This window comes from Argentina silus (assembly GCF_951799395.1).
Source record: "Argentina silus genome assembly, chromosome: 13".
NCBI classification, from domain to species: Eukaryota; Metazoa; Chordata; class Actinopteri; order Argentiniformes; family Argentinidae; genus Argentina; species Argentina silus.
Genome location: NC_139667.1, coordinates 5,512,697 through 5,652,074, shown reverse-complemented (window position 1 = coordinate 5,652,074; position 139,378 = coordinate 5,512,697). Strand labels below are relative to the sequence as shown.

General features: G+C 45.6%; 10 protein-coding genes across 25 annotated transcripts; 7 read left to right on the top strand and 3 right to left on the bottom strand.

Moving 5' to 3' along the window:
• Window positions 1-1,600: 1,600 nt before the first annotated feature.
• Window positions 1,601-6,900, top strand: LOC310814499 (eukaryotic translation initiation factor 5-like). Its single transcript, XM_083683966.1, has 12 exons — window positions 1,601-1,716; window positions 1,956-2,168; window positions 2,851-3,130; window positions 3,291-3,372; window positions 3,897-4,069; window positions 4,467-4,578; window positions 4,897-5,018; window positions 5,224-5,385; window positions 5,640-5,801; window positions 5,919-6,083; window positions 6,251-6,385; window positions 6,518-6,900. The coding sequence occupies exons 3-12, from the start codon at window positions 3,059-3,061 to the stop codon at window positions 6,614-6,616; spliced, it is 1,284 nt and encodes a 427-aa protein (XP_083540092.1). The 5' UTR covers window positions 1,601-1,716; window positions 1,956-2,168; window positions 2,851-3,058; the 3' UTR covers window positions 6,617-6,900.
• Window positions 6,901-7,312: 412 nt separating this feature from the next.
• mark3a (MAP/microtubule affinity-regulating kinase 3a) lies at window positions 7,313-24,744 on the top strand. 9 transcript variants are annotated; one of them, XM_083683286.1, is made up of 19 exons: window positions 7,313-7,517; window positions 7,793-7,906; window positions 9,371-9,553; window positions 9,735-9,788; window positions 12,340-12,388; window positions 13,142-13,207; window positions 13,926-13,996; window positions 14,502-14,558; window positions 15,206-15,442; window positions 15,903-16,043; window positions 16,754-16,853; window positions 17,745-17,857; window positions 18,004-18,148; window positions 18,321-18,538; window positions 18,659-18,762; window positions 19,969-20,235; window positions 20,724-20,750; window positions 23,438-23,482; window positions 23,935-24,744. In XM_083683286.1, exons 2-19 carry the CDS (start codon window positions 7,856-7,858, stop codon window positions 24,278-24,280), a joined length of 2,274 nt encoding a protein of 757 aa, XP_083539412.1. In that variant the 5' UTR covers window positions 7,313-7,517; window positions 7,793-7,855; the 3' UTR covers window positions 24,281-24,744. The 9 variants fall into 9 exon arrangements, with proteins under 9 accessions (XP_083539412.1, XP_083539407.1, XP_083539406.1 ...); XM_083683281.1 differs by having other exon boundaries at window positions 7,313-7,558; window positions 15,903-16,022; XM_083683280.1 differs by having other exon boundaries at window positions 7,313-7,558.
• Window positions 24,745-24,847: 103 nt separating this feature from the next.
• On the bottom strand, window positions 24,848-29,205 carry ckba (creatine kinase, brain a). 2 transcript variants are annotated; one of them, XM_083683291.1, is made up of 8 exons: window positions 29,117-29,205; window positions 28,101-28,296; window positions 27,149-27,303; window positions 26,889-27,021; window positions 26,007-26,178; window positions 25,762-25,885; window positions 25,389-25,578; window positions 24,848-25,201 (listed from the first exon to the last, which is right to left on the bottom strand). In XM_083683291.1, exons 2-8 carry the CDS (start codon window positions 28,285-28,287, stop codon window positions 25,023-25,025), a joined length of 1,140 nt encoding a protein of 379 aa, XP_083539417.1. In that variant the 5' UTR covers window positions 28,288-28,296; window positions 29,117-29,205; the 3' UTR covers window positions 24,848-25,022. The 2 variants fall into 2 exon arrangements, with proteins under 2 accessions (XP_083539417.1, XP_083539416.1); XM_083683290.1 differs by lacking the exons at window positions 28,101-28,296; window positions 29,117-29,205 and adding an exon at window positions 27,435-28,059.
• Window positions 29,206-29,828: 623 nt separating this feature from the next.
• trmt61a (tRNA methyltransferase 61A) lies at window positions 29,829-37,818 on the top strand. Its single transcript, XM_083683135.1, has 4 exons — window positions 29,829-29,930; window positions 30,869-31,225; window positions 33,952-34,218; window positions 36,782-37,818. The coding sequence occupies exons 2-4, from the start codon at window positions 30,895-30,897 to the stop codon at window positions 37,075-37,077; spliced, it is 894 nt and encodes a 297-aa protein (XP_083539261.1). The 5' UTR covers window positions 29,829-29,930; window positions 30,869-30,894; the 3' UTR covers window positions 37,078-37,818.
• An 11,300-nt stretch (window positions 37,819-49,118) lies between these two features.
• bag5 (BCL2 associated athanogene 5) lies at window positions 49,119-56,182 on the bottom strand. 2 transcript variants are annotated; one of them, XM_083683862.1, is made up of 3 exons: window positions 56,118-56,182; window positions 50,918-51,790; window positions 49,119-50,761 (listed from the first exon to the last, which is right to left on the bottom strand). In XM_083683862.1, the coding sequence occupies exons 1-3, from the start codon at window positions 56,138-56,140 to the stop codon at window positions 50,227-50,229; spliced, it is 1,431 nt and encodes a 476-aa protein (XP_083539988.1). In that variant the 5' UTR covers window positions 56,141-56,182; the 3' UTR covers window positions 49,119-50,226. The 2 variants fall into 2 exon arrangements, with proteins under 2 accessions (XP_083539988.1, XP_083539987.1); XM_083683861.1 differs by lacking the exon at window positions 56,118-56,182 and adding an exon at window positions 54,250-54,285.
• A 324-nt stretch (window positions 56,183-56,506) lies between these two features.
• On the top strand, window positions 56,507-58,762 carry coa8 (cytochrome c oxidase assembly factor 8). 2 transcript variants are annotated; one of them, XM_083683143.1, is made up of 5 exons: window positions 56,507-56,735; window positions 57,815-58,012; window positions 58,129-58,192; window positions 58,300-58,390; window positions 58,615-58,762. In XM_083683143.1, exons 1-5 carry the CDS (start codon window positions 56,598-56,600, stop codon window positions 58,733-58,735), a joined length of 612 nt encoding a protein of 203 aa, XP_083539269.1. In that variant the 5' UTR covers window positions 56,507-56,597; the 3' UTR covers window positions 58,736-58,762. The 2 variants fall into 2 exon arrangements, with proteins under 2 accessions (XP_083539269.1, XP_083539270.1); XM_083683144.1 differs by lacking the exon at window positions 56,507-56,735 and adding an exon at window positions 56,854-56,926.
• A 591-nt stretch (window positions 58,763-59,353) lies between these two features.
• Window positions 59,354-82,681, top strand: klc1a (kinesin light chain 1a). 3 transcript variants are annotated; one of them, XM_083683350.1, is made up of 16 exons: window positions 59,354-59,832; window positions 64,645-64,912; window positions 65,143-65,373; window positions 65,623-65,701; window positions 67,482-67,710; window positions 68,039-68,126; window positions 68,588-68,689; window positions 70,342-70,515; window positions 70,671-70,770; window positions 71,080-71,132; window positions 71,556-71,623; window positions 71,741-71,849; window positions 72,348-72,482; window positions 76,845-76,978; window positions 78,774-78,840; window positions 79,764-82,681. In XM_083683350.1, the coding sequence occupies exons 2-16, from the start codon at window positions 64,646-64,648 to the stop codon at window positions 79,827-79,829; spliced, it is 1,902 nt and encodes a 633-aa protein (XP_083539476.1). In that variant the 5' UTR covers window positions 59,354-59,832; window position 64,645; the 3' UTR covers window positions 79,830-82,681. The 3 variants fall into 3 exon arrangements, with proteins under 3 accessions (XP_083539476.1, XP_083539475.1, XP_083539477.1); XM_083683349.1 differs by having other exon boundaries at window positions 72,348-72,509; XM_083683351.1 differs by lacking the exons at window positions 76,845-76,978; window positions 78,774-78,840; window positions 79,764-82,681 and adding an exon at window positions 75,042-75,961.
• Window positions 82,682-83,193: 512 nt separating this feature from the next.
• zfyve21 (zinc finger, FYVE domain containing 21) lies at window positions 83,194-88,491 on the top strand. The gene is made up of 7 exons (XM_083683348.1): window positions 83,194-83,374; window positions 84,363-84,413; window positions 84,619-84,787; window positions 85,275-85,350; window positions 85,590-85,681; window positions 86,754-86,884; window positions 87,078-88,491. The coding sequence occupies exons 1-7, from the start codon at window positions 83,249-83,251 to the stop codon at window positions 87,111-87,113; spliced, it is 681 nt and encodes a 226-aa protein (XP_083539474.1). The 5' UTR covers window positions 83,194-83,248; the 3' UTR covers window positions 87,114-88,491.
• Window positions 88,492-89,002: 511 nt separating this feature from the next.
• On the top strand, window positions 89,003-120,997 carry brf1a (BRF1 general transcription factor IIIB subunit a). 2 transcript variants are annotated; one of them, XM_083683344.1, is made up of 19 exons: window positions 89,003-89,209; window positions 89,923-90,132; window positions 90,860-90,940; window positions 92,414-92,587; window positions 94,519-94,550; window positions 95,630-95,702; window positions 100,162-100,311; window positions 101,295-101,388; window positions 101,637-101,763; window positions 101,912-101,954; window positions 102,089-102,181; window positions 102,851-103,129; window positions 109,064-109,125; window positions 109,262-109,343; window positions 109,600-109,655; window positions 110,192-110,451; window positions 116,896-116,947; window positions 119,624-119,777; window positions 119,868-120,997. In XM_083683344.1, the coding sequence occupies exons 2-19, from the start codon at window positions 89,949-89,951 to the stop codon at window positions 119,897-119,899; spliced, it is 2,028 nt and encodes a 675-aa protein (XP_083539470.1). In that variant the 5' UTR covers window positions 89,003-89,209; window positions 89,923-89,948; the 3' UTR covers window positions 119,900-120,997. The 2 variants fall into 2 exon arrangements, with proteins under 2 accessions (XP_083539470.1, XP_083539471.1); XM_083683345.1 differs by lacking the exons at window positions 89,003-89,209; window positions 89,923-90,132; window positions 90,860-90,940 and adding an exon at window positions 92,160-92,247.
• Window positions 95,983-99,258, bottom strand: LOC310814087 (BTB/POZ domain-containing protein 6-B-like). Of its 2 annotated transcripts, XM_083683347.1 has the most exons (5): window positions 99,013-99,258; window positions 98,487-98,781; window positions 98,067-98,157; window positions 97,844-97,962; window positions 95,983-97,386 (listed from the first exon to the last, which is right to left on the bottom strand). In XM_083683347.1, exons 1-5 carry the CDS (start codon window positions 99,035-99,037, stop codon window positions 96,354-96,356), a joined length of 1,563 nt encoding a protein of 520 aa, XP_083539473.1. In that variant the 5' UTR covers window positions 99,038-99,258; the 3' UTR covers window positions 95,983-96,353. The 2 variants fall into 2 exon arrangements, with proteins under 2 accessions (XP_083539473.1, XP_083539472.1); XM_083683346.1 differs by having other exon boundaries at window positions 98,487-99,258.
• Window positions 120,998-139,378: the final 18,381 nt, after the last annotated feature.

The window sequence follows — 139,378 nt, the reverse complement described above, 5'->3', positions numbered from 1 at the left end:
AGTCAAATGGATGGCTATCAATGACTGGGTTCTATATGACACAATCATGTAGCACAATCTTACCTCTGCCTGAAACTGTACCTCCTCTAAAGGTGAGGTCTTATTGGTGGAGAAATCCATTTATGGTAAGCAATTGTCAAAAGCCCTGGATAGTGTGCAAGAGATTTGATTAAGGTAATGACAGTGGAGCATAACCAAGCCACTCTCTGGACTAAAGCATTTAACTTGAAATGCGATAAATTACTTAGCAGAATACACACCTTACCCGATTGCAGTAATAATAACAAGAAAGCGGGATTACTAAATTGATGGTCGATAATGTTGGTTGTCGATTGACTCATACAAAGTTCTGTTCCTCAACTTTAGAATGGGTAGAATGTTGCGCACTGTGACGTGCTCATTATTGCGCACGGTTGCGCACGGCTGCGCTTTGGATAGACTACAACGTTCCAGGCGTACGTGTGACCGTCAGTTCCACTATAGTTCTCATGCAAGTAGCCCAATGTTACAGTCATATGAAAATAAATTACATTTTATAGCTTTCAAAAATCTCAAGGAACAGACCATTGTTATTGCTATGGAGACAGCATTCATCAGCAATAAGGCCTCAGAGATTTTGGCCCAAAATATGATCACTCTAATCCAGCTCTTCTGAAAAAAGCCTATTTGGCACATCAACATTACTACGCACAGTGAAACTAAAATCTCAAGATATTACCCAAAACCCAATTGTACATTCCATAGCAAGTGTTCCAAGCTAATTAGAATGCATCCACTGCATCAATAAATAATGCATCCATGGCATCAATAAACACTGTGGAAAGTTCTTTATGCTGATAATATTGGCAGTTAAGTAAAATCATCTCACATAAAAAGGGAAAGATGTAGATATTAACTGTGATGCAATTCCAACAGTGAAGCCATGCATTTCTATATTATCTTATATATCTGGCTTCTATATGTTAATCATTGAGGATCAAACAGCACTGCATTTCATAAAAAATATGGTGTGTGACAAATTAGTAACACTTGACAATGCCCACTGCACATCAAATATCCATCATAATATAACACATCTGGGAATTTGTGTCTGAAACAGCAAAACATTTTACCTGTTTGCCTGTTTGTTTGGCACACTTTTAATGTCAGTAGTTGTGTATGACATTATGATCTCTGAAGGTGATTTCCAAAGGTGAGTTCAATTGTTGTTGCCAATGCCCTAATGCATGTATAATGTTATCTAAAAACCCAGGTTATTGTGAAAGGGATAAATTCCCACCAAGTACATTGCTTTTAACACATTTGTGAGCCAGGCTTGATGTAATCTCGGAACCCAAAATATCTTTGATTTAGTGAGACTATGCTTTATGCAGTACAGTAACTCTACATAGAGCGTGTTGTTTTTGTTGTTTGTTTTCAGATAACACAATTATATAATTTCTGAATCGCCACTGTGATGTTCCAGGTGTTGTGTTTCATTGACATAAATTATTCTGATAAAAATATGTGACGCCCAGTAATAAAATGGGCATGGTCATGATGTTTGTCACCTTCATGTATAAGTCGATGCTGTAAAACTCATTGGAGACGTGAATTTGTCCAATGGTTGACAGCGGAGGGGCGGGTTAAGGGCAGAAGCGCAGTTGTGATCACGCTGTTGGCTACAGTTACATTCTGACGACGTAGCACACCATTGACAGAGAGAACGTTCGAGAGGTAAGAATGGGAACATTTTAGTACAACCGTTTTTTTGTCTTCCATACAATGTTATCAAGTTAACCAATTAATGGAAAAGGATTTCTGAGTTGAGCCCATGTTATTAGCTACCGGGTTCATATAAATGCTAAACTATTCATCTAAAATAGCTGGCTAGCAGCACATCAAAACGTGCTGTGTTAGCGAGGCCAGCTACGCAGCAGTTTGACAGTCACCACTTGTCTTTATGCTCTCCCTAGATACCCCAACTCCGAGGGCGTCCCGAATATTCCTACAGTAGGGGCTAGATCGTCTGTCACCTATAAAAGGTTCACAGCACCCTTGACACCTTCGTTGTGCCACCCTGCATCATTTGAAGCACAATCTAGCTACAACACACAAGCTATCGACAATCCTTCACTGCGTCTCTTGGACGACCAGCGTTGTGTTTATGTCTTTGTTTTACGAAAACGGTGAGTAAACGGGAAACTGTCAGTGTGGAAGGGGTTCACTTAACCATGTTTAACTTATTTTATGATACGTATGTGTTCACCTACAGTCATAATGACATTTGTGGTGTATGCCAGAAATAAGTGGATCAAAATGGCGTCTCCCATCTCTCGTGCGCTCTCAGATAAATCATGACGCACTCTGCACCAGTAGCTAAAAGCTAAGCTAGTGCTAGGTATCTGTTGAAACCAACCTCCGTCAGTTTGTAACAGTTCTGAACATGGATGTTATTTATCTAAACTCAATCTGTTTGATCCAAATTGATATGTCATTGTTACAGTGTTGTAGTAACTTCCTCTCTTCTCAGGAAATTGGTTTCATTGCCATATGTCTATTTTATGTAGCTAGCTAGCTACCAGCAGTAGGCTACGCATCCACCTTGGCCCAAGGGACGCACAGGGTGTGCAAGCTTGTGGTCCAACCTAGATTTGAGAAACACCTGATTCACCAAATCAAGAATTTTATGAGTAGTTAAGTCAGGTGTGTCACTGGTCATGTAAGCCCTGTCAGTTCCCGGGGCCATGAGGAGTAGGGAACAATGACCTTACTGTCATTTAGGTTGGCTATGCCCTAACTGGCACAATTGGAGTTGTTTTCAGTCGAGATTCATATTCTAATGTCAATGCTCCTTTTCCTCTCTTTTAGAGCTGTTGCGCAGCTGTTGGAACCTGTGTGGGGGAAACCTAGTCTACGAGCAAGGAGCTTGCGGCCACAGTGGCAAAATCTTTTTCATGTCAGAGACTGAGCAAGCTTGCAGTCGTTTATGTCATCCCCTCTTTTCCAGACAGAAGATCCCGAAAAATCCCCATTCAAGATCTTTTTATCTTACTGATAGTGCTAGTAGCCAGCCAAAATGTCTGTCAACGTCAACCGCAGCGTGTTGGACCAGTTCTATCGCTACAAGATGCCCCGTCTGATTGCTAAGGTAACGGTGGTATGATGTAGTGTTAGCCATGTAATGTGGAAGATCTATGTTGTCCTTTTTACGTAGCTTTGATCTGTCTTATGCTGTGAGACTGACTTAGTGGAGCTCAAGATTCCAAAAAGTAGCAAATGGGCTTCATGTTATTGCTTGGTCTTTTCAGGTTGAGGGCAAAGGAAATGGAATCAAGACGGTCATTGTCAACATGGTTGATGTTGCAAAGGCACTGAATAGGCCTCCAACATGTAAGTACATCTGCCAATCCATCTATGCATGGTGATGCGCTGTGCTCTTACCCACTCACTCCATGACAAATATTTAGCACTCACTTTGTTAACACAGCATGGCAGCCATTTTGTAACTAAGGACCAGTGTTGGAGTAGTTTCACTACGTTTTACAGTAGCTTGGTAGTATAAGTAGTAGTAGTGTAAATGTAGTGTTTTTACTATTATTGAACTATATTCCTATTTAGTCCCTCACTGCTTCCCGTCTCCCCACTTTGTTCCACTTCACCTGTTTTTATCGGTTGTTCTGTCTCTGTCATCCGGGCTAGTCATCTTGGACGGATGTAGTGAACTACTTTTTCAAAGTAGCTTTAGTTTGACACTATTTCTCTCAAGGGTAGCTTTAGTGCAATTTAACTTCTTCCCTTGTGAAGTGATTGATAATTGAGTTAAATACATGTTCAGAGTAGCTTCCCCCAACACTGCTACGGACTAACCATGCATCTTAGAGGATTCTGAATTGACACTATTATCCTCTCTGCAGATCCTACCAAGTTTTTTGGTTGCGAACTTGGTGCCCAGACCCAGTTTGATGCTAAGAATGACCGCTTCATCGTCAATGGATCCCATGAGGCGAACAAGTTGCAAGACATGCTTGATGGGTTCATCAGAAAATTTGTGCTGTGCCCTGAGTGTGATAACCCTGAAACTGATCTGGTAAATATTTTAACGCATTTGCCCTGTGAGTTGAGGTTTGAGTTGTGGAAGTCCAGAGTGGACCAGGGATGGATTGTGTTCCATGCATTGATCTGTGAAGCTATGCCAGTGGAATTTGACCCCTGTAATAAAGACATGGAAGGTGGTCAGATATATTCTTGTTTATTGTTAAATATTTAGAAGTTTGTATTTATTTAAGGTCCCTCGCCCTCTGCTTTTGAGGTGTGTAGATGTAAAATGACCAAGCTCTGATCCAGACAGCAATGTTTTTGAGTGTAAAATAATTTGACAGCCTGCCACCCTGGACCTGTTCAGTGTCTGCCACTCCCATTTGCGCACGCACCGGCCTTTTTAACATGGATTGTGCATTCCTTCATATCTTGACCTTTCTCTGCAGCATATCAACGCTAAGAAACAAACCATCGGTAACTCCTGTAAGGCCTGTGGGTATCGTGGCATGCTAGACACGCGACACAAACTCTGCACATTCATCCTCAAAAACCCACCAGGTGAGACGGTGACCGTTGCTTGTTCTGTATTTTTGATTAAAGAAAAGTGATCTGTACTGTTTTTGCATCTTCAATTCTGATCTCCTTTCTTAGATTCAGATATTTGGCCTTCATATTAATAATGATAGTAGTGTAGCTATCGTAGCCCTATTTTCTGTATTGGGAACATTAGTATCAACTGTATTGTAAATGAAGATGTTTCTTTGTTTATGAATGTATGTTAACATTTTACATTTCAATTTGTTGGATGGATGTGTATGTGACAAATGTTCAGAAATAGTTTGCCTTTGAGTTAAACACTTGTGGCTTTTGAAACAGAGAATGAAAGTGGACCTGTCAAGAAAGAGAAAGAGAAGAAGAACCGCAAGAAGGACAAGGAGAATGGCTCTGGCAGCGGAGAGGCTGGGAACCATAATGACATTGATGCCCCTGAAGCTGTGGTGTGTTTCTCCTCTACACCTTTAAATCATGTAAACCATGCCAATTCTCTGGTCTGATGGAGACTATTTCATTTCAGTGGGTCTCATTTATGTTAGCTTCCACTCAGCATTTCACCTCCCTTTTAATCTGTCTACGGTCCGATTGCTCAGCATCTTGTCTGTTTGACCGCTGTTGACCTTTTTTTGAATGTGTATTGGGTGTCAGGATGGTGATGATGACGATGATGACTGGGCAGAGGAGACCACTGAGGAGGCACAGCGACGAAGGATGGAGGAGATCAGCGAGCATGCCAAGAACCTTACCCTCAGTGAGGACCTGGAGAAGACCCTGGAGGAGAGGGTCAACATATTCTATAACTTTGTAAAGGTAAATTGAAGCTACGCACTCTACATAGATTGGGGAAGTTGAATTTGGCTTGTTAGAGATGTCTGGAATCCCCCAAACAATTCGGCCCAAGTTATTAATGGCTTTGGGACATGGGAAACCAGATGTTGATTAGTTATCAGTGTTTTGTTCCGATCTACACACTTTACAATCATGTTCCATGGCATTTTAGGGGGGTAGTAAGAATCTTGCTAAACACTGTCTTCTTTACCTTTTGTTACCTTCCCCATCTCCAGCAAAAGAAGGAAGACGGCGCTATTGATGCGGCGGATAAGGAGATTTTGGCTGAAGCAGAGCGTCTAGATGTGAAGGCCATGGGACCGCTGATCCTGAGTGAGCTGCTGTTTGATGAAAACATCCGTGACCAGATCAAGAAATACAAACGCCATTTCCTGCGCGTGAGTTTCACATTTGCACTGACCGCCTTCATTTTCAATATGCTCTTGGCGACAGACCGCTACGGTGAACTTTTACCCCCTGGGGTCATGGTTTTGTTCCTGCTGTTTTGTTCTCAGTTCTGTCACAACAACAAGAAGGCCCAGAAGTACCTCCTGGGTGGCTTTGAGTGCCTGGTGAAGCTTCACGAAGCCCAGCTGCTGCCCCGCGTACCCGTTGTGCTCAAAGACCTCTACGATTCTGACCTAGTGGATGAAGATGTCATACTAGCCTGGGCAGAGAAGGTGTGTTTGTGCCCACATACATACCAATTATTTTAACACCTCAGGTGTGTAACTGGTTCCTTGAGTAGCATTTTTGCCGGGTTCACCCCTCTTGAAATTGACTTATGCTGCCCTACATTCCCCTTTTTCAGTGAGTCTTGTGCCTAATATGTTTTAACCTCTTACAGGTGTCCAAGAAGTATGTCTCCAAGGAACTTGCCAAAGAGATCCATGCCAAGGCGGCTCCTTTTGTCAAGTGGCTGAAGGAGGCAGAGGAAGAGAGTGAAGGCAGTGCGGAGGAAGAGGATGATGAGAATGTAGAGGTACTTGTCAGACAATGTCCATGCTTTATTCAAGATTTTACCAGCAGACTGGATACTGTAATTGGACTAATTATGTAAATTGGTACACAACTAAAGCTTGTTTGTTGATCTCCTGATCTCTCCTGTGTCCAGGTTGTATACTCGCCCTCTGCCCGCGAATTGAAAGTGGAGACTGTGAAACCAGACAAGCCTGACAAAGAGGAGGATGACATTGATATTGATGCAATTTAAAAAAGCGGCGGTCTTGAGAAGATACTTCCTTGTGATGTAGCTTTGAATCACAGTGGCCCATCCTGTCCAATTGGCTGGCCTTCCTCTCCTTTCCCTGCACCCCCCACTGCTTTGTGGCATGATTAACATTTACTCGCTGGACATTAACTCTTGAGATGTATTCAATCAATAAAATTAATTGTTTTAAGGGATGTTAATCTGAGGTTTGGGGATTACTTGACTGCATATGATTTTGTTTTTCTGTTGTATTTTTCCAGTCATTAAAGAATGTTTTGCTATCCACACTGCTGTTGTAAATATATTTTCTTCAACAAATCTGTGATTCAATGCTATATGATAGGATAATTACTAAAGCAATGCAGCACATAATTGAGCTTGAAGTGTGTGTATGCCCTTAAGATGTCTGCACATTAATTGGCAATTGGAATCATTGCATACCCGACAATCTTCGGTCAGTAGACTCAAGATATGAAACTATTTAGAAAATGGAGAACACAAAAAACGGAAAATACTGACCGAGCTTATATAAAAACCTGAGGATGAAGTTGTGTGTTCTGGCATTATTGTGAATCACTGAGCAACGACACTGTCACTGGCTGCGTTGCTCTCCAATGAGCTCGGAGGGCCGTCTGTTTCCTCACTTCCTTTGCCGTTCAGGCTGGCTCGCCATTGAGTAGCCATTTTGGTCCCACCTAAAACACCAGCTTCACTTTGGATCGGAGATGGAAGAGACGGAGCCGAAACCCAGTCGTTCGGAAACTCGGCACATTTGAAATCAAGTAAGGTAGATTTATCTATCGTTGAAAGGACTCTTCATGGCACATCATTGGAGCCAGATGAAGAAGCAATTTGGGAGCGGTGACAGCTGAACCTTCGGCCGTAGCTCATCAGATTGGAGTCGGTCAGTCTCTGATTAGTTCAATTTAACACAGGCCATGTATGGTATGTTTTTGTGCAATGACAAATATTCTTATTACTCTTTCTCAACGTAAAGCACAATTGGGCAAATTCCCAGCTGCTGAGTTATCATTGGGAAAATAAATAAATTACGTTAAATTCCTATGCTTCCCTGGGACATCTTGAAAACAATTCTATTGGATGGATCAATGTTGAGACCGATTCCCGAATTCATGGTATTGGGTCAGAAGCAAAAATACAATTGCCTCTTGTCTGTAGTATTGCCAAAGGTGGTGCATAATTCAAAAACACGGCAAAGCGGCACCATTCATCGAGGATAAAATGTCAACAAAAACTCCACTACCTACAGTCAATGAGAAAGAAACTGAAAACGTAAGTATTCAACTGTTTTTATCAGTAATGCCGTTTATATTATATCTGTCTCCATCGTGATTACTGGATTGTTACAAAGTATGCTCGACAAACTGAGTTTATTGGGTCACATTGTAACATGTTTATATAATTTGAGTGTATAGGCTACTTTAAAGCGGAAGGTAAACATGTTCGTCGTTAAACAATCCTCTTTAAGTCAAATACGCCCTGTAATCTCCTATGTTGCCCGGTGATGCTTTGATGTGTCTGCGTACTAGATTGTTTTATTTAAATCATTCAGTGTGATATTCTCGAGCAATTTATGATCATTAATAGGCTGTCTACCCTAATAATAATCTATAACAGTATCCAAGTGTAACTTGTTACAAGCTGTGACTGGATTAAAAAAGTGTCGTTCATTTGAGGTGTCAGTTGCTTGCCTTCCAATGATATGGGTTTACATAGTTCCCACCCCTCCTAGTTCAATTACAATCCTCTGACCGCTCTCACTCGTTGCGAGTATCGGGCAGGCGTGAGAGGATCTATGAGTTACCCCCACAAAAACGAGAGAGTTATCTGGTTAAATGCCATTCAAATCGCCAACACGAACATGACAGGGTCTCAGTCGACGAAGAGACATCGCACTAGTGTTGTAAGTATCTTCTTATTAGGAATCATGTAGGAGGTCTATGTTTTTAATAATACAGGATGAGCCAAACTGTAACCCTGCTGGTCCAACGGAAATGTACAGTATGTGTGACTCACCTATAGTTTGATAGCGAGGTGATGTTTCAGAGGTGATGTCCTTTTCAGCAGCAGATACAGAATGTCTAGGCAGGCACTGGATCATCTCTGAGAAGAAAAAACATTGCAAATGTACCAGAATTGTAACTCAATGTTATGGTTTGCTTGTAGAAAGGTGCCCAACTGCAATTGAAAACTGATAACTAATTTGCATTTGATATAATATAGTCTTGTTTTCATCCAGTTCAGCATCACGCCAAACTATCACTTGTATAATGGTGCCAGGGAACCACTGGTGCCCACTGAGATTAAGGGTGGGGATAACAGGGCGGAGCAGGGTGCGAGCGAGAGCAGACCCTGTTAATGGAGCCAACTGGGGGTGGGGAGTCGATACTGAGCCCACAGAAAAGTATCTATCTGATTTAGGGAGGGGTGCTGTTGGCCACTCACCAGCACCAGAGAATCAATAACCCATCCATACACTGTCCGGTCACTTTTCCACTGCAAAGTAACCTTCATAAACCTTTCTTCTCCCCTCCTGATTTGCTTGATGATGCCTCTCCTGCCTGAGAATTTCTGAACTGTTGGGTACCTGATGTGTTTTAGGGATGCAACACGCGTGAGAGTTATTTGGGGCCTGACTCCTGACAGGGTATAGAATGCCTCAACATGAGTCACTACCGGTGCATGGATGCTCCGCTGATGCGTGACGTTAAGCCAGTCTGTTTTGTGTGCCGGCAGCACACGTCTCACAGCAATGGGCGTCAGGAGGTCACCACGCGTTCTGTCCGCTCTGGCGTCCGCACCAGGAACTCTGGCGCGGATGAGCAGCCACACGTGGGGAACTACCGGCTCCTGAAGACAATTGGAAAGGGCAACTTCGCCAAGGTCAAGCTGGCCCGACACATCCTCACAGGCAGAGAGGTGAGAGGAGCCCTGGTCTAGGGACAGGTCTTGTGTTTCTGTGTGGTCCCCTTTTCCGTGTTAACGGCCATGCTGGTGTTCAAATGTATCTTGTTCACTTTTAGATGAAATGTGAAAAAATATCTCATCAAAGGATTATAGTTTATAGTTTTAATTTTTGTATTTTTTCCTCTCTCCTCAGGTGGCAATAAAGATAATTGATAAGACACAACTGAATCCAAACAGCCTCCAAAAGGTAGATATCCTCTGTTGTGATTCATACTCATCAAGGTTTTACGGCAAAGGAGAGAAATTCGGCTTTGTCTCACTCTCTATACAGTGTGTGAAGGGAAATGTTTTTGACGTGTGTGTGTGTGTTTAACCTCTGACTTCAGTGGCACTGGCACTGTGCCTGGACCCTGGTTGTGGCTCTGGGAAGTCAGAGAGCATTATTGATCAGGCTGATGTGCTGCAGGGTTTTGGTAGACAGATAGGAGGTCCGGGGCTGGGTGTTGATATTCTGATCTGCCTGCACAGAGACTCAGAGAATGAGCGTCACTCTCTCGAACTGCAATTTCCATCAGTTTTTCCAAAGCACCATTGATTCTGTGCTTTGAAGGCCTAGCCCTTTGGCATTGGCTGTGCTAAGCCAACAGAAAAACACAGGCTGTTCATGACAGGCTGTTCATGAGGTAGCTTGTTGAAAACATTACCTTCTTGTAAGTCCTAAATTAAAACCCCAAGAAATTACATTATTGTGGTCGGTATTTTATATGACTTGCATACAGCAATACAAAGCTATGGAAGGTTTTCATAATACTTTTTTTTTTGCCCTTTTCTTCTCTCATTGTTCTGTTGTGCGAAAGACCTGTCTGATTTCCAGTATGAAAATTGACAGTTTTACTGGTTGCTTGCCTGAAGAAGCAAAATTGATGGATTTTAAGTGCACTGCACTGTAATTTAAAGAGTTTTTAAAGGTATCGGCAGTAAGTATTACTATCTGGCCTAAGCAGTTGCTTGTGTCAACTGAGTGAGTGTCAGGCTATTCTAAACGGTCTGATGTTTTTCCTTGTTTTCCTTGCCTGCGGTTGCTAGCCAGTGTGATTCCATACCAAGAGAAGCATACCTGTACTTCCCCCCTCATCAATGTGACTTGACCTCTTATGTGATTGGAAGGATGATTGATGATGCGCTCCACGTGTGATTGCTGGGATGTTGTCTTTAAAGCCTAAATGTTTATTTTCAGCCTCTGTTTTTAATAGTTTGGAAGAGCGGAGGCCAAGCTCACATCTGTCACAAGCTCATTCTAATCCCCCCCCCCCCTTCACTGAAGCATGATGAGGTCACGTGGCTGTGCTAGTGTTTTTATTGTTCAGGTTAGAGTGTAAAGGTTAGGGAAATGAGAGAGAGAGAGAGGCCAAATACCTTGATATAAATGTAAACATGTTTTTCAGATGTGATTTTGAGCCTGGTGGTATAGCCTGTTCTCCTACTCACAATAGCTTTGATAAAGCATGTACTATGATGTACTAACTGTTAACCTTCTATAGTTGGCCCTCGTTCACAAAAAGATAAAGTGGTCTGGTTTTGAAAGTCATGTCTCAATGCAGTGCTGTGACTTGATTGTCGGCAACGCTAGATTTGAGTCTGCTGGCCTTTTGGCAATCCCCTTGTCTGTGTCCTGTCTCTGCAGACACTTGGTGTATTGTATGATGTAGACCAAAGTCTATCTATAAGGAAAAATTGACTAGTTTCCCAGGCATGATGATCACTCCGTAGGCGTCTCATTACTGGGGTAAGATGGCGTTATCCCCAAGGTTTCTTGTGGGGAACAGCAAAACCAAAAAAAAAAAAAGAAAAACAATTTTTGAGCAAGAATGATAGGGCTTCCCCCATGACATGGAAAACGGCCTCTGATTTATCTCCCTATATTTTTGCAGCACTTAGAGAATATTCTCAGTATAATAATGGGTGGAGAGGTATAATAGGAGGAGCGTAATGACAGTGAGGTAGACCTCAGGCCCAGTATAAGGCTGCTCCTCTCCTCAGGAGGAGCCAGACGGAGTACCGGCCTGCTTGTTTTTTCCCCTCTCGAGTCCTGAGCTCCTTAACTAACGCTTAAGAATCTGAGCCAAGTAGCCGTAAAGTAGAGAGACAGATTTGAAAATGAGATTCATTATCTGGACACTACTGTTGTCTGCCTCCTCCTCCTCCTCCCTGTCAGGGCTCAGTGACAGTGTGCTGTCCTCCTCAGCAGGGCACGGGTAGAGTGTGTGCAATGCTGTCCCCTGTCACCTCACTGTAAAGATGGATATGATGTATTTTGATTGTCCATGTAAAATATCTTTGTTTCTCAGGAAGTGTGTGTGTGCGCGTGCCTGCGTGCGTGCCTGCGTGCCTGCGTGCACAGTCCCATGTCTTGGATAATGCCCAACAGCACAATGAGGGCTTGCCAGCAGCACATGGCAAATCGTCAGGCACCACTCCTGCTTTATGAAAGATTGATGACTTTTCTACTCTTATGGGTGGGGGATGGTAGTACGGAGAGAGAACTGTAGTTAAGGGAGGATCAATAATGAATAGCACTTAGTTCCTGTATTCCCAGTGAGATTGAACTCTAAAGAGCATTTTTGGCTCTGATGAGTGCTTGTCTGGTCACTGTGAATGAGGGCGTTTGTGACGTCAGCCTCTGTGCTTGTCAGAATGTTTTGAGTGTGTTTGGAAACAGAGTCAGTGAAGATGAAGGATTCCTACTGGCCTAGTCCAATACAGCAGAGTTCATCCGTTTCTTCTTTCCTCTCCCGCAGCTCTTCAGGGAAGTAAGAATAATGAAGATTTTAAACCACCCAAATATAGGTAAGCAGAACACACACACACACACACACACACACATTCAAAAACACCTACACAGTGCACCAGACAAAGGTAAGATGCAGCTGGTTAAGGAGACTGGATTCCCAACTAATTGCATTTAATTTCCCGCCCCACGCATGTCATCGTTTCCTCTGCACAAATGTGATTATAATTACTGGCGCAATAATAACTATTTACAAGAGACTCTCTTATCCATCCCACCTCTTCTATATTTAGCCCCGAGGCTCTCAGCCACTCGTCACCCAGAGACTGTTATATCAGTTAACTAAAACACTGTAGGGAAGCTACTATCCACAATGCATTACCCTGCTCTCCTATGGTTAGACCTAGCTGCATAGTATATGCCCACATTTAAGAGACTTGATGATATGACTGCTGTACACACACACACACACACACACCCCTACCTCTGTAAGATGAGGGTGTAGAGAGGGGGTTGAAAGGAGGTGTGATCAAAGGAAAATAGATTTGATTTCATTTTTGAGGAAGCTCCTCAAGGCTTGCAGCAACATTTAGAATTCTTGTGTGCTGAATTATTGCTCTTAGCGACTGTTCTCAACGACAGCTTGCTTTTGAATTTGGGTGAACAGAACTCCCTAGAACCATTCTGGATGCCCAGTAAGCTGTATTCTATAAAGCTGAGCTAGAAAGCTGCATTTCTTAGCAGCTATTGGATGCCTGAATGCAGTGAAGGTGGGGGGAAAAAAAAACATTTTTTCTCTCTCTCCCTCTCAGTGAAGCTGTTTGAGGTGATAGAGACGGAGAGGACGCTGTACCTGGTGATGGAGTATGCCAGTGGAGGTAAGTGGGATACACCTAGATTGGGAATAGCCCACGTGACCAGCTGCTATGGTGGCGCAGGATTTCTGGAAAATTCAGGAGGGGACATTAGTTTACCACACAGGATAATTAGTGCTCAAACTTCTGCTTGGTCACATGGAAATCTAAAATGTCTGCAGGCATATCCTGTCTTTAGAGCAGAGTCAGAGAGCACAGATGACTCGCTCTCGCATACAGACACACTCTTGCTGCCTCCGCAGGTCAGCGCTGAGTGTGTGGGAGGGCTTTGAGGATTCAGGGAGGAGATTTTGTAGCGAGTTGTGTTTATGCTGGTCCCCCCCCCCCCCTTACATACCCCAACCTCTCAGCTCCTGTGAGCACACGAGAGAGCTATGTCACGTTTTAGCATGGAAGTGTATGAGGGAAACACACATGTGAGTAGGCCTGAAGGATGCCTGTGATGTCGGAGGACCATGGCTCAGTAGCTTGTGCCTCCAGTACGTAGAGCTACAGTAAAACAGCCCACTGTCCCACTATGAGTAAGGGACAGTCATACACACACATGGTCCACATAGCTGATGGTCAGCTGCTCTTTAAAACCCTTTGAGGGATATTTCCCGAATACATTTTGAATAGCAGCATTGATATTGACACCGTTGAATGTAGTTTGGTACCATTTTGTATGTTGTGTCCATTACTTTCTGTTTCAGCCCTTCAGTGCTTTGTTTCTTTCTTGCAGGAGAAGTCTTTGACTACCTCGTTGCACACGGAAGAATGAAGGAAAAAGAGGCCAGGGCTAAATTTAGACAGGTACAGGACTTTACCCGCAGTGTGCTCGATTCACACCTTCCCTGGCCGTACGTCACTAACCAGTGTCCCGGCCCAGGGAAGACTGTGCTGTCACTGTGAAGCTATGAGAAGTGACAAACGGCAGAGCGCCTCTCATCACCTATCTCTCACTGGTTGTGACACACAAGGGGTACACTACACACAGCACAAGGACAAACCACACTCAACTCTGTCTGTGCAATAAACTCCCAGGTCTGAACGCTTGTCGATGCACTCCTCCTGCTCCTGCTGCTGCTGCAGAGTGTTGCTGGATCAGATAAACCAAGAGCAGGTGCACAAGAGCAGACCCAGTTTTCTCACAGCTAGAGGAGTCGTGTCTACTCTACACCCTGTGTCTCTCCAGACTTATCTCAACTCTTAATCTGCACCACCATCTCCTCACCACATCCTTCACCCTGGGTGTTTATGAAAACAGGGTCAGGTGTAAGACGGTTAACTGCATCCCCTTCTGTCTGTTCCTGTGCAGATTGTGTCGGCCGTGCAGTACTGCCACCAGAAGCACATTGTTCACAGAGACCTTAAGGTAAGTGTGTGTGTGTGTGTGTGGGCGGGGGGGGGGCAGGGCAGGGCAGAGGGGCAGGGCTGAGGGGGGTACATCTGTGTGGATGTGGTCGGATGGAGGCAGAGCTCTCGCATGTTCTAAGCCACACCCACTGACTCACTTAAAAGGGGCTGTTCCATTTAGTCACCTCTGTTATGCCACATGAGTATGAATATTGATTCGCCTGTATTTTTATCCCGGTTAGCGTGAGGTCGACCTCAGTGGGAGTTACTCTGGCTCAGAGCAACCATCTCCACCAGCGGAAGCTGCATGTCCACACTAGAGCTTCATGAATGATCCATGAGAATGGAGATGTGAGGGAAGAGAGCAGGCATCTCCACAGGGGTTTTCTGTACCACTGGGGAGAGGCAGAAACACAGTTAAACTTTAAACACTACACTAACTTAGGCTTGTAGGGCACTTTGTTTTATGAAGGTGCTTAACCCCGTATATTTATCTCTGACGGCATCGGTTGACGTCTTTGCCTGTAATATTTATGTCTCTTATACTGTAATTATGCCTTCACAACATTTTTCAGGCTCTATCTGTGACCACCAGTGGTCAGTCAGCACCGTCTCTTACTTCATCCCTCCTCTTATCCTTCATTTCTTCTCCCTCCGTCTCCCTAGGCAGAGAACCTGCTCCTGGATGCAGACATGAACATCAAGATAGCTGACTTTGGCTTCAGTAATGAGTTCACTATGGGGAACAAGTTGGACACATTCTGTGGCAGCCCTCCCTATGCCGCCCCGGAGCTCTTCCAAGGGAAGAAGTATGATGGACCTGAGGTGGACGTCTGGAGCCTGGGGGTCATCCTCTACACGCTGGTCAGCGGCTCGCTGCCCTTCGATGGACAGAACCTAAAGGTCTGTTGAAGGACAGCTGAACAAAAAAGTTTCTCTCCCCTGTTTCTTTGTCTGAGTCTCAAATCAGTAATATACACATGGGGGGGGGGGGGGGAATAGTTAAAGGTATGGTTCACTCAAAGTACAAAATCACATATGGTTCCTTACCTTAATGGACAAGGATAAACTTCAATACACACTTTGGTTCTGTTTATCTGTTTTAGGGGACTGTCACTAACTGCTAATAGTTTTTTGGTGAGGAAAAAAAATGCTAATGTTTAGTGACAGTGGCCAGATAAACAGAATCAAAGTGTGGATTGAAGTTTGTCCTTGTGGTCCCATAGACTGCTTTCAAGGTAAGGAACCAAATATGTGACTTTGTAATTTGGATGAACTATCCCTTTTAAATGAGAAACATTCTATGGTCCATTCTCTAAGATGTCTTCAATGTGTCGTCATTGCCTGCCTGTCTCACCCCTAGGAGCTCAGGGAGAGGGTTCTGAGGGGAAAGTATCGTATCCCCTTCTACATGTCCACAGATTGCGAAAACCTCCTCAAGCGCTTTCTGGTGCTCAACCCAGCCAAGCGGGGGACTCTCGAGGTGAGGGAGGACGGCGAAAACGTAAATATTCTTCTTGCCTTAATTCACTCCATCACTCCAGCATCCCAGAGCGTCCCCCTCATCCGCCATGTCTTCATCCACCACTCCGCTCTTCCTCCCGTCTACCCAGCGTCCTCTGCACACTCACACGACTCTCTTTTTGTGCTGAACACACATTCTCCTTTCTCTCCACTGTTGTGGCTATGAATAATTCATTGTCACTCTTGTTTCTGAATATATCCCTCTTGTTTTTTTAAGTTTGTTTAGGAAGAGAGAAGTGCAGAATCAGTCCAGAGTACAGGCACGACACAGAGTTGCCTTAGATTGTATGTGCATATTATACATGTTCACATCCCTCTGCTACCTTTTGTTAAGAATGTAGCATTGAAAAATCGTAATATGCTTATGGGTTTGATATTTAGACGGTTTTGTAACGGTTGCCCAGTTGATTTTGAAATTTGATTAGACTGATTCTAAATGGAAATGTGTCTCTCAAACAATGGGTTATTGCGTCATAACTAATATTTATGTTCCAAATCATTCATTTAATTTCAAAGGGAACCATAATTCAATTAATTATTCAATTTAAATGGAAGTTAAACTTCAAGTGGATTAAAGAGAGCATAACTTGGGCCTGCTTATCCCCTGCATCCACACATCTGGACGTGATGTCACATGACTGTTTACCTGATTGATAGGACCCTTTGTCATGTTGTCCTGTTCTATTTCAGCAAATCATGAAGGACCGCTGGATCAACGCAGGATCAGAGGAGGACGAGCTCAAGGCTTTTGTAGAACCAGAACTGGACATCACAGATCAGAAGAGAATAGGTACTTGGAACAACAAAAAAACAACAGCTCTTGTTATTGAGCCTCAAAACTCCCAGCATGTGTAGGCAGCAGCAGCAGCTCTCAGTTTAAGCACTGTACAGTGTTAAAGAAAAGATGAAACGCAGCATAAAAGCAGCCCTGTTTGAGAGAGAGAGAGAGGGAGGGAGAGAGAGAGAGAGAAAAAAAAGAAAAAGGCTCAACATCGTGCCCTGGATAAAAGCAAGAAGGGGGGCTAGGAAGGAAATGGAGGAGAGAAAGGGAGGGAGTGCGCTCTGAAAGATGTCCTCTGGAGTGTGGGGGTATTGCATAACAGCAGCTGGGATCTCTGTCAGAGCACATGTGTTAGAGTCAGCTCTCCGTCGCCTGGTGCAGAGGGGCAGAGAGAGAGAGAGAGGGAGTGCTATCACATGTTTCTTTAAGCGCTCTGGTAGTCTGGTGGAGAGACGAAGCTCCCCATTTCTCTTGCCCCATTTCAAATGACACACTGTGTTTGGAAGCCTGATGTACTAGAACACACGCGTCATGGTAACACTGGTCATCCTAATGGAGCGATGGAGAGGATGATGTTGAGGGAGCTCATGTATGAAGGGGCACATGATGGAACTGCAGCTCCATGAGCTTCTCCAACTGGCATGCTCCTCTCAACGTGAGGCTGGCAGCAGGGGTGGGAGTGATTGGACGGGGGGGCTGTGTGGACGGGAGGCCCCACTCTCCCCTCAGCATCAACACCTGTCTGCAGCTGACTGATTGAGTGATGGGGGGGGGGGTGATAACACCTGAGCCTGTATGCTGACTCACTCGCATGGTGAGGTTGCTGCATTTGATACGCTGTGAAAAAACTGTGTGTGTGTGTGTGTGTGTGTGTGTGTGTGTGTGTGATCGATCCTCCAGATGTGATGGTGGGGATGGGTTACTCTCTAGAGGAGATCCAGGAGTCACTGGCCAAGATGAAGTATGACGAGATCACCGCCACCTATCTGCTGTTGGGGAGGAAGTCATCTGAGGTCCGAACAACACAATGGATACTTATTCCAATATTTGGTCTAGTGTGCATTATTATTTCCCTGTGTCCAATTACTTTAGACAGGACTATAATGGTTAGCGTTGTTTTCTAACATCAGAGTGTGTGTTTGTGATGTCTGCCTCCCAGCTGGAGCCCAGTGACTCGACCTCCAGCAGCAACCTGTCCCTGGCTAAGCCCCGGCCAAACAGTGAGATCAACGGTCAATCCCCCTCCCACAAAGTCCAGAGGAGCATCTCCTCCAATCAGAAACAGAGACGCTACAGTGACCAGGGTGAGTCTGGCAGTCAAGTTTAACATTCCGTTATAGTAGACCTCATCATTTTTGGCTTAAGGGTGACCTGTAATTGATGCCTTGCTGTGTAGGTCAATAACATTTCTGTGTCTCTTTCTCTCTCTACAATTTCCTCTCATTCTCTTGCTCCCTCTTGCTCTCTCCTTTCCAGTTGGTCAGAATGTCCCCCCAGGGATAGGACACCCCAAGAGGAGCCAGACCAGCACGGCTGAAAACAACATCAAAGAAGAGGGAGGGGTGCAGCTTCGCAAACCCAACACCCCAGGGGGCCGCAGTGTGGCTCCCTCCAGCCCTCTTCTAGGCAATGCCAACAACCCCAACAAGGCTGATATTCCTGACCGCAAGAAGGGTGACACCACTGCCCCCAACGTGAGTGTTCTGCAAATTCACTCCATTTTCAGTGACGTATATATTCTTCTGAAGATGAATGCAGTATGTACATGTAGGTCACTCTACCTTCACTTCTTCTTCTTTTATTTTTATCTGCAGAATAACACTGCGTCTAGTGGGATGACGAGGAGAAACACGTACGTGTGCAGTGACAGGAACGCCACAGACCGCCTCTCTGTCATTCCCAATGGGAAGGAGAACAGGTAAGGAACAAGACGTGATTTGAGTGCTGTATTCCCAACTCTGAACTCCTAGGGGTCCTTTCTCTACAGGAAAACTCAATGGCAGCATTTATGACACGACATCACCGTAACTGTTCTCCCACAAGGACACGGACGAGAGAACTAAATGTAGAAATGCTATTATCATAAATAGTTCTTAAAGAAACACAAGACCAAGGCATCAAGGGGGAAAGACCCTCCATCACCTGCTCTTCTTTCTTTTTCCCTTCCACTTGTCTTTTTTGGCCCTTTTTCTTCTCTCTCTCTCTCTCTCATATCTTTTTTTTTTTAATTTTTTTGTTACTACTACCGCTCCTCCTCACGTTTCTGCCTGTGCTGGGGTGTGGTGTCACAGCATGACTGAGATGTGGGCTTGTGCGACTAGCCCCTCCTCTGCCTTTGCGCCTGTGTTCGCTGCCTCGTCCAGCTCGGTCCGGCTGAGGTATCACACAGTTGGCCCTCTGTCCTCCTGTCACTCAGGCTGGGCCACGCTGCCCTACTCCCACTGCGCCCTGGACTTCTACAGGCCCAAGTAAGACGGCAGGGCCTTCAACCTCCGTCTGTCTCACCTCTCTCTCTCTCCTCACATGTAGACCTACCTCAGGGCCCTCTCTAACCCACACTACAGCCCCAACGTCCAGCCCTCTCTCTCTCTAATTCAACTGTGGACTCCATCCCTAACCAGCCTGTGGATGATATCTCTCCCCCTCTGTAACACCTGTGGGAAATGGTCCCACCCTTTACAAACACTCACACTCACAAATCTGCCTCCTAATCTATCCTCCATCCTCTGCTTTGACCTCTGAACCCTGGTCCGGCAGTGACCTTGATGGTCAGCTCCACCACCCACCTCTGGCCTGGCTGCGTAGAGCTGCGTCACTCTCTCCCATATTATCCCATCAGCCAGTTCCCCCAAACAAGTTTGCCTCTGTTATTAGTTGATCCCAAAACTAATAATAGTGATGCACTACCTAGGATTATTTTTAGATTAACATACAGTAGACGACACAAATGCATCTACTAAGTAATTGACATCCAGTAAAATCCAGTTTTTGTCATAATTCATTTTAAGATAAATAAGGTCATTCATTTTGGACCTGAAGGTTTAGGTGAAAATGGCCACAGTCGATGGCCCTTGACCATGCTATGCACAGTACTACATCTCTCCCCTCCCATCCACCCCCACAGTGTGGCTGTGTCTCCTGGCCAGAGGAACCCTGTAGCCTCCACCCACAGCATCACCAGCGCTAGCACACCTGACCGACTACGTTTCCCACGAGGCACAGCCAGCCGCAGCACCTTCCATGGGGGCCAGCTGAGGGAACGCCGCACGGCCACCTACAACGGCCCCCCTGCCTCGCCCACCCTGTCCCACGACGCTGCCCCCCTGTCCCAGACCCGCAGCCGCGGCTCCAGCAACCTCTTCTCCAAACTCACCTCCAAACTCACACGCAGGTAGGTCACGGGCCACAACTCCATTCTAATGAACTCAATTCTGAACCCAGGGTGCCCAAAAGTGTACCATAACGACCCCGTATATGGTGCACATTTCAACCTTTTTGGGTGGTCATTAAAGAGAATGCTTTTTAATGTCAATGTCAAGAGTTACATTGTGGGAAACGTTCACAGTCCTATTAAAATAGATTGGTTTAAACATGCTAAAAACCTAGCCTGGGAAATGTGTTTCACTTTCTGTCCGGGACCTGTGACTATGCATCAATAGTACATAAAACAGGAAGCAGGAGTTATGTAGATTGGGACATTCCCTATTGAGTGAAATGAAAGTCCCTGGAGAGCCCAGATTACTAACAGACCTGTGATGTCCCATAACTGACCTGAAACGAGGAATAGAAATCAACATCTCACATTTTGAATCTCCCTTTCACCATTGCTGATTTCAGCATCTTCACCATTTTCACTGTTTCTTTGTATTTCTGTTATAGAAACATGTCATTCAGGTTTACCAAAAGGTAGGACCTCCTACTGCCTTCAGTGTGTTGCACTTAATCAACTACACTCTTGTAAGCAGCCGGAGCTTAACTAACACACTGCTTTAGAAGCTCTTGTCTTTGTGGCTGTGATTGGTTTGAGGACTCTAGAGTTTAAGGCTGTTCCAGACTGTGGTGTGGCCCCCCTCGATCATTCAGATACAAATCTACAGCCAACAAAAAGCTTGCCACTAATCAATCACCAACGCATGCATGACGTGGGGTTGGGACTGGCTGGGCAGTTGCTATTGACTGTGGTTTGTTTTTCACAAAGTGATGATTGTTTCGTATTGAACGGTTCTTTCAGGTAAGTTTATCTGCCAGTTTATAAGCCTGTGTTCAACGTGTGTACATAAATGGTAGGAGGATTCTATCTTATCTTGCCTCGATCGCTGTGTCTCTGTCATTGCTGATTTAACTTTTAATGGTTGCAACCAATGCTCTCTGATAATGTTGGTGTCCTGTAGTAGCAATGAGCTTGGCATTGTACTGTGGACTGCTGGCTATAGATCATTTTGTCGAGCGTTAAGTATGCATCGTTTGGCTTTGGAGTTTCACTTTTGTGCGTTATTGGTTAGTTGAATCACACATCCATGAGTGATCGACTGGTAGTGAAACATGATTTGTTTTTAGTTTTTTTGTTTGGCTTTTTGTGGAGTCATACTGAATAGCAAGGTCACTCTGACTGACTGTTCAGAGGCTCGAAGTGGTCATTGTTAACAATTTTTACCGTATTTAATACGTGATCAGTTTGGAAACATATTAGACATTATCATCTGTCAGTTGATGTTGTCTTTACCAGCAAATGGCTTGCAAAGGAAAGCCAAAACCCTCCTATACCTCGTCAGTGTAATGACACACTGCCATCTAGTGGCATTTTGTAATGTTAAATCTCAGGAAGTGCCATGAGTTGAATCACCTATCGCAACCCTCCCATGATCCCATCTCTTTCCTTTACCTTGTCTTTGTCACTCACTTGATTTCTCTGTTGAGTCTTATTTCTGTTGAGTCTTATTTCTGTTGAGTCTTATTTGTGGGTAACAACATCTTGGAAACTATTGGTTGTATGTATTCAGACTTAGGGCTCATCTCTTGTCTCAGTGATTTACGTTTTTAGTTTCACTCTGTCTGTTCCTACCTTCACTCTTCACCTCAGTTTTACTGCTGTGTGCCAATGTCTCCCTGACCTTTCTGTGTCCTTTAACCTTCAACCTTTCACTGCTCTTCCTCCCCTCAGGGTCAGTATTGACCCATCCAAACGGCAGACAGCCAAATCAGGGCCTGCCATCCCTTCTGCCCAGGGAGCAAAGACTCTTAGTAAGTCTTCTGTCCACCAATCTCTCCTCTTCTCCCTCTCCCTCCTTGTCACCCTGGCGTTTGCGGCCTGTGATCATGTCTTACATCAAGTTTCTTTCTTTCTTTCTCTCTTCTCATGTATCCGTAAAAAAAAAATACACACTTTTTTTCAGAATCCATCTTTTCTTCCAGATTCAGGAGCGGAAGATATAGAGAGTTGTAGGAAGTCGCAGATGGAGATCTAGAGTAAGGGATCACTTAAACCCCTATCCCCACAAAGAGTGCGAGAGCTCTGTCTGTGTTCGAGTTATGTGAGAGAACAAACTCTGATACACACCCGGTCATGTTTCCCTCTCCCATATGTGTATGTGAAACACTCACAGCCTCTCCCTGTCCCAAATACAGTCTCAGACCTTTTTTTGTCCTTCTATTCTTGCCCCTGTCCCTTGGGCCATCACAATGCTGCAAAACACTAACCAAGACCCCTCAGGAATAATGTTTCCTCTACCCCCCTGTTGACTAATTTCAAGGCTAGTCTGCATGTCTGGAGCCTGATGCCCACAACTCAAAAGCATCAGAGGACTGCGCCATATACAGTATCTACCGTCTCTGAACATTGCAGCGGTCTGTTCTCTCCCACAGTGACTAAGTAGTCTGCTTGTCTTTCAAACGAACCCCCTTCCTAAACACATCCAGTGCCAAGAGAGAGAAGAAATAGAGGACACGTGTTCGCCTCCTAAAGAGACACTGTCCGGCTTTCAACCCCCCCTCCCCTCCAGACCAGTGTAGATGGCATGAGTCCTCCCACACCAGCGCCAGTGTCAACATGTGGTGTCTGCATGCAGTGGAAGTAATGCACAGTGTGTTTGTATGCGTGGACTGTAGGTGAACTGTGTGTCTGTGTGTTTGGGTGAATCTCTTTGTGTTATCAAGCTTACACAAGCTTTCATATGGTCATAGCATACATTACCATGTCCCCTTGCTGTATGTGGTCTGTAGAAGCACTTTTTTTTTGTTTTGTTTTTATCTGGGTTTCAATGTTTGGTTAAAGAAGCAAGAAAGTGTGAACCCCAGTCAGACTGATCAGTGTGACCAGTTCAAGCTCCATTTATTCCATATATCTTGAAAATCATCAATATTTTCTGTGCGGGTTTCATGTTAAGAGTTCCACAATGAGGTTATATTTGGTGGTGGCTTTCTTGTTTTTATAACTCAGTGTAATTGTTACTTGTTCTCTCTGTATGTAAACAATATATTTCTCTGTTCTCCGTGATCTTTCAATGACAAAAAAACTTTCTTTGCGAGTCAACATTTCAGTTTTTTGTCTTTTCCCCCCTCCTCATCTTCCTATGCTCCCTCAACATCTGACACAGAGTCTCAACCGAGTTTGAGAGAAACGGGAGATTTGAGGGCTCAAGGTGAGGTGTCTGTGCTTGCGTTCCTGACCACAGGCTTAATGACTCCCCCATCACTGTGCTATGAATCCATCCATCCATCCATTCAGTCAATCAGTAGTCCCCTCGGTCCATCTAGGATCTTTCCCTTACCATCAGAAACGCTTATAAGGGTATCTGAATGGGATGTGTGGTATTGTCGGTCCTTTAAGTACATGCATCCCGTTGTGATTGTGCTCCCCTAGTCTGCATGGTGCTCTGCTTGTGTGCTGCATTACCACCAGTTATTTGCATGCTTACTACCCCAAAATTCTGCATGGTTTTGTATTTGTGTATTGAGATCTCTAAAAACAAGTAATTATTCAAACACACGCACACACTCTCTCTATATATATATTTATATAAAAGGACACAATTGTACAGATTTGCTGGATACATTTTCTTTCTTTCTTTCTTTCTTGTCTCACCCCTTACAGTCGCCATGTACCTGGGGATCAGAAAGGGGAAAGTAAAGACGGTAAACCCCGCTCCCTCAGATTCACTTGGAGTATGAGGACCACCAGCTCTATGGAACCTTGCGACATCATGAGGGAGATTCGCAAGGTGCTCGACGCCAACAACTGCGACTATGAACAGCAAGAGTGTTTCCTGCTGCTCTGTGTCCATGGTGATGGACATGCTGAGAACCTTGTCCAATGGGAGATGGAGGTATGCAAGCTGCCCCGCCTCTCCCTCAACGGTGTGAGATTTAAGAGGATATCCGGCTCATCCATCGCTTTTAAGAACATTGCTTCCAAAGTCTCCAATGAGTTAAAGCTATGAACAAAAGGGCAAAATATTATCTAGAAAGTATTTAAGCTGTACAATCATTAAAGTAGCAGTTTCCAAATGTTTTTTTTAACAAAATACACAGAGTATGTATTGAATATTATAATGTATAGAGTAATGCTTTGGCAATAATCACTGAATAACTTACTAATAACTACAGTATAATCTGGCCATATTTGGCCAACATAACGAGTTGAATATGATTTGTCATGCTGTGAACGTGGACAAAGAGCATTTCTAGTCTTTGATATTATTTATTTCATCTTTTCTCTCCTCATGAGAAACCTAGCATTTTGTTTTCAGTGTAAATAATGTATCTTACTTCAAGACAGCCACACATTGTTATACTCCATTTTTCTTTTATATTGTTTAAAAGTAGAGATCATGGAATTCATGTAAAATGTATGCTCACAAGGTCAGAGTCACCAGTGTCTCAATTAAAATGTCTGTAAACATGGTTCACAGTCTTTACTTTTCATGCTAAGGGTTGCTCATGTGGCTTATTTACGTACTAAGAAGGATCATGTGTAACTTCAGCATGCATGGAGCGAAAAAGAACAAATGCAGTCAACCACAGATCGAAACATTTTATTCTCATGTATTCAGATCCACTCTCACATTGAAAGAAGACCTTGCGTGAGAGAGTACGTGCTCTTTAATACAGCGTGCATTCCAGGGTAGTGTCACACATTCATTCAGACATGGGGAGGGGGGAGGGGTATCAAATCAGGAGAGTTCACTTCTGGGCGGGAATCAGGTCGTCGATTGACCCATCCTTCTCCAGCTTCTTCTCCATCTCAACCAGCAACTTCACTCCATCAACCACCATCTGCATCAGCTCCACCTCAGAGAAGCCCAATCGGTCGGCATTGGAGATGTCGAATGTTCCACCCACAGCCGCGGTGTCCACCCCACCTGGGAAGCGGCAGACCGTTAGAATCACCAGTCAATATAGGGGTTTCGTAACAGATACAATATTCCTTTTGGAGAAATGCATTAATTGTCAGCATTATTACTCTTAATTGTATGGCCTTAATATGCTTGTACTGTACGGTTGTAAGAACTAGGAACAAACATGAAATTGTGACAACATTTTCTTTACCTGTTCCACGTTTCTGGAGCCTCAGCTTCTTGAGGATCTCCTCAAATTTGGCATGCTTGCTGACATTGGGGATCTTGACATGGACTCCAGCACGCAGCCCTGTGCCCAGGTTAGATGGGCATGTGAGCACATAGCCCAGGTGCTCATTCCACATGAATGCATGGCCGTTGTCTTTGAACAGAGACTCAATCTAAGGAGAAGGAGATTTGGGGGGGCAGAATTTAGTAAAAGAAAAGTAAACATTGATGTTGCCACAGAGTCAATAACTGTCAACATTTTTATAAAGAGCACCACATTTTGAATGTGTATACGATGGTAAATTATGGTTGACATGACTTCCATTCATCCCCATCAGATATTCCCTGGGTCTCACCTTGGTGAGGCCGGTGCAGAAACGTTGGAACACTTCCCTCATGTTGCCGCCCTTCTGCATGGAGATGACTCTCAGGTGGTCCTCCTCGTTGACCCAGACCAGGAAAGTCTTGTTTTCGTTGTGCCTTAGGACAAATGGAGAGCCTCTAAATAATGTTCCTTTGAGCTCAGGAAATAAGGTTTCTGAAGCACCAAATACAAGAACCAAGCCTTATTAAATGCATTGGAGGAAAGACCTTGACTCACCAGATCCCCCTGCCATCAGGCCAGTCACGGCCCATTCCAGCAGACAGCAGCAGAGGAGACACAGGCTTGTCAAACAGGAAGTGGTCATCAATCAGCTGCTGCTGCTCCTTCTCTGTCATGTTCTTCAGGGCGTAGTACTTCCCTTTCAGGTCACCAGACAAGGAGGCAAGAGCTGTAGAGGAACAAATACATCAGCTCTGTCTGAATCACTGTTTAGCTGGAGGATTAAATGTGTGGTGTCCCCCATCTTACTTTCATTTACATTACATTTTTGGCATTTAGCAGACGCCTTTATCCAAAGCGACTTACAAATACATTTGTCAAAGTAAGGTAATCATCCATCTATCAGTCATCATAAATAAAATAAATCTATGCTAGGACCAGGGGCCAACTTTCACTAATCCTGCCATTTAACACCAGTATTTACATCAAGAAAGAAATGACCTATTCAAAGCATCCAAACAAAGCCAGTGACCTAAACTGTTTAACAAAGACATCCCATACAACTCGCCTCTCCTGTCAATAACTTGTACATTCAGTTGTCTCACCACTAGAGGGGGCCCTCTACACAGTAATGTTGAAATACATCATTATAGGGTGGCATCCAGAGCTCCTGACCCATTGCTGTGCAGAATGGCCAGAGCTGTCCATCCTCTGCTCCATTATTGGTCATTGCTGGACAGAAACATCCACCTTTATCCTAAGCCTGCCATTATGTACTTCGTGGCACATCAGGTTCTCTGCCCACTGCAGCCTCTTGATGTCCCCTCCCCTCCCCTCCCGTTAGCCCTCATCTAAACATCTGTGCTGAATTCCATGTACCACCCTAGCCACTCCAAGTAACATTTTAAACTGTTGCCACATTGTCCCTCTTCTCAGTACCATCTATGGAGAGCTTCTCAACACCCCTTCGCTCTCCACGGCTACAGTGTGGGGGCAGGCAGAACCCACGGACGCTCCTGCCTGTTCGGACACGGGAGCTCAGGACGTAGTTGGGATCCAGGTCATCTCCACCCTATCAGAAGACACAATGGTTAACCTCTGCAGGAAAGTAGATTACTTATATAAAGGGGTCTCCATCTCCAAAATGACAGACATTTAGCCGTGTGTCACCCTGGAACATAAAGAGTACAGTACTATACCTTCAGGTTGTCTGGGTTGAGGTCAGTCTTATGCTTGTCTGAGGGTTTGTATCCTCCATGTCTGTCCTGGATGACTGGGTCCAGCAGCTCCTTGAACACCTCATATGTCTCTTCATCGCCAGCCACACATCCCACAGTCATGATGAAGGGATGACCTAGAGAGAGATCAATCAGGATGAGGTTAGAAGGAGACAAATACAAATGACAAGAACAACACTCTGATCAATGCTTAGAATTTCATCAAGCTCTTATAGGCCTACTGAGACTCAGGATGGGTTTGTTTTACCAGGATTATCAACCCCTGTCTGAATGACCCCATCTATGGTGAAGCCGTTGGGGGTTGCACGCTCTCGTAGCTGCTTGTACATATCCTGGGTTAAGAACTTGGCCATGTGGTTGTTGTGCTGGCTTAGGTCTGGGTACTCCTCATCAGGTGACATCCTCTTGATTGTCAGTTTGGCCAATTGATCATTGCTGAACAATAACAACAAACACATTCTACAGGGTAAGGGGAAGCTACCTGTTATGCTTAAAAATGTGGATGGCAATTTGAAATCTACATTCTCCTTAAAAGTGTTAGGCTTACTTGGTAGGCTAGTAAGGGGCAACTTGGTAGGCTAGTAAGGGGGCAACTGTCAGCTGTTGTAGGACCAACTAGTGACAGTCTTTTTGCATGTAAAATGTTATTATGGCATGCCTGACTAACCAAATAATTGACCTGTTCCAGCTACTAACACTGAGTGACAGGTGCAGACCAATTCAATAAACTGCAACTATACACTTGATGCAAAATCTTGATGTAATATTTTAACCCATCGGCAAGGTCACTGTGCAGAACAAAGGTGTGTCCTTGAAACGTCGGCCACATCGGATCCCTGAAATGCCCTCACTAAACGCACGTTAATAGGCAGAACAGATGGCTTGTCGGTTGAAAGCCGCTTGGGGTCATTACCTGGGTTATCAACCCCAGTTTGAATGACATCATCCAATGTAAATCCACTGGGCGTTTGTTTGCTCCTCAGCCGCTCGTAGATGGCAGGAGTCAGGATCTTGGACATATGATTATTGTGCTTGGTGAGGTCTGGGAACTCCTCACTGGAGGCATACTTCATCTTCTGCTCGTTGTGAGTGTTAGGCATGGCTGAACCCTGAACGCAACAAGGAGTGGAGGAAAAACTGGTGAAATTGATATTAAAAATAAGGCACGTACGACAGAAAGTCAAGTCAAATATTTTTTTTCATGCGAGATGCGAGAGAGAACGAGCACGATGTGCAGATACAACAAACCACTGATTGCATTGAACAATAATCAGACGAATATAAGAGCACAACGTAAATTGTACAGTAGATACGAGGGAGAGGCGAAGTGATGGAATGCATGTCAAATACCAAAGACTGCGCAGTGACGTCATCCCTATTTGATCAACCTCTCTACAAGGGTAAAATGTGTACAGGCCTATAAAATGTTGGAAACCAATGGCCAATTCATTATCCCTAAAAAGAGTAACCAAAAAGATGTGCCAATATTGTAACAGGTGCCAAGGTTCGGCATACTGGAGGCACAGGGATCTACATTTCAAAGTCGATTCTGCGCGACATTGCAACAGATTAATGACAAATCACTTTCCTATAACCGGGAAATATATTAGATTTAGGTAGGCCTAATTGTTGCAAATATTTGATACTAGATGTATTTCATATAATGTCCTCATTATTTCACAGCTCATCATTTCATGTGGATGCTATATCAAATATCCTACATGCAGTCTTCGGTATTGTAGGCGGCCTAATATAACGGATTTTATTTTTTAAGGTGCACGGAGAAAGGACGATCTGTCTCAACATAAAACCAAGTATTTGTCTCTTAGTAAAAAAAAAACACACGCTGATTTCGGGTTAAAACTACTTTGATAGCACTATGATTAAGAGTTATTGATCGAATAAGGAGAAACAGCTCAGTGGTCATACCTGCTGTGGATCCTGCTGATTACTGGATGACACAAAGATCCTTATTTCTTTTCCGTCCGAGGAGCTTACCCACCACTGTTATTGCGGTTGTCCGGTAGGAAATGATCTTGGAGACGGTACTTTATAGTAGATGAAGTCTGCTCCCATTGGCCAGTATTTGTAGTCCATTCATTTTATTGGACGACGAGGCTATAATAGATTGGAGTTTTCATATTACCCTTCATCACCTCCACTATTTCATTACAATTTTGGGAAGAGGGTAAAAACAAGGGCTGCATATTGTTTTTTGAAGACTAGTGTATTGGTTTATTTGAGAATCAGAAGGGCTCCATAATAACTGTTTGGGATTCATGTCAATGTCTCCATGTAAAAGTGATATTTCGTAGGTCTGACACATACTTTTACATTATTATGTATGCATCAATGCCAACACGATTTCCAGTTGTTAATTGACCATTCGCCAGTTTCTTCTCCTGTCTTTTTAAAAGTTCTAACGTCATCAACTGGAGCCGAAAATAACACATTTCAGCTGTTTGAGCGCATCTACGAAGCGCAGCATTTGCGCCGATTCACAGATTCACACATCATCTGCGCCGCCTTAGTGTGTGGCTGTCTCTGTAACGGAGGCACATAGTGTGTAAACGTGAGCCTCCTCCGCTCAGTTACAACACTCACCAACAAGACCACGTGGTGACTGATGTGAGAGCTCCTGCTTGAAGTGCCACAAAGTATCGTCAACCTCATTTGGAAATCACTGTGATATCAATAGCCTATACAACCTTTTATGTTTTTTAATCAAGCTATTTTTCAGAAGGTGGGTCAAGAGGCTGAATGAATGGTGTCAGATCTGAAAGCTTAGCTACTATAGTTAGCATTGTTGAGACCAGTTGAGTTCTGCACCGGGACCTTGCCGAACAACATTAGCTTGCTAATTTGCTTGCTTGTGTGGATAGATGTTTATTGGCTATACTTGCCCCCTTGGCTAGCTAGCCAGAAACTAACACTGCTATTTAGCTAACTGCTGCTCATTTAGTTTACCCCACTGTGGCTAAATAAACACTGTGGTGAAAATATGATCTGTATCAGGCAAATAATAAGATGTTTTCCACTTACAGTTTCTCCATATATTCTGCCATGGTTGTGGCTGTTTCAGGTGTAGGCCGTCAAGTGAGGTCTGTCCTCTATCTGCTCCTCTTTGAAAATAAACTGTCAGTTTAGCCAGAATTAAATGATACATTTTTGAATGTAAATATACAAAGGCGCGTGGCGTGTACGCATGCATTTTTAAGAATGTTTTTTTTGAGATTCAAGTGAATTGAGTATCATCAATTCTAGGTTATTGTTTTTAGGATTTTTAGTGTTAACGGACATATGTCCGTTACTGAATTTGTGTTAACATAAATAAATAAATAAAAACAACATATTCAGCCACATTCAAATAAGCCCCAACAAGTTATCCTAATCATGTCATGTCGCAGAGAGAAGCATTCAGCCTTAAATTAGGATCATTATGGACCCATGTTTGTGCTGTCTAGCCTCACGTGTTAACTTTATGCATGTTTCTTCCAATGCATATAGTCATCAAGAACTGGCAGATGTGTCCCTTAGCTATAACTGACCATTTTTTGTTTATTTGTTTAAGGGAAGCTGTAGGCTTTGAGAATGCCAGCAATACCTTTCAGTTTCACTCATGACTTATAGTCCTTGCAGTCATAATATTTTGGATCCTTCACTTTGTTTCCCCCCATACAGACCCCTGTGGTAGGAGTGGACCTGTCATGAGTTTTGTGGAGTATTCGGAGTTTATCCAGGAGGGTGATGTAGCCATTATATTCCTGGGTCATGACTCCATGATGCCAGTCAAGGTACAGAAGGGTGCCCAGACACAAACACGGTACGGAGTCATCCGCCACTCCACAGACCTCATAGGCCAGCGCTTCGGCACAAAGGTCACCTGCAGCAAAGGCGGGTGGGTCTATGTGCTGCACCCCACCCCAGAGCTGTGGACCCTCAACCTGCCCCATCGCACTCAGATCCTCTACACCACAGACATCGCCAACATCACCATGATGCTTGAGCTCAAGCCTGGGTCTGTCGTCTGTGAATCAGGTGAGGCACGAAACCCGCTGTTTTCATTTATTTGAGGTATTTCCAAGAATAACAGTGTATGTGACATTATCATATAGTGGATTGCATGTAGCTGTGTAAATGCAGAAGAGCATCACAGACATGAGAGGAGGCCTGGAGGAGTTTGTCACTGGATCAGTGGGAAACTATTCTACAAAGGGCAAAATGTGACGCCAATGATGAATCTTGGAACAGAGAAGCCACTTAGCAATTGCACCCACTCCTGTCTGAGGGAAGCTGAGAGGATCGCATCAGGACTGTCTTTTCATGACACATTCTGAATTCTCATCCCTCAGATGTCAACTGCTTTCAGTTTTCAAACTGTATACTGAAAGGCTTGCTGTTTATGTACAGTTATAGTCCTTTCTAAAAGGCTTGCTGTTTATGTATAGTTATAGTCCTTTCTAAAAGTTAGCTCAACACCCTATGCCTAAGAGTGCTTGCATGTTTCAAAATTCACCTCAGCGCCCTTTATTTCCCGTTATTCTTTATTCAGCCTGTTGAGCTGCCAGTTTTTTATGGACATGAACTGGACTCCAGTAATTCTTTTAGGAACACTATAGCCCCGTCTAGAAATATCCCCATGAAAGCATTGTCCACTGGCTGACCGTAATGCCGAAGTAAAGTGTGTGGGGGTGTAATGGATGTCTGATGCAGTCTGTGTGTACGTGCTCAGGGGGGCCTCTAGGCAGACTGGCTTTCTTGCCGCAGTGCTTCATCATGCTTTACTGCTGTGCTGTTCCGCCCCAGTCCTGGGATTATTGATGGAACACTGTTAAACGTGTGTGCCCTGTGCCAGACACTGTATTGATGAGAGAAACTGCTTAGTCAGCCCCCTCCCTCCCCCTATAGCATAACAGAGGACTGCAACATGTCTGCAGTGTTGTCACGTTTCTCAGCCTCTTCTCGTGTGGATGAAGCTGTATAGGAAAAAGCTGGCTCACTTTCATACAATACACACAGGGCAAAAGGCTGAGGCAGCACTACAGTGCACCATGACAGAGTAGCTTTAGTTAGTTGTGGAACATCAAGCAATGGTGTCCAATTTAGCCAATTAATTAAAGTGTTAATATGAACTGGAGAAACCTGTTTCATTCTGTAAACAACAACAACAACAACAAAATCACACCACTGGATGTCTAGTCAGAACTCATTCCCAAATATTGATGGTACTAGCTGATAAGACCTTGGAAGCTTATCAACTAATTACATGTTGAATGTGTTCCATTAGCTGATTAATTCATATTATGGGATGCTAACAATAATCTAGTGCACTTTCAAAGCGTCATTTGTGCAGTGCAGTCGTGCATAATCTGAGGACTGACATACATTTTGTGTCCTGAGAGTGACAATGTGATTGAGCTATATAAACATGCAGCGATTAGTGGTGATTATCAGTTGGCTGTTCTGGGTGTTTCGTGAGAATGAGAATGTAACTTAGAGGAGTCACCTTGCAGATAGATTGCGCTGAAGGTCACCGCGCTAGCTTAGCTCAAGGTCTCCTGTTCTCATGTTCTGCTTTTTTTTTTTTTTGTTGTAGGTTCATATCTTCCCACATAGCTGCACACTGACCAGGCTCCAGCCTTCTGCCAGGAATAGATTAGAAATCTTGATAGGAGTCTCGAGTCTTGGCAGTTTGCATCAACGCCGGCATTATGTGAAAGCTAATGGGTGCTCAGAAGAAGAGTGAGTGGCAGTGTCCTGTGGGCAGTGTGTGAGATGCGGAGAGGCTTTAGGCTCTGGGCCTGCTGCTATCATCTTCAACCAGGCCAGCAGGCATCTCCACTTATCAGCAAACCCTTACAAATGGTAGATCTGTCTATCTCCCTGTCTCTCTCTCTCTCGCAGTCTTATGAACAACACTACTCTCTGACTCTGAATGAGCTCTTGTAACCACTGAATAGGAAAGTTCTGTTGGGAATACTTTGTCCACAGTGCTCTCTGTAGGCCCACTTACAACTTGGCAGAGCGACTGTCGACTATTGTGGAGATACTTTGGTGCTTGGTCAGTGTCAGTGTCTAGACCATCCATTACACACAAGGACATGGATTTGTCCATGCTGTGTTGCACAAGCTCGTCCGTGCAGTTGTGTGCACGGACACCCTTACTCTGAACTGCCGTTTAGTTAGAAACCCATGAAGATAACGTACAGTGTGATCTTTTCCTCTAGACTGGACACTTGGCCAGCTAGAGGTCTGGTTAGAGGTCTGGTTAGAGGTCTGGTTAGAGGTCCAGTGGCTGTGCAGCTCTCGCCCCTCTGCTGCGCCCCACACTCTGACGTCAGTCATCCGGTCGAGCGGCGTTGCGTTTAGCATGTCAATGTGCCGCTGTGGGGCAAACATTGCCCCCATTGTTGCCATGAGAACAAAAGCAGCAGTGACGCAATATGAGGAGGGGTTGGGGGGGGGGAAGGGAGGAAGGGACACGATAGCCCATCGCCATGTCCCTCTGCCCTGACCGCCAGTCACATGATCAGTCCACTCTAGACACTCAACACACAACGGCCATTATTGTTGTGCTCATATGACAGCCCATGATTGGGTTACTGCAGAAACAAACACGCACATTTATTACATGCAGCGTTGCATCATCTGCATTGCATCAGCTCTGTGCTCCTCGCGTATGCATCTTGTCAGTTATCAAGGCCTGGACATCTGTGATTGGGCACAAGCGTTAACCCTTTCCCCTCTGGTTTGGTTCTGGTTAGGTACAGGCAGCGGGTCCCTGTCCCATGCCATCCTGCGTACCGTCGCGCCCACAGGCCACCTGCACACGGTGGAGTTCCACCAGCAGCGGTCTGAGAAGGCGGAGGAGGAGTTCCGTGAGCACCGCGTGGGCCACCTGGTCACCGTCCGCAACCAGGACGTCTGCAAGGACGGCTTTGGTGTGACGGGGGTGGCAGACGCAGTCTTCCTGGACATCCCCTCGCCCTGGGAGGCCATCGTACACGCCAAGACTGCCTTGAAGAGACACGGTAAGAGGCCTGTGTGAGCGTGCACGTGTGAAGAGAGACAGAGCCACATGGTGAAAAAACATGGAGAAATAGACTCAGCCGGACCACTGTGGAATACCAGCCAGCCCGTTGTTCTCTGTCTGGCATGGCACTACATCTTAAAATTGAATATTGATCCGGGTCAGCAAAGCTCTCATTAAGTTCACCCTTGCGTGTGTGTGTTCTTTACTGTTTGTCCCCTGTCAGAGGCACGCATAGCAAAGTGACCTAGAGCATGCAGTAGTCTCCATGGAGACCAGGACCCACAGTGCAGCGGGGGCAGGCCTGGGCACGTCGTCCGCTCAGTGGGGCAGTCAGTGAGTGGTCTGTGTAGGCTTACTGTGGGGGGGGGTCAGGGGCGGAGCGCTTCGCAGGGTTATGAGGTTCACTGTGCTCTGGTGCAGTTTGGTCTGGACGCTTTGGATCAGCGGTTTATGAGCTGGTTTATAAGATTGAGCTGCTGCTAATAATCCCGAGGCACACAAACAGACAGAATCAGATTAAAGCCCAAGCCCCAATATCAAATGGAATGTAGGACAGGGGATGGGGGAGTAGCGTTGACGCAGAGGCGACTCTTGCAACCTTTCCTACCTTTCCTGCTTTTACCCTCTGTTGACTTTGCAGTCCTTCCTTTTATGGCTTCACTTCTGCATTTTCCCTTCTCTGCAATCGACCCCCTCCTTCACACACACACACACACACCCACGCACACACATGCACGCGCGCACACACACACACACACACACAAACAAACCAGATCTCCATGTACATCCGTCTCATGACCATACAGGGTTATGTTGCAGGGAGCGGTTCCGTGAGCCTCCTTTAGGAGAGACTTGATTTATTCCGCTCTGCTGAGAACCGCTCCCTCCCTCCCTCTTTCCTCCGGAGGACTGACCTGGCTCCCCGTGCTTCAGCAGAGGGCATCCAGCAGTGTGCATTTGACCAGTCAATTATATCACCCCATGTGAGCTTCACACAAACACATGTGCATGCACATTCGTTGTGTAACCATTGACGTTGAAGGTGCATTCCATGCATTTTCCTCTCCCTGGTGATTTAGATTTGATAATAAAGTGTCTGAGAACTAGCGCTCTGGAAGGGGCAGAATCTGAAGAAAGGGGCAGTGGAAATTGCTGGGGGGGGGGTTTTCTTTTCCTTTTTTTTTTTCTTCTTCTTCATGTAATTCTTCTCATTTTTTGGCCTGTGGCCTGGTCCTCTATTTAGAGTAGCTGTGAACGGAGGAACCAGGATCCTGGCATGATGGCCACTCCCTCTCTGTGTCTCATGCCTGGTTGCCAGGGGATCAGGGGGCTGTGTTTACAGCTATCCAGAGAGGAGAGACAGAGAGAGAGGCTGGTCTTATTTGTCAATGTAATGTCTGCTATCTGAGTTTCCACATTAGTTTTGCAACGGCTTGTAAGGCGTATCTTGCTTCTCTTTTACTTGTGATTTTTGCTTTTAAGTCTTTTTCTTTTAAGTCTAGTACTCGGTCCAAGTCCACCCAACTCAAGAAGTTCCCTTATGGGAGAAATTAAGTTGAATTGAATAGTGCTCTATTAACATGTGTGAACATGTGTGTCCTCGATGGACTCATTACTATGTTCCTAAACTCCGAAACACTGGTTTCTTCCAATATGACGTACGTGTGTGTGTGTGTCTGTGTGTCTGTGTGTCTGTGTGTCTGTGTGTCTGTGTGTCTGTGTGTGTGTTTCTATAGTGTGATTTATATTCTTTACTCTCCAGGTTAATGAAGATGCCATTAGCACTATACATACAACTAACAAACACACTCCTTCTGCTGGTAGTCCCATGCCTCGGCCAGAGAGGAGGAGGTGGTGATCATGGTTCAGTGGATCTGCTGTGATCCTGTGTAAAGTAAGGCCTTGGGGGTAAACTACACTTATTAGTAGCACGAGTGTCCCTCTCACCTCACTGCACCAGGTCTGGCTCAGTCTCTGGCATTGGTCCTGGTCCAGGGGAGCAGTGGATGCCTCTCTTCTCTCCTCCTCCTGTCCCAAACCAGCCCCGTGTTAACCTGATTAGGCCCCACTCTCTCTGGCTGGCTACTCAAAGGCCCTATTTTAAGATGAGACAATTGTTGCCAGTGTGTTTATATGTGTGTTACTAATGTAGCCCTGTGCCCTGGCCGCAGTTATGGTATGACTGGTTTGATTCAAATCATGGCTTTTTACATATCTGAGATGTTTGATCCCAGTACAACTATCCTATTCAGGAGCCACGTCTGTATCTGGTGTCTTTCAAAAACTGTCATAAAGATCCTAATCTGCCTTATAAGGAGCTAGGAAGAGCATGCCCTTATTATATAAACTTAAGAAACTCTGAATGTTTACATATATTGGCAAAAGTAAAGTGTGAGATTTTTTTAAATGTATTTTTTTACTGACCTATACTGACTCTCCTCTCTTCTTCTGCTTCTGCTCTGTCTCCATCCCCTTATCTCCCCCTCTCTCTCGCTCTATCCCCACTCCTTTGTCTCTGCCTCTCTCTCTCTGTCTCTCTGTCTCTCTCTCTCTCTCTGCAGGGGGACGTGTGTGCTCCTTCTCCCCATGTATCGAGCAGGTTCAGAAGACGTGTGAGGCGCTGGCCGAGCAGGGCTTTGAGGAGATCAGCACCCTGGAGGTTCTTCTGAAGGTCCACGATGTCCGCTCCATCACTCTCCCTCTGCCTGACTTTGGGCCTGACAAACCCCTAGAGGCCTTCTCCGACCCCCCTGTCATCCCTAGCAATGCCTCTGTGCTCTGTAGGACCACAACGCCCCCCAGGGAAATGGCAGGTCACACCGGGTACTTGACCTTCGCCACCAAGCCCCGGATGTAGAGGACTGCTCTGGTACTGAGTGAGCAGAAGCAGACTGGTGACCCAGTGGAACGCCAGTACATGTGCTACTGATACCTCAGGACCTAAGCTGGTCCAACTGGAAAACCTCTGCTTCGGGACTGATTTACTGGATTTTCCTCTCCACTCTGCTCTACATTTAACAGTGGACAGCTGACATCCTCTTGGGAGAAAGACCTGATTGAGAAATGGCTGCTGTTTTAGCCTCTGTGCGCTGTCTTTGTAAGACATGGACTAATGCATACACACATACAAGAGAGGGAGGGGAGAGAAGGACAAGGGGAAGTTTATAAATAGCCAGTTGATTGCAGAGGGTCTCGAGGTGGAAGCTGTGCAGAGCCTGAGGATATGAAACTCCCTGTACAGTCACTCTAACCCAAGTCACTGGTTTCTTCTTTGAATCAGTCTCAAGTGAAATAAGGTTAAGACCAAAGTCATAATGCAGAATGGTGCTTGATAATCAAATCAAACTGTTTGGCAACAGTATGTAATTTTATTTCACATTCAAACTTGCCCCACCCAACCCAATTTGCATTGGGTGTTGTTTATTTTGTATTGTCATTTGACATTTCTTGCTGTTTTTGTATTTGTGTTGCACTTTTGAATTTGAATGAATACAATGAAGGTGGGAGAAATTGGGTTTTGTCTTGGTAACTGCATCCCTCAACATGTTGAAGCTCCTCTGTTAGTTCAAGAAATCCAATAAACGCTGTACCATCCTTCCCACTGCTCTCTGCTTGGACTACGTAACTTATGGCCCCTTGTTCTGCTATTATAATCATATCTCCACCGGCTGTGGCTCCAGACCAAAAAAGGCAGAGAAATGGCAGCCGTTCCAGACATGGGGACTGAGGAGGAGGGGGGGTGCAGATGTGCTCCACTCCTCACTCACAGACATTAACATGGTGAGAGAGGCTGTAAACTTCTCACTGTGTGACTATAAAAGAGACACACACCATTACTGAGGGCACTTCTGCACAGTGGTTATGTTCTCTCTGTCTGCGGAAACGTTCAGGTACACTTATACACAACTGATGAGTCTGTAGAGTATTTTGTTCTTTTCAGATTCGAGAAATGTGAGGAGTGATGCGACACTGGCTGTTAACGCTGAATAACGCCCTCCTTCCATATTTAGAAACTGTTGGTCAATGTATAGGCCGGTGGAGGCTAAGATTAAGTGATGTAATCCAGGGATTTACGTGGGTTATAAAAAACCCTGTGTTGTTCAGGTGGTGTTGTGCTGGGGCTGACCCTATGAGGTGTGAGATGTTCATTGAGAAAAGTCCCATCTGCAGTCCAGAGTCAGCAGCCTGGCCCTGTCCCCAGCTGCAGAGAATCTAATCTAGAGGGCCCAGGCTGGGAATAGCAGCCCTGAGCCCCTGGCAATCCCGCTTCTAATCAGTTTGTCATCTGTCCTCCTGAGCTGAGCCCTGTTACAGCACACATCTAGGACCAAATTATCAGAGAGAGAGGGACTTTGTGGAACGTGACATCAGTCACTAGGCTGGAGACAGGGCCATAGGCACCGGAGGATACCTCCACATGTGAGGTCAGAGTTAGGGATGAGGGAGTCTAAGGAGCTCATGCTTTGATCACAATCCTTTTTGTTGCTAATTTTCCTATGTAGAAATGTGTATGTGTTGTATTGATCCTTAATAGAATAGAACGTACATCTCAAGTGCAGTACATTTATCAGCTATCCAGCAGGATAAACAGGTAAACATTTATTATACATTATACATTTTAAAAAAAAACTACTTGGCACAGACAAACATCTCTCTCTCTCTATGCATCTCTGTAATTCCTCCTCTTTCCCCACCCAACTATTTTTTAACCGTTTAATCCGGGTGGAGCTAGGTGCTTCAAAAAAGAGAAAAATAGATTGGATTAGAGAGGAAAAGCAACTCAGAGCAAAGCTGTGTCTTCTTCTTGATACGTGTGGCCATTGAACCTCTTACACAAGGCGCTCTGCTTTGGGTCAGTAGTTGGCACAACCATTGCATATCACTGACACCAGAAGCTCCTAGAAACCTCTCCTCCCAGATATTAACAAGAAGAACAGGGTGGCTTCTTTAACCCTCTAGTTATGATACCGATGGAAGACACATTGATTTAGACACATATTAGCTCTTTAGTCATAACACTGAGCCAGATTAACATAATCTGGAAAGTGCCTAATTTCTTCATACGGAAGGGTACATGTTAGTACATTTACTGCAAGTTTGATAGACGGTGACCGATTGTTGTCTACAAACACATCATCCCGTTTTCACAGTTTTGTTTTCCACAACCCTTTTGTTGCTCGAGGTAGTACAGTTGCTTTATGCCCTGAGGGCGTAGAGCCTATTTTGGTGGTTACTGGTGTCTTTTTCCTATCGTGATATGAATAGGTTGAAATACGTACTGTAGTGAAGTACCTACTGTAAGCAACTGCACATTTGAATGAATAACACACACTGGCCATTGGGGACTTTCCGAAACCAAATAAAAAAGAGAGAACTTTACTCACTCACTGAGTGGAATGCTCATCCTCACAAGACAATTAGTAGGAGTCATAAAGCATTGGCGTAAGATATCACAGCCCTACTGCGAACTATGAGGATGTCTGTCACAGAGTCCACAGAGTTCTATTGTTTTGTGCTGGAGGCCGTAAACAACATTCTTTGGAACTGTGGAACCTGTGTACAATCAATTCGATAAATCTCATTCCAGTGTCCCTGTTTACATTCACCTTCCCAGGTTAAGGTCAAACAGGGTTACCATGCTCAGTTGATAAGATTGTGGCACTGTGGTAGGTTTGCACTGATTGGTTCTCCCACCTGGCAAGCTTTTGACCGACATCCACATTTTACAGGTAAGGTCATTGGACTTTCTGTTTGGTAAACATTAATGTAGTGTGCCCCAACCTATTCCAAGCCCTTTCTAAATCAGAATTGATCCGTTTGGTAATGAAAAGCCGATGACTGCTTGCCCCGGCCCAAAGGCTCGAGCATACATTTCACACGGGGTGCGTTGACTTTGTTTTTTTACCATTCACAAAGGATTAGACCGAAGCAGGTCGTAAACCCGTCCTATAACTCAATTAGTGAACATCTTTAATCACGCTCTCCTACCTTCACTCTGGCGCTGTATCTCAGCTTCCTGCTTTATTGACACCAGTTCTACAAAATGAGTTACGGCTGCTCATATAGGAGTTGTAATACCACATTGATTACTGCAGCTACCAGAAGTGCTGATTACACAGCAAATCATCAGTTTGATAGCATTTATACATCCATTATAAAACACCTCAGCATTTCTTCACCTCTAACAATGTTACACATGAAAGCAGGATGCTGTTGTCAGCAGAGTTCAGTCAGCTTGTGGCCTGCTGAGTTAAAGAGAGACACCATGGTATGATCTCATCCAGCTGATACACTTCCAGGGAAGGAGGCCTTTGGGGAAGGTTCAAGCAGGGCAGCACAGGGTTAAGCAGAGCTGTATTACATTGGCTCAGTGCACAAGGCAAGGCACCTGCTGGGCTGAGCCCGAGATGTGATAAGATCCTGGCTCTGCAACATGCAGGGGTGTGGATGTGATCCCTGACTCCTGCCCTGTGATTTGGTGATAGAGGCCACCTGAAGGGGAAGGAGAAGGAGAGGAGGGTGGTGGGAGGGAGTCTCCAAATGCTGGTGTGTCATGATGGTGATGGTGTGCTCAAACATGGAGATTTACCTGTCATGGCCGTGTATACAGTACATCCACATTCACATACACAATCATACACACAATACACACACAAAGCAATGTATCACAAGCATCCTGTATGCAGTAAAGCATTGGACACTGCTGGTATACGCTACTCTCATGTCAAACATGTGTATAAAGGGTTAGGCACGTCCATGTTTATTGTGTTTTCTTAGATTGAGAATATCCAAGTGCATAATGAATCTCACATTAGAGACAGGAAATGGCAGTGTCTGTAGATAGTATAGAGTAAGGGTTGTCTGTTATCAGTAGTCATTTCTCTGTGTTTCTCGGGGTCAGAGTCACTGCTTTGTTCTCTGTTGCACAGACGTCATGGCTGGCCTGTCAGCTGAGTCGGAGGGTGGTGAGGCTTTGTTATCTATTCTGAAATGTCACATTTATTCACTGTAACTGGATGGTTGCCCGACTGTGCCCAGTCTAATGTAAACTTTTATTCACTATTATAACAATGACCTTTGAACCTTTTTATGAGCTCTATATTACTGTAATTACTGTAAAGACTACTGTCCATGTCTCACCATGTCTCACCATGTCTGACCATTTCCCTATCACCATTCAGGAGCAATCTATTCCCCACTAGTAAACCATATTGCTTTTTATCCATACGAAACAGGTCTTGTCCTCAACTACACAACTAACAATTAACATATTGAAAGAGAGGTTAAGAAGGCTTCTGTAGAGGACTTTCTGTAGAGATTATGGTGCCCTGTGTTGGACTAGCATATCTGTTGTTATGTACTCAGGCTGGAAGTACAGGCTAGCCTTTCATATGGTTTGTACAGATTAGATATTACAAGTGTACTTTTCCTTTTGGGCCTAGGTCTGTTTTTTATATTACAGCTTTCGCTGTCACAGATAAATAACAAGATGAGTGGCCATAAAGGCACCATCACTGGCTTGTTGGTTGGCTGCCAATGATGTCATAGGCGGTATTGCTTAATGTGGAGTACCTCAGAGGATGGATAGTAAAGTAATAAATGCCCCTATCAAACACGCACCATGTAGCACACACGTACGCTCACAATCAGCCAGGTCACTACCTCAGTAGATACACAGATTGTGCCTTAAATGGCTTGTTTGAAGGTGCCTAACCTTGTGACAACACTTGTACCACTGTCCCTTTAAAGGGTGATGTCATGTAGACTTTATACATTTTATGGCAATAAAGGACTTGCGTTAATGTGGTCTAAATATAATAAAATATATTCTGTGCAAGGACGGTGGTAGACTGTTATACACCATGACTTCCCTTACCCATCCTGCAACATTGGCTTCCCCTCCGGCACCGTCCCTGATCAATGCTGCATACTGGGAGTCTCATACGAGAGGCGTGTTTCAGTGCCAGGCCGAGTCTCATGATTCTCCACCCTTAGAATTCAACACAGAGGCCAACATTCAGTTGGAACTAAATTCTTGCCATGGGGAATTGGGTTTCACAAGGTAATATACTGCATATGTGAGTGGACTACAAAGTTACATATTCGCCCAGAGACGGCTCTACATATTGATTTCCTTACAGCAGTGCCTAACCAACGCCTACAGCACCCACACCTTTATTGTGTCACAAGGCCTCTAGATGGAGATAAGTTGAACGCCCACGCTTTTATGAGGAAATGTATTCTCAAGGACACCTGTCAAACTACTAGGAAATCTATGTATAATAGTTACTTTGTTGTTTCATACAGTTATCAAAGTACAGTTTCCAATACTCAACCAGTGAACCAGAACAGCTGAAGATGAACTATGTAGACATGAATGTGTGAGTCATTGTGTCATGGGATTCACAGAGAGCTAGCCATTATGCTTTTCTCAGAAAAGGGGAAACATGGAGACATTGCAGTACACACTCTGATGAATTCCATACTGAGACATCTACTGTAATTCCAGCTAAGAATAGAACCACTATTTGTCGAACATGGGTTAGTGGTAAATGAGGGGTGTGGGATTTTATTTTCTGCTCCATTTCTGTTTGCACAGAGAGAAACATGCGTCAAATTCCTCTTAGTATTCCTAGACAAACAGCATGTTCACAGTGCCCAGCAGAACGTGCAGGAGAGCAGGTGCACGGAGAAGAGTCACTCTGGCACTCCCTCCAGGCTCAGGGAACAACGTCCCCAGCTATGCAACTCTGTAACCTCTGAGTCCGGACAAACACATCAAGACACTGTGTAGCTTTCTCTGTTGAAAAGCACAGTCTGTACAAGGTGAAAGAGTTGCGCTATTGTAGAGATGCCATGATGATCGACTGCCCCCTAGAGCATGAATAAAGATGTGCCATGTCCAGGGCACTGCCTGTGCGTGATCCATGTAGAAGCCGGGATAGTGTGGTGTGGGCTCTCTAAAGCCACAGCCTTAGCTTGTCAGGAACATGTTCAGGAAGAGTTGGGTATAGAATCTAGTTTTAAGCTTGCGGCAGAAGGAAATGTCTGTTTACAAAGATTTCAAACACAGATTGATGCGAGTTAGAGAGTGTAAACACTGCACAACAAAGATGGCTTGCTGTAGAGGCCAGGGAGGCTGTTGGTGAGGCACTGGGAGAGAACTGTTTAGTCATAATGCTCTCCACCTAAATGACTAAGAGGATAGTTATGCTATACTGTAGTTAATACCATGCTGTTTCCCAGAGGAATATTCAAGATATATTCCTATTGACAGTAAATATGTGAGTTATTTTCTCTCTGTAGAGCACCGTGTCTTTAGTGTGTGCGTATGTGCATTTGTGTACAGATCCCTTGGGTGAAGGTAAGGGATGGGCAGTATTTATGTGGGAGTGGAGGAGGCACACAACAACAACCGGCCAGTTTCCATGGAGGAGTGAGTAGTTCCTGTTGCTGTGGCAACCAGACAATTACCACACAACCATAATGGTATGGTCTTTCTGTTTCAAGGGGTTATCCTGATGATTTAATTGATCCAGAATACAACAGACATCAGGCATCTGTTTTTTCACACAGTTGATCTAGTATGTAATATCTGACTGCCCTATTGGATGGGTTATGTACATGTTATTAGTGGGCTTGCATCAGCAAGTCCAACTCTTGATATGAACTCTTGAATTACTTATTTTACTTTCACTTATTATTATTAGTGTGCTTGCTTCAGCAATACATGTCTAAACCTAACACCATGTTTCACAGATGAGGTGGTATACTGTAAATCTTGGGTTGATCCTTTTTTCTTCAAACTTTCCTCTTGAAATCACTCTGGTACATGATAATAATAATCTTATCTGTCCACAAGACCTTTTTCCAGTACTTTTTAGCAAACTATAACCTGACCATCCTTTTTGAGGATAACTAGTGGTTTGTACCTTGCAGTAAAGCGTCTGTAGTTTGGCTGGTGAAGTATTCTGCGGCTGGTAGTCTCAGGCACATTCACGCCTCCCTCCTGGAGAGTGTTCCTGATCTATGGGACAGTTGTTTTGGGGGTTTTCTTAATTATGGTGAGCATTCTTATTCTTCGGTCATCCACTGTGGAAGTCTTCCTTGGCTTACCAGCCTGTTTGTGATTGCTGAGCTCACCAGTGCTTTTGTTTGAAAATAGTTTTGGCTATGTTGATTTTTCAGCCTAATAATAGCTTCCTTGACATTAATTGACACCTCTTTGGTCCTCATGTTGACAGACACCAATAGCAAACTCCAAAGGCAAATGCAAAGCCTAGACTCAATATTAGACATTGACAGCTCTCTTATGTCTGCACAAATGATGTGACAGAACAGAAACACCATTACTCAAGCCCCATTACTTTTGGTAAACTGAGCTGTTTTGTTAGACATTTGTTTTGGCCTAACCCCTCCATTGGATTCCCATGATACTTTTTAAAATGCATATCCTCTTTCATATTTTAAACTTAATTATTCAATCCAACTTTGTACTGACTGACCTTACTTAAAGAAGTTGTATACAGATTGTTGAAACTATTTAGACTTTTTAGACGTTAAGCACATTTACATTCTCTCTCTCTCTCTCTCTCTCTCTCTCTCTCTCTCTCTATCTATCTATCTATCTATTAATCTATCCATCTATCGGACTATCTATAGTCCAAACCATCTTTTAACTGTATCAACTGCCAAAATAAGACTTTGCAAGCCCACAAAGTTTCTTCAGGAACTTCATTTGCAAGTTCTAATTAGAGCATTATGATTTTTGTCTCTAACTGATGTGACTCCAGCTGACTCCCTCCAGCTCCCCCAGGATTCCCCAATCTGATTTCTGACTGTATGCTGCCTGTAGCAATCATTTCTGGAAACACACAGAATTTCTCACAGAGATCATGTGGGGGGAAAAATGCATTTCACAGCTGTTATGAGTTTATTTGGTGTCTCTAACAAACTATAACCTACTTACAGACAGATGGGGCCTGGACTGTGTCCAAATTCTGAGTCCACTGGAAAAGACACAGAAATATCACTTTACTCCAAATACCCCCAGCTATGTGTCTACACATATGATAACACTTCTACTGTACCCTATCACTTCTACTGTACCCTATACTGTACCCTATCACTTCTACTGTACCCTATACTGTACCCTATCACTTCTACTGTACCCTATACTGTACCCTATCACTTCTACTGTACTCTAGCCGTTCTCAGACCCAAGGACACTTTAGATAATGCTTTAATAAATAGGGAACTTAATGTAAAACAGAATAAAGAACACAAAAAAAAAGCTTTAAATGAAATTGTAGGAGCAGGAGCAGCAAATAGCATTGAGAGAGAAATAATAATAATAAAGAATACATAAGAGATGGGGGAAGATAATACAAAAAAGGGTAAAACCAGAATTTACATTGGGACTAAAAAAACAAGCATTTTTATATGGAAATGAAGTTATATTCTCATAGTTCCAAATATCTTGTGGAAAGCTGCATCATGGTTTTAGAGACCAGTTTGAGAGCAGTGTTTGATAGTTCAAGTGCCTGAATTGTGTGGGCTACAGTCTGTTTATAAACACACAGAGCAACCAAACAAAGAGCCCACACACTATACTGTTCAATGTTGACTAGGAAAAACAGGGAGAGAGAGCTGACATAGTAACAGTAATTTAGGTGATTGGAAAATGGAAAACACAAGGGTTTCACAGGGGTTATTTCTCCTCTCCTCATAATGGTGCATGCAGCAGCAGAGATGAGAGGAGACTGAAGACGCTGCCATACAAGCACACTAGCATATCACAGATCCAGCCAGACTCCAGAGCCTTGAGAGCAATGTCATATATTTGGTGTTACACAGGCATGCTGTGGGACCTCTAGTAGAGCGGGAGAGAGAGACAGGACAATGTGTTGACAATGGTGGATGGTTATGTCATGGCCAGTAAGTAGGGTCTCTGTCTCTGTGTAAGCCAGAGTAATGGTGCAGAAAGGGAACAGTGTTACATAACCTGCATTCACACAGAGCCCACCACCATGGGAGAGCTAAGCCTGGGAGGGGGGGGGGGGGGGGGTTAGGGTTAGGGTTAGAGCCCACCACCATGGGAGAGCTAAGCCTGGGAGGGGGAGGGGGGGGGGGGGGGGTGTTACAACCACAATGCACAGTGTTCTACTATGGCAATGATTTATGTTGTGAGGCAGTGAAACTCTTGGAGTGTTTGCAACTCAGTGTGACTGCTTTCGCGATCCTCATAGCGGCACAAAGCTTCAACGCTGCAGGGTGCAGTCGATAAATATATGTGTGTGTGTGTGTGTGTGTGTGTGCTGTGCCCTGAACAAAGCACACACGCCTAGTCCCTGTACATAGAAAGGGTCATAGGCTGTCTGTTGGGCCTGTTATCTAGCGCTCTCTGGTGGCCATGCTAGGAACAACTGAGCCCCATGGGCAAATCCCTCTGTAATCTCAGATAAACAAACGCCTAATGAAATATAAAATAAGCCATAACAGAGAACAACAATGTGGGATCTGGCAGGAATTCTCAATTCTAAACGAGTTTGCCTTGTGTAACTTGCGTGCGTCTTGTATGAGTTTGGTCTGCTCTGTACTGTGACGGAGCGGATGTGAGCTTGCTCTGAGAGACCTTGGCGTGTGAAAGGTTATGTATGACCTCACACGTGCCGTGTCTCTCTGTCGGCCTCGTGGTCAATGCTCCGGGGGAGACAGTTAAGGGTCCAGAGGTTTAAAGCTGGACGTGTTCTGTGTCCAGTACCCCTGTTCCTCTGATTTCAGTCAGTGCTCTAAAAGGCCTCTCTTTTTAATGTGTTGCTAGGGGCGTATCTGAAATGCATCAACTAGCCTGAGTGTGTGTTTGTGTGTGTGTGTGTGTGCGTGTCTTTCTTTAGAAGCCAAGGACACTGAGGTATTTCATGTCAGCTGGGGTTTGTGAACCCTGAAATGTCTAGTAATGGTTTGGGCCCGGGGATACGAAGGATTAATGTGGCTGTCTAGTGAGGTAACAGACACAGAGCACCGGTCTCGACCCAACCCTGTCTTCACCACATCACTGACAGAACTGACAAGTGAGAGCTAAGTCAGTCAAAGTGTTCATGTCCTTCTCAGAAGCTGTGCCACTGAAGTGACCATCAGTATTCAACAGCATGAGCACACTGGTGCTATGAGTAGTTACACACTGCTCTATTTAGATGGCATTTCAGATTCTACAGCAGGGAAAAAGTAAATTAGCAGTACAAATTTAGCTGGATACTACTCCCCATGGTAACAGTGGCCTAAATATAGACCTGATAGTGCATGTTGAAGGTTTAGAGATTTCATTAGATTTTTTTTATCTTTAAAGCTGTCTACTCATGGAAAGATCCAGGAATAAAAAGCCTTCAGACAAAATAGATGGAGACACACCCTCTTTATTTCAGAGTGGGAATATAAATTCAAACAAACCTTTTATTGAAGCATTCACACATCATTTCAACCTCACTGTGCTTTTGTACAAGCGCATCTTGTATGAGAAACACAGCAAAGCCTGTCACAATCAACTTAGTCAAAGGCGACTGGAGAAACATATCCTTGACAGAAAAATACCGCCGGCATAACCCAAACACATTCCTGCCATTTACAAATCAGGCAAACTATAATGTCCAACACTGAGAGAAACCATAAACGTGTGCTTAAAATAAATCAGCTTTGGTACTTGAAAAACAAATTCATAACATTCTTCAATGATTACATTCTACCCCCTTAAATGTTAAATGCAATTTGTTGTTTTCCTTTCAGGGGTTAGCCCAGACTGTAGTCACGTTCATCTTCAATATGCATTGTTTTCATAATGCACAGCAAGATACAACTTATGTATATCCAACAAAGATGGATGACCTTGCTGTTCTCAGATAAACATCTGTCGTATTTTTCCCAAGGTTTGTGCAACCATGCTTTGAGAATCACACCCACATGAGAATGACTTGATGCTTGGCATGAGCAGAGAAAGCACACCTATCATGATGACAGCAGCTAGTTAGCCCCTGATCTGGTGTGTAATTGTTAAAGGGGTTTAAGTGACCAATGACCTCTTGAGCTCCTTGCAGACTGACCAAACTGAGTGAGACAAAATAGATATTTTAGTAAATTCACTACAATGGATATGCTTAAGAGGAATTAATTGTATATATAATGGTTATTGGCAAGGAATGTTGTATAAAAATGGACAGAAACTGAACGGAACTTGAATTTAGCCCGGGGTTGGTTTGAGAGACGGTAAGGTTCACACACTGTGTAAACATCTCATGCATGAAGGTCATCATGGTTAAACACTGTTTAATCTAATCATCACATACACTGTGTATGAGTCAGGGCCATGACTGGGAAGCTTTGTGCCATATGTTTTCCTCCAGCAGCTGAGAGAGGGCTGAATAAGCCCTGTCATATTGAGATTGGTTCTGTCGGGGTGAACTGTTATTCTGTTGGTGCTTAGGGTGGTCTAGCAGGCATGCTTAGCTGCTACCGGGTATTAGTAAAAGTGCAAATTGTCTAATGGCGATATGATCCTAGGTGCTTGCCGATCACCCATTCAGTGCTTTCCCTCGTCTTTGTGCATTAGTAAATACCCATCTGTACAGGGAGGCCGCCACTCCCTCCTTCTAGGTGGGGTATGGGGAGTTGCTTTGTGACAGAAATGTTTTGAAGGGGAAGGTGTAAAGAAAGGCACAGAGATTTGGGTTGTTGTTTTTTTTTTTTCTTCACCAGTCGTTTCCTTTACTCTGCGACAGCTCTGCAGAGGTTCTAGAATACCCTGTCCTCTTTGATTACTGTCACCAGCCAAACATAGTACATGTCGTGTCAAACCAGTATCCTCCCCCCCCCCCCCCCCTCCCCCCCCAGGGCTCTCAGACACACTCCTCTGACAATAGAAAGGGATGGACAAAAAACACAAGCTAAAACAGCGAGACTCATTTTCCCCTTCGCTAAATTCAATCCTGACAGGATACAGCCTAGCAAACACACGCACACACACACATACATACATACATACACATACACGTCACAGTCAACATTAGCAACAAATTACAGACAAACAACTAAACAAGCAGTTTAATGGGTAGCTTTCCTCCTCCATGACAGAGACAAATTTAACTGGGTCTGCCCTCATCCATACTGATCCTGTACGAAGGCAACGGAGGTTATTACAGGAGATTCTAGGGACCTTCAACTCAACCTAGATTTGAGTTCCTTGCCTATCCTCCTCGTTAAAGCAGTAAAGAAGCTCCCGTTTTCATCTGTCACTTGAACGGTTTCCAGCGACAGCTGTGTACAGGGTTTGGGGAGTTAGCCACAGTGGTGTTGACTAAAGCGTTACCATAGACACAGAGCAAATGGGAAATAAACAAGTTCATCCATGAGCAGAGGAAGAAGACCTTACAGTGCAAATGTAAACTCCCTCTGTTCATCTCTGTAGGGTTTTGTATTTTGTAACATTGTTTGGCTGAGACCCAAAGTAATTAAGCTTGACATGGATGTCATTGAAGAGTAATTACTCTGTCTCACCCATGCTTTTGAAAAACAGATAACACTTTCTTAAATACTCTGACCACCACTATTACAGGCATCAGTGCTTTGGCAGCAGGCTTTACAACCACACACCAAAACAGCAACACTGATCAAAACTCACACATACAGTAGATTTCAAAAAGATGCTCTGTAAACCTTCAAAAGCACATCATATGTTTACGACACTACTCTCCAAAGTGTATTTCACAAAAAGAGTTCTTTGTCGAGTTTCCCGCAGGCCAGCGACAATGACAACAAAGAGACAAAAAAAAAAGCGCTGCTGCAGTGCATTCTGGGATTTAGTCAATATTTACAGGCCCCAAACCCTTAGAGCGATAATGCACCAGTTTATGTACAACTTATCTGCTCATCCCAGTCCCCTCCAGTCAGGTCCAGTCTAGTGTTCTTTCCAGATGGCAGTCACACACACCCATGTTAGGTTTTTCCAGACCAAGTATCAGTATTCCCACTCATCAGTCTTCATGTCCAGATAGCTGAGGATGTTCTGGGCGAACTTGACCGCCTGCTTGCGGGCCTGCTTGGTCATCTCGTCGCCCTGCGGGTCCACTGCGTCCAGGGCCAGCAGCTGTTTGGTCAGAAGCTCCTCCAGCATCATGTAGCTCTTGTCAGCCCGCTTGCCACCGAAGCAGAGTACCTGGGCCTGGAGGTCAGACAGGCTGCCCAGGACCATCCACACGGCCCTGTGGGCAGGGTTCTCGTGGGGGCCGGGCTGACGGCGGTACAGGGCCTCGCGGAGGTCCAGGAAGGTGATGATGGCCTGGACCTCCAGCACGGCGCGGCGACGGGCTTCTCGGATGCAGGGGTTGCGGGCGGTGTCCACCTGGTCCAAGTGTGTGAGGAGGCTCTGCAGCTCCGCCTTCGGCCTGAAGCTGAGCTCCCCGCTCTGGCGCAGGACCTCCGCCCGCAGGTGATGCACGTGACCCCGCACCGCCTCAATCTCACGGATGGAGTCATTCTGCGCCAAGTCGTACCTGAGGACACACACACACACACACATCCACAATCAGACACCTGAGCCAAGTTGTACTTGGCAGAGGACACGCATTACCTGGGGAAAAAAACTAAAACAACAACACACAGAGAATGTGAACACACAGAGAATGTGTAACACCGGTACAGATGCCTACCTGCGCGTGTCGTCCCCCTCTCCCTCCAGGTCCAGGTGTTTCAGCAGGCCGTTGATCTCCTCCACCACCTGTTTGCGGTAGTTCCTGACCGCCGCGTTGCCCGACACGTCCAGGGCATCCAGCTCCACCAGCAGCTCCGTGAGAACCCGGGACAGGTGGGCACAACTATCCCTGCCACTCAGCCCCATTAGCAGGGCAACCAGCTGGCTGCGCGCCCCGCTCACCTGCACCATCACCTGGTTGATCCTCTGCACGGCGGCGTGCGTGTCCTCAGACAGGGGCAGGGGGAGGGTCTGCTGGCGCGTTCGCCCCTCAATCACGTCCTGCACGGCGCAGACGCGGGTCAGGGCCCGGTAGCGAGCCTTGCGGAGGGGCACCCTCCCCCCTGTCTTTATCAGGGTGAGCCGCAGCACCAGCTCCTGCACGGCGTCCACCAGCTCGTCACTGATCTCCGCCGTTCCGCCAGCCCGCTGCGGCTCCACCACGCCCTGCTCCACCAGCATCTGGGCCTCCCGGCTCAGCTCCTCGATGGCCAGGCGGGACGGGTGTGTGGCGTTCTCCTCCAGGTAGCGTAGCAGCCCCTCCACCTCCTGGGCTGCCCGCTTGCGGGCGCCCTGCAGCTCAGCCTTGCCCTCCGTGTCCACCTGGTCCACCTCCAGGAGCAGCCTGGTCAGCTCACGCTCCAGCCGCTTGTACTCCCGCTCGCTCTGCAGCCCACTGAAGGTGCACACCTGAGGGCCCAGAGACGCCACCTCCCGCTGGACCTCATACAGCCGCATCATGGCCGGGTGCGGCTGCTGCTGCTGCTGTTGCTGCGGCTGCTGGTTGCTATGGTCCATCCTCTTCCCACCATCAAAGGGCTTCCCAAACAGGCTGGAAAACAGGCACAAAGCAGATCAGGACAATGGCCTTCGGTTCAGAGCTTCACAGGTGAGCTGAACTTTGAATAGAATGAGGTTGAATATTTAATGTTCTGTTGAATGAGGTTGAATATTGAATGGTTCACAATAAAAAAATAATAATGATGTAATTAAAAAAACAGCAACTCGAGTTATCAGTTTGAGGCCTGTCTGATTAAACAATGGAAACAGGAACACCTGGCCCAATTTAATGTTGACCGAAGCCTATGTTTACCAAGCTCCACCCAAAAAATCGAAACCGAAGTGAACAAGTGAATGCTTTGTGGCACCAATATAAGAGCTACAACAGAAGGGTTAATTGCATTTGTTCAAGGCAAAAAATCACACTGATCGCTTAAGTCAGGCATGGACAATGCAAGCATACCTCACAAAGAGACAGGAAATTAATTAGCCAACATTTGTAAATGATAGCACTGACATGACAATCACTCAGCTAATTATTGACAGTACAGCTAGGCTCAAGTGATGGCTATTATTTCAGCAATGATAATACCTAATGAACACCAATGACCGACTTTAATTACTATAACGACAATACGCCTCTTCAACCAGGCCCCAGTTACATTCTTCTCATCCAAGTCAAATGAAATAACAACCCATAGAACTAGTTCTGTCACGTGACGTGCAAACAGTGAACAACACATCAGACACAAATTCGATCACAACAATACTACTTACAAAATCTCCAGAGGGAAGACCAGTGAGATAAAGACCTGTTAAGTCTGGCTCAATATAGAGAACACACCAGTAAGTTATGCGCCGTCAGCGCCCAGACACTGCAGATGGAGAACCTTAAAACATTTTACTGGCAGACAGCTCTGTCACTGCTATTCCACAGTGATGTGTGTGTGTGTGTGTGTGTATGTATGTCTGTGTGTGATGTCACAATGGACAGGTCACTCTCAGACATCTTAAAGAGACAGTGTGTCACTTTTGCTCGATACATGAGATATTTCAAGAGGGATTATGTTGAGAGTGCCCATTTGGCAGTCATTATGGGATTACAGGGTTCCATGTGAAACATATTTTGACAGCCCATGCAACATTGTAGCACTACGCTAGCCAGATAACGAAAATCCAAAACAAAAATCCCCAAATAGACTATGTTACATATCATATCTGTTGGATTGTCTCAGGAGTGCTGGTGGAAATGAGACAGGCAGGCCCAGTGTATTTCCATACTCTAAGTACACACCCACCATCTTAGTCAGAGAGAACAATAGGTAGCCTATTGCTGGGGGTTAACAGGTTTCAAGATAAAAAGACAATTATTTAATTTTTTTCAAGAACAGGCTTCAGAGGAAAGACTACTTGTGTCTGGAATTTATATAACCAGACACAAGAATTTGTAAAACCAGACTTTAGAAGAAGAATATCCAAAGGCATGCTGCATGCTTACTGTACCGCTGTCTGAAAGTAGCCTAACCTATTGTTGACTAAAGTATGACTCCTGACATCAACACACATAAACAACTAGAACATTGCACTACACACACATCCATCTTCCATAGACACATCAAGCTTTATCCCAAAGCACTTTATGCCCAAAACATGTTGTTGATGATTGTGGATTTCTATGAATTCTCAGCAAGGCCTACATATTGGGGACGGTATACTGGCACCTCTTCCATCCTTATTCACAACAGGTGAGGGGTGAATGTGTAAACATGGCAATGGTCAGTTAAGAGGGGCAGGTCGTAAAAAAGCTGCTCCTCAGACTTTCAGCCTCTCTCCAAGCATGAAGCAATGGCATAGAGGGGTATCCAATCGCAAGACACTGTACAGTATGATTACAGGTTTGGGTCCCTGAAGGGGGCACACAACCAGGAAAGGACGTTCCTTTCTGGCCACAATACAGCCAGGCTTAGGCCTACCTGAGCTCAGTTGAATGCAAGAGCACATTGGCCCATTAGCTTTGCAAGGTAAATTAATACGTCATTGGCCTCATCACCAGACCGGGATGATGAACCTGGTGTAAAGGGATAGATCATGGGCTTAGGATCTGTGATGATCATTCCCTAAAACATTCTATAACAGTCTCACTACTAAACGCAGCAACAGCCCCCTGACAAAAAAAAAAATACAAACCCAACTACATGTGCTCGTAAAGCTTTAGGCTAATTATGCATTATGTCATCACATCGCAGCCGATCTAATCATGTACTTACCCTCACAAAAGGGAATATAAATAGCAATGACAACAACAGCCATTTATCCGCAACAATAACGCATGCACCTTCTCGCATACCGCCACATAAGCTTGCAATGCAACCACTTGTCTAGGCTGTACGTCTCAAACTAAACGCAGTTCAATGTGTCAGTTGCTAGGCTGCTGTTTCAATGTTGCTGTTCCAATGTAACGAACGCCAGCAATGTCTCGCCACCTTCCCAGATACGCATGACATTTCTCACCTTTTCAAAACGCCAAAGACATTCGCGCACATTTCTAAAGATGCCCGTTTCCATCAGCTAGCCAACTACATACATAAGCGTTGTCGTCTCATCCAAATGGATATCCTACTGGTATTTGTATCTCAGCTGTCTTGTTTTCAATGGCTGATTCACCTCGATCCCAAGCACTGCGGTCGGTGTCGCCCCTCCCACAGCTCCCACGCACCAATTCAATGGCTTGTTCACGTGCGTCAGTAACATTGTACACATCATTTGCGCAGTGGTTTATACTATGGATAAGTTTGGGATGTAGCTAAAGAATACGTTTCGAATATGAGACAATTCTTGGCATACATGGAAAAACCTGGGACCAAACCAGGGTGCTGGAGGAATACAATTCTGCTATGAGTTCTCACCTGTACTAAGTGTGTGTATGTGTGTGTGTGTGTAATTCTCACTGATGTATATTATGCCATATCTGCAATATTATTCAATAGGGTATGTGGGGAAAGAGAAACGTGAAGCATATGGTTTCATTTTAACGCTCTGTAGGCCTACTTGTACATAACGTTTGTGTTGCATTTAGATGTCTACTTAATGTGATCCCAGCCATGCCATACAGTCTAAAGTGAGCATGACCTTACCTGCGTCCCAATTCATTACACCCTAACCCTTTCCTGAAATAGGCCTGATGCACAGATGACCAGGGACTATCAATACCAGGTGCATGACAAAGAATAACACAACAACCCCTGTAGTTCTGTGAGGCTAGGTAGGCTGAGAGCAAATGACACGAATGCAATGGGCCTGGCTGGCAAGGTGAAGCCACTCATTCCATCAGATCTAGTCTACATGAAGTGCATAGGATAGGAGCTAGAGGTTGAGGGAGCTAGCAGAAGGTCTGCTTGTTTTGCTAGCTTGGGGTATAGCTAAACTACGCAAACAGGGGAGGAGGAGTTCATCGCTGTAATTGAGTACCTGGGAGGCAGATGCTGAGATTGTTGTCACCAATGAAAGATGGCAGCTGGATGTCAGATGAGGCAAAAATGTCAGACAGATCAGAAAACCAAGTTGTTTCCCTAACAACAAATTGGCAGATGGTGTTACTGATACTGTCTAATTTGTCTCTGAAGTTATGGCTGCTATTATGATCTGAAGTTTTCTCCAACGTTTAGCCCCATACAGAGGTCATTACATGTAATATACCTGTATTTCAAAGGTATGATACTAACTTGCAAATCACATACTCCTGACCTAATAATGTTACTATACATTACAGTTAACCGGTATAAGGGGTGGAATGTATTCGCATTGGGTCTCACTCTGTGATTGTATCCTATCTATGATTGCAAACTCCGCCAAATCAGGCAGAACCATGCTACCCCAAGGGTTGCAAATCGTGCAGGCTTAGATATATGTGGCTGGGATGCTGTCAATCACTGGCAAAACAACAAAGCTGAATTTGAAGGGAGAGCAGGTATACTAATTTTGATCTAAACAAATAGTGTAAGGCCCTTAGGGCAGCTACCCAATTCACATCACTGCCTAATTTAAAAAAAAAAAGTAAAACTGCAGGTAGCAGCAAGGTTAATCTGATCCCTTCAGATAACCATGTATAAGTCGGCTAAAGTTTTCATCTGACAAGAAAAAAAACTGTAGTATTCGTGTCCTTTAGTCAGGTTACTGCCTGAAAGTCACTCACACATTCGTTGCTACCTAGCTAGCTAACCCACAAGCAGCAGCAGCAGCAGCCTATTTGTTAGCATAGCTACTACTAGCTAGCTATTACTACATATCCCTAGCTATTACTACTATATCCCATTATAAGGCTTTAATAAACTGTAACGTAGTAATACCTACTATAGGTAACTGTAGGCTTTTATTCTTACCTGCATAACCAACGTACAGCCATCGGAATAGTAGTTGTGGTCGTGGAGAGATGGACACAACGCAATAAAACATTACCAAGCACTCCCGTGGATTCTGAGGTGTAGCTTTCTCCCAACACAGGAGGGACTGGAGGAAGGGGTGCCTAGTGGTGGTGACTGCTGCGTGATGCAAAGTCAAGCAAGATAGCCGAAGAACACAAATTAGAATATGAAAAGGCCCTTTTATCATTTAATTAATGATGTATCAACATGGACACTACGACCTTGTTTTATACGGTTGTGCTTCTGCAGAACAATGATGTTTGGAAGCAATTTAATTGGGTTCGTGTTAAACTTTGATCGTCCAACCTAATTTCAAGACGGCGTCCCAACAGTCACGTGGTAAGGTGTCTTTGGCTGTGCCACACCAACCAAAACAGTGTCTATCAACACACAGAAGGTCGATTATTTAGTTTAAACGCTGTTAAGGGGAGCCCTGAAATGACTTTAAAAACGACAGCATGTTTATTATGGAGATCACTCTGCTCTCATAATCGTCCAAGTCCCTTGCCTGTGCGGAGCTTATCAGAAATCGCCAGCCGTCGATGCAGTTCAAGTCAACCAACCAAATCAGCTAAGGTGCGTGGGCCTCTGCTTTGCGAGTCGGTCTGGGACTGAGAGATCAGACTGTTTTATCAGGTATCATATGGGGACTTATATACCACTCTGGGAGAGACTAGTTTCAGTGGTCCGTCAAGAAACTAGAACGTTTTTGTACAAACTAGTATAACCACAAACGTCGGTTCATGTGTAGCTGTTCTGTTTGTGAGGTTTGTTGACTGCAAGGTTGTTTGCGACTGCTTGTAGCCATCTGTGAGTTATGTGACATAAAAGTCAATAGAACTTGGTAATTAAATTCAGGAATTGCTGCTGAGCGGTGCAAATGTCATGTTCAACATTTGGACATGGACTCACCTTATGATCTGGCTCTGTTGCACCTGTCACTGATGTCGGTTTCAAAGGCAGTAGATACCTCCTCCTCTTACGAACAAATATGTGGAGGGGACTGTTCACTCGTGTTGTAGGCAGGTAAGTGTCAGCGACCTTTGGAAATATCTTCAGCCACCAATGAGCCACTAATAAATAAATTAAATAACTCAGTTAGATTTTGCTTAGAATGTTTAGAAATGAACTTTGCAAATGAACAAGCCCCTATTTTATGGATTGGGTTACTGAACTGTTTCAGGGTTTATATGGTCATATGAGTTGGAGAACAGGTTAGGAATTAACTGTAGACTAAGGAATGTATGTTCCCGACCTATCAACTCCCCTCCATAGTTCACTGTACTGTGTGTCCGCCTCCAGTTAGTACATCTGTCATCTCAAACCAGCCTGCCCATTCTAATCCAGTGATGGGCGCTGAATCACAAGACAATCTGAATCATCAGACAACTCAACCTGTTAGCAAGAAGGTCATTGATGTTCAGGCTACTGACACATATTTATGTAACTGTGAATCCATAAATGGGCTGTCTACATAAGGCGGGTTTACTTGTGTTGTCTGCAGCATTGCTAGCTGGCATAATGCCAACGGCATACCAAAAGATGTATGACATTCTTCCTGTCAGCCTGTCGATTAATGCTAGAAATCACTTTGCTGCTGGTTATCATATATTGATATGATTCAAATCTTTGATTTGTCTCGTTTTTTTGTGCAGAGATTTGAGTTCATCCCAGCTGCTGGCTCTAAGCATGACTGGATTGGTCCCCCAGACAGGCTGTCCAACCTGCGGCCCATCATATACCACATCCCAGAGAAGGAGACTGAATTGGAGCGGCAGCTAAGGGACTTGAGGCAAGGGACAGAGAATTGGAACCATGAGTTCTGGACCAACCAGAATATCACTTTCAACAAGGTTTGCATCCCACATTTTCAGTTTTTCATTATTACCACTAGAGGGCAGCAACACACTGAGGAAGTCAGAGGCAAGTACCAGTATCTCAAGACTTATATTTCTGTTCTCTCATTCAGGAGAAAGATACCTTCATCGTCTCACAACTGAAGGCAAAAGGCTTGTCTGTGCGAGATGAGCAAGGTGAGAGGATGTAAACTCCTCTGATATTGTGTCCCACACTGATGGATGACAGGGGTTGGATTGGAAATAATGTATCTTGAAGTTTGTTTTTGTTTTTGTTTTCTCAGGAAGGAAGAGGACTCTAAACAGTGAAGAGATGGCAGTCTTTTACAAACATTTCCTGGACACAAACCGCAAAAGACATTCCGATTACAATAAGTAAGCATGCCCATAATTGACAACCGACATCACAAACAAACAAGAACCGAACCTGTAAACCTCTTCACAGAGAGTATAAAATTGATGGCTTCAACATGAGTCATTTTGTTTCCGGCCCTTCCCACAGGTCACAGTTGGTTGGTCATTAGTGAACCAAGAACTTAAGATCTCTCCCAAGGTGTTACAGTGTTGTTTTCTCTTCCCTTCCCTCATCTCATTGGCAGGGAGTGGTACAGACGGAACTTCACTATTACCTTTCTTATGGGCAGAGTGGCTGTCCACAACGCCTGGAGGACAATCACAGAGAGAGGAAGGGGCACGAGGACAGGCACCCCTACCACGTGATGCTCAATAAAGATGCTTTCTCCTACTCCATCACCTCATGCCTCGTGTCCTATATTTCTTAATGGTGACCCCTGCCAAAGGTCAAATAGCAAGAAAACATGCAAGGGAGGAAAGCTTGGAGGAATGTATCGTCTAGAATTAGTCAAAGGTAATATGTTGATTGTGTATGTGTTTAAACACAAATCAATACCTATGGACGGCCGGGTCTTTTGAATGCAAATGAAACTTAAGTGGATGTCATGTGAAGAAACTTAATTATATTTTGATTTTACTATATTGATATTTGCTTTATCACCATACCTTACCCCTACTGGTATTTTAATGAAAAAATAATGGTCTTGTCATGGTCATTCTTCTAATTTACAAGCCATAAAAAGGGTTGGCTTCACTGGCTTGATCACAGACTGGCAGAGCTTCCGTTCCTGTTCTACACATTCAACATGACACAACTTTCTCATCTAAATCTATATGATGATTGCATTCAGCCTCAGACTGGACGTAGCAACTATTACATCGATTGTCGCAATGTTATTGTTACTTCCCCTTTAATCTAGGCTGGATGACATCATTATCTAGGAAGAGAGCTGTGGGGCGCGAGGCAACGCCATTTTTCGCCAAGCAGTGCACCGACAAATGTGTCTCCCTTCTGTCAAGTTACTCTCGTTAGGTTTTTACAAATGAAACGTAGCGCGTTGACCTGGTGCGACCATGTAAAACAGGCGAATATGTTCGAGTTTTCTTTGATCGCTTCCTGTTCTTATGTTGCTAGTCGTCGTCACCGTTGATGCAGTCAAGGCAGCGATAACGACAGGCAATCAAAGCCGTGACAGCAGCTAAACCGCACTGGAACGATCAGATCTCCGCCGGTCAGGAGCCAGGAAACAGGAAGATAGCTAGCTAGCTTCATAGGAAGTAAATCAAGTCACATAGTCAGCTTGCTTAGTTTAGGTTTTGTCCCCCCCGCCAAGTCGGTCCAACTACAAAAAAAAAAGAGGTCTTACTAAGCTACAGTAGATATATTATCCCCGGTGTTTGTACCAGAAACGCTGGACTAACATTACAGCCTCCCTGTTGGGCAACGGATGTCCTACAGAACGGTAAGAACTGTCTGTCTTGTCAGTGTCAGCTAATGTTATCTGAACTACCGGTAGAGTTAACCCGAAAGCAGCTGAAATGTTCTGATTTTTGTGCTCGGTTCGATGAAATCTGTGATCATATTGTTATTAATTGTGACACTTAGCTACTGTTATTAGTTAACGTCATATAGATAATTATCCGACTGCGGCTATCTCATATGTTTTGAGGACACTGAACAGGTTCTACAGGTTAATCCAATAAAATTGGAACGGTTTGACGGACGCGCGGAGCGCTGCTTACATACTACTGAAACATTGCACAGTCCAGCTGATCTTATCGAGCTACTGTATGTGATGCTTCACGCACTCACAATTTCAGTAGTGTTATTTTCCTTGACGGGTGTCATTGAAATTCAGGACGGGATGAGTTCTCTGGAAGGACTCTTGTGCCCCCTCTGAAAGCGTGGTTGTGTTGAGTAGAAGGATGCAGGCGCTGTGATGACCAGGGACACTGGGAGCCCAGTGTATTCGGGGTGACAGCTGGGCGTTTGAAAGTCAGACACTGCTGCAAGGTGTCTATGAATGAAACCAACCGGGTTGTTTTTCAACAGGCAAATCAAATGAAGTTGTTCAACTGGACACACACACACACACACACTCACACACTCAGTCAGTCAGTCCATACATTTTCTCTTGCACACAGTATTTGCAACCATGCCAACTGTTAGGTTTCCTCCTCATCCTTTACCTCTTGGGATACTTTGCAGATAGCTTGTTGTTGGGCGACACCTCCCTGTGGTGCTGATGGTTTTATTGTTGTGAGTTGGTGTTGTTTATCTTGGCTGCAGTGCAGCTGTAGCCTAGTGTTTTCTCCTGTGTTGGAAGTACATCTGAAATATTACAGTGCACACTGACACTGTCCCCTTTTGTTGATCTGGAGCTGTAGTCTTTCCTTTGTTTTAGACTGCTCTATTTTTAGACTGCTCGTTTTAGACTGCTCTATCAAACCTAAACCCCCCCAAAAAAGAGGGGTACATTTGAAGCTGATCAGCACTGACCTGACTGTCTGTCTGATGTGGAGAGGGCAGTGCAGTTGGATGGGCTTCAACATTGTATCTATTGTGGTGCGATTTCACACTGAGGATGCCCTACGCCTAGGGCAAAGTAACCATGCAAACCACGAACCAGCGAATCCCAAACCAGCCACCACTTAAGAGTGGATTTGTCGAGCCTGGCCAGAGACGATATTTTGTGATCATGTTTTTGTTCAGGCTTTACTCCGGTCAGACACTCGGCCATCTTTTTCATGACTCAGAGCTGGAGCAATTATTCTTCACTGCAGCTCCTATGGCCAGAGGAAGCATAGATGGATTTGATCTGTTAGTCGGATTTGGACTGGTTTTGTAGCCCATTGGTCTCTAGAACACACACACACACACACACACACACACAAGACTTAGCATGGGGTTGCCAATGGTGTTGGGGAGTTTCTCTTCAGACCCGCATGCTACTGAGTCACAGCTCATGAATATCAGCTTACACATCACTGACTCACCCTCTCTGAGCAGCCTTGCACCATCGCTGCATCTTCATGGAAGAATGTCAACCAGTGCACGTACTCTTTGGTTACTCTTCACTGATTATGATTAAAAAAAAAGATGGTGGTCTTATGATTTATTCAGACAGTTCTGGAGATGCTACAAGAACAGCAGTCTCTTACTTCTGTAAAAGGAGCATTGGCTTATTGATTAGCCTGCCCGAAAGCTTCTTTCATTAGACTTTCTTTGTTGTTCACCTTGGGTGTGTTGCTTTCTAGGCGTGCTGTGCTGTTGATGCACTTACTCCCTAAGTCCTTTCTACTTGTTCTGCACTATTGGGAAGGGAATAGTATTGAGGGACAGACCCCCCCTTTCCATGATCTATATACAGTACCAGCATAAACCAGACTCTAGGGATGTGCATGTTGGAATAGTACAATCCCTTTGAGGGCTCTGAGTCTCCCTGGGCCGAGCTTCAAACCAGATATTTACATTTCAAACGATATCATCAAAACACTTCCCTCTCCATCCCTACAGTGTTTTCCTGACCTGGTATATATACATCTGAAGAAACAAAATGAAAACTAGAGCTTAGATATTTGAGACTACAAGAATATGCTGTCACTTTGAGTATCACATGCTCTATCCAGATTGGTCTGTTGTGCTTTATGTTGCCATGGTGGTGGGCAGTTATCAGTGAGCAGGGACTTGTATTCACATGTATATGTCTATTCATTCTACTCCGGCTCGTCTTTCCTGTGTGCCCCAACCCCCCACAACTGTCACTTGCCAGAAGAATAAGAAGCTATAATACTTGCTGAGTCACATGTGCCCCGTCTCCTCATGTGTCTGTGTTCCTCTTCCTCCTCCTCCTCTTCCTCCTCATGTAGGCTATAGAGTTCTCTAGAACATCTCTGTTACCAAAAACCCACACAAGTGAAAGATATTTTCAAATGTCTCTGCCTCATGAGGAGCGAGGATAATGAAAGTTAACAAAAGTAGGAAGTATAAGTATACCCAGGGTGGTATTGACGAAAGCTTATGGAGACTCAAATAGTTCCTTCACGCAAACCTATGGAGCAAGTTGCCAGGCAACTGTTTGCTTGCCTGCGTAGCCAGTTTGAGAAATATTGGTATCTTAGATTATAATTTTAGAACTGAATAGATACTGTAATTTGCGAAACCCTTTAGCTATACTAAAAGTTGTATGGTTAAAACCTAATCAGTAACAGAATGATTTATCTGATGCACTTACTCCCTAAAGTGAATTGGCTACATTCACTTATTGTACAGGTTGTACTGAACCTAAAACGGTTATTCGTCTGTCCTTGTGGAATAACCCATTTGGATTTTATTTGGTTCCATGTAGAACTCTTTTGACAGAGGCTTCTACATGGAACCCAAATGAGTTGTACATGGGTCTTTAAAAGGGTTCCCAAGGGTTTCTTCCACAGAGACAGTCGAAAAACAATGGGAAATCATACAGTAGTAGTTACAAACCACTGCATCAACATCCTCACCAAGCACCCCATCAACACCCTCATCTCATGCTCTCGTGCAAAATGGAGACTTCATTGTTGTTGAGTACAGTGGGGAAATCGAAGCCAGCGAATCACACAAATATGTAGCGCAAGTAACTGCCATTGAGAATGATGACATACATGTTGCGCACTCCTACAAAGGACAGTAAGGGATTTGTCTTCATCATTAAAGAGCGCACTGACACATCTAGGGTGGTGTCCATAAGACAGATTCTTAGGATCCTTCTCACACTGGTTGCAGACAATAAAGAACATTTTCATTTGCAGAGGCTATCTCTGAGGCAAGCTAGGAGCAGATTGTCTCTGTGTGTGTCTATACTTGACACAGACCTACTTGTATTTTTATTTATTTTTATTCTGTAGCCTAAGTGTAGCCTATTTATTTTTGGTATAATGAAGAAAAAGGCATGATTATCCCGTTACCAAACATTGTGCATACTGTAGAGTCGTATAGTTTGTTAAACCTTGCTATCAAGGGATTTTACTTGGCATATGTTTGGTGAACAATGGAGTCACAGCTTCGTTCTGTTAATGTGGAGTTGCCTGTATCTTCAGGGAAGACAGGCAGGCTTGCCTAACGGCTTGTATCATAGCAACGTCAAGGACCGATGCTTTATAAACCTTTGGGAGCCATCTACGACGATGCCATAAAATATCTCTGTTTTCTCAGAAATATGAAGCTTACCCTCGGCTACACTGTACATTGAGGGGTATTGACCATGGCTAAAATGGCCATTCAGAGAGCAGAGGGAGAGTGGGGCACATTCTTTCGATTGGCCTCATGTGCATACAGAGATTTACTATGCAGCCTGCTTGTGTGTGTGTGTACTATGCCGAGGCCTCTGGTCCAACCTAATCCTCTTACGTCCGTCAGGAGTAGCTAATGAATAAACAGCCAAAGAGAAAGTCAGGAAGGGAGAGATGAGACGAAGTGAAAGAATGAGGAAGTCGTCGAGGGGAGAAGCAGGGAAAAGAGCAATCCTACATGCCAGACATTCAGAATTGTGCTGAGGGTTTCAAAGAGTTCCTTCACCAGGAACTGGCAGTGTCAGTCTGACTCTGGCAAACGTTGTGGCACAGACTCACTACTGTCAGGCCTTATCTATATCCTCAAAACAGTCCACAGCTGTTTTGGTCTTCAAATACATTCCCAAGACCATCACTACACTCTCTCTCTCTCTCTCTCCTCCACGTATCAACATCAAGGTCTCTCTGTCTTCAGTACTAAAACCCCTGCCTGTGTGTCTTTGGCTGATAAGCGTGTGTTTTATGCGAGCCGTCTTATCGAAAGCAGACACACATACAGTATGTGCACACATTCACACACACTAAGGAGTATATTGATTCAAGCTGTAGATAAACCCGGATCCGGCAGTAACCAGATACTGGTGCTGTTGACTAAGATAGGCTAAATAAACAGGTAGAGATTTTGCTTAATGCTTTGGTCTTGCCTATAGGAAAGAAAATTTGGCAAAATCCGATTTCAACTGCCACATAGGACCAAGGGACATTTTAAACTCTGATGTAAAATTATCATTATATTTTCTCTTGTTGAATATTTGTACATTGGTATTTTCTTTTATAATGTTATATTGTAGTGTTGTATTGATTGTTTCCTGCCCAGGGACTACAGATGAAACTTCTAGCAAAATGTTGTACAGTACATGGTCCCCGACAAAAAACATGAAATGGGATGTTGATGCATTTAACTCTCAATAAACACATCTCTCTCCTCTCCTTCCCTGCCCCTGTAGGATGCGTGAGAACATGTCCACCATGGTGTTGGTGAAGGAGGAAGAGGACCCTGGTGAGAAGCTGTCCCAGGATGAGATCATCTCCAGGACCAAGCAGGTGATCCAGGGCCTGGAGGCCCTGAAGCAGGAGCACCACTCCATCCTGGAGGGTCTGCTGGGCACGCTGCGATGCCTGAAGCAGGACGAGGAGGGGGTCCTGGTGGAGGAGAAGTCCCACATGATTCGCAAGTCTATGGAGATGCTGGATCTGGGGCTGGGAGAGGCACAGGTCAGTACTCATCTCTGAGAGTCCTCTAAATATCTATCCAATCATCCCTTAGATAAGTTGGCGTGATGGACTATCCAAATGCACCTGCTTGAATGAATAGCAGTAAAATAGCTTATTCCCATACATTATTCATGACCAGTGTTCTTCCTCACCCACTTGCCCCTTGCCTTACCCCTCCCCCCTCCCCCCTCCCCCACCCCTCCCCTGGCCTTGCTGCGTGTTTCGCCCAGGTGATGATGGCTCTGTCTGGGCACCTGAGCTCGGTGGAGTCCGAGAAGCAGAAGCTGCGTGCCCAGGTGAGGCGGCTGTGCCAGGAGAACCAGTGGCTGAGGGATGAGCTGGCGGGCACCCAGCAGAAACTGCAGAAAAGCGAACAGAGTGTGGCGCAGCTGGAGGAGGAGAAGAAGCATCTAGAGTTCATGAACCAGCTGAAGAAGTATGACGAGGACCTGTCCCCCTCTGTGAGTCACCGTTTATGTGTCACCAACAACAACAACAACAGGCACCACCTCACCACACCTGCTGGGTTGACTCTGAATGACAACTTCCTTTTGTCCCCCTCTCTTTCTCTCTCTCTCTCTCTCTTTCTTTCTCTCTCTCTCTCTCTCTCTTTCTTTCTGTCTCTCTCTCTCTCTCTCTCTCTCTCTCTCTCTCTCTTTCTTTCTTTCTCTCTATTTCTCTTTCTCTCTCCCCCTCTTTTCCTGTTTTAGGAGGAGAAGGACTCTGACTGCAGTAAAGAGACTCTTGATGACCTCTTCCCAGATGACCAGGATGACCAACCCCCTGGCAGTGAGTCTCCCATGTCCCTCTCAGGCCGTCACAGAGCCCTGTGCTTCTCTCCGTCTCCTCTGTACTTTCACAATCCCTACCACACACACACACTCACACTCACTCACACACACACACACACACACACACACACACACACACTCACCTTGTCCTCCCATTTGTCTTTCCTCATCTCTCTTTCCTTATTATCTTTTTTCCCCCACTTGTGTTCCCTGCCTTGTGTGGGGTGGTCCCTCAACATTCAACTCGGCATCAAACACTGTGAGCTTTAAAGTGCCATCAGACAGAGCTAGTTGAGTCTGGAAGCGGGCCAAATGGAAATGGACTCAGTGAACCAGATCACACTGGCATACAGGGTGCACTCAAACAACCAAACCATCAACCAGGGAGGAATAGGGAAGGAGGGACACCCTCCTCCCCACAGAGCAGCAACATTTACAGACAAAATGTTTAAACTTAAATAATTAAGGGGTCCTACTCCTATTGTATAAATACAATACTGTATATATAATGATCCGATAAAGGAGCAATTATTGCTAATTAAATAAGAGGCCTCGGCAAACTACATTAGTGAGATATTGCAGTGATTTAGAAGGATACATTTCCAGTAATTGCTCTACCGCAGTGAGCTAATGAGTATGCAGATAACGATGTGAAGGAGGAAGGGGGAGAGAGATGCTCTAGATCTATCTATTCCTTTGTTTTGTTTGCATTATGCTTTATTATTTTATTTAAAGCCGACCTTCTGTCGGGTTAATTAGCACACTCTGAGGAAACAAACAGAAAGGAGAGAGAGAGGCAAAGACAGAATCAAAGGGACGTGTGGGTGGTGTAGCAGGAAGCTCTCCAGGGCGCGGGGGAGGGACGCATCATCAAATACTGCCGCTCCTGACTGAGCGTGCTCACATTAATCCTCTCGCCTCGTGAAAAAGAACTGGCTGAGACTCGGCTCTGTTTGAGAGGATCCCGGGCTCGCCTTGCACTGAAGTGGATTATACTCCTCTGCTTCCAGCACAGCCGCCTCCCTGAAATGCTGTTATGTTTCAGAAGCCTGTCGGTTATCGGTGGTGATCGGCTTTTTAGTCTGATTAGGAGGCTTTTGTTGTCGTCCGTTCATCTGTATTGAATTAAGAATCTAGCTTCGACCTTGGAATACACCTTGCAAGTGCCCCCTTCCCTTTTTTTACCGCGATTGATCTTCAGTGTCTCACATTTCACATTCTGAGCCAATATCTGTGGCATTTCCTTGCGTGTCCGTAGGATTCTACACTCTGGCATTAGCCGCTTGAACACCTGGCACTCCTCCTGGGTTAGACGTTTCCCGGCACTTCCTGTGTGGTGGAGACTAGTGTTATTACTGTAGAGGACCACTCCTGCATCAGCCTGCTGGCCCTCCTTCACTGTAAATATAGAGCTTCAACCCTTTTCATGACGAACCCAATCAGGTGGTTTTCTGACCTCTCTCTTATGCCTGCACACACCCACACACACACATACACACACACACACCCACACACACACACTCTCACCCACCCACCCACAGCACACCACACACACACACACACACACACACGCACACACGCCCACACACTCTCAGCACTGTATGAGGGAGGGATTTTGGTGGTTTCCTGACCTGTCCAAAACACACACGGTGTGTATCAGTACAGAGTCTCAGTTTTCTCCACTCCAGCAGTAAGGATGTGTGTGTAGGAGTGAATTCCAGACGTTAGTATAGTCTGTAATGTCGACCCCCCCCTCCCCTCCATCTCTCTCTCTCCAGTCCAGCAGCCCCTCAGCAGTGCAGCGGCAGCAGCAGCCCAGCAGGGAGGCTATGAGATCCCGGCCCGCCTGAGGACCCTCCACAACCTGGTGATCCAGTACGCCTCCCAGGGGAGGTACGAGGTGGCCGTGCCTCTCTGCAAGCAGGCCCTGGAGGACCTGGAGAAGACCTCCGGGCACGACCACCCAGACGTGGCCACCATGCTCAACATCCTGGCCCTGGTCTACAGGTCAGTCCTGGAGGTGGTGGTGGTGGTTAGTTGGTATTGAGTGTAGGTGAAGTAGGGAGTAGGCTTCCTTCCTTCCTTCAGCCTGCAATAGAAGGTATTCTCAATCTTAATGGAAAGGGTGGTGTTGGGCAAAAATGCCAACTATGTACAGAGGGACCACAATAACAGTCCCCATTGTGGAGAAACCATGGTTACAATGACCAGTGTTGTCAAACCAGGGTCACCGGCATTGTCGCTGAGAAACCTCTGTTACAGACCTCATTGTTGGAGTAACCGCAGAAACATGCTCAAGGGCTCATCTCTCTCTCTCTCTCCCTCTCTCTCTCAGGGACCAGAACAAATACAAAGAGGCAGCCAACCTGCTGAATGACGCTCTGGCCATCAGGGAGAAGACTCTGGGCAGGGACCATCCAGCTGTAAGTCTGTTTTCTCATGAACCCGTGTCTCTCATCACGAAACTAACTAGACAGGTCTGCTTACCGTGTCGATCCCAACAGGCTTGTGTCCACCGTCCTCGGACATCCGCTCCCCTCAGTGCAGAGCAGAGGTTAGGCTGCCTGTTCCCCCCCAAAAACCCCTCCCTCTCCCCTGTCTGTCACACGTGGGCACCAGACGCCAGTCTGAATCACAGATCATGTGTCAATGAACCCTGTGGGGTCTCTGTTGTGATCCTGAGTGCACTTGGTGGGAGATTCATCCTGCTGATTGGGATGTAATTATAGCCCAGTAATCACTTCCTGTTTTTCCGCTGTTTGTCTTCCTCAATTGCACTCTGCTGCTGTGGTTGAGTCTTGCGGTCACACACTGGGCACAGATGATTGAGATTGTCTCAAACTTGTCTGTTATATTTTTGCTAATGTGTGTGCGCGTCTTTCAGGTGGCTGCCACTCTCAACAACCTGGCCGTGCTCTACGGGAAACGGGGGAAGTACAAGGAGGCGGAGCCACTGTGTAAGAGGGCTCTGGAGATCCGGGAGAAGGTGGGTCAGAGGGTATAAGTCACCGCAAGGGATTGTGGGTATGGAATGCAGAAGCCTGCAGTTTGTCTGCTATTCACCGAGTAGATCTTGCTTTTCTTTCATAAGTTCTCTCATAGTCAAACTAACTCACTTTATAAACTTCTCCTGTATGCCCGCCCTGGATTCAGCCCCCCCCCCCTCTCCCCCACCCCCCACCCCACATTCTCAACCGTCCCCATAGGTTTCTGTTGTTCAAAGACGAACTGTGACTTTGGAGAGAGAGAAGTCCTGGGAGGTTTCATTATTTTTGGCTACAATGTAATGGGATGCTTCTAAAGTTGCTCAGCGATCCTAGAAATGCATAGTGCAGTCTCTCTATTTATCTCTCTCTGTTTCTGTGTCACTTCCTCTTTTTCTTGCTCTCTCTTTTTGTACTTCTCCCCCTCACTCTCTCCCTCTGTGCTAAGAATGAGTCAGCTCCCTCAGTGGCAGAGAGCAGAGAGCTTAAAGACAGCTGAGACATTTTATTTATATGCTCCTTTTCTTAAACTTGAATGATAAAGCTCTCACTTAAGCTGAAAGATTTGCCACCCAGCTTTCGCGGATAGGCGGTGGAAAAAGACCAGAGTTGCTGAATCGGAAGTTTTTGCTGCAGTTCTCTTTTTATACCAAGTGCTGTACTTTCCTCCCCGTGTGCAAGCTGTTTCAGTCCCTGGTTTATCCCCAGGGATGAAGATTAGGAGGAGGAGGAGGAGGAGGAGGAGGGCATCTCCTTTAAGAACTCTCCAGTTACAGGCAGTGCACTGGCCTCTAAAGCATTACTCTTATCAATATACCTCAATCAATATCCCCCAGACCTTGCAGCCTTGTTTCCCTTGCCCAAATCCTTTCCTGGCAATGTTTACAGTAAACCGGTCGGGAGTGAGAGACTTATAGACCTAACATCATATTAACAAGTAGCTTTGAAATCCACATTCTGTACAGTAGCTATTGATTATTCAAACTGAGCCTCTCAATCACAGAGGGGCTAATCAGTCTGTCAGCCTGCTAACAAGCAGAGAGCCTCTCAGACTGTGTGTGTGTGTGTGTGTGTGTGTGTGTCTGTGTGTGTGTGTGTGTGTGTGTGTGTGTGTGTGTGTCTGTGTCTCTCCCCTCTCTCTCTCTCCCTCTCTCTCCCCCTCTCTCTCCCTCTCTCTCTCCTCTCTCTCTCCCTCTCTCTCCCTCTCTCCCCTCTCTCCCCCTCTCTCTCTCCCCTCTCTCTCTCCCTCTCTCTCTCCCCCTCTCTCTCTCTCCCCTCTCTCTCCTCTCTCTCCCTCTCTCTCTCCCCTCTCTCTCTCCCCTCTCTCTCTCTCTCTCTCTCTCTCCCTCTCTCTCTCTCTCATACAGTCAGAATCACTCTGAACTAACCCTCAGTACAGCTCTCCTCAGTGAGTCTTTAATGAGCCTGCTCCTGCAGCTCTGACTTCACCCTCCACTCTAATGGCCTTAAGCCCCTCCAGCACATAGGAGAGCTTATATTTCTCTTTGAATTGAATAAAAAAAAATGATAGGCTCCTTTTCGTCTTCTTGCTTTGAGGCTGTCTGCTCAGCGTGTCCCATTATGGCTGTATTGCTTTGCTTATACTAGCGTTATCTGAATGCGGCCCCTCCACGTCCCCCCCTCTCGCCCGCAGGTCCTAGGTAAAGACCACCCGGATGTGGCCAAGCAGCTGAACAACCTGGCCCTGCTCTGCCAGAACCAGGGCAAGTACGAGGAGGTGGAGTACTACTACCAACGCGCCCTGGAGATCTACCAGACCAAACTGGGCCCTGATGACCCCAATGTGGCCAAGACCAAGAACAACCTGGTGAGATGGCCCATGCATGCTGGCTCAATAGCACACTCTCTAATCCGAACACCACGGGCATGAAGGAGAGGATAGTTTTGAGTTTGTGGCCATTTTTTGGTTTTGGAACTAGCATCAACAAGGTTACTCTGTCTGTTTGTCTGTCCTTCTCCCAGGCATCCTGTTACCTGAAGCAGGGGAAGTTCAAGCAGGCTGAAACTCTGTACAAAGAGATCCTCACCCGCGCACATGAGAGGGAGTTTGGCTCTGTAGACGGTAAGACACACACACACACACACACACACACACACTCACTCTTCAAACCAAGTATCATCAGTCATTTGATGTAAAGGTTAATGTTTTCAGTCAGCTGTCATAATTTGTGTGGAAATGCTCCTGAATACATCACTGACCTTTCGGTTGAATGCTCCGATGCTGGGAGCCAGACCAGACTATGCACTTAGAGCACCCCTGATGCCTGCGTGCCTGTCGGTCTGAATGTCAGCCAATATCAAGTCAATATCTTTTCATGGTCTGTTCGTGTCTCTGTCTGATGATCTGCCTACTGTATCTCTGACTCTGTAGATGAAAACAAACCCATATGGATGCATGCAGAGGAGAGGGAGGAACTGAGCAAGGTGAGTGTGTGTGTGTGTGTGTCTGTGTGTGTGTTTATGTGAGATGGAGGGTCTAGTTTCAAGGGGATAAACCCTGGATTAAGTCATTGCTGATGCTGTGACCGAACTTTCACATCTGAAGGGGGAAAGTTTTTCAGTCATGGTATTAAAGGTTTATCGGTTAAGTCGGGCTGGTGAAGAGATCATGACCAACTCTAATCTCTAAATTCCCACCACTTTAAGTCATGTGTATTTTGGGTTGGATTAAAGATGCCTGACATGGTAATTTCTTCTTTTCATTTTGCTTTAATACGGATCTCATTTCATGTCATTTGATCAGACTTAATTGGAATTTGTTGGCCATTACTTAAATACCATGTCTGCGGTGTTTTGAAGTCTTTTCCCATAAACCGATGGATGTGATTCTATTTTTTTTTTCTCTAGGGAAAACAGAAGGATGGCTCCTCCTTTGGAGAGTATGGAGGCTGGTACAAGGCCTGTAAAGTAGACAGGTGAGGGTTGAGTCATAGGTGGCCTCTATCCAGGGCAGTAAGTCTGTACTTGATTAGATGCATGTGTATAAGTCTGCTATGCCAGTCTTGACTCCAATGTTTTTCATCTGCCTTCAGCCCAACAGTGACCACCACCCTGAAGAACCTTGGCGCCCTCTACAGGCGGCAGGGCAAATTTGAGGCTGCAGAGACACTGGAAGAGGCAGCCATGCGCTCCAGAAAACAGGTGCGGCAACTGGTGGCACTGGGATGACTGCGCATCCTTACTGGGGCAGCTTTTATTTTTTTTACCGTCAGCTGCCGCCCCAAATAACAAACCATTTTGGGGTCACTGATTTGCACAGTGGTGGCTGTTGTGAAAGTGCGGCAGAATTCAGTAGATCGTCAAAACAGTTTAGTAACTGTACTGCATCACTGTAAGAAATGGGCAGACTCCTGTTTGCAGCTCATTGTCCTGGAGGTTCCTTTCCTCCTCTTTTGAATAATTGGTTTGCCAGGGTCATACGTATGAAACAGGTGCACAGTACTGTAGGAGTATCACTGGTTCAGCTGTTTTAACTGGCAATGTAAACAGTGGCATGTCCTGCTCTTCTTCTGCTGTAAACAGTTTATAAGCTCTCGTCTATTTGTGTGTGTGTGTGTGTGTGTGTGTGTGTGTGTGTGTGTGTGTGTGTGTGTGTGTGTGTGTGTGTGTGTGTGTGTGTGTCTCTATCTGTGTGTCCAGGGTCTGGACACAGTGCATAAGCAGCGTGTGGCGGAGGTTCTGAGTGAGCCGGAGGCGCGGGAGAAGCAGCGGAGCCGTGAGAGTCTGGTCTCTGACACGGTCAAATACGAGAGCGGCCCGGACGGAGGAGAGGAAGTGAGTATGAGCGTGGAGTGGAACGGGGTAAGTACAGTACACAGCCCAGAACACAGGGGTCCGCCCGGAACACTCCTCAACCATCCCCCTAGAGAGAAGCCACGGTTGGATGAATATCATTTGACACATTCGGATTTGTTCAGTGCTAATAATAATCTGATTTTGAATATATAGTCTGCTGTAGTTTGTAAACTGTTATCTACACATTTATAAATTCATTCTTTATTAATCAACTCTGACAAGTTGACAAATCCAGGTCATCTTTTTTCGCTATTCAAACTTGGAATTTGTATTCAGCAGTGGCTTCTGTCAAGGAGGATATTCCTTAAAGTAGAAATCTTTTACTCACTTGCTCCTACAGTAAGTGAATTAAATTAGTCTAGTTTCTAAGTCATCATATGGGGACTGAGTTGCCAGTGATAATTTCAATGGTAACTATTAAATGATTCCAGATGGTTTGTACTGATAGATTGATAATGCTGATTGACTGTCTGACTACTTTGTTGTAATTACTACCTAGACTAATGCTTCTAGTCTACACTGATGCTTGTAGTTCTAATTTAACATCAAGTGAACGCTTCTGCTGGTTAAAAAGCTATATTCACGATATAGATTTCCACTCCCCAGACCACTGCTTTAGCAAGTTGCTGTGTCTCGATTTTAGAGACAGTGTGTGTTCTATCCTTTCACTTTGATTGCAGCAAACTCTATTTTGTACATAACTAACATCCTTTTCATGCAGTAGTTTTACTGTTCTGTGCTATTCCCACTCTCTCTATCCAATTACTGCGGTAAAGTCCTCTTGGTCACAGCGCGTATGTTTGCAAATCACAAAACACCTTCTGCTCTAGTCTGCTGTTCAGAACTGTCTTGCCCGCCCGTAGCAACAGTAGCCGTAGTGCCCAAGACAACCAATCAGCATCTCCTCCTGTGAGTCCCCTGCCCTCAGCCCCGGCTCAGGGAGACTTGGCTCCGTCACATTTTAATATCCTTGTGGTTCTGTCTCTCGAGACACTCACAGTGTACTACCCTACAGTCCAGTATGTTTACCTGTGTGAGCGCCATGACCCATCGACCTGTTCACCTCTCTGACTCTTGTGGGCTCTGTACTGTACATCTTCAGTGTCTCTTCATGTGTGTGGGTTGTGTTGACTGTACTGTGTGTGCCTCTCCTGTGTACCGGTCTTCACTTGGACAGTATGTGTATGCGTGAACTGGACAGATGGAAAAACCTCTGTCAGACACACATGACATACTTGTAAGCATGGAGAGACTCATGCTAATTGTGATTCACGACTCCTACTACTGCTGTCTCCTCCTGCATTCAGTGGCAGCGTGTTAGGAGCCAAAGTAATGGGGCAGCACTCATAGAGGTTAAACCAACCTGTGTCTGTCCTTGTACTTTGGCTGGTCTCACGCGGCTACTGTCTACGTGTCCCTGTGTTTGTTGTGGTGTACTAATTTGTTGTCTCCTTTCTCTCTTGATGATAATACGTACTTGTGTGCACTGTAACTAAGCTAACATGCTTCCCCCAGACAGACACAGTTTCTCTCCAAGATTAGAAGATTAGCACCCCCCTCTCCGCTCATCCCCAGTTCTGCTTTGTTAAAGTGTTTTCCACCCTCACAAATCGTGTCATCCACATAAGTCCTCTTTTCCATCTGTTTTGTCTTTTGTGTTTTCCTGAGCTTTCTTTTGTTTGGCTATGAGTGAGCCTTCGGCCATCTCAACTGGATTGTGGAAAAAGGCCCATGGCTTTGTCCAGGGAATTGACTTGGGTTTATTATAAGAAGCCAAACTAGGACATGTTGAATAGACAGACAGTGCACAGTAGAGGCCAAATGGGTTTATTTTCGGAATTATGGTCACATTGCTTGCTGTTCCATGAATTAGTGTAATTGTTTTCGCATATGAATGGTGCGTGTCTGTTGCATCCATCACATATATTCCTTTGCTTTTCATTATGACACACCTACCAAATTGACCAGAATGACCGTCTAACTGGCCAGCTCGAATTGTAATAGTCCTCCTGTAAAAATCTGAGCCATTTAAGATCTGGGGTCATTGGAATAGAACAGCAGCTCCAAACGCAGACTAATTCCAGTCCACTCTACTGTTGCTGTAATGAGAGAGACTGTATTAATGAGGGGTTGGAATGCCTATAATAGGTTGATGGAAGTGCTATTAAGGCTGCTTTTTATTCCCTCATCTTCATCCATCAATTGCTGACAGGTCGTCAAGGATTAGGGCCAAGAGTATTATTACTCTCTCACATTTCCATTTATTTCTTAGCCTCCATTTGCCCCTCACCCACTCCTTGGCTGTAGCTACCGTTGATTAGCTTGTACAGTTGGAGAAAAACCTGGAGAAACACTGTCTCTGTCGGGGGAAATGGTTTGGCAAGCTGCAGCATTCTGACCCCTTGGGTATCCTCTTCTCTCTACCCTCACCTCCTTACACTGTTCTTCATCTCTCCATACCCTTTTCTCCCTCCTGTATCTGCCTCTCTCTCTCTCTCTCTCTCTCTCTCTCTCTCTCCACCTCTGTCTGACTGGCAGGCATAACTCCAGATGCCTTGTTGTGGTTCTAAAACTTGTCTTCTGCATGACGGACGCCTCGCCTCGCCTCGCCTCGCCTCCTACCCCTCCAGCTTCGCAGTCGTGTCCTCTCCTCAGCTCTGGTCCCCTCTCTCTTCCTCTGGGCTCTCGTGTTCTTCAGCTGGGCCGAGCCGAACCAGAACCCCTATCCTCTCATCCGCTCTGTCACTGGGACCGGGGTGGGGGGGGGGGGGCTGGGGGCTATGTGTCTGAGAACAAAACCAAGCGACTTCTGCCACACTATTCTCTTAACCTTACTTCCCACTGTCCTTAAACACTGTACTTTTACTCTGTAGTTTTCACCACGCCCCTCTCTCTCTGGAGGGGGGGGGGGTCTTCAGTCTATCTCTCTGTATGGTGCGTGCTGCTTACGGCATTTACTAGTTGTGACTCCTACTGGACAGCTTCTGCTCGTAGTGATCTGACATGCTGTAAATCCCATGAGGTGTTAGCATGACCGTATGCTCACTCGTAGCACCATTACCATTATGACCCCTCTAGGCTCCTGTAGAGTTTGTATGCTGTAGTAGTGTATGATCTTGTGCTCCATTATGGTCCGTTACTATGATGTCAAACTTAAGTCTTGTGATGCCATGATTAAGAGGGCACATCCAAATACAATGCAGCCGGTGTGTACTCCTCTATGTAGACAGATGAAGGAGGGGGGAGGGGGAGGCAGGAGGGTAGAGGGTTGAAAGGGTTGAAAGGGAGGGAAACATGCACCTTGCTCTGTGCAGTGTGTTGAGACTGGACAGTCTTCTCTTCATGACTCCTACTAATCTACTCTGTGTCTTGTCTGTTTGTGCATCTTTTGTCTTTCTTAACTTCTAATAAAACTTAACTCTTTGCTCACCTACATCTTTGCCTGTAGCCTCTTTGTTTGCTCCCTCTGTGGTGGGTGGGTGGGGGTGTGTGTGTGTGTGTGTGGGGGGGGGGGGGGGGGGGTGGTGTGTGTGTGTGTGTGTGTAGATAATTGTGTGTGTGTGTGTGTGTGTGAGGTGGGAGGGGGGGCGGATAATGAGATGTGTTTGTGTGTGTAAATCTTTGTACCCTGCGGTGGATGGTGTAGAGGTGGTAAAGAGTGACTCTCCGGGACCGTGGTAACGTGCCCCTCCTCCCCTCTTCTCCCTCTCTCCACTGTGTTGTGGTGCGGGCAGGGGGGCAGGGGGGCAGGGGGGCAAAGCAACAGGGGGGCAAAGCAACAGGGATGTCAATAGGAGTCCAAGAGATCCTCTGAGATCTGATCAAAGATTGCAATTGCAGTTATTAGTGCCACATTTCTTCATGAATTACAAAAAGAAAGCTATGTGGCACTGAAGGCATGCTTCTATGATGCTTTTTTAAATTTGGTTAAAGTAGATAAATTATAGGAGGTCACATGGCACTGAGTGTTTCACCAAAACAAAGTGTTCCGAGCATGATCTCGTTAAGCATTTTAGAATAGGTTGACTGTGAGCATTTCTGAATAGCATACTGATGAGGCTGACATTTTCTGTCTAATCAGATACACATGGCAGAAACAAGCACACGCTCAACAAACATAGGTCACCACATACAGTACACAGACAGATGTCTATTGGAAGAGTTTGCTGAACTAGATTTGTAATTGTGTGGGTGTTGTGCTTGGATCTGGCTGCACTTGACCCTATGTGGGTGGGTATGTGTGTGTGCGTGTGCGTATGCATATTTTTCTTTGTGTGTTTGTGTGTGTGTGTGTGTGTGTGTGTGTGTGAGAGAGACTGAAACCCTTTGATCTCTCATCAGGATGGTTCTGGTTCTCTGAAGCGGAGCGGCTCCTTCAGTAAACTCCGCGCCTCTATTCGCCGCAGCAGCGAGAAACTGGTCCGCAAGCTGAAGGGCGGCGGGGGCGCACGGGACAGTGAGCCCAAAAACCCCGGGTAACTATCCCTACTGACCTCTGACCCAATGACTCCTCATGCACAGGAGACCCCATGGGTGGGGCCCCTCCTTTCCACTGGATTGGTGTGCTCATCTTAAAATCTGACTAGAAATGACACAAGGTCATTCTGCTGTTGGAGGGATCGCTCTGCTGTACTGTGGGTTAACTCTGGGGTAACTTTGGAGACCTGTTTTGCACAACTAATGAACTAGAGGGGATTGACACACTGTCACTAATACGTTCAAGCAGCCATTGCACACTTTCATTGGCACACGCTCTGAATGCCACACTCACAGGCACACACTGACTGGCACAGACTGGCACTGGCACACTGGGGTAGAACAGGGGTCCTACTACAGAGCATAACGCCAGCTGACAGGCAGAGAGGGTTGGGCTGATTCTCAATGTGTCCAGTGTAGATGTACACAGACATGACCACAGCTAACACTGTGGTGCCCATAGCTAACACTTCTATTGATATAGATGAGAAAATGTTATGTTTCCAACCACTCCACAACCCTCTTTTTTCCTGCTTGTAATGTTTATAAATAGGATCAATGAGTTTTTGGGTTTACTATGCCAGAGTCTGTATTTATGCTCAAATATGGTCTAGACGTGAGCCTCAACCATGTTGGCTAGCTGCTGCATGTGATAAATTATTTTTAAAAGGTCACATTCACAGTCCTGCTGAGTTTACACAGAGTACCCTCAATCACATCGGATCAACAATCTGGCCTTTGTAGAAGGACTAGATTGAGAGAAGATAAGAGAACATTGGGTTGCCAAATACTACTAATGGTCTGCTTTGAAATGCCTGTCTGCTTTTTCAGCCTAATAAACCCTTTTACTTTTGTTTTACTTTATGTATTTTCTTGCCTTTTTTTTTTTTTTTACACTATTTCAAGTGCACATTTTATATTATTAGAGCAGTTTATTTTTCAACACAATTTCATTGTGAAATTGTATGTGTCATAAGTTATTTTTGTCTGCATGGCCATCCTGTTTTATTTTAGAATTTCTAATCCATCTATCTATGCTGTGTTGTGCTTTTATTTATGAATAAACTCTTCTAAGTGAATGGGTACTGCATGCCTCATCTGTTTACTGACATTATCTGTGTATTCTGACACAACTTCCTCTCTCTGTGCCCCTCTCCCTATTGTGCGAGATCGTTTGAGGTCATCATCTATGATGAATTAACCCCATTATGATCAGTGATGAACTACCTCCATGGCTCACTCAGTGGGGACAGATGACAGTTGAATTTTACTGATCAGTACAACATTATCCTTATCAACATTAACATTACCTTGAGGCAGAGTAAATTAATACAGATTTGGCAGAAATACTAACCAATAATTTTTTACTTCTCTAGTTATTCGTTCACACTCTCAACAACTTTACGCTCTATACTCTCTATTCTACATCTTATTCATAGGATGACGAAAATAGTGGCATTGACAGAATAACTGATTGGAGAGAGGCACAGTTGGAAATAGCTCCGAGATGTGCTTGCAAACACATTGTTACACAGTGACCTCAGCAGATGTAATGGGTGTGGGTGCTTCCAGTTTGATGAAACATTTGAATAGACCGTGTAGAACTGGCTACGTGTGTATAGCTGTGTGATGGCATTGTCTGGTGAAACTAACCTGTGTCTGTTTGTGTCATTAATGTCATTAACCCACATACCATCTCCATGGGGCACATGTCCCTCTCCTCACCCCTGACCCTTTGACCTCTCACCCTGGCCCTCACTGACATCTCCTTGCATGTCACTGTTCTGGGTGCAGCATGAAGCGAGCCAGCTCACTGGGTGTTCTAAACGTGGCGGACAAGGCTGCTGGAAACCACTACCAAGTAAGGAGCCCAACTGTTTCTCTCTTCATCTTTCCTGTCCCTCAGTCTTTCCCCACCTTTTCTGAATCTCTTCTCCCTCACCCTCCTCCCCTTTGTGAGCTCTCTCTACCTCCCTCCCTTCTTTCACACTCTGCGCTCTACTACATCTTCCATTCATGGATTCAAACTCAACTGAATTCCCCAATCCATCCACTCGGTCATGATAGTGGTCAAGCCAGCCGGAACGTCGGTCCGTCATCTCAGAAACTGGCCACTATGTGTAGTAACATCACAACGGTTCACAGACTAACATGTTATTTCCCCATTGTGTTCACTAATCCACATGGTAACCTCGGTAAATCACGGTAATAACTGATGTTCAACATAGATAGGAACTAACACTTTCACTGCTGTTGCTCACTATTTAACTAGTATGTGAAGATTGTAGGAGAGGACAGAGAGGACAACCTCTTTCAGGCAGTTTCACAGGTGTTCTACAAGAGAGTGATCAACAACAGCCATTAAAAATCTGATTGAGTGTCCCATCTGACCATTCTTCAGGGTGGGATGCTGGTTCTGGTGACTTGCCTTCTGTGTTACTCCAGATTACATTACAGATCAGTGTCTGCACTACTCATCACTGTCACTGAGCCCCAGATTGCGGTGTCATCCACCAATCTATCAACTTGATCTATTTCTGCGGTCTCATCTCATTTGAATTTTATGGCACATTTCCAATACTCAAACAGCAGTCGGCTATGAACCCCTCATATCTGTTCATTTATTCCATATGCCTGCGGAATTCCAATATTGTCTCCATAATGGGATGTAAAGATTTTGTCTCATATTTCATGGACCATAGGCGTCTACGGATTTTCTTCTCTCTTCAGATTATCAATTCATCCTATTTCTGAACCCAATTTCCTCTCTGCCGCCTTCTCTAGGAGCGAAATAATCGTCTGAGGAAAAGTCGTGACCTGAGTGCCAGCCATACTGACCTGGCGCATTGAAGGTCTGCATCGGAATGAGGAGAGGTGACAGAGGTTATGGGATAATCAGAATCCTGGCATCCTCAACCTTCAAAGACAGCCTCCGCTGCAGAGTTGACCTTCTTCCTCTCCCATGCTACCATGTACAAAGCTGATAGTAATCGCAACATCACCCACATACCTTCAGCCACACGACCCGTCCTAAACCATACACAACCAACTGATCACTGCACACATGGCATTAGTTTAATATTGTCGTTAATGCACTTTGAATTCCATCTGTCAGTGGTTTTATTAGAGGGTGGTTTGTTGCAATGTTTTCTCTCTTGCTCTTTTTTTTTTTTTATATCAACATATATATTGTGCTACATGGTATATTATGATGAAGGACACTTTTGTTCAGTTTGTGAGTTTGTGTGTCTGTGTGTGCGTGCATTGTGGTTGACTGCCCATATGAGAGATTACCATATTTTTGTGTGTGTGCGTGTGTGCGCGCGCCCTCTCACTCATTTTCCGTCCATCATTATATCCTGTGTGTTTTCATTGAAGAGCTAGGTGTGGTTGTATACGGTATATGTTTACATTTGCGTTATGTAAATTATTATTTAATTTGTTATGCTGCTCCATGGGGCTCCGTAGAGGCCTTGGAATTGTTTCTATAGTTACACGATGTTACTACAAGTGAACAGAGATTTGAAGTTATTTGGCAGGAGCGTTGTGTTGGCACATGAGGTATATCACTCTCTCAGGACTGTTGCAGAGGATAGCTAGTGAGGCTGGTTTGGAAGACACTGACTACACTAAACTTATTTAACACAAACCTGTTACCTGTTACAAACCTGTTACAAACCTGTTACAATCAAATGCCATTTCCAGTAATAGCAGAAAAACTTTGTCACAGTCTAGAGTGGAAAATTGTTTACTCGTCTTCTACTGAATGATGAATCAAGAGATAAGTTTACACTTATTATGAAGTGAGGGAAGTTGGATACCACTTGTTTGAATGTGTGTTACAACATTACAACTATCTATACAAGTTGAATAGGCCTATAACTACTTTTTGTGATACAACACAAAAGTAAAGACCATTTGGGATCATTTGAAGGGTAGTTTTTTTCACGTGCTCTTTGATTTAAATACCATCATTAAATTGATTTAATATACAGTAGCTATTGATGTGCTATTACCAAATTAAGATCGTACTTATGTGGTATTCCACAGTCTTACAAATCAGTGGTCAGCATCGGGGTGTGCCTTAATTAGGGCAAATTACATGTGATGACTGTACCTCTACCCCAGTCTCTTTTCTCTGTCAGATGTGTGTTAGTGGTAAGCCTGATGCTACTGACCCTGATAGGGGCTTGGAGGAGATGGTTGGCTGAGATTGTCCTGTCCTGAGACTGTGTGGTCTGTGTTATGGTGTTAGACTAAGGAGAATAACTGTTACATTTGCAGAAGGCATTCTGTAGGCCCAAGGACACCATCAGTCCCTCACTTGGATGGTTTACAGTGCAAAGAACTGGGAATGTTTTAATGAAAACAATGTTAAGCTGTAACAGGATCTAAGAAACATGGAGGAGTGAGCGATTTTCAAGGAGGTATATATTGCAGTTTATATTTGCTTGCTAAAAATATATGGCGGCTAATGCTAATGGTTTTCTATGCAGAATGAATTTGGCAACAGTGAAATGGAACACAACTTCTGCCAAGGGGTTGCACTGCAAGTATGGTATGTGCAATAGGTTATGCTTTTGTTTGATATTGCATGAAACATTCGGTTGAAAATGTCTAACTAAAACAAAAGCCTATATCTTACCATAATTCCCTCTTCAAATATGTATTTTTAATCAAGCATTTGACTTTCCCCGCTTATTAGGTCACATTATTACAACGTCAATTGCGCTTGTCAGGACAGAATATATCTGCAAAAAATGTATACATATCCTATATGTTTTATGAGTATAAAGCTCACAACTGACTGTTGATCAGTCTGTCAATCATCAACCTGTTTTATGTGTTTTGCCCAACTCTACCCAGAGTAACTGGAAAGGTACCACAGCCATAACCAAACATTGAATTATGACTGGTTTTGTTACACATTGCCACTATACTACTGGTCACAGGTGTGAAATTGTAAAAACTTGCCACAAATAAAAAAAAATATATTGATAATTGAAGCATGCGTACAGGGAGAAAAGTCTATTTTCTATGTTATCATACCCAGGTGGTTATGACCACCTTAACTACCTGGCCAGTAATGCTTTGCTCTCTCAACAATGTATAGGTCTTGAAATCATCCGTCTTTTCAATTACTGTCAGACCAATTTTGCTTTCTTTTAAAGAAGGATGTTTATTGTGTCTTAGTTGTGATGGGTATGATGAAGTGAATGTATGAATGTGCTTACATGAGTAAATTAGTAATTCTATAAGCGGTGATCCTTTGAGTTACTGTTGAGATGGTGCACCGCTTCGTATGGAAAAAGGGTTAGGGTTAGCCCTGAAGTAGTGAAACACTCTGCCCTCTGACCCCGCAAGGACTGCTTGGATATGACATGGCCATGTTGTTGGTGTTTCGATAGCAGTAAATGCACCAGCCTCTGGAGCTAGAGCCACTGTCCGTCCATTCCCTTATTTCTGAAAGTGCACTTTTTTCTCCCTCTACTTAGGGGTGGGTCGGTTTTGTGTGTGTATGTTTCGGGATGTCCTGGGCTAGACTGGCAATAGGATCGGACTCAATTGGTAACTGCCCCTCTCCCAGTAGGCTGCCTGCTGTATTAGCTGGATCCCCCTTTTTGCCTGTACTGTGGTGATGTGTTTGTCCTGCAAAATATTGTATGGTGTAAAAATGGTATGAATAAAAAAGATAAAATGTTGGTCCCCCTTGTACTTATTTGGTCTGGTGATGATTTAGCATTTAAGCAGAGCACTCAATGCATGAGATATTTGAGGATGAGGATATTTATTTAGGCCAAATCGTAGAGGACACTGCACGTTCTCTTAGCGCCCCCCACTGGATTAGTTATTTACTCTCTACAATCCGCCTGAATTATATGTCTGAATCCATTACTTTGTTGCAACACTTTACACATTTTGATGTTTTCATAAATGGAGGGAAGCTCATCAAAATGTATTAGGGGTGTCATGATATTGGAGAGTCATCAACATGTTTTTGTTTGTAGCATCCATACATTTCAATGTGAAAGTCGAGAGACTATTTTTTTCTTGAAGTTTCGTGAGAGCAATAACTTTTGTGTGGTATCTCTTGCATAGCGAATGGGTGGTGTCAGAAAACCAAAACAACCTCACTTTGTGTTTGTTCCAGTTCATCACATGACGTTTAATTGTACTCCATGCAATTCTATTGGCCAAGGGCTCTGTCAATCAATTCGATAGGCGTGTTTTGGAGTTTATGGACGAAGAGAAGAATTGTTGGTGGAAAAATGTCTTCAGTGCCTGATGGCAAGAAATTAGTCCGAAGCCCCAGTGGACTACGAATGGTCCCTGAGAACGGAGCATTTAACAGTCCCTTTTCGTTAGACGAACCACAGTGGGTCCCGGACAAAGAGGTGAGTGTTGTTGGTGAAAGCACGACACAGATGGCGAAATCTCAAGCCAGTCTGACAAGCAACGGTAGGGACTTGGCCCCCGGATTGGGCGTTGCATTTGCTGCTGCTACTAGCTCAGCTGTATGTGTGGCTGGCTAGCTACTCATTTCAATGCATTCTAAGCGGCTTCACACCTACATATACAAAAGTAATAGCTGATATAGCAAGAATATCGCCATCCACTGTTACAGCAAAGCTTCACGGTACCTCGTAGCTAGCTATCCTGCCTGCCAGTGCGCGAGCCATGGCACGTCACGTTGTCACTCCACTGGCGTGATGAGCTAGCTGTCAGTGCTGGCTAACCAGCTAACTGTTGTCTCACTTCGAGCAGTCTCTATTTATCTCTATCAAAATACAGAAGTTTTGCTGTCACATGGAAGCACTCTGTTGATCCTGGCTGATGTTAGTTATTGGGTGCACAAGTCAGGTGGAGAGGGGAAAAGAGATGCAAAGAACTGTAACAAAGGAATTTCAATGAGATAACGTGTGTGTGTTAGCCATGGATATCTTAGCCATGGAATGTTAATGTAAATAATATAAACGTGTGTGTGTGTGTGTGTGTGTGTGTGTGTGTGTGTGTGTGTGTGTGTGTGTGTGTGTGTGTGTGTGTGTGTGTGTGTGTGTGTGTGTGTGTGTGCGTGCGTGCATATGGGGAATGGGCATGTGTATGTGATCAACAATAAGTAATCTTCCCAAGCAGTGTCACATCTCACTGCCTCTGCACCCATGTTGGTTTGAAAGGTTACAGTTAAAACCTTAAGGTGTTTGTGAACAGGAACATTATTTTCTTCAGGTTGTATTCGGCCTATGTTGGTAGTTTCAGTCTTCTGGGTGTGTTGATGGAAAGTCTTTCTGTAATGCAACTCATGTGATGCAGCTCTTCGTATCCTGTCCAACCGCTTTTGAGTGAACCAGTTATGCATTGTGCAATGTCCTTTTCCTCTTTCAGTGCCCAAGATGTATGCAGTGTGACGGAAAATTCGATTTCATCACAAGAAAGGTTTGACTTGCCGTACCCATCACACAGAAAATGTTGGCCCATCAGTAACATGTGACGTAGCATGGAGGGACGCCTGACTTAAGTCGACGAGTGGAAGTGGAACCAAACGTTTATTGTGCCATAACATTCCTTTGCAAAGTTACGACGTCTGAAATGATTGTGGGGGCTTTTCTCTCATAACTCTTCTCTTTCCCCTGTCTTGCAGCACCACTGTCGGCGGTGCGGGAAGTGTTTCTGCGATAAGTGCTGTAGTAAGAAGGTTGCTCTGCCCCGGATGTGTTTTGTTGACCCGGTCCGGCAATGCGGAGAGTGCGGCTTAGTCTCCCAGAAGGAGATGGAGTTCTATGACAAACAGCTGAAAGTGCTCATGGCAGGTGAGTTCAGAGGAATGAATTAATCGTTGAAGTGCTCGAAAGCACAAACCAGCCAATGTTAGCAGCTCTGTGTGTTGGCATTGGTCAGGGTAAGGCCTGAGGTGCAGCTACTCTGCTCATCCTCCCACCCCTCTCTGCTCAAGCCTGGCTAGTAGAGTGTGTTGGTGCGGCCTGGCCTGGTTATAAATAGAGATCTCCATTCTTCGTCACTCATCCAGGCCTTTAATGAAAAATGCATTAGCAGCATGGTGAGCCCCAGGGCTAGAGATGGCTGTGATGGTGGGAGGGGGCTGCAATGGTGGGAGGGGGCTGCAGTGTAAGGCTTGGAGCCTGTTGGACTAATGGTGTCATGGTATCAATATCTGTGTAGCATCACCAGGAATGCTGTGAGGTAGCTGATGGTATGTGCGTGTAGTTCATCTGTGAGCTCTGTAATAGTCATGGTTAATTGTTACTGGACTGGTAATATCACTTCTCTGCAACTCAGGTGGTTCATTTATTGTCACATTGGGCACATCAGAGAAATCTGAGACCATGATGTGTCGCCTCTCCAACAACCACAGGTACTGTGAGTTTTAAATTGCACACTTTCTCTCTCTTCACCTCGCAAACACAGAGGGGAAGTATCTAGGATGGACACTCCCCAGGTCACTGTCTTACTGTAGAAAGGAAGTTACTTTAGCGAAGGCCATTCATCCATATGAAATACTTTTAGTGCTTTGCTTTGGGTCTCACCCTTTTTCTCCCTCTCTGTCCCTCTCTGTCCCTCTGTCTCTGTCTCTCTTGCTCCCTCTCTACTCAGGTATCTCTTCTTAGATGGGGAGAGCCATTTTGAGGTGGAGCTGTCTCGGATCTCCAGTATGCAGGTGCTGACAGAGGGATCCACCCCAGAAGGTAAGGCTCTGGATAGGATTTGCTCTGTTTATTGACGTGATCTGGCCCTATCTCTCAGTACAAAGGGCAAAATGATAATCCAGGAGCGTGAGCGCAGGCTGCTGAGAGCTCATTGATCACGATCCATTAAAGTTTCCTGTGGGTGGATGAAATAACTCTAGCTCTTCTTTGAACTGAAGTATGATAATATGTCCTCTGTGCTGGAAATTCTAATGACTTTGTCTCTGTATTGTATTGATTTTTAAACCCCTAAATGATCTAACAGCATGGTAAGTAGTAAGGACATTTGGCTGTTACTTGGGTAGTAATGCAACTGTTTCCTCTGTTTTAATATTAACACTCTTTCCCTCTTTCACTCTTGACTCTGGGTGGCCCTTCTCCTTTTGGGCTTAGAGAATGACATTCACACTTACACCAGTCTGCTGGACAGTCAGTATATCTCTGAAGGTTAGCGCTCGTAATCTGCTTAGTTTCTCACTTTTTCTTATTACTTCCCACCTTCAGTTCATCTGCCTGCTTGTGTCCTTGTTTGTAATGAGGACCCCTCATTTATCCATACCCATTAGATATCAGTGGTAGATCGAAGACTGTCAAAGCCCCACATGCATGCTCCATGGTAACTGTGTGAGATTGTTGACCCAGACTTGGACCCTGTCCAGTGTCCACTCTTTGCCTATGACCAGTTTGTAGCCTCAGAAGAGGAAATATTGTGTTTGTGTCGGCCTGTCCTTTTGTGTGCGGTGCTTCTCATTTTCTCATTCAGTAGTTGCTATAGATTTGTTCATTGCCATTTGTAGCATGCACCATTGTTTAATACTGAAGAGACACTTGCATGTTATGATTGTGCCATGCACTATCCTGTTCTGTATATAGTGAACATTTCACCCTTCACCATGTGTCTTTGCCAAAGAAAGTATTGGGCAGTATAAACAAAAACAAACCAAAAAAATATATAGTAAATCTTCAAAGTGAAACATACAGGGGTATAATACTAGTTTTGGTTAGAGGGAGCCTACTGAGTCCTCTCTGGGTGGTGTGCTCTTACCTTGCCTGTGTGTGTACCATTGAACAGGGGGAAACTCCCGGGCCAGTGGCATGCTGCTCCACTACAAACCCATGGGCTCTCAGGACCCCCAGCAGCTACGGATGGAGGCCGCAGAAGACAAGAAGATCGCCTCCTCATGGCTAGCTGCCATGCACAAGGTATATCATATTAATAAGTGTGTGTGTTTGTTTGTGTACATGGTAGTGTTGTTGTTATAGGGCTGTAGGTGGGGTAATTTGATTTGCATGTGAGTAAGTATAATATACAATATATGGCTAAGAAGATGTGTATACTGTTCCTGATGTACCGGGACATTCTCAAAGTCACTCTTCCATATCTGTCCCTTGATAGGCTGCCAAACTGCTGTATGAAGCTCGGGACCAGTGAGACAGACCAGTGAACCGGACCAGTGAGACAGACCAGTGACCAGGACCAGTGACCCGGCTAAGACAGCCATGGAGAGAGAAAGAACGCGAGCATAGACCCAAGTGTTTCCAACCCCTCAGTCTCACACCATCTCTAAATGCTTACCGTACATTTAGTCACACTTCACTTGAACTATTTGGCCACTGGCCCATGTAATTCTATCATAGATAGACACATGGAATAACCATTCTCGACTATTGACAAAAGACCTGAAAAGCATCTGTGACACATGGTTCAGGTGAAGTGTCTTTGTACAGTACATTCTGTCTATGAAGTGTTTGCAGGCAAGCCCTTAGGCCATCGTGACTAAGGGATTTACAGATTATTCACTGATTCAAGTGAAATATACATATATGTACACACACAGTTTACTAAATGCTTTAAATGTAGTCCCATGTATTGCATTTTTGTATGAACTATTTTGTTAAATATTCCTATTTTAACACAAAACGCTGTGTACTTACGTACTTTTTACTGCTGAAGTATTTACTATCGTTTTTGTAGCACTTGTATACATTGTTTTTCCTACACTATAAGATGATGTAATCATTTTGTTGTCATGTTTAGAGATTTTGTTTGCTTTTAATGAATGAATTGCTCAGCCACAACCCCGACCAACTAGGCCTCAATTAAGGGTACAAAATGAAGTTTGATGCACCACTTGATTCCTTTTTTTTGTTGGATTTTACTCATGATGCTTCAGTTACATACCAAATAAATACTTTGGACCTGATTCTATTAATGACCAAATCTGTAATTTTGATATGTATTATAATTTCTTTGCATTGTCAGAACAGTGACTTGTGGGCATTTCCCTGCCAATGTATAGGTGACAGTAGTCAGTGATCTCCCCTTATGGGTAAAGATTGATTTGGTAAGAGGCATGTTGACATGGTGTTTGCTGGATGTGTTTGTGAGGCATTTTTGTGTAAAAATGGCATGAGTGTGTGGCTATTCACTTGGAGGACCTTTGGTAATTCTTGCTTAATTCACAAGGATCATGTCTGAGATGCACTACAATTTTTCTATGCTGTATTGCATATTTGTATTGCCCTGATGCTGGACATTGAAACCATTGTTGTATGATGCAGCACTATGTTCATGTCTGGACTCACTTCCCACTGTAATCTACATTCAGTGTTCACATATGGTTTGAAATTGGGAGTTTTGCACTTGATAGCATTGTCAATTTCACACAGCAATTATTTGTAATGCTGCACTTTATGGTCTCCAGTTATTGTCCCACAGTAATGCTGTCCCAGTTTCTGTTTGTATGTGCTGAAAATGTCACTTTCTGTTTTGAGTCAAATAAATAAACTTGCTGAATAAAAGCAAGTGTTTGTTACTATGTGCATTCCTGAATTTATTTTAATTGCCATCACTGTTTTGTGGTGTGTTTGAAACAACCCTGTTGACACCATGATGATTTTGGTAATCAGCAATTTAGATCACTCGTAACAATATGTGTCACCATTCTTTGGCGTCTGAAGTTCAGTCGGTTGCACTCAGTGACGCAGGGAGATACCTTGGACAGAGGTCGCTATCATGTGAAATGGGGATGTTTGGTGTAACCAATTCGGGATATATTTTATTTTTAGATGTTGTATTGTTAGTAATTGTATATTATGTGTCGCACGTAATCAAATATCACGTCTTAGGCACGAAACGAAACTTTTACAGTACGTGTTTCAATAGCTAATGGATAGTGAACGGTCATGACCAGGGTGTATCACCCTCGAGAATCACGTGAGCTCATCCATCTCCCAAGCATGAAAACGCACATGTTGGGTGGTGAGGCGTGATCAGGAATTACATGGTAGCTAAATGGTCATGGCTTGTCAGTAAACAATATGCTGTCTAGATGGCAAATTACAAAATATGTAGGTAGGTGATATATGTGAAAATACAGCTGACTCGAGTACAACCCATTCAAATCTATTCAGAGGGCTCGTGCGAAGCTGACACGCGCTTGGAATTGTGCTCGGGAAAGTTGCTGCTACTAGCTAGCTAGCTAGCCATAAAGCCACCAGCAAGTCTCTTGGTGTTGTACTTTGTCGGTGCGTATTGTCCAGTATTTTTCCTTTAATATATGAATATATGATGAATATATCATGTTGTTTCATTCACGGACACTGTCAATGTCCCTGGTAGCAGATAGTGCTCTGTGTTTGTGTGGTAGCCAGGTGTCACGTCGCTAGTGACAGCAGTAGATCCCATTCATTGCGGTAACCAGGTTTGTTTGTTTTTGAGCTACTTAGCTAGCCCATAGCAAACCACCGGTACGCTTTACTTGCAGAAGTACTTAGAAATCAGATCAGAAATACAATTATTGACGGCGGGAACATAAAAAACGTTGACGGTGGGACCACCATGGAATGGTGTCTAGATTGCTAACCATTGCCACGTAGCAGGGTCGGTGCACTGTGGTGGGGTATTAGCCTGAAAGGCGCCGGTGCAGGTTCGTGCAACAACATACTACGCCTACTAGTGTTTATTGCAGACCAGCAATCGAGGTACTGCTGGTAACCTCAGGCATTTCTCCAATATCATCGGTAGTTATTTGAAATTATTCCAAACATGACGTGCACTCTTAGTGCTGTGATAACATTATGATCAAACTAATGATGTTTTTTTTTTTTTTTTACATTTATTATTATTATTATTTTTTTTAATAAATTTGTATAGTCATATCTGTACTGGTGTGAACTCCACCAATATGTCTACAATGTCATCCACATATAAGACTTATCCCCTTGTCTCTGCTCCCCAGGCTGTGAGGTGTAAGCAAATCTGACCATGAGCTCCAAGGTGTGTAAGAACTGTGGGGGCACAGACATCGATGTGGACCAGGCCCGCGGTGATGCCGTCTGCATGACCTGTGGCACTGTCCTGGAGGACAACATCATCGTGTCTGAGGTGCAGTTCATGGAGACAGGTGGTGGAAGCTCCTCAGCCGTGGGACAGTTTGTTGCCGGAGACTGTGAGTGCAACTTTCCTTTTTCCGTTATGATGACATGAACCACATTATCCAGACAGAGACAGTTCGGCTCAGTTTATTGAGAATGAGTAAAGAAACTCTTGTGCCACTATGATATGTCTTTCGCTAGGCCTGTGATCAATTTATGGTTAGTTAATTTGATTGCAAAAATCTAAATTTTGGGTTAGGGTTATGCTCCACCCTCCCTCAGATCCCTGTCCCATATCTAGTTATCTACAATCACAAACCCAATGACGTGGCCTGGCCTTCAGCCTTTTTGGGCTGCTGTTTTAGCTGACACTGCTGAAGAGAGAGATGCTCAGCTGTAGAAAGGCTTTGTGATGGATTTCTTTGGAACGTATGTTTGTAGTTCCACCGACTCCCCACTAGAGTGCAATGTTGTACTTGACATAGTAGTTGGAGATGAGCCTTGCTCTCTATTAGGCTTCTAATGATGAAGAATCAGTCTTTCCTTTCCTTATGTTGGATAGAGTACTAAAAACTAAGATGGTTAACCATACACTGAAATAAACGCTAAAAACATTGCCGGAGCATAATTAGCATTTTGATGCAGTATATAGTTTTATGCTGAGCCTGGTGTTGCCATCCCCACCTGACCCCATTTTCTTTGAGATTATAGTAATTTTAGTGAATGCCTGTTGGGTTCCTTAGAGTTTGTATTGTATTTAGCAAACATAGCAATGTCTGTCTCTGTTCCCTGTCTCAATAGCCTCTGGAAAAACACCAAACTTTGGTGAAGGTTACTATACAGGCGTTGGGAGAGAGTCTCGGGCCCAGACACTGCAGAATGGTGAGTCAGTCTCTCTCTCTCTTTCTCCCCCCCCCCTCTCTCTCTCTCTCTCTCTATCTCTCTCTCTCCCCCCCCTCTCTCTCTCTCTCTCTCTCTCTCTCTCTCTCTCCCCCTCTCTCTCTCCCCCCCCCTCTCTCTCTCTCTCTCTCTCTCCCCCTCTCTCTCTCCCCCCCCCTCTCTTTCTCTCTCTCTCTCTCTCTCTCTCCCCCCCCTCTCTCTCTCTCTCCCCCCCCCCCTCTCTCTCCCCCCCCCTCTCTTTCTCTCTCTCTCTCTCTCTCTCTCTCCCCCCCCCCCCCCCCTCTCTCTCTCTCTCTCTCTCTCTCTCCCTCTCTCTCTATCTCTCTCTCTCTCTCTCCCCCTCTCTCTCTCTCTATCTCTCTCTCTCTCCCCCCCTCTCTCTATCTCTCTCTCTCTCTCTCTCTCTCTCTCTGTGTGTGTGTGTGCGCGAGCGCGCACTCCTGTATCCAGGGGGAGAGGTCTGTCATACTGGTCATACTGTATGGACTCTGAGTAATGTATGTGTGTGAGAGAAACACAGGCATGTAGACACAGAGCTGTGGCGTGCGGGGGAATAGGTTTGTCATGCTATGTGGATTGTCTACGGGGAGATTTATAGTGTCTGTGGACCTCTGAGAACAAGAGCAGCGCTGTGAGGGAACAGTCCCGTCAATAAACATCCCCGGTGTCTGGCCACCCTCTGTCTGACCCACACTCCCATGAATGCCTGGACTCATCCCTCCCCACCGCCACTACTCACACCTCACACCCTCCCCTACTCATTACGTCCGCTCTAAATTAACAACAGGTTGCTTTTTTCCATTACTGTCGAGGATACCATGTGTTCTGCTGTGGTTGACCCTCACTGCTCAACGTTACAATGTGGGGCTTTCCAATTTGTCTCTGGAAATGATTTTTTCTTTTACAAATTTTTTTTTTAGATGTTATCCAGTTGTCTCAGTAAATGCACTGCTGGTCGAACTTTGAAGTATTGCATAAGTGTAGGAAGAAATGTATATAAATCAGGATCTTTGGCGATGGTCTGACAGCTTGATGGGGAGGGGAGGAGAATTAGGGGAGTCATGGTTGTGTGCCCTGTAATCTGTTCAGCAAAGCAGGGGGAATGTTTTAGCATAGCGAGACTTTATATTACCTCAGCAGCCTTCCCTTGTTTCTCACGAGTACCTATCTGTGGATGTAATAAGACATCTGTTTTTGTATTGTCTGAGTGTTTGCATGCGAAGTTCACCAGGCCAGCAAAGGACACAGAGACCTCTAGACACCTGCATCTCTGTTTGTGTAATAACAAGGTGTGTGTGTGTGTGTGTGTGTGTGTGTGTGTGTGCGTGCGTGTCCTTGTCTGTTTATTAAAGGACCTTTGTTTATATGTGTGAGTGTGTGTGTGTGTGTATAGGTGTTTGTGTGCCTGCCTGGGTTGTATTGTGTGTGTAATTACATGCTCCTGTGTGTCACCAGGGAGACGGCAGATCAACATGCTGGGCCACCAGCTGCAGCTGAACCAGCACTGCCTGGACACGGCCTTCAACTTCTACAAGATGGCCGTGTCTAAACACCTGACGCAGGGCCGCAGGGTCGCCCATGTGGTGGCTGCCTGCCTCTACCTGGTCTGCAGGACAGAGGGGACACCTCGTATCCTTTCACCCACCGTGAGAGAAAGGGGGGGGGGGGGGGGGTAGCTGAGGATGCAGGCAAGGGGGTAAAGGGAGAAGAATGAGGCCTGGAAAACATTCCTGTAAATTACAGTGGTTGGCAACTCTTAGGTTTTAAGAATGCTTTTCACTGTGCATTTTGATATGTTTTTGTGAATTAAATATACTGAGTAGGATGAAAATGATTCAGTGGAGGATCAAACTGTCACAACAAATTACACTGAACAGCAAATCACTGATGTCAATATGCAGTGCACTGAACATTTGAAAATTTCATTTGGCATAAGTAACTGTGCACGTAAAATAAGTAAATGCTGCACTATTTATCAATGGAGATCATTTCAGGTAATTATTGAGATGTGGATTTTTGCCTAGTCAGCATTAAGAGCATTTCTTTTGTGTACATTGTATACTTTGCTAAAAAGGAACTCTGGAAAAAAGAAAAACAATCAGTTATCTGTGGATATTGCCCCCCATGAATTGTCATCGGTATCGGACCCAAAACTCCAGTATTGGTCCGGCTCTCGCTATGACCAAACATTCGTTTTACTTGAACAATGTAGGCTATATTTATGCAAACAAAAGTACCACTTGGAATGTTTTTAAAGCTCTTATTGTGTTTGCTTAATGCCCATTTCTGTATCGCCCTTCTTATAAGTAGATTAGCTTTTGATTTCACATGCAATTGTTGGGTGCTATTGTTGGTTTAACTTTCCCTGTCATTGACTCTTGAGTGTGATTTGATTATGTAACAGCCATTGGAGTTCGACAGGAAAGGCAGAACAGTTTTATCTACCATGAGGGTGGAGGGAGCAAAGCCAGCGCCCTGTTTGCTGTGTTTGCTTGTGTGTGTGTGTATCTGTGTGTGTGTGTATCTGTGTGTGTATCTGTGTGTGTATCTGTGTGTGTATCTGTGTGTGTGTGTGTGTATGTGTGTTTGGAGGAGTAGCAGCGCTGGCTAAAGTAAAAATAGCTCCCCCCCCCCCCCCCCCCACTTCCTTTTCCGCAGCTGGGTAACTGTAACAGGAGGATGGCAATGGAGAAGAGGAAGGACAGAAAGAGGCAAACCTCTGTAATCAGTTCTCAGTGTAATCAGTGGCTCCAGATGAAACTGATACTGTATTTGTGGGGGTGCCCAGTAGAAAAGCTGGTCAATACATTTAGTTGCCATTTTAACTTTGTAAAAGGCTCTGGCCACTTCCCTGATTTGGACGAATGGCAGCAGACAATTCAGATCACAGTGAAACCTCAAACCCAGGCAGGGTTTAGAAGTGTATTACCTCCCATACAATTAAATTGGGGAAACAGGATGCTTGTAGCAACCAATGTCTCCCTCACTCTGAAATCAGATGTTCAGAGGGACTGTTGTTTTTATTTTCATAACTCTGATGGAGTCCTCTGTAATCTCCAGACTGTGTGGGATTATCTTTTCCATTTCGGTGGCAACGATAATCCCATTGTAATGCTTTTTAAAAGGGGTGTTACTAATCCACTTTGACCGCCTGTGGACAGGTGCACCTGTCGCCACGGAGACTGGTGCATGGAGTGTAGTGGTCACCAGGGACTAGTGTCTCCAGAGGCTAATGGGGCTAAGGCCAGGGGGGCAGTTCAGAGGTCACAGAGGGGTTTTAGATCTCCCAATAGCCGTCTCTCCGTATATTTAGAAATGCTGTCCTCAGAAGACATTTTGGGATCAGATTCAATTCACTTAGCTACACAGTTGCCTGAGCCAATGATTGTCCTGAAAATGTATTTGACCCTCTTAACATCAATGTCTTATTAGTTAATTCTGGCGAGGAAATGTAAAAGACTTGTTTCAAATGATGATGATTAAGAGTATAAATGTGAATGATTTAACAGTACAATATATTTGCTAATATATGGTTTTATTGACTTAACCTAACCCGTCAGACATGTTGCTTGACCTTAGTGACCTCCTTCAGGTAAGTTTGCTCTTCACTCCCATGTTCCTACATCCTTAAACTGTTATTATTGATCATTTTGACCACCGCAACACTGACGCATCCCTCCTTTATACATTTTTTAGCGAAACAGACGCTCCGCCGGCCCGAATATGATTTATGGTTCCATTCGTATCACAGTATCGCATTCAACAAGAAACATATTGGCCCCTTGCAGTAATCGAGTGGAGCTGAGCTATGTCACTGTGCATCCACATTTGTCTGCATTTTTAATGGGTGTCAGTGTGAGGGTAGGGAGACATTTCTCAGAGACACAGCTGGTCAGTAGTTTTATTTTTACGCTCCCAGCTGTCCTTTAGGAGCCGTCTCCCCCTCCCCCGTCTTCCCTCTGTGGCATTTGAAGGGTGATAGTGGATTTGGGGATGGTGGTGGGGTGTCTGTCCAGCCAGGGATCAGTGCTGCTGCTGAGGGTAGATGTATTCCACCAATCCCCAGCTTGTGGGGGCCCCACCCAGGCTAGCGGTCAGCGTGGCACCACTCCCTCGGGAAGGCATTGTGGCTGACTCAGAACATTCACTTCCCAGCACCGAGGCCTATGGCCTCGTTGAACCCCCAGGGCTCAGTAAACTGTTCAGGGTCCAGGTGGAAGGTTCTCTAGGCTCTAGATTGACACGTTTCACCCCTACTGCGGGTCCCTATGGTGTCAGGGCAACAATGCATTCCTTTTCCACCGCCTCTTTGTTGTGTGTACAAACTCAGAAATGGGACATGCCTCCCAAAATAGAGCAGGCTGTGGCCGCCAGAGACTCAGGAGGGGGCTGAGAGTGAAAGCTCGTCTGTGTTTGGTAGGGACCCAAAACCCTTAAGGTCTGGAGAGTCAGTCTGGAGGAATGATAGAAATGTCCTGGGAACATGACTTATAGCTCGTCAGCCTCTGGTTTTGGGGACTTGCTGTGCTTTCTAGATATCACTCCAGATGAGTGTTTAATCACACTAACTGGACCATGTTTCCTCATGAGCTTGTGCGCACACACACACACACACCTTGTATTTCTGCTATTATGTTGCCTTTCTATTCTAAATATTTCCCACCCTCACAGGTGAATGTTTACGTCCTGGGAAGAACGTTCCTTGTCCTGGCTAGGGAGCTCTGCATCAACGCCCCAGCTATAGGTACCTACCATCGCCCTCGCTACTCTGTGTTTGTAAATTATTAAGTACTGTATTGTAGACTGAGACTGTTCAGAGAATTGCACAAATGTTACGTGTGCCGACGAAGGGATCTGAATAACTTTACCTAGCTAGGTTGTAGCACTCCTCAGTATACCTAGAGGGTGCTCTAACATCAAACAATCCCTCCCAATATTAATCCCACCCAAACAACAGATTTCACATACAGGTGAGTTTCATAATGACGAGCAGCAACATCAGAGGCTTAACTCACATAGCTTTTATGATTTTCTGCGGATTCATAAGCTCTCATACAGAATGTCTGGGTTTATCAGCATCAAGCTGTAAACAATGTAACTGTACTTTATGTACTAAAACACAACATTGCGGAGTCCGTCCACTTCCAAGTGCAATACAACTTTTTACATGGGACTGCTTATTTTTTTTGCAGCGTTAATAATTAAAATAAAATAGCAGTTTTTAAAATAAATAAGATAAACCAATGTTCCTTCACTTAATAATAGTCTTTCAAAGAACTATCAGGCGTATTAGTGTGACATACTCTAGTGTCTTAATGCTACATTATTTTGAAGGCTGGGAGGTCTGGATGTACTTTTTTTCCTCCATGATGTCCATAAAGTTGACAAGTCCAGCTTATGCATAGAACACCAGCTCCGGGATCTGCCCCCCCTGCACCCCGGTTCCATTGGTACTGTCCGAAGAGCACTGGAACTGAAATGTCACTTTTCCACACTGCACTTCCGTCATGCCCTCCTGGCCGAAATAGCTCAGCTCGTTCCCGTCCAGCACGACGCTCACTGTATAGAAGGCGTCCTGCTCCACCTGAACCGGGTGTTCAAACCACACTGAGAACGTACTGCTCGATCCGTCCGACACAAACTTGGTCATGTTCTGCGCCAGAACCACCCCTTGACGCTTCAGTTCTATCTTGACGCTGTACTCGGCTTTCCCGCCGCTGGAGCCGTACAGGCCCAGTCCGGCGATAAAGATCCGCTTGTCCACCGCAAACTGGATGCTGTCGCAGCGGCCCCTGTAGCGCCACTGGTTGCTCCGGTAGGCCGAAGACTGGAAGCGGTGGCACCTCTGAGGCGCCAGCCCCTTCCTCTGTGTCAGTGGGAAGTCCAGCTCGGGCTTGTTTGCCGCCGTGTACCACAGGAAGACGTCATGCGTCTCCTCCAGTGTCAGGATGTCGGACTGCGCCGCCCCGTCCGCAAACTCCTCCAGGGTCATGGTGGGGATGCGCACCAGATACAGGGCCTTGCCCAGGACGGCTCTCTTGTTGCTGGTGGTCGCCCCCAGTCCCTGCCTTGTACACTCTGCTGTCGCCCAGCTCATGACCGCATTAAAGACCACCAGCTCCTTGGTGTTGAGGGTCTCTCTCTCCAGGATGATCTCCAGGGTCTGCAGGTCGATCTCACAGAAGCCCTCTGAGCAGAGGGCCAGCTCAGCCTGGGCGTCGATCACCTCCCAGCAGCGCTGCGTCAGCTCGGGCTCCTCAAACAGGCGGCTCTGGGACAGCAACACGCAGGCGTTCTTAGCCTCCAGGCTGGTCTCCAGGAAAGTGACACAGGCCTTGGCCAGGGCTGGCACAATGTACTTCTTGGCAGCGTACAGGGTGGCCAGCACTGTGTCCGCCTCCAGATCTATCTCATCACTGTACATGTACCTGAGAAGGGCAGATGGAAGAAAAACATAAGTTATGTTTGGTGTGGAAAGGAAAACAAATAAATATAGAATTCATGATCACTATTCCTTCTAGGAAAAGAGGATGGATGACTTGGCGTAGCCCTACTCTTACTCTGTCATGGGATGGAAAAGCAACATTGCACTGGTTTGGAGTGACAAACAGGGATAGAATCAACAAAGAAGCAAGAATCTATTTATATCCTACCCGACTGCAGATTCCCTCAAGAAAGATCATTAGCCTCGGGTGAAATATTTCAATATGAACAAAGAGCATAGGAACCAGCAATTATAGTGCTCTTCCCTGCTTCTCAAGCCCTTCGGTGATTTTTAACATTTTGGCACTGAACTCGTTTTGCTTTTGGATGAACGGTAATATCCTTTGAAGTGACATTGTACCTGTCATCTCTAATACTGGTTGTGAGTGGTAAGTGGCTTACTTAAGCAGAATTAGAAAAGCAGCAGGTTCCACATCTGGGATGTGGATTTCGGACTCTCCTTCGGCGAGGTCCCCGTAAAACATGGCACAGAAGACGGAGCTGCCCACTGCCAGCACATACTGGAGGGAAGGGCAAACGGACGCATTAGTGACTTGTGTCGTGTGTACATGTCTGTATTGGTTCAGGAAAATCAAATACATTTCCAAATGGAGAAAGCCCTTACCTTGTGTGCTGGCACTTTCTGAGATTCACCCAGGGGACCAACAATAAAATGGACATCTGCCATGAGTTCATTGTTAAACATCAACGCATTCCTAGGAGGGAGACAATTATGTATTAATAGGTATGAAGTGAAACTTTGCACTTGTGATACAAAAGCAGGTTCTTCTACCTTCCATACATAGATCATTAGCATAGTATTTTTGTTCGCCATTTATAATGTCCTAAATCATCATTTCATCAGCTGTCAGCATATTTTCATAATCTCATTTACTCAATGGAGATGTGCCATAATATCACCAATACAAAAGTGGTATATTGTAAATGGTATAGTACAATAGTAGGTCTATATTGTAAACTAGTTCAAATACATGTAAGCATGGGCATTGGACACCCATCTCTTAGAAGCAAAAATAAGTTGTACCTCTCCCGTAACGTCGGATGGGTGGACTGCCAGCTCTGAGGATCGACGTTGTTGTTGTTTATGTTCTGTTGGGTGGTTGGGGTTGTTGCAGTGGTTGACGACTGTGTGACCTGCACATCGTTTGTCTTGTCGGTGGCTGTCACCGTAGTACCGTTGTTGGGTAGGTTGGTGTTTGAAGTCGCAGGATGCAATTCTGCAGCCATCTTCTTGTTCCTCAAGGACAGGGTTAGAATCTCATAGCATACTGGAAATCTGCCTGAGTGTTTCCCAGACTTTTTCGACTTTTTCAGTGTTTCTGGAAGTAAGAGTAAGAATGTCAGACACCTCATGATCCGACCATGATGGAGCAACCTGCAATCTGCCGTTGGCATCAGCACACAAAGCGTTTGTCCCTCTTTATAAATAAACTAGTAGCACTGTTGGGATCTACTGTTAGTCAGCGTTGAAAACGGGCATACAAATTCTGTCAGTATTTGGTAATTGTAGCCTAGTGCTGCATAAATGTTTCGATGGTAAGTCTACTAACCGCGAATCAGTTTTAAGAGCAACATCAAATCCGTCCTGCGGAGTTGTATTCCAACTTCAATCAAAACACTTTTTTTCTCGTTTTCATCTCATCCTCTCCGTGCTTGAGATTTCTCCTCGGAACGTTCCCAGTTTTATTATCCCCCTCGAACGGATTGTAATTCCAGGGTCGCTCGCTTGTAGTCCGCTATTTTCCAGAACAAATCCTGGCAGATGTTTTTCTCCTAAAGCTACTTATCAAGGAAGACAAGGCGGCAGTCCCTTCGTAACGGCTGTGTGAATACGATATGAATAGCAATGTGTCGGGTATGGAGTTTTAGTTGCGGTCTATTTTTTATTTTAGCGTAATCCTCTCGGACGCCTAGCTCTCCGCTGACAAATCAGATCCACGGATACGATCAACGTCAGAAGCCCAGTAGCGCCTCCCCCGAGCAGACCTCTCCACAGTCACTGCAGACTGTCCTACTGAAACAGCGCACATAATCACAGTGAACATATGATTTCCAATGCATGATGACTATTATTACGTTATTCGTCGATGTGATGTATATACGAGAGACATTCAGTTGTTGTTGTGTGGGAATATTTGACAAATGTTCACAAACTAGTAAACAAGGTTGTGCATGTATCATTTTGTAAACACTTCTAAAGCAGAGTTCAAAAGAAATGTATTGTGTAATGTAGTGTTTACTTTGAAATTTCATTTTAAGTTTGTGATGATGCTGAGAAATATATTTGGCTCTATCCTGCCTTGCATATTGCATTGCAAAAGAGTCATCAATTATACAATTTATTATACTCAAGTGAATAGGATGCACAAAATCTGACTGCGCAAGCTCTCTTATTACCTTGGCTGAGCGCGGGTTTATAGAAAGGGAGAAACATCCTGAAGTTTATTTTGTGGAGACTTCAGCCAGAGCCATATTAGATCCAGTGGTGGTTAGAGACTGTGGGGGGTTGGGCTCTAGAGAAGTGTCCTATTACGGGTCTACTCTACTGGCTTTCCAACAGAGGGCTCTGTCGCTGTGAAGTGGATCATTTGATGCGACGATCACCTCCAAAGCAACTTCATGTAGAATGTATTAATAGATTTGTCCTGATTGGTCACAATGTGGCTTACCGTAGGTATTTTCTTACCTCTCCTCTCCAGACCCCTGCTTGTACATCCCTCGCTTTGCCCACCTGCTGGAGTTTGGGGAGAAGAACCATGAAGTGTCCATGACGGCTCTGAGACTGCTGCAGAGGATGAAGAGGGACTGGATGCACACAGGACGGAGACCGTCGGGACTGTGTGGCGCAGGTAAACCACGTGTGCTCACCTGTCTGTTTGACCTGACGAAGATCTCCATCGGATCGAACCGCTGGCATTAGCAGCAATGTGCGCAGGCCTCATCTGTTTCACTGCCTGCTGTATTTAGCCCAGCACCTCTAAATATGATGTGTGTATGACCGTCGTTTCTACAGGTAAACCACAGTCTCAGGTTTTCAGAATCACAGGTAAAGCTGGTTCCAAAATGAACAGCAGAACATAATCACAGGCAATGTGTGCCCCCTTGAATGGCCTGTCCGTCGCCACAGGTAACTGTAACCAATGGTAACGCCGCAATCATAGGTGACCACTGATTACAGATGACACTTATAAGTCATCACTGAACCTCCAGTCACACTGACTGCACGGCGAACCGTGCCCCCTAACTGGATTTAACGAGAATATGCTGTGCTTAGTGGCGTCACGTCAAGACTCCCTGAAATTGAATAATCAAGTTCCTCTGGCATGTGTACATTCATGCTTGGGGTTTCACTTTTTCTGTCTTTCTGTCTTCCTCAGCTGCAATGTCTGAATAATTAATTGCTCACCATTAATCATTTAAAGGATTCACTTACATGGAGGAAGGAAAAGTTTAGATGAGCCTGTTACTCACCATGAAGTGAATATGTTGGAGAGACACCGCAGGGTATCTTAAAGCTGACAACTTGAACCATAACACTGTCTGTACCGTGCATGTTAGGAGGGATGCTACCATCCTGTCTTTTAAAAGACCATGACTGTTATTTAACTCCTTATACTTAAGCAAGGTTTACAGTATAACTGACTTGATGTTAATAATAATAATAATTGATTGCAAAGTGCTTACATTGTAATGGGGAGAAATAGTTGAATTGATAGTTTCGTGAGGCAGGAGTGGATGGTTTGGCGGATAAATTGGATGATGAAAGTAGACACAAAACCTGTCTGGAAATTGGGGTTTCTCTCACGTCTTGGATGTGTCTTTATGTTCCCAGCCCTGCTGGTTGCTGCTCGTATGCATGAGTTCCGTCGCACCATAAAGGAGATCATCAGTGTAGTGAAGGTGTGTGAGTCCACGCTGAGAAAGAGGTGAGAGCCACTTAAAAATGTAAAAGGGTGTCAAATTGATTTCTCTGAACGCACCAGGCAGAATTTCCATCGATAACTAGAGCCCTCTCGTGTATAGAACGGCCCTGAAACACAGTTCTAGCCTGAGATGTGTGTGGTGGGATGTTTGACGTCTATGTTCACAGTCGTATTTGTCAGACGGAGCGTGTTGATTTTTGCCGTCTTTTTTTTTTTTTTTTTTTCTTTCCTGTTGTGTTTTCATGCGACAGGTTGAATGAGTTTGAGGACACGCCCACTAGTCAGCTCACCATTGCAGAGTTCATGAAGGTGGATCTAGACCAGGAGTGTGACCCGCCCTCTTTCACTGCTGGCCAGAGGAAGAAGAAACTAAAGCAGGTGTGAAAGGAATGCAGATAAACCAGCAGATCGATAGATCATAGATCGATAATGTCCGACCCGTACCACCCGTTGTACAGTGTGTCCATTGTTTACCCATTGGTCAGTCTGTTACTTTACCCTGAACTTGTGTCTTTTTTCCTTCCAGCTCGAGATAGAGTTGGAGAAGAAGATGGGGGATATAGACGAAGGTAGAGAGATGATTCATGTCTTATCAAATTCTCTAACACTTATGAAAGAAAAAAAAAAGAAACTCATCAAAAAACTTTGGAATAATTTAAAGTGAAAGTGGAGTCAGCAGGTTTTTGGGGCTTTATCTCAACAGGCGAAATCCATGGCTACCAGGATGAGATTGAGATGGAACTGGAGAACAGCCGGCCCAAGATGAGAGGGATGTACGGCTCCTTTGCCAAAAACGGTATGACACAGAGGGCCCTGCTGTGTTTGGCAGCCATGCCAGTTCTCCAGCTAGCCCTCCCCAGGGAGGCTGGTGTATAACACAACTCTGGTTCAAGGAGAAGCCAGTCAACTTTCCCAATCCCAATTCAAGGAGAAGCCAGTAAAAACTTTGCGGTCCCCTAGATATATAGAATTGAGAATTTGTTGTTTACTAAAGTGCAAGTGCAAAAATACTTGTTTGTATGATTTTAGTGTATTTGCCGTCTAAGTAACTGTGACAGGCAAAATCTTCAAACTGCCCTCCTAGTTGTGTTGCATTTCCCTCCATCTCTGTGAGGCCCCTCTGCAGGCTCTCAGCAGGGGCGGAGGGTGCTGGCTGTCAGTGTGATCCATGGCTGTTCTTCAGCTGCCTGATCAGTGGAGCACTGTTACTATATTTACATTTGGCTTCTATTAAAGCTAAAATGGAAGTCATGATACTTTGACAGCTTGATGGTTGGATTCTTGACAAGGATATAATTGAAAAACAATTATATATTTTTTAAAGAATTACAAATGATAATGCTACATTTTCTTGCACACATGGACAATAGACCCCCCCCCCCATTGCTAAATGTTAATGGCTCCCCACTCATTGTAAAAGCCCTGTGTGACAGTTTTGATTAGCTTCATTGTCTCTCTGTCCCAGATTCGCAGAATGATGATGAGGTATCGCTGGCGTCTGACCTTCCTGATGGAGATGAGTTGGAGGAGGAGGAGCTGAGGGCTGTCGCCCAACACCTCAACAAGGAGCTGGGTGACCAGGTGCCCCCTGTGGAGGAAGATGAGGGAGAGTACGATGGAGTGGAGGTGCGGCCTCCACGCAGAGGCCCTTCGCTGGCCTCCCTCATAGGCCCCCTGCCCACCGCAGCCAGCCTGGGCCTCACAGAGTCCATTACGGAGTGCATCGGAGAAGAGAAGGAGAACGGTGAGCTAATGTGCCATTTTGTAGATAAGCTTTTTGTGCATTTGTGTAGGAAGTATTCTCCACTTTTCCCTTTGTTTGGTTTGTCATTGTGTCAAGCTCCACACCCTCCCCTCCCCCATGTTTTTGTTTCTATTATTTGTTTTTGTACAGATGTGAGAGATGGGAAAATATGTTTGCTATGTCTGTCCTGATGATGGGGATGGGTTTTCATGTGAGTGGGTGTGGTGGCGGTGTTGAAAGCCGTAAGGTGGAAGGTGAAGTGTTTGCTGATGGAGGAGATGGGTTTAGAAAAACATGGGAGGAGTTGTGGTCAAACCACTCATAAAAGACCCAGAAATATCCACATTACCACTCACTGACCTTCTATTGTCAGAGATGTAGATGACGTTCACATGAGAACACACACCATTACATGATTGGAATGAATCACAGGATCGAATCGTATGCTTTCAAATAAATGGGATTAAAGGTTTGACGACGTGACGTAATTTTGAGTCATCTCTATGTACATTTGTCATGTGGACCTCATCGTCCGCGTCCTTGAAAATGGCTAATCTGTATTAAATCTTGCGTCATTCCGATTTTGAGGGCTTTTAATTTGGTAGTTTTGAACATAAGGCTGATCTCACAGGGGAAGGGGATGATTAGAGGAAACCGCTCCTCTCCCAGTGTTAGTGTGTGTGTACCTCTTTGTTTTTGATTCGGGCGGCTTTCATGGGGCTGGATCTGCAGATGGCTGTTTGGTTGGTGGACACAGGCGGCAGCGCTCTCAGCCGAGGCTGATTGTGGCGGATTTTGGAGCGGAGGAGGTTCAAGGGGCCCCCAGCTCAATCTTTGAAGTATTAAGTGGACAGAGTACCTAGTCATTAGTGCGGAGTCTTTCATCCGTGTGTGCGTGTGTGTGTGTGTGTGTGTGTGTGTGTGTTTTTAAGAGAATAAGAAATAGTTCATTTGTGTAAACAGTGTTGATTTGCGCAGGGTTTTAAGTGGAAAGGTTAAAGGTCTTTTGGGAGTGTCTGTGTTCTCTGTGTCGAATGAGCAGGAATTGAAAGTCGCTTATAAGGGTTTCTGAGTAATGGCATTTTTATTTCGCTGTTTTCTTAAGTTTGCTGAGGAGCCGATTCTGCAGTCTTTGCAGTTTGTGACTCAGGAGTCACAGGATGACCAGGGTATAAACATCATAAACGTCTATAGTTTCGTCTTAAGGGAGTACTGTCCGGTACATTAAAGCTAGCATTGATTGAAGGCCAGTGTTTTCAGTGAGGCACTTAGTCCAATCAATGACATTTGCCCTGACCTTAACTGCCTCAATGAGCACTGCCCTCTGGCACTTTTCAAACAGCTCTCCTGTCAGCAATGGCTGTCCAAAGTGAGCTGATGGTTTTTCTTGGGAACCTGACTGAGCACTTTGTGGATTTTAGTTGCTCCGAAAGCCAACTCATACCAGATCTGTAGACACATACCAGGTGTTGATTGGAAAGGCAACAGTGATTTTATTATCCTTAGATTCTGAAAGCTGCCGGTGCTTAATAAGCAGACTGCAACTACTGCTCTGAACACTAACAGCTATCACCAAAATAAGTAGTCGAGGTGAAAGACCACCAGTGAGTCTCGTGGCAGATGCGAGCCGAGATGGCAGCTCTTTGGCCTCGTGGTTCATCCTGGCTCTTTAAAGGTGTCGTTGTTACTGATGTCTGTGTAGAAACGATTCAAGGTAGAATAGAACATTGTTGTTCATCAATTATTCTCGCATAAGTGGTGCCACATCTGAGCAATCTTGGCGAGCCTTTTCAGGTTAGAATTATAAACACCGAATAGTTGTTTTTTTTTAGTTGTTTTTTTTATACCTCCTTTGCGTTTAGCAAAAAGGCAATCATAGAGAGGTCAGATGGAGCTCACCTCCTCCTCACACTCTTCCACACACACACACGCCCGTCCGTTGCTCATTGCATTCATTTACAGTCTCTGCCTCTGACAGCTGGAGATGCCTCAATTCCACAGTGAGGAGGCGGAGATGTGGAGTGTTTACAATGCCAGGGGCGGTACAGTAGGGCTGGGCGGGCGGACAGATGGCTGGATGACCATCCCCTCTGAGGAAGGGAGGGGCGGGACAGAGGGAGGGGAGGGATGGACGGAGGGATGGAAAGGTGACAACAACTGATGACAACACAGGGTTAGGCTAAAAGTGTGAAGGTGAAGTCTGGCACGCATCGATGTTGATGGAAACGTCCTCGTCTTTATGTGACGCAAGCGCCTCTACGGGGCAGGCTTATTATCATGCGTTTGCATGAAGTCCGCCCCCTTTGGGTGCTGTCTGTGATTTTGCATCATTTTCCATGACACGTGTCATATGATCGAGTCGTGATTAGACATTATCCGTCTCCCCGGCCTGAGGAGGAAAAGGAAACCATATGTCTGCTGCTCCCAGGCTGAGTGGAGATGACGGGAACCGTTTAACAGGCAGGAGCAGGAAGTCATGTGCCTCCTGGTGTCGCGTCACAAACAGGCTTTAACCCCCCCGAGGTGCGTATGGGTTCTATCATGGAACAAAAACACAGGATTATGTCACAATGAATAAGCCATGCTTGTTCAGTAAGGAGAAGTACCAGGATGTTGGATTTCAAGCGATGCTCTCTAAGCGCACACTTGACGCAGTCTAGTTGCGGGCTGTTGACAGTTGTCATTGATGACTTGAAAATATCTTATTGCAATATGCATGAATTCTTCTGAGGAGTAGAATGTCCTGAACGCTGTAAACAGCAGCTGGGTGCTTGGTGTGTACATTTGATTGACTGAAAGCAATAAGTGAAGCTGACTGAAATCATAATGGGGGGGGGGGTGTGGGGGGGTGGGGCTCTCCTCTAAATTCAAGATTTGGTACTGGAGATGTGCCCAATATGGTGAACAAGTACACATCCATGCCCCCAGCACAGTGATATCTCTCACACTCTCTCCCTTTCTCTCACTCCCCCCCCCCACACACACACTCTCCCTCCCTCCCTCCCTCCCTCCCTCCCTCTCTCCCTCTTTGGCTCAGAGCAGAGGCACAGACTTGAGTAGGAGCAGGTGGTTGAGTGGGAGTAGGGTCTGTCTGGTCTCTGTCAAGGTTAGGGAGGTCACTTTTTAATGGGCTTGCCGGGGCCGCCTGTGTCAGTGAGAATATCACGCGTTATTTATTTCCTCCTCTCTTTGGTTGTCTTCAGGGCAAAGCTGCCTGGCAACCAGGCTGTTTTATACCAGTGGACTGGTTAAGCAAGGAAACTTTGTAGTAAACAATGTAGCCTATCGTGTTTCAGGATGATAAAGAAAAGCCAGTGTTTGATATATGGGGAGCAGTATTGTTAATAGCATGCAGGGATTATTGAAGTCTGGATAATAGTGATCCTTTTGAAGTTTGATCATGGTGATCTGTGAGCAGCATGTCACCTCGCCGATTTATCCTCAGGATCACACAAACTCTTGTCTTTTGTTTTCTGTCAGGAGAGGGAGGGAGAGAGAGAGAGGACGCAGGTGCGAAGGAGGAGCAGAGCAGACACGAGCACCGACGATCCCTCTAATTTGCTGAATTTGACTTTTTTCTTTTTTTTTCTTTTTTTTGTGTCTTTTTCTCTCTGAAAGCACTGAAATGAAATATGGGCTCAAGGAGATCAGTGAACTTCTGGAAGTCTCTTCTTCTTTCTCTTCGCGTCTCTCTTTCTCTCCGTCTTCAAAAGGCTGTCTCCCACCTGCCAGGGTTTGCTCCTGAGGGCACTTTTTTTCCCTCTTTGTTTTTCTTTATCAGTGAACCTCTGCAGTGCTGCATGTAATCTGTGACCACATCACAGGCAGACCGCCTGGGACTCTACCGTGTGTGGGAGTGGGGGGGGTGTGTGTGGGGGGGGGGGCATGGGTCAGGTTACTCATCTCTGAGGACACAGGCAGAATGTGGTGTTTTTAGCTTGTGGACACACAGCCCACTCTTTGGATGATACAAGAGTGCTCTATCCTCCTGCTCCTCCTCCTCCTCCTCCTCCTCACCTTCCTCTCGTCCTATTCCGGCATAAAGAAGGGAGGGATGATGGAGTGCGTTCCGGAGGACTCCAGAGAGGGATTCACTGGAAAAGCAATGTTCCTTGCAAAAGGAAAGGCCTAAGGAATCCTGTGGCTCATCGCATTGATACGCAGGGAGTGCAGGGATCTCTGAGTCATTGAGGTGCTGCCAAAGGTCCTCAGGCTCCCATCATCCCAAGTCCAGGCCTAGGTGCTGCTGATGGGGGCGGGGGGGCGGGGGCGGGGGCAGAGCTACAGTAGTGTGCGAACAACTTAGTAGTGTAGTTGACCCATCTCCCACCACGTCATTGTGATGGAACAATGCGAGTTCATCTGCCTCTGTGTGTTGTGCTGCTACTATATCAGCTACTATTAACATAGCTACAGCTAGTCTCTTACACCATAACAGCTATGTCAGGAATTATACGTTACTTTTAATTGGTGCCAATTAAAAAATTAATAATAATAATAATAATATGTGGCGCATGGAAAAAAAAGTAGTATTGCATAATTCCTTAAACAGCTGCGATGGTGAAAGAGAGGAGCTGTAGCTGTGCTAATAGTCGCTATGCTAATCTCATCGCCATCGTAAGATCAAGCGAAGAGAAATGATCTCGGGAAGTGAACGTGTTTGTGACCCAGTAGTTGTGTGTCATGCTCCTCCTTGCTCCTCTGTAGATAAGGCCGTCAGTAGTGTATTATCAGTCTCCCTGTGGCTGTGTCCCCTGGTGCCCCTGAGGTCTGCCAGGCCTTGTCTCAGCCTTATCTCTCCCCTCACTCTTCACTGAAGGGAAGTGCTGAAGAGGGCCAGCCAGACTGATTGTGTCCTATCTGTCTCAACTCTTTTGAGAGGCGTCTGTAAGAAGAAAAGGCTATTTCCTGCAGAACTGAATTGACTGACTAGATTGCTGCTGTAATATTGCGTCCACCAATCTTTCTAGAGGAGTGTGTGTGTGTGGCGTGTGTGTGTGTGCGTGCGTGCGTGCGTGCATGTGCGCTTTCCTGTGCACCTGTCTCTAGTTAATTAACTGGGAAACCTGCCTGTGGACGCGTGTGCCATGTCTTTGAAGTGTGCTCCTGTGGGGAGGTAGTGAACTCGGGGAGGGAGGGCTCTCTGAACACGTCAAAGACGGAGAGCTGACAGAAGTTAAACGACTCCCATAAACCTGTCACATATTGCCTCTTAAGACGTGACTTTCCGGTTCCCTTTGAGTGACGGTGTCTGATGTCTTAAGGCAAGCAAGGGAGACACATTTTATTCCAAAATGGCTAATCAAGGAGAGGAATCTGAGTTTAAAGCTGTTGAATTTCTTTTCTCTTTTTTTTTTTTTTTTTTTTTTTTTTTGCTAGAGCCCACCCCCCCTGTCCTTTTTGTTCCCCTTATCAAAGGTAATCAGTTTTCCTTTGTGAAAAACCTTTTTTTCCACCATTTTCAAGTATGCCTCTCCTCTCTTGTCTCAGCATAAAGGTGGCTGTTGTTTCACTCCCTCTTACCATCTGAGTAATCACCCGGAGAGTCAGGGTGAAGATGGAAACGCGTCTGACAGACACTCATTGTCTCCCATGAAAATGTAAATTGTCATCTCAGCATCACTGCAGTAACACTGAAATAAAGCATACCACAATCTGGAAAGCATATCATAATTGAAAAGAAACTCCGTAAAGGCATATCCGCTTAAAGCAGAGTTAATCCTATTAGTTATTCTTATCAGAAGGTGCGGTGCGTATGATTGTTTACTGATAAAATCCAGTCAGAATTTCCTTTGCAGAATGGCTGAATGTTATTTACTGAATGTGTGAATTGTTACGTTGCTGCGGTGTCTTTCATTCCCCCAGTGATTTGATTTACCTGAACCTCCATTGCATGGCCATGTTGTGATGCTGTCTGCCCTGGCTCTGTTTCAGGCGGGGCGTCTGACGATGGGGAACTGGACCTGAGTGGTATTGATGATGGCGAGATTGAGCTGGTAGGCATTTGGCATTTATAGGACAGGCCCCCCCTCCCCCCCTCAATCCTAACCCAACAAACTGTTTATTAATACAGATTAATGGCTTGAAATGGAAACCACACCATGGTCAGTGACGCGCTTTCTTTCTCTGCAGTATCTCCTGGATGACACAGAAGTGACCATTAAGACGGCCCTTTGGATGAAACAGAACGAAGACTACTTAAAAGAGCAGAAAGGTACGTTAACATGTGGTCCTCTGTGGCTCAGTTGGTAGAGCATGGTGCTAACAACGCTTAGGTTGGGGGTTCGATTCCTGCTGGGACCATATATACAGAAAAATGTATGCACTCACTGCAGTGTAAGTTGCTTTGGATAAAAGCGTCAGCTAAATGGCATATATATATATATATATATGACATCATGCACAGAACATGTCTTCACCTTACTAATTAGTCATTGCATTCCTTAGAATTTCCTGTTTTTTACTTTCAGAAAAAGAGGAGAGGATAGCAAAAGAGAAGGAGCTTGGGATCTACAAGGAGAAGAGGGTAAGACCTGCCCGTCTAAAGAAGCAGGGAGCTGGGGGGGGGGGCCCTGGTTGGCACCAGCCCTCTGAGCACCCTGGCTGCAGACAGACACTATCCTCTTGTGTGTGTCAATGTATGTGTGTGTCTGCATATTTTCCAGACCGTTGGGTTTTTCTCCCATTTTCCTCGTCAGGCTTTGGCACGGCATGGGCCCTTTGTTAGGTCCAACATCTGTTCTGTGTTTTTAACTAGATGGATTAACTGCACCGCAACAGATATGTAATGGGGTGTGCCGGCTTTGACAGCACTGATCCAACAGCCGTATGCCATCTTTAAAAAAAAAAATGTTCAAATGAGCCCTCCTCCTGTGGAGCATAATGAGACCATCCTTTTGTTATGGTGTATATTCGTTATTGTTCAAATTCAAGAATAAGGGACAGCACCAATTTGAATTAATGGTTGATTTCGAATCGGTCAAGGTTTTGTATAATTGGAACTGCCCCCACACACACACACACACACACACACACTAACCCCATACCTGGTGTGCTCTGCAGTCCAAGAAACCAGGGAAGAAGCGGGCTCCAATCCATGCCAACAGTGCCGACGAGGCCATCGAGAAGATGCTGGAGCAGAAGAAGATCTCCACTAAGATCAACTACGACATCCTGCGGGACCTGAATATCAAGCCCAGTGCCAGCCCAGCCCACCAGCAGGCCGAGCCCAGGAGAGGAGCCACCCCTGGGACTCTGCCTGGCCGCCTTCGCAAGCCCATGCCCCTGAGCCTGGGTACGCCACTCAGCACCCTGGGCAAGAGGTAATAATAATAATAATAACATATGCCATTTAGCTGACACTTTTATCCAAAGCGACTTACATTGCAGTGAGTGCATACGTTTTTCAGTATATATATATATATATATATATATATGGTCCCAGGGGGAAAATAACCCAACCTAAGCGTTAGCATTAGCGCAGTGCTCTACGAACTGAGCCACAGAGGACCAAGAGGTCGGTGGAGCGGTCATTACCTTTCAGTACCACAGTGTCATTCATCATCATCTAACATCACTGTTGTTCACAGTCATATATTGTACTGTTCACTGCCATTTATGGTACAGTTCTATTCATTATGACGTCATGATGATAATACTACTTGCATAAGCTCGAAGGTAGACAGTGAAGTGGGGTAGAATCGAGGGTAGATTAATGATAGTTGGAGTATAGGGTGGTCAGTGTTACGGTGGTCTGATGCAATAGCGGTTTGTCCTTCTCCGAGGGGCAAGCCTACTTCCTGGCACGTTAAGGCAATGTTGCGGCACCTCTCAATAATAGTGGTGATGCTGCACTTTTCCCCTTCGCCCAGAATAATCGCCAGCGACAGGCAGACAGATGCTTCCTTTTTTCCTGGAAGGCTGTGGACTCGATCTCAGTTCTCCACTCAATCCCGAGGGATTGTGTTTCCTTGAGATTTACCCTCTCTCCCAGCATTGGCTGTGGGCTTGTATTCACTCTCTCCCACTCAGTAGCAGGCTTTCAGCACACTGTGATCCACCTTGAGCTTTTCTGCCGAAATTAATTGGTTTCCTCAGCTCGGAGAAAAGTCGTCCTCTGTTTGCTTGGTATTGGGGAAATTGGTTTCCTATCTTTTTATTTAAACCTCTGTCATCAACAACAAAATAGTATTTACCGGAAGCCTGTGTGTATGAAATTGTGATCCGGGCGCTGCTGTGATACAGTATCCAGGGATACTCTTACTCCCTCCTCGTGCGGTCACTGGGACTGGAGTCATCTGGTAGCAGTTTGTTCTTCCCTCCAACGAGCCCAGCCCCTCAAGCCTGCGTTGCCTCTGATCACAGGGGTAGCTGTAGGAATAACCCACCCAGGAGTGGACTGTAATAACTGGGCTATTGTTGTGTTGGAACAGCTCCAGTCCTACAGGGCTACAGTCAGACAGCCAGAGGACTTCCCTGGAAAGCCGTAAGACAGTACCAATACTGATTTTCTTTCGTGTTGCTGAAAAGAACTTCATGGGACAAGCCTTTTCCTGTTTTTTTTAAAATTATTATTTATTTATTTTTAAGAATGGATGCTTTCCCGAACTGCTCCTTCAATTTTTCAAATGCATTCATGCCGTGCCAATAAATCATTCATGTACATCATGGTTATTGAATCATTCATTGTACACCTTTCTTTTTTTTCCTGAATGGAACAGTGCTTGGTAGCTTTTAAGACCTGCATCCACTTGTCTAGAAAAAGCCGAACTTTGCACTTTTAGTGTTCCTTGCTCAGAAAAAAGGTTGCCTTCAGCAACAATAACATACCATGCTTCGTCCAAACACACCTTTCTATGCCACTCAGTTAGAATATGGCAATAATGTGGCGCCCTTCTCCCGTCGTACGAAGTAAACGGTGGTATTTAAATGAAAACAAAACGCAACGTTGGCGGTTGACTGCAGAAAGACGCCTTTCACTGCCTGGTTGAGGAGCTGACCGTTACTGGGGCCTTGAAAAGGTTGTTGTGTGGTTATTGAAAAGGGGAGACATGGTGTCAGGGAGACCTCGGGAAGTGGAGGAGAAGGCTTGTCGACAGTAATTCCATTGTGCCTGGTTTAGAGGCCTTACTGACGGCTACACTGAAGCATTGTTGCCTCTACTCCCCTTCCTCTGCTCCCCACTGAAGGACCCTCTCCCGTGTAGGAACAGGGCCCTGCTCAGTCTCAGGCCTGTACAATGTGCCCCCCCCTCCCCAGTCACGGCCACTCAGTCCTCCAGGAAGGACCCCCAGCTTCCCCTCTACTCTAGCCCTCACCCGGTCACAGACCTGTACTTTACAGGACTGCCTCCTCTCCCCCACTCCCACCCACCCACCAGTCCCTCCCATCCCTCTCCCCCTCCATCCCTGCTCCATGCCTCTCCAGCCAGCTGCCAAACAGGGCCTCCCTGTTCCCTCCATCCTGACTGGAGGATGGAAAAGCACTCTTCCAGAAATAGCCCAGATAATTACCCTCCAGTGCTTTTTTCCTCCCTCCTCCCCTTCTTCATCTGTTCCCCTCTTTTCCCATTCAAAGCTGTTTTTCTTTCTTCTCTCTTTAAAGACCTTTTCCCATTCCAGACTCTTTTTTTTTCTGGAATTCTTGACTTCATATTTCACTGAAGAGGGAGGAGGAGGGGGGGGGGATTGTTTCAGTCTCTGTTGGGTTTCACAAGTGTAAATCTGACCCGCAAGTTCTTCTGGAAGCCTTCCATCCACAATCGGGTCAGATCTACTTCTTTGTAGTGAGAGTTTCTGGCCATTGATTGTCTCCACAGCGACTGCCTTTGTGGAGGGAAAAAAAAAATGCTTTACTGCATTTCTCTTCAGATCTTTCATGTCATGTGTCATCAGCAGAGTGGCAGAGCCACAGTACACTGTAGTAAATATGATCCTTTTATTCTGGTAATATCACCAGCTGTATTAGGAGTGTATAATTTCCTCCTGGTTTACAGCCCCTCCCAGTCCTCTGTGATCTCCCCCTCTGCAGCCCCTGACTGTGACCGCTAAGCGTTTCCACTGCATGGCTTCTCTAAATTCTCACAGGAACCAACAGAGAGAGAGAGAGATCTCTGGGTGCCAGGCCCCATCAGTCACACTGGGACAGACCAGAGGGCATCCCACGTGAAGTGGCATATGTGGCGTTAGACAGGACTACGCTATAGGCTGAGAAATGAGGGCATTCCTTTGATTGCGGACATCCTGTGCTGCTCGCAGCAGCTTTCTCTGCCTTGGTTTTTCAAACGGCCTTCAACGGCCAAACCTTTGTTCCTCTGACGCTTCCCACTGCAACTAATGATACAATTGGGGATGGAATGTAGACAAGTGCTCCAAAGTGGACCGTTTGGAATGCATCCCAGTGTGTGTCCATAGCTCGGGACTCTAGAAATTGATACGAGTGGTGTAGTTTAATGGCTCTGCCGTGAACTAGTCGAATAGTCTCTCTTGAGTCACAACTAAGGGACTGACTAATGCACTTTCATCATGCTGTAGCCATTTATAAAGATCACTAACGTATAGCCACCTACCTTGGTGACGTAAAGCAGCCATCTTGTATCAATGCGTTTAGACTGTGTGTGTGTGTGAGTGTGTGAGAGAGAGAGTGTGAGCACAGTGGCATTATTAGCTGTGCAAGTGGCAGAACCAGAGGGGTCTGGAGGTGCCAAAAGGGAGGCAGTCTGACTGTTGACAAAAGCAAAGCCTTTTCTCACTGCTGTCACCTTCCCACCCTTTGTCAGTGTAAAGTGCCTATCATACAATGATAACCTCAGATTTAAAAATATATATATATATATATATATATATATTAAAAATATGTAAACAGTCAGAAATGTTTCTGATGATCGCCACCATTTTCTCCCTTAATATTTGACAGAATAATGTCACCTAACAAGGTCTTTCAATCTCACGCCTCTCTTTCTTAGCTCGAAGGACTGGGTTTTCCTAATTTCATAGATGCCGTCCCCCAGCCACGGCCAGTTGTCAGCCACTGGCTAAACTCTCTCTCTCAATCGCCTTTTCAGCTGAGGCTTAGTCTCATTGGCGGTAAGCTGATTAGGAACGTGCTGCTAAGCCAGGCAGAGACTGATAGTCTATAACAGAGGGAAGGAGAGAGTGGCAGAACAGTGGAGGAGTGAGAGTGGCCCCGAAGGAGACAGGCGGAGGGAGAAAGTGGAAGTTGGAGAGAGAGTGACGGCGTCCGCCCAGGCCAAGTGTCTTCTGTCTGACCTTTCAGAGAGGTGGAGGAGGCAGGCGGCATGCGTAGGGTGGGGGGGGGGGGGGACCCTCCTTTAGCATAGTGCTGCATATGGCCCATTGTACTGAGAGGAGTGATTTATACATGTCACATGGCCCCTCTGTGTAAGGAGCCACTCCCCACTGGTGCCAACAACAATCAGGGGGAAGAGGTCTCCATAGGAGGCCGTGGTCATGGGCGGCCGGCTACACTTCTGACAGCAGGGTGACCTCTGAACTGGGAGGCTTGTTCTGTCCGCCTGCAGACGTGAATGGCTATAGGTGGGGCAGCAGTAGAGGGAGGAGTAGAGAAGTGATCAATCCTTAATCAGGATGAAGCAGCTTTATTTTGATGCAGAGCTACAGAATTATAGAAGTATTGGAACACTGGGGGGGACCGACCAGGGTGTCTTCTGGAACATACCGTATCCTAGGATTTCAGCTGGAGTTGAGCTGTACAGAAGCCTCAGAGGCCAGGACTACTTTCGATGTTCTCAGGATTTTCTCAGAGACAGTGTGTCCCAGTGACACCTGGCAATATGGAGGTGTGTCCTTGTGCTGTTTCCATTAGCGAGGTGTTTCCTGGCAGAGTTGTGCTCCTGCCTGCCTCAATCCCAAGCGTGCGGCCGAGGTGTGATGGGGATGAGCGGGGAACCGGTTTGAGCTGGCCCCTCTCTCACCCCAACATCACACCTGAACTCTATTTGTCAGACCTAGTTACTGTTGGGGATAAGTGGACGATGGCGTCGCTGTGAGGACGAACCGACCTGAGGTGTTTGTCAGACACAGATTAAAGTGGCTGTGCCTCCTGGTTTGAGACGGTCTGCCCCTCTATCTGACTGTGCACCGTTTGGCGTCTGCCTCCCTGTGATCCTCCCGGTCAGTGTGGTGATGGTGTGGTACTGGCGTGCTAGTACACACTGTCTGATCCTCCCAGTGAAAATGACTGACTGGTGCCCCATGGATGTCTGTGTAAGAAGAGCCTGTGATCCTCCCCCCTGGTTAGCCTGGTGTCAGACAGGAGTTGTAACTATCCCAGCTAGCCAACGCCGCCATACGCCAGTCCTGACAGACGGCATGTCGCCCACAGACCAGCCCTCTGATGTGTCACTGTCTGTCTAGCCCGCAGGCTGCTGGGTGCCCATGGGAATCTCAGACCAAAGATGAGTGGCATCTTCAACATCTGATTTAAAGAGGTCAAATAGTCCCCAGCAGCATTGACATTAGCTGGCCCTCAAAAATGCCTCCCTGTGGTCAAAGCTCATATCTATTATGTAACCTGCAAGACAAGGTTGGTCCCCTGGCATGAACAGTCAGAAGCGTTTAACCGTCATACGCTGCGCTTGAGCCTGTGTGCATGACCATGTATTTTTTGTTTGTGTGTTTGTGTAAGTTTGTTTATGTTAGTGTGAAATGCGACGGTTTGATATGAATGGTGTCAGTGCCATGTGGAGCTGGACACGCTCACTGGGAGAGAGGGAACAATCAATCCCTTTGGCCCCGTCGGTGTCCCACGCTGCCAAGCTCTGCCCTGTCCCAGAATGCACTGCAGGGTGAATGGGCAGCTCTCAGGCCGAGCCCTGCCAATTGAGGGACTGGGAGAATAACGTGTGTGTGTGTGTGTATATATGTGTGTCTCTGTGTGTGTTTGTGTTGGGAACGAGGGAGTGGGTGCCACAGTTGCATGTGGGATTTTTAGTTTATGCATGGTTTGATTATGAGGAGGAGGAGGGGGGGGGGGGGGGGGGGGTTGGGAAAACTTTGTTTCAGAGATTTCAGGCCCACTCTGGAAAATGTGGTTTGAAGTCCTTATTATCAGCGTCATCATTTATTTATATTAGTACTCCTCATATAACTAATTTAATTCCGATCTGATTTGCATATTTCCACTCTTGCATTCCACCTACCCATATCACATTGCATATATTAGATGTGTAATAACTGTCCTGTAATCTGTGCCACCAAGTTGTTTTGTCTGATAGGAGATTGAAGTGAGTGAGACATTGGGAAGCCTTCCCAGTCAGGTCTAGTCCAGGTCTAGTCCAGGTCTAGTCCAGGGCTATCTTAGAACAGGCCTCAGCCATTGGTGATGCTGGATGGCTTTCTAATGAGCTCTGACAAAGAGAGTGAAGATGCCATGCTTTCTGAACCCCCCCCCCCCCCCCCCCCCCCGCCTTTCTCCCCCCCCCCCCCCCCCCCCCCCTCTTCGTAAAGCAGATTAATTAAAAGCGGTCTCTCTCCACTCTTATCAGGGTGAGTAAAGCACTTACAGTAAGCCCCCAGGGAAGAGACTCTAGGAGAGATGCTAATTTAAACCACCGGAGATCTTCCCAAGGAATTACTGCTGGTGTTACTGTGTCTCTCTCTGTGGATGTGTGTGTGCTTGTTGTGTTTCTATCCATGTCGCCACAGCTTTGGTGTCCTGGTTTGTACAGCCATTACTGTATGTCAGTTGCCCGAGTCATAACCAAGACTTTACTGTCTGTTTGGCAGGTTAAGGCCCTTGATCTCAGGACCGCTCCCGAAGAAGCCGGCTCTGGAGCAGGTAATTTGTTACAGCCCCTTTTCTCTCATATACACACACACACACACACACCAAACAGAAACCTTATTAATTAATGTCATAGTGCTACTACAACACCTTGAGAAAAATCTATTTCGCGATTGTTTTTCCGACCTGTGTTGTTCTGTCTGATTGCTTGGCCTCAAGGGCGTAGGAGTCAGCTCGGCTTGGGGGGGGGGGGGGGGTTCCGGGGGCATGCCTAGTGACTTGAGAAAAGGATACAGACAAATCAGTAATCTTAACTTATAATTGAAGCAAATTACAAGGCCAAGGGGGGCCTTGCAGGAGGGCAGTTCCTCTGGTGCAGTCCAATCAGTCTTCTGTCTTTATCAGGTTATTTGTTTGAGTGGATCAGTCCCACTCTTATATACAGTGTATATATAGTAGGGAGGAGAGGGCATGGGCCGGATTCGAACCCATGCCGACATGGGCATGTGTGTGCACGCTGTAGGCCGCGGTGCTAGACCACTGGACCACCCCAGGCTGATACAGACCAAATCTTAAGTTATAATTGAAGCAAATTACAAGGCGAAGTGGGGCCTTGCATAGGGGTACTTACTCTGGTACAGTCCAATCAGTCTTAGGGCCATTCAGACTGTACTGAATACCAGTGTGACTGCATTGTCTTACGACAGGACGATCAGGCGTCATTCTAGCGCAACTACCTGTGTTGCAAGGTATCAGACAGATCACTGTGGACATTGTCTTACGATAGACAGCATGACACTGTCCACAGTGTGTGTGTGTGTGTGTGTATGTGTGTGTATGTGTATATATATATATATATGTGAATGTGGGTATATTTCTAAATACATTTTTTTAAGTACTGCTGTACAAAACATAATCAGTTTTTCACACAGCCAGAACTACCCAATGTTAGCCAGCTAACTTAGCAAGCTTATAGTTTCTCACATTTTTCCTAATATCTCAAAGTTCATTCACTTTTTATTCATATATTCACAGTTTTTTTTGTTGACTACAATTACTTCACCCGGTGCTGAAAAAGTCCCGCAGCAAAAGAATCCTATTACTATTGGGGGGCAATTTTGCCTGCATCTAATGTTGGGGGGACGACGACGACGACGATGCCATGTCTGCTACGCCCGCTGTCCCCAGTCTCCTATGCCCTTGCCTGGCCTTACACACAACTCTAAAAGCTCCCATGGACCAGATAGGAGAGAATGATTCCCAAGCTAGCTCGCTAATGGGAGAGGAATGTGGCAGTTTCCCGCTGGGGTTTTCAGATGCACTCAGGCGGTGTGGGCTGGGAGTCTCTCTCTCTCTCTCTCTCTTTGTCTTTCTCTCTCTCTCTTTCTCTCTCTCCCTCTCTCTCTCTTTCTCGCTTTCTCCATCACCTCCCCAAAAAAATTTTCTCTCTGTCGTTTCGTCCCCTCTCCCGTTCTCTCTCTCTCTCTCTCTCGTGGTGTTGGCAGTCATGAATGGAATCTCACAGGCAGCACAGGCTCCAGCAACCAGGAAGAAAACATTGCCACGAGGGGCCGGGTCAACAAGGCTTGTTACTAAGCAACCCCTCACCTCCCCCTGGGAACTGGAATAAAATGGCTTTTCTGATTGGCTGCAGCCGAGTTTGCTTGGAATTCATGTTACGTAATGTTGTCTTTCATTCCTGCAAGAAGGAGAGAAAAGAGATGTGTTCGTTGCTGTTGCTTGGCACTGGCTGTGCCTCTGTTGCTCTCTTTGTGTTTCAAAAAACTAATTTTCTAGAAGTGAACTGCTCTGTGGATAAACCAGGCATCGTGGCGTGTCTAGTTTTGCGTGACAGTCTTGGCAATAAAGTTCTGTTTGAACTACAAGTTCAGAGAAACTGGCAGGCTTCTGTGGTAAACATTCCCTGACAAAGCATGGAGACGATTCTAAACTCGGGCTCCTAAAGCTGGGAGAGGAACCCATTCCATCGTGTTCCCCCACCCTCATGCACAGCAGAGAACCACTTATTCCATCACCCTGTTATGTCTGACCTGATTCCTCCAAGGCCATCCCAGTTCCCCCATCGGGCCACAGAGAGTCGAATCAGTGTTTTCCTCCCTGTCCCAATGCTCCTGGTATGACCTCACAGAGACTGTACCCTTATACAGTGGTCACCCACTAATTAGTTTGGAGGAGTGTTTATGAATTTAATTATTTTCAACGCTGTACTTGGCTTTTTTTCAGATAATTAATGAGACCTCCAGCTCCCATTATGAGGAGCCATTTTCAGCCCAGTGAGGCTGGGCCCAGCAGGGTTTCCATTGAGGGGAGGGAGGCAGGCAGGCAGGCAGGCAGGCAGGCAGGCAGGTAGGCAGGGCTGAGAAAGCCCAGCAGGAGCTCAAACATGCTGTTGCTAAGGGGATCTGAAATGCTGCTCCATCACACTGTGGATGGTCCGCTTGCTGTACCCACACACAGCTCGGCTGGGGTCAGGGATCAAGCTCGTTCTTGCTAACGCCTTCTCCCAAAGATTCAGGATCGATACAGATCTCCAGCCTCAGTTGTGTTAATACTCACTTGCTGTAAAGAAGGAGAAAAGAACTGAAGTTGTCGCCAGTATTGTGTGCTTCAGACGAGCCAAGCCTGCCTGTGCTGAGGCTCAGGTGTGGTAGTGTGCAGACGATCGGTTGAGAGTGAGATGTTTCTCTCGCTGCCTTGTTCTGTCCTCAGATTGCCAACAGCAACCCCCTGCCTGTGCCCTCGGAGGCCCCCCAGAATGTGGTGGTGGAGAGCGGCCCTGTGGTGTACGATGATGTGGGCGAGGAGGAAGAGGAGGATGACGAGGAACCCTATGTCAGCGCCATGCAGCTGATGGGAGGCAACGGTTAGTAAGACTTATTCAAGCTTCATAGCTTTTTCTTTTCTTTCTTTTGAAGCGGTTGGGTAATCATTCTAAATGTCTCTTGTATTTCAGATTATGGATGTGATGATGATGATGGATTCTAGCACAAATGTTTCTGGCGTATTCTGGACTGCTGTATCGACCACTTCAACCCTTTAACCCCCCCTTCCCATTTGGAGAGACCTGGAGACAGAGGAGGTCAACACACAACGTGCATGTTCTCAGACTAGTGAGGAGGAGGAGGAGGAGGAGGAGGAGGATGAGGATGGAGATGATAACGTGTCTGTCTACTGTCCATTTCTTCTCAGGTTGTCTCCTTGTTTAAGAGGTTGTGGGACGGTATTGAGCAGGATCCATAATGTCCACTCTCCTTTACACTTCCCATGTCCCCCAAGGTACTCTTTATCATAGCCTGGATGACTGTGTCTCCTCATAATCACTTGAAAAGTTCACTACTCTAATCATGAGGTGTCTTGAGAATAATGAGGCCTCCCTGGTCATGGGGGACGACGGATATTAATCAACTCAGTATTACAAATATCTCAACTACTCGAACAATGAAAAGTTACTATATGACGAGGTTGTCTTCGGAGCCAAAGTATCGATCAAATGTTGCCTATTGATTATGTAAAACCATCAAGAATATGTTTCCAGTTGAGATGCTTATGGTAATGGGGGGGGGGGGTGTTATTGTTATTGTATTCTGCAAGAGACATTCAGACCTGCTCCTGTGTATCTGTCGAGATTGGACTGGTTGGAAATGGTAGCATTTTGAGTTGTTTTGGATTAGGTTTCCTTTTGTCAGTTGCTATTGTTACGGTATATTTATTTCCTCATGGTATTATTTCTCATTGAATGTCCTTTTGAACATGTTGTCAGGGATCACTGAAATGTTAATTAAGTAAAGCTGGGGGTACAGTATGTATGAATCATTGTTGATGGTGTTACTATGCAACAGTATCAATTCCAAATGAATGGGGGTAATTGAGGTTTAACTTTGTTTTCGTAATTTAGCTTTTATGATATTATTTTTGAAATTGTACTTGGGAGGTGAGTTTCTATGACTCTATTTGAGGAGGTGAAGACGTGGCTGACCTTGACAGCCTCATCCCTCCACGTCGCTGCTACTCCACATACTGTATGTCAAGTGTTGAGAATGTCGTCTGCTTTTGCTGCCACAGTAAAAGTCCCACTGACAAGAACTCTTTGTTGTATTATTTATTTGCCAGTGGGTAATCTTGTCATCTTCGGTCAACAATATTACTGGAGTACATTTGGCGAACAGATCATCTGATGACATTAAAACAACTGGGTTTAGTCACAGACTTTTATTTTGAAGAGCGCCCAGCTAATAAAGTAACCAGGAGCACGTGTGTCTCATTCTGCATCTTATTTGCAACTTCCAGTAACTTTAATGGCTTCTGAATTTGGAATGTTCGAAATGGACAAAGGCTCTGAACAGGTAATGTGGAGAAGCATTGCGCTAGACTAGAGTGACCTACTTATCCATTATTTCATTGTTCAATACGCTTTAATGGTCTAGGTGTTGGTTTTCAGGGATATCCAGTGTCTGTCTTGGCAGAGGTGTATAGGAGTTAACACTCTATGGAGAGAGGTCACGGTCGGTCCGCCCCCGCACATCAGAACCAGGGGGAAATCTGAGACTGAGTGTGTCTGGCTGGGCAGCCATGTAAGAGCATTACCACACCTCACCTCAGACTCCCATCCTCCTCTCTCTCTTTTAATTACCGGGGCGATCGAACCTCCAACTGAAATGAGGGGATTTTAAGGCACCCATTGTGTGAGGAGATATCAAATTCTGTTCCTCCAAAGCCATGAAGACCTCTAATGGTGTGTCTTTCAGCTTTTTAAGACTTGATCTGCTGCTCTGTTGTATCATTTTATGATCCTATAAAATAGACCTGTCAAGTCATCTTTGTGGAGCAGGTTTAAGGTTTCAATCCAACCCCCTACTGTATTCTAAATCTAGGCTTACTCTCTACCCACGGCTTTGACATTGGTATTTGCCCTTAAGTTCCTGGAAAAGTGCAGAATTTCATATTTTTTCTGATAGTTTGATGACTTCAGTTGCCCTTACTGTAAGTTAGTGGAGAAAATACAGTTGTTGCTATGGTTTGGTAGTACGGATGTACGATATGACCTTCCTGCTCTTTCACAGCGCTTTCAAAGGGGCCCTGAGGATACATTTTTTAATATGTTTTTATGCTCGTTGACTAAACTACACATTACTTTAAGACTTTTGAAGGCGCCCTGCGGCAGTGCTGTGAGGTGGAATCAGATAGGTGAAGAGATGCCCACTCCTCCTTTCCTCCCCCTCTTCATCCTCTGTTGCCTGTTCTACCCAATCATACCCCAGGCAGATGAACACACAGGAAGGCAACAGCAGCAGCAGTAGTATGACCCCCCCCCCCCCTCCCCTGCACCCCTCTCTCTCTCCCCCCCCCCCCCCCCCCCCCCCCCTCTGTCTCCCCTGCACCCCTCTCTCCCCTGCACCCCTCTCTCTCTCTGACAGCTGCAGTTTACCCGGGGTGCTAGCTCTACCCCAGGGCAGCCGGCTCAAAGGCACCTTGCTGAGACAGGCTCTCCCTCCCCTGCCTGCTCTGCTCGGCTCGGACGCTGCTACACTGCTGGAATAATTTTCCAAATAATCCCACAGTGCTTTTCCCTGTATCAGCACATTGATTCCCCCCGCCGACACCCCCACTGACTCCCTCACCCCAATTATTTCCTGGGACCTTAGATTAAAGGGATTCCTTCACCCTTTCTCTTTGTAATCTTATTCTATACCAATTTCCCTGCTTCAGGCTATGCGGTCTACTGTGTAATATGTAGCCTACTGTATATATGGATGTATTATATTGCTCTGAATATCTATTTATACAGTGTGTCATCAGAAAGAATGGTGATTTTTTTATAGGCAGGTACTGTATCTGTCAGAGGTAATTTGTGGACATCCGTACAATTATATATCATAACAATACTAGCAGACACTGTAGGTATGTGTTGTGATACCTGTGACAAACTATATTTTGAATCTCAAGTTTTAGATTTTGTTCATTGTACATTAGTATATATTGTACTGGAAGGTTCCTTATCCTTACTGGCAGCTTTTTAGTTGTTTGAGTCTGGCCTTTAGCACTGACAAATATGGGACTTATTTCACTGCTGTAATAACAGTGAACAGACATGGGAGTGGAGAAATGCAGCTTGGCGCTGCAGGCACCAGAGCTCCTGGCTTTGGGAAGGACAGTGGAGTTGACTCCAGTGCTACAGCAAGAGCCTCTCTTCTCGTCTGACTCACCAACATAAATCCTTTAACTTTTTGGCTTCTTGCTTGACTCTGTAAACAACATGCGAAGGAGGAGGAGGAGGAGGAGGAGGAGGAGGAGGGATAAATTGTTTCTCTGCAGCCACAGATGAGTTTGCCTTCAGCCAAGGCTCAGTTTTGATGTATGGTCCCATCTCTGTAATTGAATTCATTAAGGGATTACTGAACCCCATCTGTGGAGACAACTCCCATGGTAGCCCCTAAAACACACACACACACACAAACACACACACAAACACACACACACACACATCTGACTCCTCTGTCAGATACTGTATTCCCCCCATTACATTTATGGCAGCAATGGAGCGAAATTAGATCCAGCTCTGTCCCTGGACTCCCAGCTGTCTGTATGTGTGAGAGAATACAGTATGTACCTGTCTATCCCAACATGCACTGTAACACATTCTCCAATCTGTGAGTCTACTGATGCCTCCTGAGTCCTCTGGAGTACACACCCACACACACACACACACACACACACACAACTGGGTCCCTGTGTGAGACTGGAGCCCTGTGGAGACCTATCATTATCTAAAGTGAGAACTGCTTCTGTGGTGCAGGTGGAAGACAGTGCTTAAGGTTAGAATCCTGCACAAAGCAACCTGTGTGAGAGAGAGAGAGGGAAGGGGCACCGAGAAACACACTGAGATGGATAGAGACAGACAGAAAGGGGGGCGAGGGAACTGACTGTACTGCAGGTTGAACACCTGGCTCTTGATTAGAGGGCTGGAACAGAGGTAGTGGGAGAGAGAGAGGGATGATTCAGATTAAACACACCATGTGGGCTCTGTCCTCTCTCGGCTTGTGCTTCATCTATCTCTCTCTCTGACACTGGGCGGAGGAGGAGGATTGTGTGTGTGTGTGTGTGTGTGTGTGTGTGGGGGGGGGGGGTTACTCCCCAGATTATCTGTAGTGTTTTGCCCCTTGCCTTGTGTAGATACTAAAGGGGATCTGTATGGAGCAGCCCCAATTAGATGTGGTGTGCAGTGTTATCTCTGATTCAGGAGGTTATCAGAGTCCCAGACACTCATCCATGGGCAGGTGTTCATTGTGGCTCATCCTGGAGAGTTTGGCTCATAAGGCTGCTGTGTGAAGGCTAGAGATGGAGCCTGATCCCGTACTGATGCCAGACTCCATCCCCCTCTTCTCTCTCTCCTCTCCCCTCCCCTCCCCTCCTCTCTTCTCCCTCATCCAGGCCAGGCCTCGTCAGGGTGCCCTTGGGAACGCAGCCTGGAAACCTCCAACACCAGACAGCTGTGTGTCCAGGCCTGGGAGGGAGATGCACACGCTGTATTACAAATACACATTTAATGTGACACACACACACACACACACACACACACACACAGACACAGACACAGACACAGACACACACGTGCGCTGTCTATTGAGTCTAGGCAGAGAGCCACCCAGACAGACAGACAGGCCCTGAGACCTGGGAGCGGAGTGCTCCCTTCCTTCCCAGAGCCCAGGTTCTCCTCATCCACCACAGCTGCACCTCCACCCCATTAGACATGCGTCAGACACCCAGGGCAGATAAATCATTTATCCCAGAGCAGGCGATGAGCACAACAGAGTTGTGATTCCTACGTTTGTGTGTATGTTTACGCAAAGCACTGTGCGTGTGAACATATCCGTATGACCTCATTTTCCTCTTCGGTGGGGGAATTTCCATTGCATGTTTTCTTTATGTTTTGCTTAGAAAGATAAAATCTTGTCACTGCCTTTTTCCATGTTTCCATGTTACTACCTGCTAACAGTAGTTGTTTGGACATCCAGCTGTGATCACAGTTCGTAAATCATTTATTTTCACCTGGCCACCTGTCCACCTGTCTACCGGTCCACCTGTTATCTACCTGAAACACAGGGATGTGTCGTGTCCCCTGTCATTGTGTGTGGACTGCAGGCATACAGAGTGAAACAGTGGACAGCAGCCAACCAGCTGTGCTCTGTCCCATCAGTCAACTCCACCTGCCCTGCCACAGCCACTCTTTCCAGCAGTACCCCCGTGTCTGGCCAGTGTCACATCCCTCTACCCCTCTCTTATCTATCGCTGAAGCCCAGTCTCTTAGAGGGCCCCTCTCCCCTGTGCTACACCCTGCTGTGGGCTGTGTGATGGCTCCAGTTGCCCCTGGCTGCTGCTGTAAAAGCTGGATACACAGGCTGGCTGCTACATGGGGTTCTGGCCACTGTGACTGACAGAGAGAGGCGGCTGAGCTGGGCTTTGCTAAGCCAAGCTGGGCCGCCACTGTGAGAACCCTGGTGTGTGTACACTGGAGCGCCGTCTCTCTCCCAGCACGCTCACTATGGGGGGGAGGTGTGTGTGTGTGGGGGGGGGGGAGGGGGGGTAGGCGGGGTAGATGCACCGACCACGTATTTCATAGGTTCTGTTTCACATCTCTGTCGTTGGATGTGCTGGTGCCGCTTGGGCAATTTAGGGTGTTAATTGAGGACCTCCTTGGTGAAAGATGTGATTGTTTCTTCTAATATTGTGGTTTTATATGAACTGTGTTGTTTTTTTATGTGTTGTGTAGATATTGTGGACAGGGTGCACCCACAAAAGAGGCCTTGGTCTCAGTGTGTTTCCCCTGTCCACAATAAAGGTTAAATAAAGGTTAAATAAATACGATTACAGGCGTGGGTCTGTTGTGTTTATGTATGGTGGCGCAGCTCTATGGTGGTGGGTTGTTATTCTACCACCTTGCAGGGTCCAAAGATCAGGGCTGTTCTGACACACTCGGCTCCCTAAGCTCCTGCTTTGTCACTGCCTGTCTGTCAGAGAAGTGTGGAGGAGGGGAGGAGGAAGTGGAGGTATTAGGAGGATGTTTGTGTTTGAGTTCTGTTGAGCCCAGGGCCAGGCACTGAGATGGGTGTATTAGCAGGCACAAAGAGAGTACAGTCGCTGTAGAGGGAGGAGGCAGAGGAGAGAGTAGCGATAAGCTCTCAGCCCCCCCCCCCCCCCCCCAAGCCTCCCCCCCCTCCCTAAGAAACAACATCTCTAAGTGCCAATCAGGGTTCATGACTCATCTCTCTAAAGCAATGAGAACAGGACTCCCACTGGAGACCAGGGCCCAGAATGCACTGGGAAATCACCCCTGCTCAGTTTGACATGATAATGATATCCACCCAGGGAGCGTGTTGATTGGTTGGCAGCCCCACGGAGAACTATAGCGTTACACTGCCGGTGTTTATATCTCCGTCCTACAGACCTGCAGTAAGCAGTTTTTGTTCCTTTGTCGGTTATGGTTGCTGTGAATGAAATAATACACCGCTGTGAGTCTGTCAGACTGTCAGGCCGAATGTATTCCCATTTATTGAATAGATACAATATATCTCACTCACACACTCACGTAGAGTGTAGCCCACATTCCAAACAAAATAAACCACCCAATTCCAGAGAATACTGAAGCATGCCTGTATTAGAGGAATGCAATAGATGACAATCTTCTCCTCCATGTTCTCCCTGCAGTCATAAATATTCAAAAACATGATATTTATGGCTGCTGATGAATATTCTGCCAAAGTCTGCTTTGCAATTTAAAAGAGGAGAGGGAATTTGATAACCATGAAGTGTTTCTAAGGGGAAACTGAATATCAGCCAAATCAACTGAAGGAGCTATTGAAGGACCCATTTAATGCAATGTTTTTCTGCTGGTATTCCCAACCACCCTTTTCAGTCAATGGTTGTAAAGTTGCCAGATAGATTTTAAGTCACTGATCCATATTCTCATTATTGATTGCGGTTTATTGATAACCCAGTAATTCTCCTACCGTTGGAGTCCATGTGCTGGGGGATACAGTTAGTGTGTAAGCATTTTCATTTGCTTGTAGTGTAGGCTGGAGGTTTTTCTGAAGGACATACTTATCTAAACCCACACTCGGCTCTACCACGGTAAACCATATCCACCAAATATGAAAAGATGGTTATTTTTAGCAGCTCATTAGCAGGTATCCAACGTGGGTCCCACACACTGGCAGAATTATGGTAACATTTAAATCAGACTAATTGGGGGTAATGTCACACGCTCAATTTAATTTGAATGTTTGCATACTGTGTAGTCCCATGCATCACTAATTACATTTTTAAGTGCTACTGTAGGTGCCAATCTGAATGATTTGAGAAATAATGTGTTCAAACATGTATGCTTTAGCATGTGTGTGTGTGTGTGTGTGTGTGTGTGTGTGTCTCTGTGTGTGTGTGTGTGTGTGTGTGTGTGTGTGTGTGTGTGTGTGTGCGTGCGTGTGTGTGTGTGAATGCCTATGGGAATTAGATACTATCAGATCCTGCAGCTGTATACTCTATCCTGTGGATATATTCAGACTCCAGTGAAGGACAAAGACAGGGCTGTAAACAGCTCTGTCCTCACCCCACACCCATCCAGCTCTGTCCTCACCCCACACCCATCCAGCTCTGTCCTAACCCCACACCCATCCAGCTCTGTCCTAACCCCACACCCATCCAGCTCTGTCCTAACCCCACACCCATCCAGGGCTGTCCGAACCCCACACCCATCCAGGGCTGTAACAGCTCTGTCCTAACCCCACACCCGTCCAGCTCTGTCCTCACCCCACACCCATCCACGGCTGTAACAGCTCTGTCCTTACCCCACACCCATCCAGGGCTGTAACAGCTCTGTCCTTACCCCACACCCATCCAGGGCCGTAACAGCTCTGTCCTTACCCCACACCCATCCAGCTCTGTCCTAACCCCACACCCACCCAGGGCTGTAACAGCTCTGTCCTAACCCCACACCCATCTAGGGCTGTAACAGCTCTGTCCTAACCCCACACCCATCCAGCTCTGTCCTAACCCCACACCCATCCAGCTCTGTCCTTACCCCACACCCATCCAGGGCTGTCCGAACCCCACACCCATCCAGGGCTGTAACAGCTCTGTCCTAACCCCCCACACCCATCCAGCTCTGTCCTTACCCCACACCCATCCAGCTCTGTCCTAACCCCCCACACCCATCCAGCTCTGTCCTTACCCCACACCCATCCAGGGCTGTCCTTACCCCACACCCATCCAGGGCTGTAACAGCTCTGTCCTTACCCCACACCCATCCAGGGCTAACAGCTCTGTCCTTACCCCACACCCATCCAGGGCTGTAACAGCTCTGTCCTCACCCCACACCCATCCAGTTGACTCAGCCGCCTCATCAGCTCAGTTCTATCCGTTTCATTATTAGCACCATTAATGTAGAGACCGTAATGCAGGCATCTGCTCGTTTTGTTCAGAACAGTGTGGAAGTAAACACATTTGCTCGAGACCATCTGTCCAAGCTCAGATCTGCATGGAAGCTGGCATACATTGCAAAGAGAGAGAGAGAGAGAGAGAGAGAGAGAGAGAGTGAGGGAGACAGACAGAGAGGGAGAAAGAGAGAATGAGTGAGTGAGTGAGCGAGTGAGCGAGCGAGCGTGTGAGTGAGCCACAGAAAGCAGAGGGATAGACAGAGAAAGAGGAGAGAGAGGAAAAGACTGACACCAGAGTGAGAGATGAGGAATTGAGAGAGATATACAAAACCTGCCCGACTCACACTGCCAGAACTGTATGTTGTCTTCTCTGTCTGTTTATGTGAATCTCCATCTGTTTGTCCGTCTTCCTGTCTGTCTCTGTATAGTTGTTTGTTTATTCATTTGGTGTAACCATGAGCTGGCCAGCACAGAGCTGAGCTGAATGGTGTTTCGACGGTTGGACCAAACTCAGTTGGCGAGACCCAGCTGCAGTTTCCCTCAGTAAAACTAGTCTGCACCAGGCTTTACCACGGGAGGGGTGGGGGACGAACAGCTGTTCTAAGTGTCTCCTGTAAATACTCAGGTACTCTTTTTGATTCAGTGGAAGAGGCAGTAATTAATTAAAGCAGACTGGATTTGGCTGGGTAAATGTTATTCTGTGCGTGCACAGCTGCTGGAACCAGGGAGGGAGGGAGGGAGTGCCCCCCCCCCCCTCCCAGCACACTTTATTCCCATGGGCTGAACTGTCTAATTTCTGAATCCGCTGGCTCGGATTCCCTCAGACTTACATGTTCAGAACCAGTATACCCAGCACAAAACCACTCTGCTGTACCGTATGGCATGGGGCAGAACAAATACAGTACCATATGCTCCTCACTGAATATGAGAGCTGCGCTGTCTTGGAGGGATATAGTTGTCTTCTTGTATTTACAGGTGAACTCCTCCCCTCAAACTACTCCCCATCTTTCATGAGCGTTCAGGGATTCTAAACCAGACCTCGTCCTCCTCCCCCACAAACAGCATTCTGGGAGATGCTGATGGGGGGAGGGAGAATAAAGGTGGGTGGTTCATCTTGTTTCCATAGATAGAATGCGCCAGGGGCTGTATGGGATAGATTTTTCCATCGCACTCCCAACAGACAGGAACCCCTAGACTAGACCAAACGCCTCCACATCTGTCTAAGGGCAGGGGCAGCTGGATCACCTTTGCTGGGGGGATTGATACTAGGCATTGAGAGGGAAAACATGGTCAAATCATACAGTAGAAGCGCCTTGCTGAAAATGTGTCTGTTGTGTTTCTTTAATGTAGGTGAAATTTAGCTGGAAGCCACATTCATAGACATCCACTCTACTGAGTGTTTTCACAGCTCTATGTAGTGAACTAGCCGTGCAGGCCCAGTTATGCTTTGCCCCGGGCCCAGTAGGCCATGATATACTGTTTACCGTGGGCAGCATAGAGAACAGAGGGTATTCTCATCAGCTCAGTTCGTGAGGGGATTAATGGGTCTGTACCGACAGGGAGTGTGATGGAGGGGGTTTCTCTAGCAGTGTGATGGACAGTGGATGTGTGGTACTGTCTGGAGCGAGGGATGAGAAGGAGGAGGGAGGAAGGGCTGATAGAGCCCCAGGGGGACATCTGGGAGAAGGGCTGTACTCTACACCGATCAGCCCGGCTTCCCACAGCTCCCCGGGATCGTGAGAAAGGCGGCAGGAATTGAGCTCACCCATTCAGAGAGTAGGCTAATTGATTTGTGCTGTTTCTGTGGGGGGATTTACCTTTTCGGTAATTAGCTGTGATTCTTAGAGTGTTACGGCTGGGTACACTGAGCTGCTATCAGAGGAGACAGGAACAGATTTACTCCGAATACAGCCAGGTCGAGGTGAGAGGCTATTGTGATGGAACTCGGGCCACCTAGATTGCCTTTATTATCAAGACGATTGCTTTTTCAAAGGCGTTCTATGGAGGCCAAATTACCCGTTACAATGTTCCCCAATGAAGCTTGTTACTTTTCTTAACAGCCAAATCAATGAGTTGCTCAGTGTGGTGGTGGATGTGTGGGAAAGTAATGGCTTGGTATTAGCTGTGGCGTGTGGGCAGGCTGTCACTGCTGTCAGCCGGTAAATGGCGCTCTCAGAACATCTGTGAACATCGCCCTCTCCTCCTCTCAGTGGCATGCCGTGGCATGCTTTCCCATGTAGGACAACGTCTAGGCCTTTAACTCATCATGTGACTTACACCCACCTCAGACCTGGTGACCTCTTACGTTTTATAGCATATGCTACTGAACAATAGTAGTAAGTGAACCTCAGTGGCGGTGAAAATAGAAGGTGCCATGAAGATTTTAAGGAAGTGACAACTCTATGATCTGTGGAGTAAACAATGATATTCCACAGCGAAGAGGGAGAACTGTGTCAGTTTAGGATGATCATGCTTGGGCAACAAGCTCATTTTACCAACAGAGCCAGGCTGCTTACCTCTAAAGCTCTCCATCCCCCTGATGCTGTCATGAAATATTCATCTCATGCATATTTGGAGAGAAAGAATTTTGAATATCCCCCATTACAGCAAAACAAAACGGATTTCAACTCCCGTCCTGTTTCAGATAAAGCAAAGAAATTATTCAGTGATGGATTGTGCTGAATTTAGCCAAACGGAGCAAAATTGCAAGATTCTCCCCTGTGTCCTGTCTTCATGAATACCTTGATCGAATTCAATACGCACTCCCCTGCCAGACAGTTTCACTTGTCTTTTTCCCCTCTGTTATGGGTGACAAACTACCAATCTTCGTTCACATTGCAGCGTAGGAAAAAGCCACGGTTCTCCTGCAGACGGCGCTTCATAGTGACACTTCTGACATGTTCATTTGTCTCAGTGTGCTCGCTCGCTTGCTCACACACCCCTGAGGATGACTCCTCAGTCCTTCTCATTCACTGTGTACAATGCCCTGAGGGGTGAGAACCCAGCCCCCCCTCGTGAATGCTGCTGCTGCTGCTGCTGCTGCTGCTTGTATGCACAATGATCCATAAAGTTCACACATGGAGTGGAATGTGTGAAGTTAACAATTAGGGATGGGAAATGTTCATTTCGTTCCCTTCCTTTTCTCCCCCTTCCATCTCCTTTATTCCTTCTCCTTCCTTCCCTCCCTCCCTCCCTTTCTTAATTGTTCCCTTTCTCCTTCCCTGAAAGTGCCCTCATGCTGGGTTAGCGCAGGAAGATGTGGACCATATGTTGTCCAGGGCTTCCTGTGGATGTCACGACTTCCAAACAAACAACAATCATCTGATGCTGAAAATGACTTCCTGTAGAGCTCCTGTAAGAGGAAGTGGTGATTATCTACACCATTTCTTCAGAAGACCAGGTTAAGCTGCTACACAGATATCAGCATTGTCCCCAGTCCCTGGGACCAAGACCCATTAGGACTATCTGATGTGGTGCCAATGTGGTGATCTTGATGTCTTCTCCATCCCTACGCTGCTTCCCTCCTCTGCTTCCCTCTGCTTCCCTCAGCACGGTCGTGAAGACAGTGACAGGAAGTCTCTAGTGACAGTGACAGGAAGAGAGAGGCGAATACAGGGGGGTTGGGGGGGGGGGGGGCTGAGGTCACCAGAGGTCACAGCCACCTGGGAGACCACCATTGTGTTTGATTGATGTCTTTATATAAACACAGCCTGTTTATGTCCCTGTTGACTGTCACAGGAGCCGTTCTCATGTAAATGTGCACTGAAGCTGTCATCTCTCCTGGGGGTTGCGCGTTATTTTGATGTGGAAATTTTTGCTGCGGAATAACACTTTGAAACAAAACACATTCATACCGATACACACAGTGAGAAATAACACGTGGTGGGGCACTCAGTGGCGTAGCACACTAATGCGCATACCACGTAATCGCAAGCTTCCTGGTTCGATTCCGACCCTCGACATGTCTTGCATGTCATCCCTCCTCTCTCTCTCCCATCCTTCCTGTCAGTCTCTACTGTCTCTATCCCAATACGGCAGAAATGCCCTAAAAACATATTTAAACAAAAGAAAACTAAAAATAACACATGGTTATCGAGTGTTTGTGCCTGTTGAAGCCTTTCATCACAGTTCAGTCTCCCCCCAGTGCGTCCTGGTTGCACAAAAATATCCAGAGAGCTAGAAGTGGAAGTGGGGGTCCTCAGTGTCTGTATAAAGGGCAAAGCAATGTGATACTCCACCCGGAGAGATGAAGAATACCCTGCATGCCCTGCATACCTGTGGAACAGGTACGTCATACCCTGCATGCCTGTGGAACAGGTACGTCATACCAGTCCCGGGCAAGTTTCCTCTCTCACCATTGTTACTGGTTTCCTATTTTTTCTGTGGTGGACATTTTGGGGAAAATGTCTTTTTGAATTCTTGAATTTCATCTGGAAATGATTTCTTCCAGCCATGTAGCATGACAGGACTAGTACAGTCAACAAAAAGACGCCCCCATTCAGGTTCTACAGTCACTTTGCGAGTGCCCGTGACGTCATGCCAAGAGAGCCTGGATGAATTATTGATGTGTGTTACTTCACTGGGATCGATGAATTATTCAGGCGTCGACAGAGAGGGTGTGGTGAGAACAGAGCGTATAATGACCCTGCTGAACAGCCTGCAGTACAGTAGGCTACGGTACAGTACAGTAGGCTACGGTACAGTACAGTACATGACACAGACCTTGTAGTAGCCACACTCGACCTCCTGTGTGTTAGGACACACCACGGAGCTCCCCAGCCTGGGGTTGGAGCAGACAGGCAGCCCTGTAGGTGTCGAGCATTGCAATGTGTATGTACTGTAAGAATGGTATTGTTGTAGCGGTTAAGACTATTACCACTAATCGGATGACTAAGTCCCACAGTGAGTGAGTGTCTGGGCTAGTGTGGGTTTTAGGACGTGGAATTGTGAAATCTCATTTTGACAGTGCGACATCCCACTCAGTTCAAACGGCAGATTAAGGAGAATTTCCCCCTCCCTTGATTGTACATACCCAAATCATCATTCTCCCCTCTCCAACATCCCCTATATACTAATCCCCAACCCCCTCCCCCATAGTCCCTTAAGAGTGCGGCTGCCGCAGACGAAACGCAGACAGTATCAGCCACTCATACGGAACAGAATCTCATCAAGAACATGAATGTACTCTGAGGGCATTTATGCAGTAATGGCTGCTGTAAAATGTTTAACCTTGTGTGGCTACAGCAGAGGGTTTTTGTTGTTGTTGTTTTTGATTGCTTTGCTTTCCCAGCAACATCAGGCATTTCTCCTCTGTCTAGACCCCAGTGTTGTGAGACATCTGTCTCCCATCACCGATGACAGGGGGGGAATTTCATCTCAATAGAATAACCTCATCCTTCAAACCTGTCCGCAAAAACACTCATCAGCACATCCTTAGATTGCATTGCACCTCACTCTCTTTCTCTCCCCTCCCCTCCCTCTCCCTCTCCACCCCCCCCCCCCCTCCCCCCGCCTTTCTCTCTGCCCAGCCCTAGAATGACTCCTCTCATGAAGGTCACCTGAAGATTAACGAGCAGATCTGTAGAGGGCCGGAAATATGTCTGACACACAATGTCCCTCACTCACTCACTCACTCACTCACTCACTCTCTCTTCCTCCCTCCCTCACCCTCAGTTACCAGCACCTCCAAAACACTCCGTCCCAGAGAGTGGGCTGTCTCTGCCTGGAGGACACAGCCGACAACCCACCCCCACACACGCTACCATCTCTCCTCCTCCGGCCCCTTCTCTTTTCTTCTGCCTCCTCATTTGCCTGGGGTTTGGCCTTAATTGAGATGGCTCATTAATTAGCTCCAAAACATCCTTTGAATTCCACATAAAAAATGATTATTTTGGGATTTTATCAGAAAATTACCATTTTGCACCCAGAGGCAGGGGCTCAGTCACGTTGTTTTCTATTTTCGGCAGGGGAGAGGTTGTGTCTTGGTTGTGAGATGGAATAGTTCCATGTGTCAGCGTTCTCTCTTTCTGTGGTCCAAGTCCACAGCAGAAACCCTCCCTACCTTCCAAAAGTCACCATCAGACAGAGACACAGCAGACGTGCACGCTCACACACACACACACACAGACACACAAACACACAGCATCTCAGTAGGTGACACTTAATGTCCCATTGCTGAGTTTGCATCACATACGGTTATCATCAGTAAATCCTCCCATCTGCTCTCCCTCCCTTCCTGCCCCACCCTCATTATCTAAGACTCATGTTGATAGCAGTCTGCTTTTTAAAGAGGGAATTAATTATTCAGTAATTAAGAGGTTTATGCTTCGGAGATGATTTGGAATGATATGATGGGAAATATGCCCAGCGTTCTCCTCCACATGTAGTTGGAAAAGACTGCAGCTCTCTACTGACACTATTGCCATAAAATAATGATTGGTTAAGCTTCTCTATTTCTCCCTTTTTCTCTTTCGCTTTTCTTTGTGTCTGTCTCTCGCACACTGCTGCTGAAATCGCTGCAATTAATCGGACTCCATTTTAGATCCTCTCAAGTCAGTTTCCCCCTCTCTCCCTCTCTCCCTCTCTCCCTTCCCCACTGTCTCCTGTTTTAGGGCTGTATCTTCTCTCCCTCTCTCCCTCTCTCCCTCTCTCCCTTCCCCACTCTCTCCTGTTTTAGGGCTGTATCTTCTCTCCCTCTCTCCCTTCCCCACTGTCTCCTGTTTTAGGGCTGTATCTTCTCTCCCTCTCTCCCTCTCTCCCTCCCCCACTGTCTCCTGTTTTAGGGCTGTATCTTCTCTCCCTCTCAACCCGAGCGGTGATCAGTGCTGACAGTGATAGCTGAGTTGTAGGCTGCCCTTAAGCAGAGGTTCCTCCCCTCGTGGTGAGCAGGGCAAAGAGTTTAACCCCCTGTAGCAGACCCCAGTCCTCAGCCCACTGCCATGCATACAGGTCAGGATGGGGGTGAGGGATGGGGGAGGGGGAAGGGGTTATTCCCTAGAGTGGATGTTATGTAACCCGTTTGTGCATTGATGTGATGCATGGGGAAGTGTTTAGACGGCCAAGCTGCTCAGACTGGCTCCCTTTGAGATCAAGGAGACACAAACGCATGCACACACGTAGCATGCACGAATGCACACGCACTCACACATACACATGCACACACACACAGAGACATGCTCACGTGCACACATGCACACACACAAGCATGCTCACATGCTCACATGCTCACACGCACGCACACACACACACACACACACACACACGTTTACAGACGGCAAGCATAACTAGCTAGCACTTATTTCAGTCGGATATACAATCTGCTATTGAAGTGACGGGATGCTAGACATGAAAAGGGGTGCCAGACAGCCCCACCCCCTCCCTCCCTCCCACCACCATTCACTCCTCAGACATGCCTGTAGAGCAAACATTGGAAACCATGTCTGCCCTGATACCGTACCCCTTCTTTCCAACAGTAATGGCCCCATTAGTCATGTAGGAACAGACTGTGAGTGATTACGACCAATTAAACTGTACAGACCACTCTCCAAAACCAGGGGGACAGGGGGGAGGAAGGGAGGGGAGGGGAGGGGACTGGCTAGGGTGGGTCCCAGCTCTGCTATAATTGGTCTGTTGAGAAAGGTTAATTAAGTCATTAAGACCCCCCAAAAAATGAAAGCATAATGTATTTCGGACTCCCTATACATCATACAAATCAAATCAGTCCAATGCACAGTATGTATTTATAGGTGGACAATGCAGGAGCCCTGTTAGGAGAGGCTGGTAAAGAACCTCATTTGTCAACATCAGAGTTGAACTAAAAAGTAGATCCGTCTAAGAGAGGTGGAGGGTTATGCTGCGGTCGGGTCTGGAGAACGGTTCGCTAACACACGTCACCATAGCAACTGCGCGTGCAGCTCCTCTTGGGTACAATGGGGACTCTTGAGGTGGTTGATTCTCGTTGATGAGTTAATTATCCTTGATGAAAATATTTTTCCCCTTCAGAAAGGTCAAAGTTAACTAAGTGGATAAATATTGATATATTTGTTTTTTTTAATAAAGCACCACATATCTATTCTCGTATCATTAGCCATACAGTGCTTTGATTCATTCCATTCAAATCATAATTGTTCCATTTCATGTCAACAAACTCATCTATCGCTGCAATTTTGTTCCCTCAATTTATAATTCCATCAGTCTAAAAAGTAATTTTAATAGGATATCTGCAGTCTCATACTAAGTCAATAAGCAGGAGGTAAATAACAACGATAAACACGATCATCACAATAACAGTAATTCGCTGTGTTAGTCTTGGCACCGTTCTAAAGCCTTGTTTGTTTTCTGATCCTTTTTCAGAGGAGTCATTAGATTTAATGGCCCACATTAGAACAAACCTCTCTTTCTCTCTCCCTCTCTCTCTCCCGCTCCCTCCCTCAATGTTCCTCTCTAAAGTGCTAAATACTAAACGGGGATAATAGGAGAAGCTGTTGGAGTGTATAAAAGCTCCATTTAGGGGCAAGAGGGTAATTGAATAGCAGAGATTAGGCACTCATCTGTCTCAGTCACACTATTTACCCTTGATTATAGAATTCCACAGTCATAATAATTCTGATAATGTGCACATTATTCAAGTCATTGTTGTTGTAGTACTCGCTCCCTAATTGCTGTATATCTTTTTCAAGCGATGACACATTTCAATTTGTGTTTGATACTGTATCAAGTACATAATGTTGTGTTCCTTGTAATGTGCAGTAGATATCTTGGTCTTATGCCGATTATATTGTAATATAGGATGAATTGTGCAGGCAAGGCAATTTGCTCACAGTGGTTCCGACAGTAAATTTAGCAGTTGGTGTCCAGCTGGACAAGCATATTTTTGAACCATAGTTTACTTGACCAAGTGGGAAGTGTTGAATTCAGGTCAAACAGTTTATAACCGTATAATCCCCCCAACAAATACATCTTTGGTGTCTGAGCTGGGCTATAGGGAGACCAGTGGACTGGCAGGATGAGTCACTCTTCTCTCTGGAGGAAATCTGTCTCTAAGTCTAATTGAATCCCCCGTCTTCTCTCCTCCATGCGCCTCTCTTCCTCTTTATCTCTCCATGTGTTTTGCTGAGCCTGCATTACACCCTGGGCCTCAGCCTTGCTATGGGAACCACGGAAACGGGCCCAGCTTGGTCACAAACGGAACAGCAAGCACATTTGAGAACATCATGCTCTATTGAGGAAGCGTCAAATTGAATTTGCAGAGGAAAAACAGGTGCTTTGTGTGAAACTGTGCAGCAAAATCGCTTCAGCCTCAATCTGTCTCTCAGTTACACACATGGACGAAGCTAAACGAACAAAAAATTATAAATACTGTAACTGTACCAAAGTAACACAAACTTCTCAACTCTGTTTCGTCCTCAATATCACATTGGTCCTTGCGCCCTATTTATCTTAGTGCCTGTTTGTGTTGTGTTCCTCCAGATTGTACCAACATCCCTGTTGTCTTGTGAACAAATGGAGTGACTCAATTCATTCCATGGTAGCCTGTCAAGTCGATAGCCCACAGCTTTCCAAACACCGTTTTAATACAAACTTCAGGTCTATCAGTCGGTCAAATATTTATCAAGTTAATCACTGGGTCTACCGGGGTCTGGGTCTGGGTCTACCAATCACAGTTCAAGCCACACAGCTTGCAGAGCTGAGTCCCAGGCCAGAGATGTGGCATGGCACATCCCTGAGTGATGGAGGGGAGAGGCTGTTATTAGTCACTGTCTGGACGCAATTCAGATGGGATCTGACACACACACACACACGCACGCTCTCACACATGTAAGCACACACGCATGCACGCGCGCACACACACACACACACACACTATTTTAGCATGAGTCAGCTTTCCTCTGACCTTCAACACATGAGTCTTGTCTGATGTGGCTGGAGAGGTCATGCTTCAAAAGGTACATGAATATTCAACACGTCCCCCCTGCATGTATTACACCGCCAAGTAATCCATCATTCATAAACATTCTCACACACACACAAGTGTAGGCCTACATGCAATACGTACTGTAGTAAAATGCTTCACTAGATTCTACTCCATCTTCATCATTCTAGGTTTCCTGAAGAGTACACACTCTGAATGAGAATGGCCTTATACAATAATCTTAACTGTGAGAAGTGGAGGGCTGCACCAATGGGTGCCAGACCAGCCACTCTAACATAATGCATGAATGAACAAGAGCACAGATGTAATACAGAAAAAAATAAACAAAACCAACATCACAGGTACATCAGTTAGTGAGATAAAGCAACACAAATAATGGAAATTCTCAGTTACCCACAATTCCCTAGCAACAGACGGGAGCAATTTAGCTCGTTTGCTGGGGAATTGTGGGTAATTGTGAATTTTACTTCTTTATGTTGTTATCTCACTAACCGATCTACCGGGTGACGTTGGATGATGTTGCGATGTTGGTTCTTGTTTGATTCTAACTGTGTTACACCTGTGCTTTTGTTCATGTGACATCCCAACTTGTGTTTGAGTGGAATGAGATCCAAAAAGGTTCCAAATATTCTAAAGGTTCCAAATAGCACATCTTTGATGAAACAGCTTCTAAAAAACACCTCCTGGACAAAATGGTTCTATAAATGACTTTGTTGCACCTCAATGGTGCCATAAAGAACCCCCAAGGACCTTTTTTGTTTCTTTAGTGTACCCTCATTTCTATATTTCTTTAGAGGAGAGGGGATGAAAGGCAGAATCAATATCAATTAAAAAAGCTTTATTCATCCCACCAGAGGCTATTGTGCAAGGCAAAGCTGAAGTATTGTGGTGTCTGTAGGGTCTGACCTAGACCTGTGATTGGAGGAGTGATGTGAAACGGTGTGTGTGTTCTGTTTTGGGGATGTGTTTTGAGAGAAGGAGAGATGAGGAGGTGTGTGTCCTGGCTTGGCACTGTTTTTAGAGAGGGGGTTGTGTGTGTGTGTGTGTGTGTGTGTGTGTGTGTGAGAGAGAGAGTATGGGGCCGCGAGGCGAGGGCATGTGCTGACG

Excerpts from the sequence above, each read along its gene's own strand:
- trmt61a (XM_083683135.1), top strand. The coding sequence starts at position 30,895 with ATGAGTTTTGTGGAGTATTCGGAGTTTATCCAGGAGGGTGATGTAGCC. Across the intron at positions 31,226-33,951 it reads GTCTGTCGTCTGTGAATCAG|GTACAGGCAGCGGGTCCCTG; the intron begins GTGAGGCACGAA and ends GGTTCTGGTTAG. Across the intron at positions 34,219-36,781 it reads GACTGCCTTGAAGAGACACG|GGGGACGTGTGTGCTCCTTC; the intron begins GTAAGAGGCCTG and ends CTCTCTCTGCAG.
- LOC310814499 (XM_083683966.1), top strand. The coding sequence starts at position 3,059 with ATGTCTGTCAACGTCAACCGCAGCGTGTTGGACCAGTTCTATCGCTAC. Across the intron at positions 3,373-3,896 it reads ACTGAATAGGCCTCCAACAT|ATCCTACCAAGTTTTTTGGT; the intron begins GTAAGTACATCT and ends TCCTCTCTGCAG. Across the intron at positions 4,070-4,466 it reads ATAACCCTGAAACTGATCTG|CATATCAACGCTAAGAAACA; the intron begins GTAAATATTTTA and ends CTTTCTCTGCAG.
- bag5 (XM_083683861.1), bottom strand. The coding sequence starts at position 54,281 with ATGTGCGCGAATGTCTTTGGCGTTTTGAAAAG. Across the intron at positions 51,791-54,249 it reads GTCTTTGGCGTTTTGAAAAG|CCTGTTTGGGAAGCCCTTTG; the intron begins GTGAGAAATGTC and ends CCTGTTTTCCAG. Across the intron at positions 50,762-50,917 it reads GAGGGGGACGACACGCGCAG|GTACGACTTGGCGCAGAATG; the intron begins GTAGGCATCTGT and ends GTGTGTCCTCAG.
- LOC310814087 (XM_083683346.1), bottom strand. The coding sequence starts at position 98,857 with ATGCCAACGGCAGATTGCAGGTTGCTCCATCATGGTCGGATCATGAGG. Across the intron at positions 97,963-98,066 it reads AGAAAGTGCCAGCACACAAG|TATGTGCTGGCAGTGGGCAG; the intron begins GTAAGGGCTTTC and ends CCTTCCCTCCAG. Across the intron at positions 97,387-97,843 it reads GCTTTTCTAATTCTGCTTAA|GTACATGTACAGTGATGAGA; the intron begins GTAAGCCACTTA and ends TGCCCTTCTCAG.
- klc1a (XM_083683349.1), top strand. The coding sequence starts at position 64,646 with ATGCGTGAGAACATGTCCACCATGGTGTTGGTGAAGGAGGAAGAGGAC. Across the intron at positions 67,711-68,038 it reads ATCCTGGCCCTGGTCTACAG|GGACCAGAACAAATACAAAG; the intron begins GTCAGTCCTGGA and ends TCTCTCTCTCAG. Across the intron at positions 78,841-79,763 it reads CTGCTGGAAACCACTACCAA|GAGCGAAATAATCGTCTGAG; the intron begins GTAAGGAGCCCA and ends CGCCTTCTCTAG.
- brf1a (XM_083683344.1), top strand. The coding sequence starts at position 89,949 with ATGAGCTCCAAGGTGTGTAAGAACTGTGGGGGCACAGACATCGATGTG. Across the intron at positions 109,344-109,599 it reads CTACTTAAAAGAGCAGAAAG|AAAAAGAGGAGAGGATAGCA; the intron begins GTACGTTAACAT and ends TTTTACTTTCAG. Across the intron at positions 110,452-116,895 it reads CTCAGCACCCTGGGCAAGAG|GTTAAGGCCCTTGATCTCAG; the intron begins GTAATAATAATA and ends TCTGTTTGGCAG.
- zfyve21 (XM_083683348.1), top strand. The coding sequence starts at position 83,249 with ATGTCTTCAGTGCCTGATGGCAAGAAATTAGTCCGAAGCCCCAGTGGA. Across the intron at positions 85,351-85,589 it reads CGCCTCTCCAACAACCACAG|GTATCTCTTCTTAGATGGGG; the intron begins GTACTGTGAGTT and ends CTCTCTACTCAG. Across the intron at positions 86,885-87,077 it reads GGCTAGCTGCCATGCACAAG|GCTGCCAAACTGCTGTATGA; the intron begins GTATATCATATT and ends GTCCCTTGATAG.
- coa8 (XM_083683143.1), top strand. The coding sequence starts at position 56,598 with ATGACTTTAAAAACGACAGCATGTTTATTATGGAGATCACTCTGCTCT. Across the intron at positions 58,013-58,128 it reads AGAATATCACTTTCAACAAG|GAGAAAGATACCTTCATCGT; the intron begins GTTTGCATCCCA and ends TCTCTCATTCAG. Across the intron at positions 58,391-58,614 it reads AGACATTCCGATTACAATAA|GGAGTGGTACAGACGGAACT; the intron begins GTAAGCATGCCC and ends TCTCATTGGCAG.
- ckba (XM_083683290.1), bottom strand. The coding sequence starts at position 27,645 with ATGTGTTTGTTGTTATTGTTCAGCAATGATCAATTGGCCAAACTGACA. Across the intron at positions 27,022-27,148 it reads TCAACCCAGACAACCTGAAG|GGTGGAGATGACCTGGATCC; the intron begins GTATAGTACTGT and ends GTCTTCTGATAG. Across the intron at positions 25,886-26,006 it reads CCTGATGGCAGGGGGATCTG|GCACAACGAAAACAAGACTT; the intron begins GTGAGTCAAGGT and ends ATTTGTCCTAAG.
- mark3a (XM_083683280.1), top strand. Across the intron at positions 13,997-14,501 it reads CCAGGGCTAAATTTAGACAG|ATTGTGTCGGCCGTGCAGTA; the intron begins GTACAGGACTTT and ends GTTCCTGTGCAG. Across the intron at positions 20,751-23,437 it reads TCATTCAGGTTTACCAAAAG|AGTCTCAACCGAGTTTGAGA; the intron begins GTAGGACCTCCT and ends CATCTGACACAG.